At 40.3% G+C, this 144,179-nt stretch overlaps 3 protein-coding genes across 10 annotated transcripts in view; 1 reads left to right on the forward strand and 2 right to left on the reverse strand.

The window, feature by feature from the left end:
* Nucleotides 1–338: 338 nt before the first annotated feature.
* drg2 (developmentally regulated GTP binding protein 2) lies at nt 339–40,469 on the reverse strand. 4 transcript variants are annotated; one of them, XM_072559557.1, is made up of 13 exons: nt 40,277–40,468; nt 36,606–36,766; nt 34,808–34,897; nt 29,646–29,706; nt 29,148–29,238; nt 28,099–28,171; nt 21,078–21,168; nt 16,671–16,768; nt 15,402–15,478; nt 13,323–13,411; nt 13,178–13,236; nt 1,185–1,238; nt 339–1,074 (listed from the first exon to the last, which is right to left on the reverse strand). In XM_072559557.1, the coding sequence occupies exons 1-13, from the start codon at nt 40,338–40,340 to the stop codon at nt 988–990; spliced, it is 1,095 nt and encodes a 364-aa protein (XP_072415658.1). In that variant the 5' UTR covers nt 40,341–40,468; the 3' UTR covers nt 339–987. The 4 variants fall into 4 exon arrangements, 3 of the variants coding, with proteins under 3 accessions (XP_072415658.1, XP_072415659.1, XP_072415660.1); XR_011954933.1 differs by lacking the exons at nt 339–1,074; nt 1,185–1,238 and adding exons at nt 1,248–10,567; nt 11,758–11,935; XM_072559558.1 differs by lacking the exons at nt 339–1,074; nt 1,185–1,238 and adding an exon at nt 1,248–10,567 and having other exon boundaries at nt 40,277–40,469.
* A 5,198-nt stretch (nt 40,470–45,667) lies between these two features.
* Nucleotides 45,668–95,526, reverse strand: gid4 (GID complex subunit 4 homolog). 3 transcript variants are annotated; one of them, XR_011954934.1, is made up of 7 exons: nt 95,205–95,526; nt 87,358–87,417; nt 79,456–79,563; nt 74,261–74,362; nt 56,409–56,544; nt 53,595–53,725; nt 45,668–47,998 (listed from the first exon to the last, which is right to left on the reverse strand). XR_011954934.1 is itself a non-coding variant. In XM_072559560.1 (6 exons), the coding sequence occupies exons 1-6, from the start codon at nt 95,358–95,360 to the stop codon at nt 47,935–47,937; spliced, it is 621 nt and encodes a 206-aa protein (XP_072415661.1). In that variant the 5' UTR covers nt 95,361–95,526; the 3' UTR covers nt 45,668–47,934. The 3 variants fall into 3 exon arrangements, 2 of the variants coding, with proteins under 2 accessions (XP_072415661.1, XP_072415662.1); XM_072559560.1 differs by lacking the exon at nt 56,409–56,544; XM_072559561.1 differs by lacking the exons at nt 45,668–47,998; nt 53,595–53,725; nt 56,409–56,544 and adding an exon at nt 56,551–58,614.
* Nucleotides 95,527–124,760: 29,234 nt separating this feature from the next.
* Nucleotides 124,761–144,179, forward strand: part of rbfox1 (RNA binding fox-1 homolog 1) — a 1,745,467-nt gene continuing 1,726,048 nt past the window's right edge. Inside the window, exon 1 of one of the 3 annotated variants that reach the window (XM_072559568.1) lies at nt 124,761–125,145. In XM_072559568.1, the coding sequence (XP_072415669.1) occupies nt 125,143–125,145 (3 nt within the window). In that variant the 5' untranslated portion in view covers nt 124,761–125,142. The remainder of the gene's footprint in view (nt 125,146–144,179) is intronic. The other 2 variants (XM_072559572.1, XM_072559574.1) reach the window with 2 other exon arrangements.

The raw sequence follows: 144,179 nt of genomic DNA on the forward strand, positions 1-144,179 counted from the left end.
AATGCTGTTGTGCATTGAAAATGATGCTATTCAAAAGAAAAGCAGTGAAAGAGAAAACCACAAACTCTGAGCACAGCTCATATTTTTCTCTTTTGACCAGCTGTCAAGCTTATACAGTTTTAAAATTGGGTACCAACTGACTGCACGCAAACCATGTTGCTTATTATCCAGAGATTTCCTGGAAAGTGCAGTTATGTCTCTTGCAAGGACATGGTATAGACTTGGCAATGAAATCCTCCATTGGTTGAATAATGTGCAGATATTCACTGCTTCATCTTACAACGAATGTCTTAACTACCAAAGCGCCAATGTCAACAAATTGGAGATAAAGAAGAAAATTGAGGATTACACTTTGTTTTATGTGAAACTTTCAGGAAAGAAATACAAATAGAAAGAAAAAGGGACCAACTGGCCAAATGCTTTTTGTTTTGTGTATTGGTATAGGAAGATGTAAGCTCTGATCTACAATATATATATGGAAAGCAAAGGGAACACCAAGTTAATTAAAGCACTTGATTAAAACTGTTACCCATACAACTGGATCTCATCTTCATTCGAACATAAAAATTTGAATTATTGTAGATCACACATTAGTTTTTGCAGTTATATAAGGAAACAAGATTGTTTAGAAAGTCAGTAAAGATTAATGATGGGAAATATTGTCCTCTGCAACACAGAAATATTGCAGTAATAAACTAATAGGATTTGCAAATAAAGGGGTGCTACTGTTTCAGCACGAGCCATGAAGTATAGTATTAGCCTTTATAGCCGGCACATGCTTTTGTTTTTAACAGTCTCCTTACTAGAATAGCAGAATCACAGTATATTTGATATGAAAGGGCTGCTAGAGCAAACCATTTCTATTGGCAGTTTAACACAATGTTTTCATTACAATTTTTAAATAGTCCATTTTCACATTGCCTGTCATGCAATGGAAAGGGAAGGCTGGTGATATACTGCAGCTCATTGTGCAACATGGATCACTATTTATTTCTTGACGATTTGGATTACATCCTCATGTTCCATTATGTGTGTCAGCCCCACTCGTTGAGGACTATACTTTGTGCTTGTTCCCTAGAATTAAGAGAAAGGATATTCTTCATGAGTGAAAATTTTTTTCAGAGGTGAGCAAATCTCAAAGTACTGTAAGTTTTCATTTCAATACAGAATATCAATATACTCACCCATACAAGAGCATATTTAAACTGGCTTGCCAAAGTGCGATGAATTCGATGACACTATAACAGGAAGGTAAGTACATTTAAAGTCTTGCACGCTGTTAGGTATTTAACACAGGTTAAGTCTACGGCTGATTCATTTTGGATCTTGCTAATTCAAAATCAAGTCAAATCAAAATCAAGGACAATGTGATGAAGTCTGCTTTGTGTTCTCTGAGCCAGCCACTTAGTAAAAATGGAAACAAAGTTTATTTACTTACAAACTAAGGATACCAAACCAGAAACTGAACAGCCGCCAAGACTAAATCTGGTTCAGACTATGTGAAAGGTACATAAAGATACCCAAGCTCAGTCGTACTACTTGATGAGTCCAGTGTTGCAATGCCAGCAAGTAGATAAGGACACAGGCCAGATCCAGAAGCAGAGCATGAGCAGATACACAACCAGTGCAGCATTTTTTGATATTTAAAAATAGCCTTGGTCAACCTACGCCATCCAGACTTAATCGAGGAGATTCTGCAGATGTGCGCAATTTTTGGTGAAGACTATGCCTGTATAACCCGGGTTGGGTTGTGTGCTGTTGCCAGTTAGGAATGTGACTATCTTCTAGAACACGAGGGGTAGCATGGTGGCTCAATGGTTAGCACGGTGGCTCAATGGTTAGCACTGCTCCCTCATAGCACCAGGGACCTGAGTTTGATTCCAGTCTTGGGTGACTGTCTGTGCGAAGCTTGCACATTTTCTGTGTCTGCATGGGTTTCCTCCAGGTGCTCTGGTTTCCTCCCACAGTCAGAGGATGTGCAGGTTAAGTGGATCTGCCGAGGTACATTGCCCTGTAGTTTCCAGGGACGTGCGGGCTATGTGGATCGGCTAATGAGAATGCAGTGTTACAGGGGGTGGGCTGCTCTTTGGACAGTTGGTGTGGACAAGGTGGGCCGAAAGGTCTGCTTTCACACTGTAGGGATTCTATATATGAAAAAAAAAGAGGATTCTTCATAAGGAAGATGGAGTGTTAAAGAATCCTGTGACTGAGTTTCATAACCTATGTGGATTACTGAGCTAATTCATAAAATTTATCTTGGTTATATCTGTTGAATCTATAATTTCTAATTATTGCAATTTTTGGTTGTACAATCACGAAAAGTTAGCTAAGATAGTATTTAGTGTTTGATTTGTTTGACTCTGGTATAGTAAAGAATTCTTATTTTTTAAAATGTGAAATCTCTTGGTTTCATTCTTTTAGTAAATACCAAAGGTTTCAGATTTTGTTTTGAAACAGTTATTCATCTCTACCAAATTGGACAGAAAATTTCAATATCCATAATCACTTTCTAAGAAAAACGAAGACTGTCATTAACAAAGCTTAGCAACTGAAGCCTCCTTACTGGCTTCATAAGGGACTTAATTCTCACCAAAACGTCACCAAGTCTCAAGAATACAGCAGCAAGTGTGTGGCATAATAGTGTATTAAACTCCCTCCTCCTCCACTGAATGGCTATAATGCTTCTAAACTGTCAAATAAATTTGTTATGAAGGAGCACTTTTTAAGGGCATGGAAGGCATTCATTTTTCAATTTTTAAAACAAATGTAGGCAACTATATTTCCCATTAAAGGCAAATCAAACAATCTAGTAAACTGCAGAGATCACAGCTTTTGATATCGTTGGTCTTATTCGTCTGCTGTGCTTGTGATCACTGATTTAAATACCAGTTTGAAGCAGAATAACTGTTGCAGATTAAGATAATAAAGTTAGTAGTATGTAAGGGTGGTAGTGGGAAAGTGACTTGAAATTTAATAATAGCGTACCATGTATCCCAAATTCACACCAACCATAAAATGACATGAATGGTACTTATAAAACAGATAAATAGATGGAGGTTGTTCAGATTTGAGATATGAAACATGTCAATAACAGAGGAATGCCCAGTAGCAAAGCTTGACAGGGAATGGGGATGTGGGCTAGATGCGTGACAGAAGCATTAAACTTCTGAAGCATTATCAGAGCTTAATCGAGATCACTAACATCGTGTACAAGTGCTCTGTTTATAATCTGATTACATTTTATAACATACTTGTTGCAGTAACTAACTAAATTGGCCTGTCCCTTTAAGATTTCCATTCAAATAGTATACATAGGAACATTCGCTTACAATTACATACTTCTGGCTATTCATTGCTGCTTTTAAAGTGATGTCATTTGGGGGACAACTCCCAGCATTTTCCAAGTTACAGATCCCACTGGCTTTCTTCTTTTTGAAAATATTGCTTTGTAACTGCAACAAAATCTAATTTTGGGAATGCGAAATCATCACTGATTTCAAAATTATAGAGGCCACAAAAAGAATGCTGATGCATTGAGGAAGTTACAGAGAAGAGTGATGATAATTTCTGCAACTCACTCCAAGTTATGAAGAGATATCTCCATTTGAACTCAAAACTAATCGCTTTACTAGTGTCTCATTTAACTTACCATTTTTCATTAGTAAGCTTGAAAACTGAATATTGGTTGATGATTCAAACATGGCATCTAACCAATTTTAATTCTCAACTGCCACAGCATCACCATGTATACACTGATTAGTGAGCAAAAGCAAAAATCCTGGCTACTAAATATATTTCTTTTCAATTTGATCACTGCTCTAATGGAAAGAACCTAACACTGACAAATTAACAACCACTTAGCACTTTAACAAATGAATACTCAGATGAAAACAAACATCAAACACTAGAAATAGAGCAATAGAATCCAATAGCATGTGAGTGAAATGCAGGAATTAAGACCTTTCAGGTACTTACAACTGCATTAGATGTGAATGATTAACTTTGCCTCTTGAACCTAACATTGATGACAAAACTTCTCACTCTGCAATTAATGGATTAATGGTTCCGTGATCATTCACATTTGTTCAGCAGATTGCCAAATGAGAACAGTTTAGACAGACTAGCCCAGGAAGAGTAGGGACAAAAGAGCTGTAGAAAATTTACAGCTTTGTTAAGCTAGCTATAGTTACATGATTTTGGAAAGCTGACAGGAAGATTACGATAGCAATTCTTGGAGGTTTTAAAAGTTGTGGCAATGATGAAAGACTCACGAGGAAATGAGATAAAAGCTGCAAAACAAAAGACAAAATGTAATGTACTATAGCAAAAGGACTGCATAATCAGAGACAATGATAACATAATTTGTAGATCCAGCCATTAGATCCACATAGTGTTACACAATGAGGAGGAATATTATGCAGAGATTCAATAAATCTCTGATTTAAGAAAGAAAAGAACAAATGATCCAAGAAGTTAGAAGTTTTTAGGCGTGCATTATACTTCAAAGCACTAACTAAATCTATAGGCCACCAATTAGTGGAAAAATATGACGGTGCATTTTTGCAGGAAATTACAGAGAAACCAAGACTTGCATTCATTTAAACTTTGTATCCACTGGATAATTTAAAGCTCTTTACAACCAATGAAAAACATTTGAAGTGATTTAGGAAATATGGAGGCAATTTGCATATAGCAGTCTTTTAAAAACAGCAATGTGATAATAGCATAAATTTGTAATTTTGTAAAATTGATTGGAGGACAAACTTTGGCCAAGACATAGGGATTCCTCCAATACTTTTTAATAATGCCAAGGAATGTTTTACATTCTTTTGAGAACATGTGGACTTTGGTTTAAAGTCTTACTGAAATGACAGCATCTCTGACTGTGCAATATGTCCTCAGTATTGGAGTGGAGGAGTCAGTTTTGATATCTGCATTAAGACCTGGAATGGGATTTGCCTTTGGAACATGTTGAAGCAGAGGCAAACATGCTTTCAATTTAGCCAATGCTGACATACAGTGGTGTGCAAACTGTAGACTGGTGATAATGAGGGACTTTAATTATCCTAATACTGTATAGACCGAAACACTAATAAGTGATAGGAAAGAAAGGGTGAAAAATTTTCTGAAGTGTGTTCAAGAATACTTTCCTAATCAGTATTTTGTCAATCCAATTATTACAGAGGTATTTCTAGATTGAAGTACAAGGAATGAAGTGGGTCAAGTGGATCAACTGTCAGTAGGGAACACTTAGGGAAACTGATCATAGCATCATAAGTTTTAGTTAAGTGCAGAAAAAGGACCAATATGGTAAAACAATACTTCATTGGAGGAGACAATTTCAGACAGGTGGAAATGGATCAGGAAAATTGGAATTAGTAGCTTGGCAGCCAAAACTAAAACAAGTAATGGATTGTCTTTACTTGAAAGAAAAGTTTGGTGCAGTTAAGGAACATGCCCATGAGGATGGATAGCACAATAAATGCCAGAGAGGTTTGTTTGACAAAATGGGGAAGAAGCTGAAGCAGAAAAAGGAGGCATTTGAAAAATGTCACATTGATAATATGTATTAACCATTAGAAAGTTCATTAGTGAAGTGAAAAGGGAAATAAAAGCTGAGACTGGCATCTAATCTAAAATGAAATCTAAATGTCTTCACTACATATAGAAATAGTAAAATGGTAGTAAGAGGAGGATGGGCCAATCAGAGCAACCATGTATGGACAAAGACAGCACAACTGATGTAATAATCAAGTACTTTGCTTCCAACTTTAATGGGGAAGAAATTGCTGCCAAAGACAAAAAGTGAAACAACAGCAAGTTGAAATACTGGATGGACTAAAACTAATAAAGTGGAAATATGAGGAAGACTTGCTTATTTGCCAGAACTGGATGAGAAGCATTTGAGGATTCTGATGGAAAGAAGGGTGGAAAAATTTGAGTTCCTGCTCATTAACTTCCATCCTCCTCAGATACAGACATGGTGACAAACCACTGGAGAACTGCAAATCTTATACCACTGTTCGACAATGCATCTAAGCTCCAAAAGCATTCAAGAAGCTTGACACTATTTAGGGCAAAGCAGCCTACTTGACTGGCACCATATCCACATTCATCTATTCTCTCTAGCACCAACATTCAGGAGCATCACTGCACACTATCAAGAAATGCAGAAATTCAACAGGGAAGTCCTGTTGCAACTTCATAGGCATTGGTTGGGCCACAAATGGAAATACTGTGAGTGGTTCTGGTTGTCACTCTATTGGAAGAATGAGAGTGCACTGGAGAGGGTGCGCAGAGGAGATTCACCAGGATGTTGCCTGGATAGAAAATCTCAATTATGAGGAGAGACTGGATAGAATGTGGATGTAGGTTTGCCTGCCGAGCTGGAAGGTTCATATTCAGACATTTCATCACCATACTAGCTAACATCTTCAGTGAGCCTCTGGATGAAGCATTGCTGATGATTCCTGCTTCCTATTTATATGTTTGGGTTTCTTTGGGTTAGGCTGGATTTGTTTTCCCTGCAGCAGAGGATGGTGAGTGGGGACCTGATTGAGGTATACAAATTTGTGAGATGCAGAAATAGGGTAGATCTTGAGAAACTTTTTCTCAGATGTATCCAAGACCAGAGGGCTTAAGTTTAAGGTGAGGAGAAAGTGGTTTAGAGGGGATCAGAGGAAAATAATTTCCCTCAGAGGATGGTAGAAATATGGAACACGGTGAGAAGGTGGTGAAGGCAGGTACTCTCGCAACATTCAATTAGTATCTGGACAAGCACTTACAAAGCCAGGGCTCAATAGGCTATGGACTCAGTGCAGATAAGTGGGAATAGTATAGTTTGGTGTTTGTTGGTTGGTATAGATATGGTATGAGGTGCTATCTAAGGATAAAGTCTTAGAGCCTGTTTCTATGCTCTTTGATAGCACCTTCCAAACCCATAACTGCTTCCATCTAGAAAGACAAGGACAGCAAATAAATGGGAACACAACCACCTGCAAGTTTCCCCTCTAAGCCAATCACCATCCTGACTTATTATATATTGCTGTTCCTTCAGTGTCGCTGAGTCAAAATCTTGGAATCCCCTCCCTATCATCACTGTGCATGTACTTATAGCAAAGGGAATGCAAAGGTTGAAGGAAGCTCACCATCTTCTCAAGGGCAACCAGGGACAGGCAATATATTCTGGCCCAGCCAGAGATACTCACATCCCACGAGTAAATTAAACTGAAGGAAAAAGATGGAACCCAGACACAGGGTTTTCAACAGTCTGGTCAGTTAAAGTCAGTGGTTGGAAATATTTGGAAATGACACAGAGGTAAAATTAATACAGTCACCTTGATAGCTGTGAAGTAATTATCAAAAGCTAATACAAACCTGTTAATGGTAACTTGTGCTTAACTGACTTGATTAAGTTTATGATGCAGTAACAGAGCGGGTTGATGAGGCTTCTGTGATGTAAATAGGCTTCCAAATTGCATTTGACATAAGTACCACATAACAGACTTATTAGCTCAATTGAGGTCTATGGAATAAAGAGAAAGTGCCAACTTGCCTACGACATTGACTGAATGACAGGGGACAGAACATGAAGCTGAATAGGTATTTTTTGGACTGGATAAATTTACATACAGTTATGATCTCAGTTCAAGTTGTTACTGGACAAATCAGATTCTAGGCATACCTGGCCTGATGAATCATATTTTTATTTTTTTGGTTTTAACAAAGTGCTGGAACATAAGCATGAATGCTGCAGATTTCATTTTCACAATAAAATGGAAATTTATTAACAAGAAATGAAGACAGTTTGGATTATTTCATTTTATCTACTTACAATACAAATTCAAAGATTGTTGAACAGTAAAAGTAATCCCAAAATTAATCCCAAAATCTTCCTTTATAAACTGGAAAAAAATCAAAACAGCCAAAACACCATCTGTATTACACTCACAACAGAGTCCCTGCATCTAATACCTGGGTAAATTTAAGTCACTTGTTACTTCAATATTTAGAAACTGTTCCTCATGCTAGCTTACATTTGCTTCAATGTACTCAGCTTTATGCAATCTCTTCACAGGTTTATCCCAACACTTCTGGTCTAGGATGAACACTAATTCATCACTCTAAGGTAATCTAGTTCAATACAGATCATTCTGTATTGTTCTGTATCACAATCATCTATCATGACTTGGGTGTGCAGCACATAATTTCAAAAGTTCGAGGTGACACAAAATTTCGACAAAGTTAAAAATCACACAACACCAAGTTATAATCCAACAGATTTGTTTGGGAGTACAAGTTTTCGGAGCGCTGCTCCATCAGTGAGCTACCTAGTGTTGTGAGATTTTTAACTTTGTCCATCCCAGTCCAACACCAGCACCTCCATATCATAACAAAATTTGGAAATATTGCAAACTATGATGAGGACAATGATAGACTGGTGTTGGCCTGGGGTGTACAAAGTTAGAAAATCACAGAACACCAGGTTCTAGTCCAACAGGTTTAATTGGAAGCACTAGCTTTCGGAGCGCCGCTCCTTCACTGGGTGGTTGTGGAGGACACAATTATAAGACACAGAATTTATAGCAAAAGTTTACAGTGTGATGTAACTAAAATTATACATTGAAAAATACCGTGATTGTTTGCTGAGTCTTTCATCTGTTAGAATACCATGATAGTTTCACATCTTTCATATGTAAATCACAAAACATTTTAAAAAAAAGTTACATTCTCAGGTTAACTGTAACAATTGGTGTCAGTCAGATAATATGTTGAAGGTGTTAGCCCCTTGTCTGTGCCATGATGTTTAGGCTGATTCTAATCTAAAATGTGAATTAACAGAGTCTGACATGGATTCATGCAGTTTTTGAACAAAGTACAATGTAACTCTGCAAGTACAAAGTCATCCCACAAACGTATATGTGTGCATGTGGGTTTTTGTGTGTGTGTCTGGGGTGGGGGGTTGTGAGTGTAAGAGAGAGCGTATGTGTGTGTGTGTATGTGAATGTAGAGTGTCTAAGTCTGTGAGAAGGTGCATGTGAGAGTGTGGGAGTGTGCATGTGTCTGGGGTGGGGGGTTGTGATTGTCTGTAAGAGTGAGTGTATATATGTGTGTGAGAGAATGCAAAGTGGTCAAAATCTGTGAGAAGATGCATGTGAGAGTGTGGGAGTCTGTGTGCATATCAGTGCACGTATCTGTGCATACGTGTGTCTGTATTTGTATAGGAGTGTGCGTGTGTATAGGAGTGTCTGTGCACGTGTATAGTGCAATGGTGGTTACCTGTAGTGTGAAATGAATGCAAGGTCCCGGTTGAGGCCCTCCCTGTGGGTACGGAACTTAGCTATCAGCCTCTGCTCAGCCACTTTTCGCTGCTACCTGTCCCGAAGTCCACCTTGGAGGATTGGTTACCCAACTGTCCGAGGTCGAATGTCCTGGACCGTTGAAGATTTCCCCAACTGGGAGGGAACCCTCCTGTCTGTTGATTGATGTGCGGTGCCCATTCATCCGTTGACATAGCCTTTGCTCAGTTTCCCCAATCTACAATGCTTCAGGGCATCATTGCCTGCAGCGTATGAGATAGACAACATTGGCTGAGTCACATGAGTACCTGCAACGTACATGGTGGGAGGTGGCCCCACGTCTAATGGTGGTATCCATGTCCACACTCTGACACGTCTTGCAGCGCATACTGTGACAGGGTTGTATGGCGTTGTCCCGAAAGCCAGGCAGTTTGCTACGAACAATGATCTGTTTGAGATTTGGCGGTTGTTTAAAGGCGAGCAGTGGAGGTGTGGGGAAGGTATTGGCGAGGTGCTCATCCTCATTGCTAATATGTTGCAGGTCACGAAGAACATGGCGTAGTTCTTCAGCTCCTGGGAAGTACTGGACAACGAATAGTACCCTGTCGGTTGCAGCACTTGTCTGTCTCCTGAGAATGTCATTGCTGTGGCACGTCGGAAATGGTGGTCAATGACTTGAGCCTCGTACCCAGTTCTTATGAAGAAAGATTCCAAAAGGATTACAGATCATGAACCCACTCAAGTCGGCCTACAACACAGACTGCACAGAGAAACTTTGCCACCGCACCTCTCGCAAACTCCTCAATTATCTCATTTACCAACTCTGCAGCCAGTGCCACAACCTCGAAATTCAGATAAAGTCCACACTCTCATCCTACCTCAGGATACAGCAGTACAATTATGCGACATTGCCAAACAGACAAGGCGACAAAACGACAAAACTACACCACTTACATGCACACCAAGAACAAAAAACTGGAGAAACTTGGCATTCAGTAGTAGCAAAACCCACCCTGGAACCACAGTGGATAACATTATCACTGCGGGGAAGTCTATTATCAACTTATCGGACCACACCCTTCGACCGGAAGAGATTGAAGTCCTGAGCAGGGGTCTCAACTTCTGCCCCACCACCAAAATGGACCCCTTGGTTCTTGCAGCAGACATGGAGGAGTTCATCAGACGAATGAGACTCCGGGAATTCTTTCAAGGTGTCAGCAGTGATCCCAACGAGCTCACTGACGAACTGGAACAGTCATCACAGGGATCTGTAGAGGAGCAACGAAAGGGGGTGTCAACTTGGATCCCACCGGAGGGCCGCTACCTTGGGCTTGACATGTATGCTCAAACTGTCAGGAAATATATCAATGCCAGATTCATCAGCTGTACCCACAAGGCAGAGCAAAACATCACCCGTTCACAACTCAACGCCATCCAGGCTCTCAAAACCAATCACAACATTGTCATCAAACCAGCAGATAAAGGAGGAGCCATTGTCATTCAGAATAGAACAGATTACTGCAAGAAAGTGTACCGACAACTGAACAACCAGGAACACTACAGGCAACTACCAGCTGATCCGACTAAAGAACACACCCATGAATTAAGCACATTGATCAGGACTTTGGATCCAGTCCTTCAGAATTCATTATGTACCCTCATCCCACGTACATCGCGTATAGGTGACTTCTACGGCCTTCCAAAGAAACACAAAGCCTATACACCAGGATGCCCCATCATATCAGGCAATGGGACCCTGTGTGAGAATATCTCCAGCTATGTTGAAGGCATCTTGGACCTATTGTACAGGGGATCCCCAGCTTCTTTCGTGACACTATGGCTTTCTTACAAAGACTCAGCACTCACAGACCAGTTGAACTGGGAACATTCCTTGTCACAATGGACGTTTCAGCACCCCCCACAATGATGGCATCGCGGCAACAGCCTCAGTACTCAACACTAACAACTGCCAATCTCCAAACACCGTCCTACAACTCATCCGCTTTATCCTCGATTACAACGTCTTCACCTTTGACAACCAGTTCTTCAAACACACACATGGAACAGCCATGGGGACCAAATTTGCACCCCAATATACCAACATCTTCATACACACGTTTGAAGAAGACCTCCAACCAACATTATACACCAGGTATACTGATGACATTTTCTTCCGTTGGACCCATGGCGAGGAGTCACTGATAAAACTACACAGTGATATCAACAAGTTTTATACCACCATCAAGCTCACTACTCTCGCCTATCTGTCTCATTCTTGGACACAATCTCCATCAAGGACGGACACCTCAGCACCACACTCTACCGCAAACCCACAGACAACCTCACAATGCTACACTTCCCCAGCTTCCACCCAAAACATATTAAAACAGCTATCCGCTATGGAGAAGCCCTACGCATACACCGGGTCTGATCACATGAGGAGGAATGTGAAGGGCACCTGAAGTACTCAGGGATGCCCTCATCAGAGCAGGGTACGAGGCTCAACTCATCGACCGCCAGTTCCGACGTGCCACAGCAAGGAACTCTGGAGACAGACACGTGCTGCAGCCAACAGGGTACCCCTTGTGGTCCAGTACTTCTCAGGAGCTGAAAAACTATGCCATGTTCTTTGCGACCTGCAACACATTATCAATGAGGATGAGCACCTCGCCAAGACCTTCCCCACACCTCCACTGCTCGCCTTTAAACAGCCACCAAACCTCAAACACATCATTGTTCGTAGCAAGCTGCCTAGTTTTCAGGACAACTCCATACAACCCTGTCACGGTAGGCGCTGCCAGCTGGGGAACACTTCAGCAGTCCAGGACATTGGACTTCGGACATTCAGGTGACCATCCTCCAAGGCGGACTTCGGGACAAGCAGCAGTGAAAAGTGGCTAAGCAGAGGCTGATAGCTAAGTTCCGTACCCACAGGGAGGGCCGCAACCGGGACCTTGGATTAATTTCACACTATAGGTGACCACCATTGCACTGTGTATACACACACACACACACTCCTATACACATGCATTCGCACAGACACACGTATACACAGACATGCACACAGACACTCTCACACACTCCCGCAGAGAGACACTCCCACACTCACATGCACCTTCTCACAGACTTCGACACTCTGCATTCACATACATACACATATACATTTTCTCTCTTTCTCACACACATATACATATACGTTTGTGGGGTGAATTTGTACTTGCAGAGTTACATTGTACTTTGCTCAAAAACTGCATGAATCCATGTAAGACTCTGTTAACTCACTTTTTAGATTAGAACCAGTCTAAACATTATGGCACAGATAGGGAACACGGGGAGCTAACACCTTCAACATATTATCTGGCTGACACCAATTGTTACAGTTAACCTGAGAATGTAACTTTAAAAACAAAGTCTTGTGATTTACACATGAAAGAAGTGAAACTATAATGGTATTCTAACAGATGAAAGACTCAACCAACAATCACGGTATTTTTCAATGTATAATTTCAGTTACATCACACTGTAAACTTTTGCTATAAATTCTGTGTCTTACAATTGTATCCTCTACAACCACCTAATGAAGGAGCGGCGCTTCGAAAGCTAGTGCTTCCAATTAAACCTGTTGGACTATAACCTGGTGTTGTGTGATTTTTAACTCAAATTGTTGAAGATAGATATTGTAGGATAGATTGAGAAAGTGGTTATAAAGTCAAGGTGCCCAAGTTGGTAAACATAGTGACAGGCTCCTTTACTGAGACCACAATGATCACATCTCAATCTGTGATTTGTGCTGAGATAGTTGATTTTAAGTAAGATGATGGAAGATTGCTATATCGTGAATTAAAGAGAAGATTTATCAGAAAGGTGCTTCATCTTACCACATGTTCAACTGAAGCTGATCGTCTCATAATTATAGCACCCGAAAAATCTGGTCTTTCTGTTCAAAACAAAATTTCACAACATTGTCTGAAGTGTACACATACTTTTACAAAGCAAGTAATTCAGTGTCAAGTCTTCTCGTACCTCCTCTCTTTTTTGTGTAGATGCAGATTAGGGCAAGGTAGTCCCACAGCTTGTCAAGGAGATAATCCAAATTCAATTTCATTTCACAGCTGGAGAGACAGACACATTATAAATAAACAACAAACATCCTGACAAGCTCATGAGTTGAAAAGCAGAAAAGCTTTCATTTGGATCACTGTGTGGACTTTTCATTTCTCATCTTCAAACTGATGAAGAAACTGAAACAACTGAAGGCAAAACCTCTGAGCATCATTCAGAACTGCAAGTCTTGGACCAAGAGAATCCAGTAGAAGACATTTTACGTGTTCCACCCATTGGGAAGCCACATATGTAGAAATGTGAAATTCCATATTATAAGTATTTCACAGCTGCCAAATATATTGAACACAGACCATGAACAGGCCATTTTTGTGTAGTTTTGAAGCTGTAATCAGATCAACTGTAAGCTGATCTACATCTCTATCTTCATCTACCCATGTTGTTTCCTTAGCCCTTAATACTGCTGCTTAATAGATATCAGAGTTTAAAATTTTCAATGGACCTCAGCCTCGACTGATATTTTTGGGAGAGATCTCCAGATTTCCACTCCTCTTTGACTGATGAAGTGCTTCCTTGACATTACCCATTAACAGATTAGCTTTAATTTTAAGATTACGCCCCTTGTTCTATTCCTCACCAGAAGAAATTGGTTCTCACTTTTCATCCGATTAATCACTTTAATCATCTTAAATATCTCAGTCATGACACCCCTTAAGCTTTTATACTCAAGGAAATACAAGCCATGATAATGTAACCTGTTTTTAAACATTAGCCTTTGAGCACTAACATAATTTTGACAAATCTGCACAACAACCCCTCCAAGGCCAAAATATCATTCCTGAAATGTAGTAACCAAAACTGAATAAAATATTCCAGATAGCACTGAACTATCTGTCTGTACACCTGTAGCACAATCATTATTCTTTTGCATCACAGTCCCCATGTTATTAAAGCCAATATTGCATTACCCATTTTAATTTTCTACAGGTTCATAAGTGTTTAGCAATTTCTGTAACTGGACCCCTAAACCCCTTTGTAATGTACAAAACAACACAACTGAATTAGCTGGGGAAGACAGAAAGGAACTTTGGATTAACTGTTGGCCCACTGTTTCTAGAGTCAACCGTGGCAAAATATTTAATATAGTATTAACATTCAATGGCTAACTACTCAATTGATCTTCTACTAGTACTACTACTACTACTACTACTATGCCACCTTGATGTCATAAACCTACCAGAAAACATATGTACCCTCTCCTTGCATTCTGAAAGGACCATTCTCTGCATGGCTCTGGTTCATATGTCCAGCACTCTTAATGCCACTTTTTATCCATCAGCACTTGCCTATGAAACATAGGAAAGATGCATCACCTCCCTTCCACCCCTTCCAGGGCCTGAACTAATCCTTCCAGTTATGATGTCACTCAGTTCGTCTGACTTCATGTCCTTGCCTACAATGTAGTTTTTTGTTTGTCAGATAGACGCAGTGAACATTCCTATTCTGCTTCCACTTGTGATGACGAGCTTCCAATCATTTGCCACTTGAATACCCCATCCCACTCTCAGGGATGAGAGATTACAATGCTCCCAGCATTCCTTTTATCATTTCAGTTTTCTAGTATCCAGTTTTCTTCTTCTTTTCAAGAAATTCAATCTCAAGATCTTTTGCTCTTAACTGTTATTCTCTGATTTCTGCTGGTGGTCATCTATGGATACGTTACAAGAACAGGATTGGAGATAGCTCTGATGATCCTCCACAATCAAACAGCTACTAATATCACTACCTAACCTCAACAAAACAACGAACAGCTATTACAACATCAATATATGACCAGGAACTATAAAAGTAAACAGTTAGGGATTTATGTTCAGGATAAAGCATCATTTTATGATTCCTTGCAGCAGTCCAATGAGTCCTACCGATAATGTTTTCCATCATTCTCCAAGCCAGTAAAACAGAAGACTTCAATTTCTGTATAGCACCGTGTATACATTTTAACTGAGCAACGGCAAATGTAGATTCGTTTAAAAAGCTTACCTAATCACTACACTGTGCAACTGCCTTGCCAAACGGTCCACCTCCTCTAAGGAGATCTGGTCAATTTTATTATAAACCTTTTTATAGGCGAAGAAGAAGAAAAACACTATGATTGAAAACATGAAAAGACATTAAGCATTCACAACAAATCACAGCACTTACTATACATAGGTTTGAAGTCTTTTTTTAGCTGGCATTTTATAAAATGCTCAGAAATTGCATTTACTCAGTGCAAGTTATCATCTCTGTAATTCATTAGATTCTGTTACTCAGACGGATTGGGAATAAGCATTTATGAAATTTGAATAAAATCTGCCTTCACAATATTTTGATTATTAATAGAGAAATGGATAAACAAAGCATCTCACAAAATCTCCTCTCATCAACATAATATTCCCAGAGTAATTTTGCTGTTCCTTGCTGCCTCTAGTAAACAACTGTTGGCATGTAGATCCCCACATATCATCACAGCTGAGTTCAAACTTGTCTTCACCTAATATTTATAGATATTATTTTTTAAAATCAGAAATCCCTGGATAGCAAGCAGGAGATTGAGGTCATATTAAGGTTGTCACAATGAACATGATAGAACATGTACTACAGAAATTCAATAGATGAATAAAGCTCAGCAGAAGAGCTACAAGTTATGAAAATTTTGTGGGATGCCTCAAATGTACAGTTATGAAGTTTACCATAGTCAATTTTTAACAAATATGTGCTCATACAATCTGATGCTTCTCAATTGGCTCATAATTTACAACTGCATTTTACTTTTTAAAAATATGTTTCTGAACAATTTTAAAGAACCTTGGTGACAAAGGATCTTAACACAGAAAATTCAAGAAGTATGTAGATTTTAATACTTAAATAAATTGAGCAGATTATACTTTTTCTTCATACATTCTCCAAAGTAGTTTTTAAAATATATTGGGATACTTAATAGAGACAACGATCTCCTTATTTTGTTTTTCCTATGTTATTTATTTGTTCGTAGGTATTTCAGGGGAGATTCCAAAATGGCCCAAGGTCCTGTAACTAGTGTGAAAGGTTTGGCCTCATTATTTGTACAGAAAAATACTTAGCTTCTGCTGTTTACCTCTTTACAGTAAAATTAATCATTTGCAGGGATAGTGGAGAACTTTTGTTCTTAAAAGAATTTTGTTCTCACATTACCTTTTCAGTACAGATTAGTTGCTAAAATGTACAAACAAAAAATTGCTTAAGCACTGTCAAAATTGAACATCTAAAGATTGTTTAAGTCTAACTTACATAAAGACAAGGCATGTGGACACGGTTTCCAACTACTACATCTATAAATTGGTCAGGAGATGCATCTTCCCTGAAGAGAACTTCAGCATTAAAGATTTCTCGATTGGAAATATTAAGGATCAAAAAATAACATTAATTTTTCTAATTAATGCTACAAGTAAAACAATATTTAATTTCTGCTCAGTGCATTGCTGTTGGAAAATAGGATAAGCAATAGTTTAAAAAAACATAAAAATTGTCCATCCTGGTCACCATGAGGCAATCTCCTGGCGAACCTGGAAGCTAATGGTTCCAATTAAGCAGAGAGGAATCTTTTTAATATTCCAAATTGGAATTCCATGCCAGTTGGGACCAGTGGAGCAACCCACTACAAATTTGCCCATATGCTTGTGGGGCAGGGGGAATGGTGTGACCTATTACCAATCTATCTTCCAGAGGTCTACTGTCCACAGTAGACTGAAATTAGCCCAGTAAATAAGGAGGTAACCACAAAATTTAAACGTATTGGATTTTCAAAAATCATTCAACTGGATGCCACACAACAGGTTATTTCAAAAGAATTAGATCTCATTCGATTAGGCATTCATATTAACAGGGATTGAGAACTGGTGAATGGGAAAAAAAAATCAGAACAAGAATAAATATTTTCGGTTACAAGGTGTTCACAAGGTTGGGGAGAAGGAGGTGGTACTGCAAGGATGAGGGTTTGGGATTGAGCTCTGTACTACCTATATCAATTACCTAGCTGAAGGGACCAACCTATCCAGGTTTGCTGGCAGTAGAAACTTAGATAGAAAAATAGGTCATTAAGAAAGCAAATGGACTGCAAAGTTATATAAATAGATTATATAACTCGGCAGAAACATGTCAGAAGGAATATAACATCGGGAAGCGTGAAGTTATCCACTTTGAAAGAAAAAACAGAAAAACAATTTTTCTGAAATATCAAGAAACTAGAAAACATTGGTACAGTCTTTATACAATAATCACAGAAGCTTAACATGCAGACACAGCAAAGAATTAGTAAAATACACTAAACGGTATATTATAGCCTTCACGAGAGAGAGGGAGTATAAGGGAACTCGGAATGTACGAAGTGAAGAAATCGTGTTTTGTTGTATCGGGTGTTGATGAGACCACAGCTAGGTAATACTGCATACAATATTAGCTTTGGGGAGGGGGGGGTCCACAAAACATTCACTAGACTGATTTGGGGGAATCAAAGGTTTGTCCCCTGAGGAGGGATCAGGTAGACTCGACCCATAATTTAGAAGAATGTGTGATATCAATGAAGTATATACAATTTTTGAATGATTTGACAAAGTAGTTGCTGGAAGTCTGGTCATTTAGGTCACATAAGAAGCAATTACAGAAATTCATGCAATGTAGATTGTTCAAATTTTCTTTACTTCAGGCTGCAGGGGATCAGGCATCAAATATACTGAAGACAAGGCTTGATACATTTTTGGATGCTAAGTAAATTAAAGGCTATGGGAATGGTGCAACTGAAGCAGATGAGCAACATACTTGCACTGAATGGTGGAACAGGTTTTAAGGACCCAATGCTACTATTTGTAAGGTTCTCCAGACATCTCTTCTGGTTTGGCTGTTAAGAAACTGCTAGATATCATGTCTCTTGGACTTTCATTCTGTGCATGCGATATTTTGTTAATCAGATATTCAGGTAATGGGTATGAGACAAGTATCACAATTGCACTGACCGTATGTAGTAGAAAAACATTAAGAAGCACCCAGTAAGTCAACAGTGTTACAAAATTCTGTATGAAAACCATTTCACAAACTATTAACATATTTAGGGAGGAACATACAATTCAAATCTAACTTGTAAAATAAAACTCCCAACATCCAGAATTGGGAAGCCATGATTTGGAGGTGCTGGTGTTGGACTGGGGTGTAAAAAGTTAAAAATCACAACACCAGGTTATAGTCCAACAGGTTTATTTGGAAGCACTAGCTTTTGGAGCATTGCTCCTTCATCAGGTGGTTGTGGTGTATAAGATTGTAAATCACAGAATTCACAGCAAAAGTTGATAGCGTGATGCAACTGAAAGCGTATATTGAAGAAGACCTGGATTGTTTGTTAAGTCTCTCATCTGTCAGAATTACCATGTTGGTTTCAAGTTTTTCATATGTAAATCCCAGAACTTTTATTTTTTTTAAAAAACTTATGTTCTCAAGTGAACTTTAGCAATAGGTGCCATGGTGGCCCAGATAATGCATTGAAGGTATGAGGTGCCCTCTGTGAGGCTGTCTGTGCCCCAATGTTCAGACTGATTCTATTTATAAAAGAGGAATTGATATGGATTCATGCAGTTTTTCAGTAAAATAAATGTAATTCTGCAAGCACAAATTGACCCCACAAATTTATATGTGCGTGTGCGCGCGGAGGTGGGGGTGGGGTATGAGTGTCTGTGAGAAAGTGTGTATGCGTGAGAGTAAGCGTGTAAAGGGATATACGTCTGTGAGAGGGTGCGCATGTGTGAGTGCATGAGAGAGAGCTTGTGTATGAGAGAGGGACGTGTGAGTGTATGGGTCTGTGGGAGTGTGTGTCTGCGAGAGTAAGAGTGTGTAGTGCAGTGGGGTCACCTGGAATGTGACATGAACCCAAGGTCCTGGTTGAGGCCCTCCTCATTAGTACCAAACTTGACTATCAGCCTCTGCTCGGCCACTTTGCGTTGTTGCCTCTAAATCCCATTTTTAGAAATAGAATTAGTCTGAATATTGGGGAAGCCTCATACAGGGCACCTCACACCTTCAATGCCTTATCTGGTTGACCTACTGTTAAAGTTCACTTGAGAATGTAACTTTAAAAAAAAAGTTTTAGGATTTATATATGAAAGAATTGAAATCAACATGGTCATTTTAAAAGATAAGAGATTTAACAAATAATTCACGTCTTTTTCAATATATAATTTCAGTTGCATCACCATATAAACTTTTGCTGTAAATTCTGTATCTTACCATCTTATACTCCACAACCATTTGATGAAGGGGCAGCACTCTGAAAGCTATTGCTTCCAAATAAATCTGTTGGACTATGACCTGGTGTTGTGTGATTTTTAACAATTGGGAAGGTTATCAAAACTAAGGATGGAAGCAAAGTAACTGTTATACATGAGATTTTACTACAAGGTATTTTATATAGATTTTTTCAAAAAATCAGATTCTTAGCATCACTGGTGAGGCTAACCTTAATTTTCCATTCAAAAATGCCTGAGATAGTGCTAAACTACCATCCTAAAACAGAACTCAGCTCTTTTTTTTGTTTTCACATGATGTGGATGTTGCTGACTACATTATTGCTCTTTTGACTCCCTTCAGGAGGTGGCTCTCTGCTTTCTTAAACTGTAGACCTTGAGGGTACGTATAACAACAGTGCTGTTAGGAAGAGAGTACCAGGATTTTGAACTAGCTATAATGAAGAAATGGCAATACAGTTCATAATCAGGATGGTGAGTAGCTTGGAGGAAACTTGCAGTTTGCTTGCCCTTCCAGATTATAGAGATCACATTTTTGGAATATGCAGTCAAGAAGCCTTGGTGAATTGCTACAGTGGAATTGAAGTTGCTCCTGATTCTGTTCGGATTTTAACCCACCAATAATGAAAGAATGATGATATATTTCAAAATCCAAGATGGATTAATTTGTAGGTGTGGTATTACAATAAATCTGCTGCTCATGGTCTTCAGGTGAAAGGGGTTGCAGGATTGGGTGGTGTTCTTGAAAAAGCTAATATTTATCTTTCCATCAACAAATCATCAGTTAGTTCAACACAGCCCACAGGATCTTGCTGTGTGTACGTTGGTAGCCATATTTTATACTGAAAAGACTATACCCTCATACAGTACTTTATTGGTAGCAAAGGACTTTGAAAAGTCTGGATAAAGTGTCACTATACAAATGCAAGTCTTTCCAAACAAGAACACTGGCAGCAGCACTGGCAGAAAATCATCATGTCTAAACCTATACCCGGACTCATCACACTCACTTCTAATCTTTGTCAATGCTACAAACACATCTGTCCCTATCTTCCGTCTTGAGCATCCCCTTTTAATGGCATTCAAAACCTGCAGCTGTTCCTTCAACTCATTGAAATCCCATCCTCAAAAAAATGCCTCCACCTTTTTCAAGATCCAACCGACAAACATAGTTCTTTGAATAAACTTCATCCCACACTTGCATTATTTTCTTCTTCTGACTTGGTGCCCATTGTTTTCCTTTGGATCTGTAAAGTGCTTCGCTACAATCTTTTACATTAAATGCTCAGAGTGATATGCCTTCTTAAACAAGAAGGTATTTCTTCACAATCACAGATAAAAAACATCAAGGAAAATCTTTCTTATAAAACACAGATTTCTGCATTTCTCTCTGCAGGCCAAAGGATACTGTATTCATGCAAGATGAGTTGTACTAATTTTTCAGAACATTGTGTCAATGTAACTGTTGAGTTGAAAGAAATCCCGCCGCCTTTCTTTGGCTGAAAAAAGTAAAGTCAAATATAAGTTCACGAACATAACCTGAAAATACATAACAATTGAAAAAATACTATGAACTACATACTTTAATCAACGTTAGGAATGCATAACATTAGAATGAGTGTTTCTAACACAAACAACATCCTTGTTGCAATTTAGAGAGCAAGTTGCTACTTTCTCCGAGTTGATGCTGGTTTTGTATACTAGTGGGGAATTGTGGCTGGGTCAGACATAATTTTAAAACACCTGAGCCTGGATAACGTAACAAGGTTGCTTCTTCATTGTTGGCTAGAGACTAATCGGGAAGCAGCTCTGCTAACTAATCTTCATGCTGAAGCTTCACAATATACTATTTCAGGAAAAGAGGACAGATGAGGGAAAAAAAAGCCAATGGAATTGGGGGTGGGTGGGAAGACTTGAATTGTGTATGTATGGACTTATTGTTTTACGTGCACATGGGGATGTCTGACCTGTGTATATTTGAGGGTAACCTTCAACTTCAAAACACTGGAACCCCTACAACAGTGACAAAAAAAAAATCACAATTCTTGCAACCAAATGCAAAATGGCATTATAGTGGCGCTGATTATTGATCCACTTAATGAGCACTGTCCTACACTCAGAATGGTCCTTCTTGAAACAAAGGGATAAACTAGACTCCATACTTGAAACAGTGCTGCCAAATGTTGTTGCCGGAGGCGGGGGAGTTGAATTAGGAGGTGCCCAAAGTGTTTGATTTGTTTTTGGAACACAGAAAGGAATAGAAAAGTCAACTGGTTAAGAGTTAGTCAGATAGGTGGCATGAAAAGACTAAAACTTTTACAAGCACTATTAGAAGGATAGAAGGGTAGCTAGCACACACACAAAGCTCAAATCAGAATGCAGATGGCATGGAAAGCAATGAAAGCAACAGAAAGTTGGATGAGGAAATGCAGTGTTTTTAGTTCAATACAATGGGAACAGGAAACCAATGTGGAATGGACATGAAATCAGCATTGAAGCTTTGGCATTTGAGGGTGAAAGAAGTCAGTTGGAGCAATCACATCCAGAATTGACAACAGCATGGATAAAGATTTTGTGATGAAAGGTAAAGTAGTTTTAGTCATTTTTCAATAATGTGAGCAGCCACAAATAAAGACACTATATATGTTTTAAATATTGTTCAGAACACACAGCTAATATCAAGCTTCTCAACCACTTGTTTACATGGTCTAATTTCCATTTATTCTTCATTCATTCCTTATTGACTATATTTGTCAATGGAAACTTTTTATGTTTGGATAGGTTCTCCTCTGTCAGTAGTAATACAACTTAGTTGGTGGGGCGGGGGAATTTCAGCGATTTCACAAAGTACTGGGTGATTGAGTAAGAGCCAAACACAATCTGTAATCTATAAAACAAAGTATAATTGTGGGTCATGCAGACTGTACTTGAATTTTACTGCTGGAATCACCACAATGGACCAGTTCTAATTTCAACCAGGTGTGTAGGAGGGAGTCTGCTGAGCTTATCCTCTTTGCTCCAAAGGAGTGAGCTCATCTCCAGATCAGACCTGTGGATCCCTTAATCTCACTGCTCCTGCACACCTATCAGTCTAGCATTTTATTTGTAACTTTTAACAGATATTAGTGAGAGACATGATGATACGCTTGCTACAAAAAGTCCCATTTTTTAGTTTTAGATTCTATTAAGAACATGTATTAAAATTGCAACAACCAAAAACATTACAAAAAAGAGAAATGGACTGTCTACAGAAATAACCTCATTTCTAAAGCCATAAATGAGAACAACATTAACAACCTTAAAATTAAGCAAGCAAAGGATAGGAATCATGTACAGAATATAAAATTAAACACCCAGACTGACTACAATATCAAAGTACTGCAGATACTAGAAATCAGAAAAAAGTACTGGAGAAATTCAGCGGTACCATTTATAGAGCAAGAAACAGAATTAATGTTTTGAGTATAATATATGATTCTTCATCAAAATTGAAGTGAGACATGGAAAAGTGTTAGGAAAGAGCAAGAGGAACTGAAGGGAAGGTCAGGGAAAGGTTTGACAGTGTGCGAGACTTGAGACAATACATAAGAATCATAGAGATGTACAGCATAGAAACAGACCCTTCGGTCCAACCTGCCCATGCCGACCAGATATCCCAACCCAATCTAGTCCCACCTGCCAGCACCCGGCCCATATCCCTCCAAACCCTTCCTATTCATATACCCATCCAGGTGCCTTTTAAATGTTGCAATTGTACCCACCTCCACCACTTCCTCTGGCAGTTCATTCCATACACGTACCACCCTCTGCATGAAAAGGTCACCCCTTAAGGTCACTTTTATATTTTTCCCCCCCTCACCCTAAATCGATGACCTCTAGTTCTGAACACCCCAACCCCAGGAAAGAAATTTTGTCTATTTATCCTATCCATGCCCCTCATTTTATAATCCTCTATAAGGTCACCCCTCAGCCTCTGCACTCCAGGGAAAACAGCCCCAGCCTATTCAACCTCTCCCTAAAGCTTAATACTGGATTAGTGGTGCTGGAAGAGCACAGCAGTTCAGGCAGCATCCAACGAGCAGCGAAATCGACGTTTCGGGCAAAAGCCCTTCATCAGGAATAAAGGCAGTGAGCCTGAAGCATGGAGAGATAAGCTAGAGGAGGGTGGGGGTGGGGAGAGAGTAGCATAGAGTACAATGGGTGAGTGGGGGAGGAGATGAAGGTGATAGGTCAAGGAGGAGAGGGTGGAGTGGATAGGTGGAAAAGAAGATAGGCAGGTCGGACAAGTCCGGGCAAGTCAAGGTGACAGTTACTGAGCTGAAAGTTTAGAACTAGGGTGAGGTGGGGGAAGGGGAAATGAGGAAGCTGTTGAAGTCCACATTGATGCCCTGGGGTTGAAGTGTTCCGAGGCGGAAGATGAGGCGTTCTTCCTCCAGGCGTCTGGTGGTGAGGGAGCGGTGGTGAAGGAGGCCCAGGACCTCCATGTCCTCGGCAGAGTGGGAGGGGGAGTTGAAATGTTGGGCCACGGGGCGGTTTGGTTGATTGGTGCGGGTGTCTCGGAGATGTTCCCTAAAGCGCTCTGCTAGGAGGCGCCCAGTCTCCCCAATGTAGAGGAGACCGCATCGGGAGCAACGGATACCCCCACCCTCCTCTAGCTTATCTCTCCATGCTTCAGGCTCACTGCCTTTATTCCTGATGAAGGGCTTTTGCCCGAAACGTCGATTTCGCTGCTCGTTGGATGCTGCCTGAACTGCTGTGCTCTTCCAGCACCACTAATCCAGTATTTGGTTTTCAGCATCTGCAGTCATTGTTTTTACCTAAAGCTCAATACCTCCAACCCTGGCAACCTCCACGTAAATCTTTTCTGAACCCTTTCAAATTTCACAACAACCTTCCAATAGGAAAGAGACCAGATTTGCACACAATATTCCAAAAGTTGTAAATATTGTAGAACAAAAGACAAAGATAGTACTACAAACATAAGAAATAGGAACAGAAGATAATTGGTCTCTTCAGTTTGCTCTGCCACTAAATAAAAGCACGGCTGTTCTGTTTGAGTTTCAAATTCCACACACCAGTCAACTTTCAATAACCCTGCCTAAAAGAGTCTATCCACGTCTGTCCTAAAAATATTCAATGAGCCCACATTTGCTGCTTTCCGAAACAGCAAGCTTCAAAGTTGCAGAAACTTCAAAAGAAAAAAAATCTTCAAAGTGTAATTCCCAATTTTAGTTCAGTATCCTTTAGTTCTGGACTGATTCACACAGAGTAAACATCCTTTCCACGTCAACCTTATCAAGAGCATTTAGGATCTTAGACACTTCAAATCACCTTTCAACTCCAGTAGAAAAAGGCCCGGCCCATCTAACCTAACCTTATAAAACAACTGATGCATTCTAGTTTATTAATGTAGGAAACCAGCACCAGCACCAGCACCCCCCCCCCCCACCAACTGTCTACAAAGCATTATCCTTCCTTATGTAAGAGGATCAAAACCGAGCATGTTACAGATTTGGTCTCATTAATGTTTGCATATGTGAAGTGTAATAAACTAATATTGGCTGTAGAGCACTACACCCAGTTTAGGTGTTCAAGTGAGTATTAATAGCAGAATACAAGTTAGCCCTGTTCAGATCAAAACAGAAGTTTTAAAAAGAGAGACTTGGAAGTGTGCAGGACAAAACAGAGGAAACGGCTCATGACCTAATGTTGTTGAACATGATGCTGAGTCCAGAAGGCTCTAAAGTGCTGAAACAGAAATAAGCTAGGTTGTTCCACGCTGCATTGGATTTCAATGAAACATTTTCACCTTTCTGTCCTATGTTGACAATGACAGCAAGTTGGCACATTAAATTGGCAAGCAACCATATATCAAGGTCATGCTTGCAGATTGAGCAAAGTCATCATCCAGTCTGCATTTTGTCTTCCCAATATACAGGAGACCAGAGTGTGCGCAGTAAATACAGAAGACTAGATGGAAGGAAGTGAATTAATCTGCTGTTTTACCCAGAAGGAATGTTTAGAGTCTTGGACAGGTGAGGAGTTAGTGGGTGGCACAGTGGTTAGCACTGTTGCCTCACAGCGCCAGAGACCCGGGTTCAATTCCCGCCTCAGGTGACTGACTGTGTGGAGTTTGCACATTCTCCCTGTGTCTGCGTGGGTTTCCTCCGGGTGCTCCGGTTTCCTCCCACAATCCAAAAAATGTGAAGGTTAGGTGAATTGGCCACACTAAATTGCCCGTAGTGTTAGGTGAAGGGGTAAATGTAGGGGAATGGGTCTGGGTGGGTTACGCTTCGGCGGGTCGGTGTGGACTTGTTGGGCTGAAGGGCCTGTTTCCACACTGTAAGTAATCTAATCTAATCTAAAAGGGGAAGTGTTACACCTCCTGCAATTCTATGGGAAGGTGCTGAGATATTGACAGTGATAGAGGTTTGGACTAGGGTGTTATAGAGGAAACACTCCATTTGGAATGTGGACAAGGGAAGATGCGCTTAGAGGTGGCATCATGCTGGAAGTGAAACAAATGGTAGAAAATATCCTACGAACATGAAAGCTGGCGAAATGAAAAGTGAGAATAACGGGTGCAGCATGTTTTCCTTTTTTGGGGCGGGGGGTGGAACAGATGGTAGAAAAGGTAATGGGGGAGAAAAGGGAGAGAGAGAGAGAGAGAGAAAGGTTGGTATGTCTGAAGCACTGTTGTGGTTCGTAGCATAATCAGAACTTATGTAACAAAAATGGAGAAACTTGCGAAAATGAAATAGAATCCTTACAGGGCTTAATGTCTGAGAAAATGCATTTGAGGTAGCTGTGGAACTTAGTGGATTTGTAATGAATATCAGTACATGGCCTATTTCCAGAAACTGAGAAACAGAAGCCAAGGAAACATCAGAGAAGGACCAGGTGTGGACAGAGAAGGGTGGAAATTGAAAGCAAAATAGATTTTCTTTTCTGGTTCCAGGGGAAGAAAGGAGGTGGTATCCATGAAGGCATTAATGTACTGGCAAAACAGTTGGAAAGGGGCTTAAGTAGGACTGAAGCAAGGCATGTTCCACATACCCAACAAAAAGCCAGGCATAAACAACTTGCACTATTGGTCACACCTTTATTTTTGAGCAACAGAGACAATGTGATGGAGAAATTATTCAATTCGAGAACAAGCTCAGAAAGGCTGAGGAGGGTAATGTTGAATGGAGACTATTGGGCCCTGAAGCAAAGAGCCCTCAAATAAAAGCAAAATACTGCAGATGCTGGAAATCAGAAAAAAAATGTTAGAGAAACTCATCAGGTCTGACAGCATCTGTGGAGAGAGAAACAAAGTTAATGTTTTGAGACCCTTATGACTCTTCTGTCTGCCAGCTCTGAATGTATGTGGAGAAAGCCTGCATGTGGGGAGAAAAAAAATTGTCACGTTTGGAAGAACAATTCACCACAGCAGGTGCAAACTTAAAACACTGGATCTGCTATATTCATGGATTTTGGGAAGAAGATGTGCAGCATGAGGTTGGGGAATTATAATGGTGCGAATTTGCAGAGAAAAAAAATCTCTGGAGGCAACTTGATGTTCAATGGTGGAGTTCTGATCCTGGGGAAACAGGAAGAACAGTGCAAGAGTTGGCACTCAGCCTTTCTACAAGTTAGAGGTGCCATCCTTGTGGTTCGGTTTGATTAAAAAAAAAATCAGGATTAGTCTTGACAGAACAGAGTGCGCAAGATCAGAGGAACACAGGTTAGAGTGAGAACAGAGACACTGAGGTGACCACTGTTAGTCAACATTTCTAGATGAAAAGGTGAAAAGACCGGTGAAAGGGTCTGTGAAGTGTGGACAAGATCCCACCCAAAAAGAGATGGGCATGGAAATAAAGGTAATAAAATAGGAGTTCCAAATTGTAATGTGGCTGAAAGTCCTTGTGGGAGTGTAAGGGGATAAAGCTGAGTCCTTTTCTGGGTTGAATATGTCAGTGAATTCAACTTTAAAACAAAAGCAAAATACTGCAGATGGAGAAAATTAATAAAAATACTGAAGAAACTTAGCAGGTCTGCTGAAGCTGTGAAGAGAGAAGCAGAGTTAAAGTTTCAAGTCTATTAAGATTCATCCTTGGAACTGAAGAGAGAAAAAGTTGGAAAACAACGTGTTTACTGTAGAAAAAGATGGAGAGCAGCACATGAAACAGAAAAGGAGGTTAGGCTAAAGTTAAAGGACGAGTGAGATTAGATATCATAGGTATCACAGAGAAAAGGCAAAGTGGATTGCTAACAGTTATCAAGGGACAAGTCCAAATTAAGATTCTGTTAATAGCAGAATATAGGTCAGCTGTGCTGAAAGCAAAATAAAACCAGACACTGGGTGTGGACAGGAGAGTTCTCCATGCTAATACCGAATTCACAAACTGCTGTTCAATTGCAGAAAAAAAAACCCCTCCAGTACTCACCTTGAAGTAAATATTGGGTTTTGGCTTGTTTAGTCGGATTCCTACGGACTCCAATTCCTTTTCCAGTAAATTTCTAAATGAAAGAAAGAAAGTCCAGTTTTAGTTTATTCTTTAATCTACTGAAACAGTTTAAAGGAAGTATAACTCATACATCAATATAACTCATACATCAATACAGAAATTAACCAATCCACTTCCGAATAACTAATAGTAGTAAACACAAGATCCTCCCTCTCTCTTACCAGTTGAGAAAGAAAGAGAAATGCTTTTGCATAGCACCATCTAAAGCTTGAGGACACCCTAAATTATTTTTGAAATGTAGTCACTGTTGTAATGCAGGTAGATGATAGGTTAACAGTTCCAGCTGCTGATTCTGTTCAGATATCTTTAAACAATCTATTCACACATGTTATGACACACCTTTGACTCTACAAAGCAGGTGGGACTTGAACTCAGCTATGCTGGATCAGAGAGAAGGACATTACCACTGTGCCACAAGAGACTGCTGATTCATTTTAATCAATTATGGATTAGCATGAACTCAAACTTAGCTAAATTACCAAGCTGTTATTAGCAACTGAGTTGCAGTAACTTCACAATAAAATATTACTGTATTGAAAAGGGTCTTGTATTGCTATCTTTGGGCCAGGTGATCTAAGTTCAAGACCCACCTACCACAGTAGTGTGTCATAAAATGTTCAAACAGATTGTAAAAAAGTATACTTTTAATCATGTTGTTCAAAAAGTCTAATAATAGAGCTGATATAATTTATGGTAAAGAACATTAGGTACTGAGCAAAGGAACTATTTGATGTTGTACAGATGATTGTTCCCATAGCTGCATTTCTGATTGTACTGAATTATTTAAAAATCATCAGAACAGCTGTCAAGATCCTTCAACTGCACTCAATATCTGAACCTTTATGTTTTCACTTTCCACATTCTATCAATATGCTATATTTCCAGGTTATTTGCCTTCTTTTCAAAACAACATTTGCTGACATATTTGTTGCCTGTATATTTACACATGCACATTTCTGGTTACACACCTCTGCACATCACCCTTTGTTGCATCCAGCATCATTATAACAACATCTGCTGTTCGAGCAACAGCAATCACCTGGCGACCACGACCCTTACCTGTAAGGAATTAGGAAATAATATTTTGTCAATCAGCCATTCCAAAGCAGGTTTCAAAACCAAGTTTAATAGTCATTATATTCTGTGAAATTTGGAAGAGCTGATATACTGTAAGTTTGTCAAGTAGTATTTATAAAAAGACCCCAAAGAGATTTATAGAAAACAAAGTTCTTTTAAAAAGTAGGGTCATGATTCCCATGTATGAAATGTATAGCCTCACACACCCACATTATCAATATTTCCAGAGATTAGGACGAGAAAGTTTGACCAGACATTCCTATGGATACCTCATTCAAACTAAAGAAAGACCAAGGGAAAAACAGAGTTTGGGACTATGAATACATTCCCTCCCTCCCAACCCTTAAACCGGTCCAAGCAATTCCAGCTCAACAAAGATACATACAGACCTTGTGCTGCTCCTTCAATGATACCAGGCAGATCCAAAAGCTGAATATTAGCTCCTTTATGCTGTAATATAAAACAAAATAGTTAAATCACTACATTTTTTTCAACATTTAAAAACCTGCTCACAACTGTTTCAGAGTTATATTTGCTGGCTCATTGTAAAGAAAATTTAATTTTTTTTCCTTTAAGCTATTTAATGTATGGAATTTTTTTTGATTCACAACTGACAGTTGGAAACCAAATGCAGCACAAGGTCTTGCCATAGTTTTCGTCATCTGCTTGTGCAGAATCAACAATTTGGGTTGTTTCTTTCCAATCACCTCTCTCACTGACAAGAAAGTCCTTATTTCCATCTGTCTTTCAATATGGGTGAAATGAAGAAATTGCCTGTAAACTTTTGCCCTATTTTCTATGGTATAGAGTCACACAGCACAGAAACAGGCCCTTCGATCCAATCAGTCCATGCTGAACATAATCCCAAACTAAACTAGACCCACTCGCCTGCTCCTGGCTCATATTCCTCCAAACCTTGCTTATTAATTTATCTATCCAAATACTGGAACTCTACGGTCTGTATCTCCATAAATCCTCCTCCTTGATCCAACTCAACCAAAACAATAAGATCATTCTCTTAAATTTTCTCAACTGTTTATTTTGTAAGAATATTTAAATTGACACAATGGGTAAAGGACAGCAGCCCATGCTGTCACCAATGTTATAAGCACAGAAGCAGGAGCGAGTCCATTTATCTCATTGAGCCCATTTAACAAAACCAAGATGCAAGACAAAAATATAATACTTGCACATGCCCCATATCCTGTAATATCTTAGATTTATATTTTTATATGTTATCCTAACATTTAACATTAAATGACTGAGTATCAATCATCATTTGTGAGAGTTCCAAACGTCTACAAATTTGCATATGAAGTGTTCCTTAATTTGACTCCTTAAAAAGTTCTGGCTCTAGTTTTTAAGACTATGCCTCCTTTTCTTAAGACTCCACAAGCATAGAGCAGAGAGAGAAAAACTACCTGTTCTCCTGAATACCTTGAAAACATTGATCAAAAAATGTGACCTTTTAAAATGCCAGAGCTAAATGATGCCGGAGAGAACTCAACTTTTTCAGCCTCCAGGATTGGATTCTTATTCAGCTACAGGAGAAACAGTTGGATCATTGGTGTCTGGTAAATATTTAAGTTTTAATCTACCCCTATGGTTCAGAATTGTATAATAGCTGGTAGTAAGGTTGATGAAATATATAAAAACAGCATAGGAGCCTGAACATTAACAAATGTCCAACAGTTTTCAGGTTTTCCAAATTTTCTTGATGAGAGTGAGGGCTGCAGGGCAAATGAGCTGACTTACCATGGCACAGAAGCCAAAGAAGGGGAAAAAGGAGTGTTGTGGTATTAGGGGATAGGGTTGTGGGATAGTAAGGGGGATAGGGTTAGGTTCTTCACAGCCAAGACTGACAATCCAGATGGATGCATTGTCTGCCTAGTATCAGAGATCAGGACATCTGCACAGGGCTGGACAGGAATTTCGAATGGTGATGAGAGGATCCAGTTGCCATGGTCTATGTAGGTAACAATGCCAAAGGTAAGACAAAATAAGAAAGTTCTGCACAGAAGAGCTAGGTACCAAATTTAGAGGCAGAATCTCAAATGACAAATTGGCACAAGGAAAATCAGATTAGTGGGTTGAATGCTTAGCTCCAGCTGGTGGGGCAACTGCACCAGTACAAGGGAAAGTGGGATTTTTACTATTGAGATGGTCTCAAGGCGAACTGTGCTCGAGCAGGTATTCTTGCCAAGTCCAAACTATGGAAGTAGAGAGAATTTTAAACTGAATAGTGGGACAAGAGATCAAATTGGGAAGATACAGTAAATCAAAGAGTAGAATTGAGTCTAAAGGGAATGCTATCAATACTGGAAATGATAGGCAGACCATGACAGGAAGGGATAGAAAGTATAAGAGTCAACCAACAGATAAGACAAGAATTTACAATCAGCCAAAAGGATAAATGTGAAGGCTCAGTATCTGAATGCGTGTAACATTCATAATGAAACAGACGAACTGAGCGCAGAAGCAGAAATGAATAAGTATCATCTGGTAGGTAGTACAATTGTAGCCTTAACCAGTGGGATGGAATTAAATTGAACCATGCTGGGACCAGCATTCCCTCTCATTTTTTACCTTCCAACTGTGAACACCTGCTGTCTGTGAGCAAGCAGTGACTTCCTCAAGTGGAAGTCAATGTTGTGATCTGCATCAATAAACCAATTGCTGTACGCAGCATGTTAGAGTGGCCCATGCAACTTAGAGGAAACCCTTGCTGAGACCTGCGATCTGACAAATTATATAACCATTGCATGGTCCCTTTAGATTGAAAAATCACAAAATTAACTCTTGTATACAAGATGTGAGGAAACAGAGAGCAGGAAATCATAGGCCAGTTAGCTTGCTACTTGTCATAGGGAAAATGTTAGAAATTATTAAATAAGTCACAGCAGAGTACTTGGACAAGTTCAAGGTAATTAGGCAGAGTCAACATGGTTTTCTGAAAGATAAATCATATTTAATCAGGAGGTAAGACATGATGTGTGAATAAAGGGGAACTGGTGGATGTACTGTACTGAGGTTTTGAAAAGGTACTTAATAGGGTATCAGCTGTGGCCTGTAGTCTTGTATGATATGGCACTTTATGCAATCACCTAAATACTTAAATAGTGCAATGATCCCCTCCTCTACCATCCTTCAGGCAGTGGGTTCCAGTTACCCATCACGCTCTAGGGAATTCTAAATCTCAAACTCCTACCTTTACCTTATCTATGGCCCTGGTTACTGATCCCTCTAGCTTGGGAAAGGTTTCTTCCTATCTACCTTATCTACGTTCTCATAAATTTGCACACCACAATTGGGTCCTCCTTCAACTTTTTCTGCTCCAAGGACAACAATCCCAAACTATGTAATCTCTCTACACTGCTGAACCTCTCCAGCCCAGACAACATCTTGATGAATCTTTTCTACATCCTCTCTAATACAATTACAATCTTCCTAAAGTGTGGGGACCAAGAACTCCACACTTCACTCCAAATGCAGAGTAACCAACATCTTATATAGCTCCATCGTAACACCCCTTGATGCATTCAATGTCTCAAATAATAAAGGCAAGTATCTCATATGCATTCTTAACCATCTTATTCACCTATCCTTTTGCCTTTAATGATACATGGATATGCATATCAAGATCCTGCTAATCATCTTTACTTGGTCCATTCATCGTGCACTCCCTTGCCTTGTTAATCCTCCCAAAATTCAACATTGCACACTTTTCATTAAATTCTTACATTGTTGGACTATTCTGACCAGCCTGTCTACAATATCCTGTAGTTTAAGGCTTTCCTCTTTGCTATTTACAATGTTACCAATTTTCATCTCATCTGCAAACTTACTGATCATACCTGTTACATTCATAGCTAGATCATTAATATATACTGCAAACAGCAAGGTACCCACCACTGATTCCTGCCATATGCTACTGGACAAAACTGAAACATGAAAATGTTGAGGGGACTTGACAGAGTTGACATGGGGAGGCTGTTCCTTTTATGGAGAGAATCTAGAACTGGAGGCTACTGTTCAAAATCAAGGGTCACCCATTTAAGACACAAATTAGGCAACATTCTTTCCCTTAAGTGTACCAGGAGTCTTTGGAACTCTCTTCCTGAAAAGATGGTAGAAGCAGAGTCTTTGAATATTTTAAATGCAGACGTAAATAAGATACTTTTTACACAAGGGATGAAAGGTTAGTGGGGATAGGTGGGAATGTGGATTTCAGATTACAATCAAATTAACCATGATTTTACGGAATGGTGAAATGGTCTAGTCCTGTTCTTGCGTTGTATGCATATATCTTAATTTCAAACCAAACTGTAGATTTTCCATCAGTTTATGGCTGTCGAAGTTACCATATTCTACCCTTTATTTTTAAAGGTGTGTGTGTTTGGGATTAAGGGAGTATGGTTTTAATTCCAGATCATAGCTTTGCTGTTAACCAATGTTTGCCACTTCTGTTACAGTAAATAGGATTATTTTACATTTTTAATGACCCTTGGTGAACATACAAGCAGCAAGAGCAGGCCTCTCCACACTTCTCCATTCAACAAGATCATAGTTTCATCTCAACTTTACGTTCTGCATTTTGCTGATAATCAAGAATCTATCTAGTTCTGCCTTAAAATATTTAAAGATTCTGCTTCTGCTGCCTTTTGAGGAAAGGAATTCCAAAGACTGACAATCCTCGAAGAAAAATAGGTTTCCTTATCTCTATTTTAAATGAATGATCCCTTATTTTTAAACTATGACCCCTAGTCCTAGATTCTCCCACAAAAGGAAACATTCTTTCAACAGCCATCTGGTTAAGTCCCCTCAGGACCTCATGCGTCACCTCTGACTCTTCCAAACTCCGGAGGATACAGGCCTAGCCTGTTTAGCTTTTCTTCATAAAGGAATCTACTCATTCCTGGTGAAAATCTCTTTTATTCTGGACAGGAGTACAAAAATGAAATCATGTGATTAAGTCAACACATTTATACTAACATTGCAAATGGTGAGGCTTGACTAAAAGCGCATTCCTCCCATCACAATTGGTGGCAGAGCATGGCATGGTCCATTAGGCTACTGTCACTGAATTTTTACCCTCAAAGACAAATTAGTGGGAGCTGCAACCATGATCCAGTGTCGACATCATTCAAAACTGGAAGAAACCTCTTGCTATCCTGCAGATAAGTAATTTGGAGCAAATTACTTCAACATCATTGCTTTGTAACATAGGGTTGCTTCAAAAAGGGATGTACCAAAAACAGTATAAAAACAGAACATAACTGTACCACACCATCTGAGGGAATATATTAGTGCTTCAAAATATGTAGGTGGCACTTACAGTTGTCTAACTGCTTTAGAAATAAACATAGATAGTTAAGCTCCACAAATAACTATGGCTTGAAACTTAAAAAAACAACCGTACCAAGTTAGAATTCAACTCAAGCCAAGGAGAGATCGAGCAAAGCACTGCAGCAATTACCATCTTGTCTCACAACATACACTATGACCCAGTATTGTTTAAGCAGATTAAGTACCAGATAAGAGAATTTCTCACCTCTATGACACCTGGGATACAGGTAAGGGTTGTGAATTCATATGAAGCTGCTTCACTTGCAGTGGAAGTCATCAAACTCAAGAATGTAGACTGAAAGACAAATAATTGTTAAACCTTAAGAAAATTCAAAATGCAAGCTCATCACAATAAAATGCTACAATGCTTCAATTTAAGATTAGCTGACTGCCAATATTTTTGTCATTCCTGATGAAGGGCTTTTGCCTGAAAAGTTGATTTTCCTGCTCCTCAGATGCTGCCTGACCTGCTATGCTTTTCCAGCACCACACTCTCAATGGCAATATTTTTGCCTATACTTCCAGGTTATTTGCTAAATGTTTTAATCATTTCCAATTTACTTGATAAATGTTTTGATCATTCTCCATGCAATCTCATTTTCCATGGATTTAAAAGTTGGGTGCTGCTTGTAAATAGAAGTGATTGGCGATCTTTCCACATATCAAGCAACCTGTATTTATATAAGCACCTTATAAACTTCTCAGTTTGTAATTTCTTTAATATCACCTCTAGTCTTGATAATCTACTTGAACCATTAAAAATTGTGGGATTTCAATATTGAGGAACATCTAACATGGAGGTCACAACACAATCCTGAAGCAGAATGAACAGTGTTACCAAATATGCCAAGTTACCGGACATACAAATATTTGTGTACAATATTTAACTGAACTTGCTTATTCCTGGCTACAATTAAGTTTGCATTGTCGAAAGCTGAAGCATATTTTCATAGAAACTTAAACATACTGGCCATTTATTTATGATTTGTAGCCTTCCTTTACTGTTGTGATTTTCAATTTCATAATCAATGACAGCATGAATTATACATAATCTCTCTTGACTAAGATGACACCTATTAAAAATCTACTCAAAATCACCACTTCCTCACAGACTCCAGCAAGTACTGCTAAAAGTCCAAAAATGATCATGATAATAAGAAAAATCAGAACCTTAACTTCATGCAGGGTTTTCTCTTTTGACATGAACGGTCAGATCAAAGCAGTTTTGGTGACCAACATTTTCAATGAGGCTATCTCAACTCATTTACAGTGGAAGTAATGGAAAGCATGCAGAAAATGGGAGCAATATTATCAAAATTGACTGAAGCCATGAACAAAGACAGGGAAACATGTGGCAAAGCAGATTTAAAAAGAAATGTAGGGTGCAGGGATGATTTCTCCATGATGATTTTCTTACGTGCAGTGCAATTTTCAGGCTTTGACACTCCATAAGCACTAGTAATTGGAGCCAGAAAGGAGACACAACTCTAAGCTTAGAGAACACTTTAAAGTACAACTAAAGTCTAACTGTAGCTACAGCCATCGCATGGGGTGGGGAAGGGGCAAGGAGAAAACCTGGAACAACTCTTAAGTTTGAATATTATACATACATATTGCACAGGTTCTCTTATTGTGGCAGATGCCATAAATAATGGATTTAATAACCAAGGCCAAGACACATTATGCAAACTATCTACGTCATTTGCAGCATCCGTTGTGTACTGCATATAAGAACTAGAGGTAACACTTAACCTGACACATACTTGGGAAAAAACTGAAAACCAAAATAGGAAACACACTACCAAAAATTAGGAACTTATGGAGTATGGGCAGGTTAATGTTTTGAATATGTTTGAAAAGAATATGACATGTTAACAATAGTGCATTTTTATTATTTACTTAAGCTTGTTTCACTAATTCTACACACTTCATAATTGTCAAGAAGCTAGCATGATTATGAAGAGAATGAAAACTACTCACATGCTACGTTAACGTGTTCTTACCTTACCCACAGAAGGGAATCCAATTAATGCTACCCTGGCATCTCCTGATTTCATTACATCAAAGCCTTCCCCTTTTGATCCTGCAGACTTTGTGGGCTCCAATAGCTGTGCTCTGTACTTAGCAAGTTTGGCCTTCAACAAGCCTAGATGGTATTCAGTGGCTGTAAAACATTAATCACATTGTAATGAGACACTCAGTTGTGTTGGCTTATTTAGCAGATTGATACCACTATAGGGAATTAAAAAAAGAAGTCAACGATAGTGGATCCATTCGAAGGAAAGAGTTATTTTTTATACTAATCAGTGAGAAACTCATAAAACCCTTTCTTCACTATCATTCTACTGCTCAAAAGATTAATTCAAAATCAAACTAATTCTAGAATGAAGAAACTCAGACTAAACCATCAAATCCAAGTCACATTTCATCATGACTTGGATATATGATTCCATTCGGCACACACGACATCCATGGCACAATATAAACAGACATAGCATATATGAGTCCTTATTTTGACATTGAGTCTAATACAAGGAAAGCATTATATAATTATATTATGCAAACTATCTATATCATGTACAGCATCTAATGAATACTGCATATAATCATGTACAAGTGTACGTCTAAATGGTATATCCGATGTACTGTATATAAAAAAATTAAAAAGAAACAGTCCCTTAAAAAGGGGGAAACTGTCATTTGGTCTTTTTTGTTATTTTGATGTTATGGTTATTCAAGACCATAAATAGTTACTAAAACAGTCATAGATTGAGATAGGATGAGTATGCTTGTAACGCTTAATTCTATCCATATGAGCGAATGGCGATTGGCTCCAACGTCATCCAACAGAACAATCCAACATACTGTCGCTGCTATTTCTTAGCCAATTGTGGACTTAAGCTCCTAACATTCCTTTAATACGTGTTTTCATTTTGTAAGTGTATATTACCAAATTGCTTTTTGAAAGTCCATGTGCACACATTTTTCACATTTCCATTAACTGCAAACTGATAGAAGTGTATAAAATAACGAGAGGTATGCGAAGAGTCGTTGGTAGGTGGCCTTTCACAATGATGGGGAATTTCAAGACTAGGGGGCACAATTTTAAGGTGAGACGAGAGAGATTTAAAAAAAGACATGAGACAATTTTTTAAAATAGAGAATGGTTAAAATGTGGAATAAACTTCCTGAGGAAGTGGTGGATGCTGGTAGAATTGCAACATTTGAATGGATACATGAATAGGAAAGGTTTGGAGGGAAATGGGACAAGTTTAGTTTAGGATTATGCTCAGCATGGACTGGTTGGACCAAAGTGTCCGTTTCTGTGCTGTATGACTCTTTGACTTCATTAAGTACACAATCAGGTTAAACACCATGTGATTTTAACAAATTCACCTAATGCCACGGAAGAAGTAATTTAACCTGTTGTGCTCAACTATTCCTTTTGAACTTTGCTGCTTTTATGCTTGATGATGATCTCATTGTTTTTCTCATTAATGATATGGCAGCAATGGGTCTTTATTTATAGGTTAGTCCTTCTGTTGTGCTATTGGATATGCTTAATGTTTTTCATTTTAAGTTTAAGAATATTCTTTGTTCAGTCAACTCAACAAGATAGGTGAAATTAATAAAACAGATTTCCAAAGAATGAAACCTGATTGATCCCCAGCCTCAGACCCATAGTCTCACGTCCCAGCACACCAACATACAGACCAGCAAAAGGAACTTCAAGACAAACTGAAATACCTAGAAGATGACTCACGCCACTCCATCCTCTCCACCCAGGAATTCCTGAGTATCAAAGACACCAAGGTAGAGGATGACAAGGTCATAGTTTTCTTCGACGTGACTGCCCTATTCATATCAATAAACATCAGCCTGACCAAAGAAACACTGGACACACTACTAGACGAACCAACTGACAGCACTCTCAAACTAGTCAACCTGTACCTCACAATCCAGTTCATCTTCAATGACAAGACCTACAAACAAATCAGTGGGACACCTACAGGATCACCATTATCAGGATTCTTGGCAGAAACAATTCTGCACAGGTTGGAATGAGCAGCCCTCCCCACGATCCAGCTCAAGCTTTGGGTTCACAATGTGGATGATACTTTTGTCATTGTGAAATGGAACTTAGAAGAAACCCACAAACACATTTACAACATCCTTACTGATATAGAGTTCACCAAAGAAGAAAAGAACAACAGACTCCCCTTCCTGGTGTCACTGTAGAACAAAACACCAATGGAGAGCTGCAGGCCAGTCTCTACAGGAAATACACAGACCAGATACTCAACTACAGGAGCAATCATTCTAACACTCTCAAATAGAGGCTCATCAAGACATTATTTAAATAAGCCACAACACATTGCAGCACCTAGGAACTATGAGATGCCAAAGAAAAACACCTGTACAATATATTCAAGAACAATGTGTACCCAATAAGCATAGTCTACCAATTCTTAAACAGCAAACCTAAACAAGACGACACAACATGCCTAGAGGCTCCAGCCACACTACCATACATCAAAACATCTTGGAGATGATGACCAGACTACTCAGGTCCCTTGGCATCACGGTAGCCCACAAACCTACCACTACACTGAAACAGCTGTTGAGGAATCTAAAGAAATCCTGTACCAACAACCAGCAGAACGAACGTGATATACAAAATACGCTGCAAGGACTGCAACAAATGTTACATTGGACAGAATGGCAGGAAATTAGCCACCAGGATACATGAACACCAATTAGCCACCAAAAGACATGACCCACTATCACTAGCACCCTTACATACAGATGAAGAAGGTCATCACTTTGACTGGGGCAACACATCCATTCTCAGACAGACCAAACAGAGACACGTACAGGCATTCAAACCGGAACTCCATCAATAAACACATTGATTTAAACCCTGTTTACCAACCTCTGAGAAAAAGAACCAGAAATGATAACATCAACCTTAAGAGACCAAGACATGTAAATAGAAAGCGGGAGAGAACACCAGCGCTTCACCAGAGGCTCACTGATGACATTACCGAGCATGGTGACAAAACGTCTGAAAATAAACCTGCCAGCTCAGTGAGCAAACTTACAACATGGATTGTAATTGTTGGTGTATGGATAGTATCCCTTCCTCTGAACCAAGAGGAGCTAAGTTGAAGTGCCACCTTCGTCAGAGATGTTTAACTACATCAGAATACTCAGCCACCTGATGAAGGAGCAGCACTCCAAAAGCTAGCGCTTCCAAATAAACTTGTTGGACTATAACCTGGTGTTGTGTGGTTCTTAACTTTGTACATCAAAATAGGTTAATGAGGAAAATATCTACAGAGGGCTGAGATGTGCACACGTCCGGATGGGAGTTATCCATGGCATACAGGAGACACACATGGAGTCCAGGCATCTGGGTGTGAGGGGGGGGGGGGGGGTCTACGTGGGTGGGTGCTTGGGTACAGGAGGGGTATGTGGAATAGTTTAGACCTCCAGGGCAGGGGCGGCTTGAACTCAGGTCTCCTGGTGTAGAGGCAGGGACACTACCACAAGCACACACTGTATTGGGGCTGGGTCAGGAGGGCTCACGGTGTGTTGGAGACGTATGGAGCTGGAATACACACAGTATTGGGGGGGGGGGGGGGGAGAATGTATTTTTATTCCGAGCCCCTACCTTTGTTTTTCTGGGTCCGCGAAATTTCTTTCTCGATTTCCGAGATTTTCTCTAAAATCCCCATGCCTGCGGGTTCTTGTCTGATTGTTTTCCCCCTCCGTCTCTTTGGGAAATTCGGTGAATATTCCACAAGATTCTGGAAACTTCCCGCGTGGACAACCCAGGAAACGGAAGTTGACGTTGGTGCAACCTGCAACTCCGTCCCCCGTCCGTCGGGGAGTGGTCTGATCCTTCAGGTGCATCAATTATCTCTTTCCGGACAAACTTTGTCCAGTTCTATTTGAAATGGGTTCAATTTTAACACGTACCGCGACGTGGTAATTTTTTGGTCTTCGCCTTTTCCACTTCCAGCGATAATCCTGAAACTTTGTCAATTCGCCAACAAAAAAAAACTTTTGATCATCGTTTAGAATTGTTTGACTTTTGCAAACCATCGTTTACTTTCTGCTGAATTGAGTCCGTAACCGAGAAATTTAAGAGCTGGACCTTCTCATCGACTCGTGAAGACCAGTTTCCATTCAAAACATTTAAATAGAGACATACAAGATAATCAGAGGGTTAGATACGGTGGACAGGGAGAGCCTTTTTCCCAAGTATGGGGACAGCAAACACGAGGTGACACAACTTTAAAGTGAGGGGAGATAGGTATAAGACAGATGTCAGAGGTAGTTTCTTCACTCAGAGAGCAGCAAGGGTATGGAATGCTTTGCCTGCAACGGTAGGAGTTTCGCCAAGTTTAAGTGCATTTAAGTCATTATTGGACAGGCATATGGACGTACATGGAATCGTGTAGGTGGGATGGGCTTCAGATTAGTATGACAGGGCGGCGCAACATCGAGGGCCGAAGGGCCTGTACTGCGCTGTAATGTTATATGTTCTATGATGTTGGTTTTGTTCGAATAGAGAAAAGAAATTCAAAATTTATGTTCATTTACAAATCATCATATGCTCCAAACATTTTTCCATTTTGACAAAACAATATTTTTGCCACTTTTCCATTGCCTAGTTTTATCACATGGTCTTTGCAGTTTTTTATGTAGCGTTGAACTTATGTGGTTTTGAATTCTAGACATTAGCTTCTCTGCATTATTGCGTAAACTCCATTGCGTCTTTACAATTGGTGTACCTACATCTCCAGATACTTCTGCTGCATAGGCTTATCAAGGCGGAATATCCTTACTTACAAAGAAACACTTCACACTTAATCGTTTAATATGCCAATGATGCTTTTCGCTCACTGAGTGAGGTTACCTCTTCCTGTTTATCGTGTGTTGTGCTATTGCTCGGATGTTGTGGATATTCTCTAACTCACTCACTCACTCACTCACTCACTCACTCACTCACTCACTCACTCGGGACGTGAATCCAAGCTTCTTGGTCCAGAAGTAGAGACACTACAATTGCACCACAAGAACCGATCGCCCCACCATTATATGCCTGCGCAACTGGCTGGAGACCAGCTGATTGTAATGCAGAGTGATTCCAATAGTGTGGATTCAATTATCACACCAGTTGAAGTCACCATGGCCACGCCTTCTCTGCCGCTCCCCACGTCTGATGTAGTGATCCTCAGGTTAAACTACCATAAGTCATCTCTCTCATTAAAGAACAGCACCATGATCCTCTGAGTCTATGGTGACTTTACCTTGTATTGAAAGGTGATATATCACAATCAAACAGACTTGACTCCTCAAGCAAGGAGAGACGATTGTCTCGTGGTATTATTACTGCATTTTTAATCCAGAGATTCAGATAATGTCTTGGGGACCTGGGTTTGAATCCTGCCACAATGGGTGATGAAATTCAAATTCAATAAACATCTGGAAATAAAATGCCTAATGATGACTATGGATCTATGGTCAGAAAAACCCACTGGTGCACCAATACCCTTTCGGGAAGATAAATATCAACCTTACCTCGTCTGGCCTAAATAGGACTCCAGACCTACAGCAATTTAGTTAATTCTTAACTTCCCTCTGGGGAATACGTGCTAGCACCTGACTAGTGACACCCTCAACTCATGAATAAATAAACTATTATAGTATCATAGAGATGTACAGCATAGAAACAGACCCTTTGGTCCAACTCGTCCATGTAAACCAGATATCTCAAACCAATCTAGTCTGACCTGCCAGTACTCAGCCCATATGCCTCCAAACCCTTCCTATTCATATACCCATCCAAATGCCTTTTAAATGTTGCAATTGTACCAGCCTCCACCACTTCCTCTGGCAGCTCATTTCATACACATATCACCCTTTGTGTGATAAAGTTACCCCTTTGGTCTCTTTTATATCTTTCCCCTCTCACCCTAAACCTATGCCCTCTAGTTCTGGACTCCCCCACCCCAGGAAAGAGACTTTGTCTATTTATCCTATCCGTGCCCCTCATGATGTTATAGACCTCTATAAAGGTCACCCCTCAGCCTCAGGGACTCCAGAGAAAACAGCCCCAGCCTAATCAACCTCTCCCTGCAGCTCAAATCCTCCAACCTTGGCAATATCTTTGTAAATCTTTTCTGAACCCTTTTAAATTTCACAATATACTTCCGATAGGAAGGAGACCAGAATTGCAGGCAATATTCCAAAAGTAGCCTAAACAATCTCCCAACGCCTGTACTCTATAATCTGACCAATAAAGGAAAGCATACCAAATGCCTTCTTCACTATCCTATCTACCTGCAACTCCACTTTCAAGGTGCTATGAACCTGCACTCCAAGATCTCTTTGTTCAGCAACACTCCATAGGACCTTACCATTAAATGTATAAGTCCTGCTAAAATTTGCTTTCCGAAAATGCAGCACCTCGCATTTACTTAAATTAATCTCCATCTGTCATTTCTCAGCCCATTGGCCCATCTGATCAAGATCCCGTTGTAACTGTAAGTAATCTTCTTTGCTGTCCACTACATCTCCAATTTTGGTGTTATCTGCAAATTTACTAACTATACCTCTTATGCTCATATCTAAATCATTTATATAAATGACAAAAAGTAGTGGACCCAGTACTGATCCTTGAGGCACTACTGATTTGTCTAAAGTTCAAACAGTGGAATGTGCTTTACAAAAATAAAATTAGCTGTGTTACATCACAGGCTTCATTTTAAATGACAGACTGAGCACTTCTTCCTCCTTCTATAAATCTCAATGTTCCTTTAGATAAATTAGTGAGTCTTGAGAAGAGTTGTACCTCAGATTGAGGTTCTGGATTAAGGCTTGCTCTCTGAGCTAGAAGGTTCATTTTTAGACGTTTCGTCACTGTACGAGGTAATATCTTCAGATGAAGAATTGCTGATGATTCCTGCTTTCTATTTATACATTTGGGTTGGTGATGTCATTTCTGTTTTCTTTTCCTCAGGGGGTGGTAAATCAGGTCCAAGTCAATGTGTTTGTTGATTGACTTCCAGTTGGAACGCTATGCTTCTAGGAATTCTTGTGCGTCTCTCTGTTTGGCTTGTCCTATGATGAATATGTTGTCCCAGTTGAACTGGTATCCTTCCTCATCTGTATGTAAGGACTTAATTAAGAGAGGGTCATGTCGTTTTGTGTCTAGTTGATGTTCATGTATCCTGGTGGCTAGTTTTCTGTCTGTTTGTCCAATGTAGTGTTTGTTACAGGCCTTGCATGGTATTTTGTAAATGACATTAATTTTGCTTGTTTCTGTTTAGGTTTTTTCAAGTTCATTAGCTGCTGTTAAGTGTGTTGGTGGGCTACCACGATGCCAAGGTGTCTGAGTAGTGTGGCAGTCATTTTCAAGATGTCTTTGATGTAGGGGAGTGGCTACAGTTTCTGGACACAGTTTGTCTGCTTGTTTGGGTTTGTTGCTGAGAAATTGGCAGACTGTGTTCATTGGCTACCCGTTCTTATTGAATACACTGTATAGGTGATTTTCCTCTGCTCTGTATAGTTCCTTTGTGCTGCAATGTGTAGTGGCTCGTTGGAATAATGTTTTGAAGCAGCTTAGTTTGTGGATGTTGGGGTGATTGCTTCTGTAGTTCACTATTTGGTCCGTATGTGTTTTTTGCCTGGAGATGCTGGTTGGAAGTTCACCATTGGCTGTTTGCTTTACTGTGACATCTAGGAATGGTACTTGGCTTTTGCTTTCCTCCTCTTTAGTGAATTTTATGCCAGCAAGGATATTATTGATGGTCTTGGAGGTTTCCTCTAATTTGTTTCATTTAGCGATAACAAAGGTGTCATCCATGTAGCAGACCCAACGTTTGGGCTGGATGGTTAGCGGAGCTATTTGTTAGAGTCTGTGCATTACCGTCTCTGCAAAGACCCTCACATACAGATGAGGAAGGACACCACTTCAACTGGGATAACACATCCATCTGGGTGTATGTTTGCACACTGAGCTGAAAGGTTCATTTCCAGACATTTCATTTCCTGTTTTCTATTTACATGTTTGGGTTTCTTTGGGCTGGTGATGTCATTTCCAATTATTTTTCTCAGGGGGTGATAGATGGGGTCTAATTGGTGTTCATGTATCCTGATGGCTAGTTTCTGCCTGCTTGTCCAATGTAGTGTTTGTCACAGTTCTTGCATGGTATTTTGTAAATGACATTAGTTTTGCTTGTTATCTGTATAAGGTCTTTCAAGTTCATTAGCTGCTGTTTTAGTGTATTGGTAGGTTTGTGGGCTACCATGATGCCAAGGTGTCTGAGTAGTGTGGCAGTCATTTCAGAGATGTCTTTGATGTAGGGGAGAGTGGTTAGAGTTTCTGGACATGTTTGATCTGCTGGTTTAGGTTTGTTACTGAAAAACCAGCACACTATGTCCAAACAGGCAGAAAGCTAGCCACCAGGATATATGAACACCCACTAGCTACAAAACGACATGACCCTCTCTCACTAGTGCCCTTACATACAGATAAAGGAGGACACCATTTTGACTGGGACAACACATCCATCTTAGGACAAGCCAAACAGAGACATGCACGAGAATTCCTAGAAGCATAGAGTTCTGGTTGGAATGCTATCAATAAATACATCTAGTTAGACCCCATCTACCACTCCCTGAGAAAAGGAACAGAAAATGAAATCATCACAAGAAATAACATCACCAGCCCAAAGAAACCCAAACACAAATAAAAAGCACAGGAATTATGTACAGTGCTTTGCCTGTAGATGTTACCTAGTAGGGTTACAAAATGTCTGGAAATGAACCTTCCAGCTCAGCGAGCAAACCTACATCCAGAACTTGTAGATAAGTCTATAAGATTGTCCTGCTGGATAGAAGACAGTTAACCGTATCATTAATTAAAATTAATGGTTTCATATTTTGCCAAAGTTAATGTGCTAATACTGTAAACATTCCAATTTCATTCCCTGGAATGCATTCAAGTAATATTCAATTCCATTTACAAGAGCGGAAAAGAATTCAAACTCCATAAAGTCTTTCACAAGGAACTTTATTGCATGTGGTACCCTCACTTATTTCACCACAGACCTGAAACTTAAAGCTCCTGATGTCTCATGAACAATGCAATGTAATAAAACATTCATTTCCATGTTCTGATTTATACAATAAAATCAACTCATTTTCAAAACTAGTTCATTGCTCTCTTTCAAGTGTCATTAGGTCAAACTTAGTTGTTTCACCCTAGTCATCCATCCATCCATCCATCCATCCTGCCTCCCATTTACACAACTCTTCATATATGTTTTAAATTAAAAAATGGACTTTCAGCTTACTTAGTGGAATTCCAAATAAATGTACAATTCAGAAGAAAAGGAATTCTTGACCTGTGTGAAATTAGAAGTTCCTATTTTCCAAAAACGGTTGCAATAGGATAAAGCAAAACACCACCCTCACTTTTCGATGTAGGTTCCAGTATTAGAGTCTGTTCAGATGTTTTCTTTTTAAAGGAGAGATTTCAATTAAAAGAATGCAAACCTAATCAATGCAAAATCTTGATCCCAGGGTGAAATTCCATCTCATTCACACTCAATTCATTCAGGACACACACATACACTGCCATATAGGCACACACACTAAAGTAGACGTACTCCTGATTCAGGTATAGCATCCTTCTTGGCAAATCAGTAAAGCATTTATCAGGATTTAGTTATCTTTATAGAAGTCACAATGGACAAAAAAGCCGGTGCAATAAATTTGTACAAGTGGTGATATTACATTCCTTTGTACATCATTGGTTTACAATGGTTGTAAAATAATTTTTCTTTGATTTTACATGAAGAGGAAATGATATTTCCTCCCTTGGATGTTGAAATGTCCTGAAGTTGCATGATAATTTCACTTTTATTGAAATCCTTCCCGTTTCATTCAATGTTAGATTTAATTTGAATACTCAGTGCCATAACTAGAATTTCACTAAGTGTAATGGTTAGTCCAGGAAATTTTCATTTTTCACTCTGTAGGCATTAACATCCTGCATATCTAGTCATAACTAGAAGAAAAATTGTTTTTGCACCAATTTAATTTAAACATCTATATTTTAAAAATTATATTAAATAGGTTGTCCAATTTGGAAACCTCTTTTCCTCTCCCCCACCCAATATTTAAGTGCAACATCCATCATCCACTGGATAGTCAGACCCAAAGCTAGATCCAAGGTGAATTTTTTTCTGTTCATCTTTTGTGCATACGTAACCTGAAAACCCAATGCTTTGCACATGCTCTGCACAAAGGCTTTCCTGGGATGGGGCAAGATAGGCTTCAACCTTAAAATGAGAAATATACTGTGCATGAAATTTCCCACTATTGTAAGGTTAAGTTCAATGTTTCTATAAATCTGACGGAATTACATCAGGAAAGGCACACAGTTTCCTTCTGTGAAAAGTTGGGTTAGCACCAACAATGGAACACCCTCTCCTGCCACATGCACAAAAAAGTACAACTTAAACTCCATGTGAAGTACGCATTAGCAGGAAATTACAAACCTGCAGCCTGGCAACTACTTTCCAAGGGTTTGGTTTAAACCTCAGTTTCCCAAATAGGTCACAGGCCTAAATAACATATTGCCAGGTATCCAATATCTATCACTTCAGAAATTCCCTATACAACTTGAGTCTTACAGAATTCAGTTATTTGTTTAGAGTATTTAACTTCTCTCCTCCAATACTGTTTTGTGGTATCTAAAACATCTGCTGCTGTTAGGATAAGGCCACTTCTGTTCTCCCATAAAAACCTAGCACAGAACATGTGCAACAGCACCAGTAGAGTAGATTAAAAAGACCATCTAAAGAATCCAAGCTTGATTAGCAATGTATAAAAATAGCAACAGCAAAAAGGGGAAACAAAACAAAAACAAAAACAATAGCACACAGCTCTTGTGCTATTGGCACATTAGTTCTTGTACAACAAAGTTAGAACTACGAAAAGAATTTAAATCAGACACCAAAATTAAAAATCAGTAAGTGCAGTTTAAATTAGCATTAAAAATGAGATTAAAATGAGTTCTTTTTTCCCCCCCTCGGTGAAAACAAGCTCCAACAGTCATGCACTTGGATTAGATTATTGATGCTCGAGCTCCTCATTGTGTTGTGGTCAGTCTGTCAGCAGCAGAGAAAACAGTAATTGTTCTCATTGTTACAGAACACTTTTGTTTCTCTTACGTTCTTCCCCCTAAACAGTTTCACCATCTGCTTACGCCCCCTCTCCCCAACTGTCTGAGGAGGGTTGTATTGATGAATATCACCGGAACTCATAGATGGGGGTGCTGTGTTCAGGGACATGTGTCAGGTTTAAAGACTGGTACCTGTTGGATAGAACAAAATACTTAAATTAAGACTTCAAGGTTCAATCTTATACTTGTATAATAAAACAAACAAACCAACCAATAACTGGTATGCATGACTAAGAGCTTACTATTCTGTGACTTAAACACCATATATGTAACTGAGTTAAGAGAACATTAAGCTCATGAGTGGGGTCCTTCTCCCTCTGTACAGTTTAATTGTGCAGTCTCAGTGCTTATATTTGAGCAAAGTCCCTGAGATCGTCAACGCCCATTCAAATCTCAATCTTCACATGGAACAGGTTAAGGAAAAATTGAACTCTTGACCAACGTAACTTTTCTTTAAAAACCCAATTTTAAAGTCAGTGTCCCAAACCTTTTAACACTTATCAAATGTTTCAAATAATAATGTCTTAGTATACTAGAGATTGTCAAAATAAAATTTTAAACCTAGGAGTAGTAAGTTAGAGAATGTAGTATTCTAAATATAGCAACAATATATAAAGAATGTATTAAATATGCAGGGACTAATTTTTTTTAAGTCTACATGGTACAACTGCACTGTATTGTGGAGTGCTGTGTGATTCAGCTCTGGTTTTGTTTGCAAAAAGGTTAATAATCTGTCAAAGTCACTTCAATAAGAAACAGCTGGGGATGAAGTAGGAAATTACAGGCATACCACACTAACTTCATTTATGGAGAAGTTACCAGAACCAGTTTTAAACAAGTGAGTAAGCATTTGAACAAATGAGTTGAACAGAAAACCAACACATCTGTGACAAGTAACCGATATCTAACAAACTTCAGAAGTATTGCAGATGCTGGAAATCTGAAATTCAAATAGAAAATGTGGGACAACTCAGCAAGTATGGCAGCATCACTGGAATTAAATAAGTTGCTTAGTGGACTCTGTTCAGTCTGCAAGTCTGACCCCTAGAGTTTCTGGTCTCCTATCATTTTAATTCTTTGTTTTCATGATCCCACTTCTGGCTTCTCCACCTTTGTCTCAACAACTGCTCCATCAAAACTGAACTCTAGCTTGAAGAACAGCATCACATCTTTCAACCAAGCAATTTGCAGCCTTCTAGATGAAAGACTGTGTTCAACAACTTCACATCATAACCACTGTCTTTTGGATGAAAATAAAGGTACACAATACTGAACTCAGGGCACCACTGGAAACAGCCTTTCAGATAAAATACACACAATAACTATAATCCTTTGGTCCCAATTGGATCAGTCACATTTCCTTGAACCTTTTGGACTTTTTTGACGAGTCTAAGTGGGACCTTGTCAAAAGTTTTGCTAAAATCGATGTAGACCACAACAAAATGTGTTATGCACATTTATTATCCTCATTGCCTCCTTACAATTAAAAGTTGGTCAGACAAACTTCTATTAAGAAATTAACACTGATTATTTGATTGGTCAGTTTTTTTCCAAATGATTGATACTGCCCTTCAGAACATTTTATTTTCCCCACTACCAAGGTTAGGTTGACTGGGCTGTAATTACTTGTTCTCTTCCTCCCTCTTTAAACAAAGTTGATATTCTTCTAGTACCATGCCTATGGCCAGAAAGGATTGTAAAGTAATGGTTAACAACATTGCTTTTTCTTCTTTAAATGGCCCAGGATATGCATCAGCCTAATCTGGCAATTTGTCTACTTTCAAAAATGATAAAAACCTTTAAATGATACCTCTTTCTTACTATTTTTTATTCCATTCAATATTTCATACAACTAAAACATCTTTTTTGAAGAGGCGTTAAATATGAATTAAGAAACATCTACTGCTTCTCTTTGTAGTTGTGAGAGTTTCTCCCTTCAGCTATTCTCTCGCTTTTTAGATGCTTAAAAAGCACGGTGGCACAGTGGTTAGCACTGCTGCCTCACAGCACCAGAGACCCGGGTTCAATTCCCGCCTCAGGCGACTGTCTGTGTGGAGTTTGCACGTTCTCCCAGTGTCTGCGTGGGTTTCCTCCGGGTGCTCCGGTTTCCTCCCACAGTCCAAAGATGTGCAGGTCAGGTGAATTGGCTATGCTAAATTGCCCGTAGTGTTAGGTAACAGGGTAGATGTAGGGGTATGGGTGGGTTGCGCTTCGGCGGGGCGGTGTGGACTTGTTGGGCCGAAGGGCCTGTTTCCACACTAAGTAATCTAATCTAATCTTAAAAAGATTTTGTTTTCTTTGATCTTATTTGCCAGTATTTTCATGCCCTCCCTTTGCTTTTCAAAATTTCTTTTTCAATTTTACTCCTCTACTTTCTATATTTCAAAATTTTAAGCTCTCAACATCAGATATATAGTTTCCCCAGTACACTCTTTGACAAAGAGGCTGTTGACTTCAAAGTGACCTTTTTCTTTTAAGGGAACATATTTCCTTTGAATCCTCCCACATCTCCTCATTGAATCCCCTCATTACTGAGGATGATTCACCTTCAAGTACCCGTTTCCAGTCTACTTTTGCAAAATCACTTCAGCTTAGTAAAAGATACCTTCCCCAACTTATTCCTGATGTTTGTCTTTTTAAATGTGTCAACAGCTAAGATCACTGCTAACAAAATGCTGCACCAACAATACCCCTTTCATTTACTTTCTAGCTTTTTTCTTTATGTCTTAGTAAATAACTTCTCTTGTTGGACTTTATACAACAGACTAAATGAATTCTAATTCATTAAAAATTCTGCGCTCCATTATGCTACTTCTATCTCATTAATATTAGGGTAATTGAAATCCTGTATCAATGCCACATTGTTTTGCATTTCAAAAATTTTCCACTGTCTTTGGAATTAAATCTCTATGATTGCTTGGAAGGTCTAAAGTGCACTATAGATTGAAGAATATGAAAAGAGAGAATGTCAATCTGTATAGATTCATTTACTGATCCTTGTCATAGATCCAGAAGTCACATAAATCTGTTAGACTGGTGTTATTTGAAATCACAAGCTTCTTTAGGTGAAGTGATGAAGGAACAGTGTTCCAAAACTTGTAATTTAAAAAAAATCTGTTGGACTATATCCCGGTATCACATGACTTTGGACTTTGTCCGCCCTCATCTAACACTAGCACGTCCACATTATTGTTCCTTTTCTCACATATTCTGTCTTCATAGCTGTAATTCTTTCCTTAGCCAGTACTTCACTCCTCCACTTAATGCCTGCTTCTAACTCATTTGCAAACTGCAGAATCAATGGTTTCCCATTCTTGCCATTTTTAAATGATGTTTCAGTAATAACCATTAAATATTTTCAAGTTTCTACCCATACCCTTCATTTATCTACCTCATTCACTTTCTTTGTGGTTACTTCTCCAGCCCTCACTTCCTCTACCTTCATGTTTACTAGTTTTGTGTTCAATTTCTAGATTTGCTTCTCTTCTTTCCAAATCTACAATCAGGTTTCCATCTCCATGCCAAGTTAGGTTAAACCCTGCCCAATAGCATGACCAAATTATCCAATTGACTAATATGCTGATATGCCTTGATTTATCTGGCTTTTATAGGTCCCACCTCAATAAGACCAAAACAAAATCCCACAAATGTTTTCTTCCCAACTTTCTCTGCATATAATCCTCTTCTGGACTCTCCTGCACCTGCCACCAGGAGTTGTCCAGGGGTTACAAACTGCTAACGAATAGATTTTAGAGCAATTGAAATATACCTGCAGTACCTCATCCTACTCATGTTATCAGTATGACACTGACTGCAACATCTGACCGATTTATCAAACGTTTGCCAAATACAAAGATATCCATGATACTGTATCAGGATGCAATATAAATAGCTTGGAAATTGATTAGGATGTATAAAGTGTTCTGATTGGAGGAATATATCAAATTGTGTAATTTAGGAAACAAATGTAAAATACTGTGGATGCTAGAAATCAGAAACAAACAGAAAACGCTCGAGAAACTAAGCATGTCTAGCAGCACTTGTGGAGAAACAGAATTAACTTGAGTCCAATACGTCCTTTCTTCAGAATTGGTGTTGAGAAATGATTTTTATATACTTTTGACAAATACAGAGGCCACTGCCAAAATAAAGGGGACGTTAGTGGTGGTAAAAAAATTGAAATGGGTGTAAATTAAGACATGAAGGATGAAGAATTGGTCCGATTAAGTATAAACAAGACACAAATAAAGCTGTGGAGGACATGAAGATTCTAAGAAAGACTGAACAGACATAATGTAGTTATTTCTGAAGTGATTGAAATCAATGCTGAGGCTTTGAGGCTGTAAAATGCCTTAATGGAAAATGAGGTGGTGTTGTTCCTCGAGCTTGCATTGTGCTTCGTTGGAACTTCACAACAGACCCAAGACAGGAATTTTAGCAAGAGAAAATGTTTTATTGAAACAGCAAGCAACTAGGTGGTCAGGGTCATTCCTATGGACAGAGTGGAAGTATCCTGCAAAGTAGTCATGTACAGGTAGTCTGTGTTTAGTCTTGACAATGTAAAGGAGATTACAACATTGTGAGCAAATGCAGAAGATGAGATTCAGGAAAGCACAAGTGAAACACTGATTCAGCCAAAAGGCATGTTTGTGGCCTTGGACAGGAGGTGGTGAATAGATGAGTGAGACATCATCTTTGATTGCATGGGAAGGTGTCACAGAGGAGTGATGCATTAGGAGTGATAGTGGAGAAGACCAAGGTGGAGGGAATATTCCTCACAGAATGCTGACAGTGGAGGGATGATGTGTGGGTGGCAGCATCTTGCAGGAGATGGCGGAAATGGTGAAGGATGATCCTTTGAATACTTGTCTCCAAGTGCACGAATTATACAAAGTTTAAGAGAATGCGAGCTGGAAGTTACAGTAAAATACAGAAAGATGAAAAGAATAAGCTGGATGGAAGAAATTGGATAGCTCTTCCAAACTGCTGACACATACACAATGGGCCGATTGACCTCCTTCTGAAATGTATCATTCTATACTTGTTGGATTTCAAATGTGGAGAAGAACAAGGACATCCATTTTGGATCCAAGATACATGTATTTCTTTAAATGGTGATAAGTGTTGCTGAAGATCAAATCAATTTTAGGGATCCATGCACACAATTCTCTAAAATTGAAAAATGAAAAAATGAAAAACAAAGGAAGTTTAATGATATGTTGACCACTGTTCTTGGGAAGGTTGGAATAAAAGGTTTTAGAAATTTGAGTGTGATCTAATTGTAACCTAATCTGAAAACTAGAAAGGGTTTGACAGCAGATGCAGAGAAATTTTTTCTTCTGGTGTTAATCCAAAATAAGGAATAATCTCAAATAGTTAATAAATAATTAATAGTTAACAAGACATAATTTAATTCTGGAATTCACTTCCCAAAAATGGTACAGTCTAGGGGTTATTTGGAATTCTCTAAACAGAGATCATGGACTTCCATCAGGTAACGCCAGAGGACACAGAAGAAAAAAAAACTGGCTAAATTACAATTTGAGATACAAATCATCCATGTAAAATTCAACGCTGGAATAGACTCAAGTGGCTCATGGCCTCCTCCTTCCTGACATTCACACACAATGGGATATATTAGAACAATAATTTAATGTATTGATTATTTTCATAATCCTGGGTGAAAGTGCCAATATTCATTCAAATTGAAGTGTCTAGTTGCTCTCACCATTCTGAACTTCTGTGGTAATAGTAGCCTTCTATCGAAGCTGTGGATTTTTGGAAGCAAATATAATAGAAGCCTGCGAAGGAAGCACCACTGATGTCTTTGATTGTGTGATCAGGGACTAGAAACTGTTCCTGTTGATGGAAAAAGAAAAAGAAACTCTGTACAATTGAATCAATTTACAGAATAATCTGACAAAATGCATTATAAAATAGACGCTGTTTGATTTCCAAATGTATCAAACCCATCGAGAATTTCTCAAATATTGTACAAATACCAGGAATGAATGAATCAAAGCCAACTGCAATGGCCAATAAAAGGTTCATGTCTGTAAAAGAGGCAATGTACACTTTGTACATTTCATGCCAAACGAATGAGGAGACACTTGCATAGATTAGTGTAATTAAAATATTCTGAAAAGCAATATGCTTCTTACATAGGTATACTGTGAGGGAAAGCAACTTGCATATAGTACCCAAATACAAAATCGACAAGTTTTAACTGTGGGGAAGTATTACAGTGAGTATTCCTTATGAGAAGCTAAGTTACCAAAAAGAGAAATCAGAAATCCACAAAAGATCAAACAGTTTAGCTATGTACAAGTACAAGAGGACAATATGGTTGTTTACGGATGCAAAAACATTCTACAAGTTCCACTCAACGTAACAGGGAAATGAACCTGCCCAAAAATTGGAATCCTAGCTGTGCTACTTCATATTAATCCACTGTGCTTAAGAATTTAATTTCTACCTAAATTACAGCATTTTAAAATTGAAATGAGAAAAAGGATACTTTTTGCTTAAAGCATCCTCCTGAGATGTCACTGAAAAACATTGTAAAATTTGGCTATCATTTATAAAATTGGAGGTAAAAGGAAAAACCAATACTCTGGATATAAAAATTGAAGATAATAAAAGAGGAACAACCAACATATCTATAATATAAATATAGCACCTCAGCACATCCTTAGGATACCACACACCACTTTACAACCAATGCAATACTTTTTAAATGCAGTCTCACTTTTTCACGCTTAGACTAACATTTCACGTGTGGATCTATTGTGAAACATGAACATATTAGATATCAGCTTGGACTCTAGTCAAAATATTCTTGCTGCCTAGTTAAAATGCTCTTCGCTCATCTCTGAAATCAAAAACCTAAACATTTGAACTTTTATGTTACTTCTGTACTGGAGGAATGCTCCAAACTTAACAATCTCTTTCCTGTTTTAGGAACTGTGCTGTGCACAAATTAACCTGTAGGTGTTCCTACATTACGATAGAAATTACATTTTGAAAGTACTGGTCTGGCTCTGAAGCACTTTGAAATGTCCTGAATTACAAAAATGCAACTCTATTTCACGATTTTCAATTGCTGTTATACCAGTTTGCAGCATTCTGTGATTGAAAATTTAAAAAAATATTTGATTCATATCTTCGCTCTCTGAACTCCATGCTGTAATGCTGGTAGTGGAGCCCCATTTTCTTCCTTCAACACCCCACCTTGTTACCTTATGACAAGTCATCTTCAAGATTTACTGCAAACTGAGCTTTTTGACTATGCTTTCAACTGATTTGTTTCATGCTTCGGCTCAAGTCTGACTCCAGTTGTGAAGCACTTGGCACTTTTCTCCAGTCTGCTCCTCTTAACTCAAAATTGATCAAATTAAATTAGGTAACGCAAAATTATTTTAGCATTAAAAACTGACATATGTTAGTTATGTTACGGAATTCAAATTATTGGATTTTTTTGAAAACACATCAAATCATATTAAAGAAATCAGGCATATCAAAAGTTTTTCCAATTTGGCATTTCAAGCCTCTTTTTCCTGAGAGCTTAACGATATCAATAGGTGTTGAGATTGAGACATTAGTACTTTCAATGACAAAACCAGTCTTGAATCTATTAATCTGGTACTCATCTGTAAATAATTGCACAACCAGATTTTTTTTTAAAGCTTAAAGGGAGTTAGTATTGCAATTTGTGAAAAGTTTTACTAAAAAGATATCTTGATGGATATGTAACAAACATAGACTTCACTTAATTATTCTGCTCAAGTATTTTACAAGATCAGTATGATTGTAGTAGTTGTTAATGAAATGAAATTTTGGGCAAGAATCATCTATATTGCAAAATAATTCATTTCCAAATTAATCTGGAAAATATGTGAACCGGTTAAATCATTGCAGCAGCTTTGAGCATTAAATGAGCCCACCCAGACAGCATTACTTGAGCAGCTGGACAGGGAAAGATATCTTAAATGAATGATGTCCAAAGAGTCAACAAGAATGTGATAAACAAGAATAAAATCTGGGCCAAGCACAGGTATTCAGTTTATCAAGCCCATTTTGTTATGGACTTGTTCCTACTATCCTGGAATTTCCATCAGCACTGTGGGTATGCCTACAGACTGCAGCAGTTCAATGTGGTAGCTCACTCTCACCTTCAATGGCTTATTGGAATGGGCAATAAATGCTAGTCCAGCCAGTGATACCCACATCTTGAGTGCGAATTGAAAAATCTACCTTCTGTCAATCACCTATTTTGAAAGGGATGCAAGATTCTTTTTACAGCTCTTAAAACTAAAATAATCGTGTTACAATCTACGACCAGAATCCTTTCCTCATGTGTTGATCTACATTTAAAAAGTTGTTAATTATCCTGATTCACATGTCCACTGTCCTGTGACATATTTTTACAATATTTTTGGACAAATTAGGTAAATGAATAAAAGATACTTGTCTAGAATCCTGTCTGTCTGCATGACTTGCATTGATAAGGCAATAAGTACAGACTTGTAATTTATAGACTTACTGTGCTGGCAGCCTTTGTGCACGAAGGATACTTTGAGGTCCTGTGTTTCAGGTTCGCAATCATGGAGGGAAGCTGCTGTGCATCGGCAGGTAGAGGCAGGCATGGCATCCACGTCGTGGAGCGGTTGTAGACGGGACTAAAAAGAGGTGTTGAAATTTATTTGAGTTGGAGGATTTTTAAGGAGCAGTTGCAGAAGGATGAAGTCAAAACATTAATGAGTTCAACATCCTGGAAATCCTTTGCAATTTGAGGCAGTTTTTGTAGAAAATTTAGTCTGTTTATGTTGCGATGAAAAAAGAAAACCACGGTTCTTGTGCACCAGTATTCCTTTACTTCTCAGTGCACGAGTGGTAATCATGGGATAAAAGTGCCCCAAAAGAGTGTGATTCTGGATGACTGTCCCTCCCCCCTAATGGAGAAGTGCCTTGCCTCTGGATGCCAGCTTGTTCCTTGCTTTCTTTCCACTTCCCTCCTTTTACCTCTCCCCACAAAACCAATATTAATTGTGGGACAAATGGAAATTTAGTTCCATAGGAATTTAGAGCAAATATGATTTGTTGATGATTTATTTGTTTGGCCTCATCGTAATGCAGGATCACATCCTGAAAACAAATCAGGACAGTGGCTGACATCAAATGTTGGAAGTTCTGACAAAAATTGATTGCCTGTTAGAATGTTACTTCTTTCATGAAGAAGTTGCTGTGCTGTTAAAGTAAAACACTCAAAGTCATACATGCCCTTGTCATTTACAACAAAAAACTAAGAGGAGCAAAGCTAGGCCATTAATCCCTCAAGTTTGCTCCACAATTCACGAAAATCATGGCCCTTTGTTTTAACCTCAGTTACGTTGTCCACATTATCCTATATGCCTCAATTCTCTTAACATTAAAAAAAGGAGTTGATTTCAGACTTGAATACAATGATTGAGTATGTGCAGCTCTCTGATGCAGAAAGTTCCAAGGGGCTAGACTACTGAATGAAGACGTTTTTCATCTCATTCTTAAATGAGTGATCCCATATTCCAAAATCCCCAGCTGGGACAAACATACTTTCAACAATTACACTGTCAAACCTCTATTTTTTCCAGATTTCAACGATGCGGTCTTTCACTCTGCTTAATTCAGAGGAATACAATCTAACCCAAACTTTCCTCATACGATAGTCTCTCAATTCCAAGAATCAATCTTATAACACATTATTATAGACCTTCCGAGGCTATTGTATTCTTTCTTGGGAGAAGGAAGTCAAAACTGCAAAACGTAGTTAGGTCTGGATCAATAAAAGCCCCATACAATTGTACAAGGACTTCTTTACTTTTATACTAAAGTTTCTTTGTATGAAAGAAACATACCATTTGCTTTCCTACATGTGTAGCTGCACGTTAACTTTGACTCACGACAAAGACGTTCACATCCTTTGAACACAAATTTCCTAGTCTCGTATCAATAAAAAAAATCAGCTCATTTATTTCCAAATTGTGAATTTCATAATTCTTCACTTTATAATCCACCTATCACAATTAATTTAAATTATCTAAGTGGTTTTGCAGCCTCTTTGCATTTTCCATACAGCCAATTTGGTCAATTCATATGATCACAGCTAAGCTTGAGATTGAATACCACTTTCCCACCTTATTCTCATGCTTGGATTCCCAGATACACCAAATACCTGTGTGATAACCTAGCTTTAAAAAGCTAGCGAGTAACGGGGCATCAACCACCTTTTGGGACACTGAATTCTGAAGATGCACAAACCTTTCAGTGAAGAAATTTATCATCCTCTCAATTCTAAAATGATTGATTCAGCGTCTTTCTCATCCAGGCCAGATTTTCTCAGTCTGTCATCATTGGGTAGTTCTTTCAGGACAAGGACAATTTTTGCCATACTGCCTCCAGTACAAGCACAATTTAAATTAAGATGATCAAAACAAAGCCCTGTATAATCATAGCAAGACTTAATTCTTGTACTTCAACCCCCTTCCATTAAAGGAATAACTGCCTTTAATTGCTGATTTTACATGCTAAATTTGTGTTCCTTGTATATGTGCACCCAAGTGTCCCTGATGCCTCGTGCTTGAAAACAAATTTCTCTATTCCATTTTTATAATCAAAGCGAACATTTTCATACCTCCCCACTCCACCTGCCATCTTGCTGCCCATTTAATCATTGCAGCGCCTGTGCCCTCTTGGTAACTTCCTGACCTTTGCTGATGGTACAAAATTAGATACATTCGGTTAATGATTTAGATATACAAATACAAAGTAAATAGCTGAGACGCAGGAGTGATCCTTGCAACACTCCACTAGTCAGCCTGCCATCTTGATTCCTCAAGAACCATCCAAGTAGTTATATCCCAAAAAAACTCAAACTTGTCCCTTTCATAAAACCATGCTGACTTTTGTCTGATCATATTATGATTTTCTAAGCAGATTGTTATTAATTCCTTGATAAGTGGCTCTCTCAATCCCAATGACTGATATCAGAATTAATGGCCTGCAGTTTGCCATTTTCAATTTAAATCCAGTTTTTATATCTCACCACTGATCCTCCGTGGCAGTGTTCACCATTTACAACACTAGAAAGGGACAAAGGCCTCCTTCCAAACCCACACCATCATTTTGAAGGACAAGAGCAGCAGATACGCAAGAACATCACCACTTACAAGTTCCTCTCCAAGGCACTTACCATTCTGACTTGTAAATATATTACCCTTCCTTCACTGTCACTGGATCAAAATCCTGAAACTCTCTCCTTAATATCATTATGGTTTTACCTACACCAAATGGACTGCATCGGCTCAAGGCTGCAGCTCACCACCTTTTCAAGGGCAACAAGAAATGTGCAATAAATGCTGGATCACCAGCAATGTCAAACTCCCCTGATTAAATAAAACAACATTTTCAGCATGACTATATTGTTGCTGGTCCTATCTATGCAGTAAATAATTACTGTATTTGACTGCAAAACAAAGGTGACAATATGTAAAAAAGGTAACAATTGGCTCTGTAAAGCTTCAAAAATGTGCTGTGGATGTAAACAAAGTCACATTTTCAGTTTTAAAATATTATTTCTTTGCTCCTTCAGCAATGATACCAACTTACAAACATGTCTTTTCAAACACATCCTGGACAAAGTGCACCCCAAACATAGAAAAAGACTGTAGAAAACAAAATTACACACAACTAAAGTCAACAGATCCAAAAGTTCTAGGAGAAAGTGAGGACTGCAGATCAGAGTTGAAAATGTGTTGCTGGAAAAGTGCAGCAGGTCAGGCAGCCTCCAAGGAGAAGGAGAAACTATGTTTCAGGCATGAGCCCTTCCTCATTCCTAAAGAAGGGCTCATGCCCGAAACTTCTATTCTCCTGCTCCTTGGATGCTGCCTGACCTGCTGCGCTTTTCCAGCACACTTTCAGATCCAAAGTTCTGACTAGAAGGCACAGTTTGCCTTCAAAATCCCCTGGAATTTGATTCAAATACTTACAAACCTAAGCTCTGATACTCCAAAACCATCACCATTTTCCAACTGTATACTTTCATAGCTGCAGAATGTCATACATATAAGGAGTTTACTTTCACTAAGATTCCTTAAAGATTCTATTTTCTTTGAAATGTAACCAAAACCATGTTTAAATATGATCCAAGGTTGACAGTTAAAATTTTTCAAAAATAATGTTCACAGAATATGGATGTCACAGTGCCCCTGAGAACAGAGTGATAAGCTTCCTTCTTTAACTACTGCATGCCTGTGAAGAAGGGAGTTCCATGATTTCGGCCATGTAATTGTGAGGGGACAACAATACATTTTCACATCACGATGGATAGTAAGTGTGGCTTGGAGAAGAACTTGGAGGTGGCGGTGTTCCCGGCATCTTGTCCTTGAGCTTCCAGCTGGTAGCGGTGAAGTGCTTAGAAAATGCTGCAAGATGAGCCTTGGTGTCACTGCAGTGCATCTTGTACATGGCACATTCTTTTGATTCTGTGTTGGTGGCAAAAGGAGTAAATTTTGAAGGTGGTAGACGGGGTGTCAAACAGGCTGCTTTGTCCTGGGTAGTGTTGGAGTTCATCCAGGTAAGTGGACAGTATTCTATCATTATACCTGACTTCTGCCTTCTTTATGGTGGACAGGCATGAGGAGACAGATGGTCAAGTTACCACCTCAAAATTCCTAGCCTGTGTCCCACACTAATAGTATTTATATCGCTGGTTCAGTTCAGTTTCTGGTTAATGGTAATCCCCAGGATGTTGATAATATGGGGATTCAGTGACGGTAGCATCATTGAATATAAAAGGGATGACAGTTTGATTCTCTCGTTTGAGATAATCACCCGGTGCTAGTGACAAGCATTAGCAGCCATTTGTCACTCCAAGCCTGGGTGCTGTCCAGATATTGCTGCATTTGGACACAAACTGCTTTCGTATTTGAGAAGTGACAATGGTGTTGAATATTGTGATTTTGATCAGTGAATACCCCCTACTTCTTCCCTCAGAAATGAAGGGTCATTATTGAAGCAGTTGAGGATGGTTGTGCTGAGGACACTACACTGAGGAACTCCTGTAACAATGTCCACAGAAGAGATAATTGACTTCCAACAACTGCAAATACCTTTTGTGTGAAGTATAATTCTCTTCCTACATTAGTTCTCACCGAATTCAGCTTTGCTAAGGCACCTTGGTAACACTCAAATGCTGCTTTTGTGTCAAAAGGAATCAGTCTCACCTCAACTCTGGTTCTCTTGTCATTTAACTTTATGCAAATTTAATCAAATAAACATTAAAAATAAAAATAATGATGCCGATTTGACACCCAAAATGAGAAGATCAGCAAGAGCCATTGTAGCCTTGGGTGAAAGGCTGGGAGCAGCTATTCTTTCACAGTAGAATTGAAAAATGACATCCCCAAAATCTAACAAGAAAACGCTGTCATTGAATCATAGATGTACAGCACGGAAACAGACCCTTCGGTCCAACCCGTCCATGCCGACCAGATATCCCAACCCAACCTAGACCCACCTGCCAGCATCCGGCCCATATCTCTCCAAACCCTTCCTATTCATATACCCATCCAAATGCCTCTTAAAGTTGCAATTGTACCAACCTCCACCACTTCCTCTGGCAGCTCATTCCATACACACAATATCCTCTGCGTGAAAAAGTTGCCCCTTAGGTCCCTTTTATATCTTTCCCTGCTCACCCTAAACCTATGCCCTCTAGTTCTGGATTCTCCAACCCCAGGGAAAAGACTTTGTCTATTTATCCTATTTATGCCCCTTATGATTTTGTAAACTTCTATAAGGTCACCCCTCAGCCTCCGACACTCCAGGGAAAACAGCCCCAGCCTGTTCAGACTCTCCCCATAGCTCAAATCCTCCAACCCTGGCAATATCCTTGTAAGTCTTTTCTGAAACATTTCAAGTTTCACATTATCTTTCCAATAGGAAGGAGACCAGAACTGCACACAATATTCCAACAGTGGCCTAACCAATGTCCTGTACAGCTGCAACATGACCTCCCAACTCCTGTACTCAATACTCTAACTAATAAAAGAAAGCATACCAAACACCGCCTTCACTATCCTACCTACTTGCAACTCCACTTTCAAGGACCTATGAACCTGCACTCCAAGGTGATTTTGTTCAACAACACTCCTTAAGACCTTACCATTAAGTGTATAAGTCCTGCTAAGATTTGCTTTCCCAAAATGCAGCACCTCGCATTTATCTGAATTAAACTCCATCTGGCACTTCTCCACCCACTGGCCCATTTGATCAAGATCCTGTTGCAATCAGAGGTAACCTTCTTCATTGTCCAGTACACCCCCAATTTTGGTGTCATCTGCAAACTTACTAACTGTACCTCTTAGATAAATGATTTGGATGCGAGCATAAAAGACAAAAGTAGAGGATCCAGCACTGATCCTTGTGGCACTCCACTGGTCACAGGTCTCCAGTCTGACAAACAACCCTCCACCACCACCCTCTGTCTCCCACCTTTGAGCCAGTTTTGTATCCAAATGGCTAGTTCTCCTGTTATTCCATGAGATCTAACCTTGCTAACCAGTCTCTCATGGGGTACCTTGTCAAACACCTTACCAAAGTCCATATAGATTACATCTACCACTCTGTCCTCAATCCTCTTTGTTACTTCTTCAAAAAAATTCAATCGAGTTTGAGAGACATGATTTCCCACGCATAAAGCTATGTTGACTATCCCTAAGCAGTCCTTGCCTTTCCAAATACATGTACATCCTGTCCCTCAGGATTCCCTCCAACAACTTGCCCACCACCAAGGGCAGGCTCACTTGTCTACAGTTCCCTGGCTTGTCCTTACCACCCTTCTTAAACAGTGGCACCACATTAGCCAACCTCCAGTCTTCCGGCACCTCACCTGTGACTATCGATGATACAAATATCTCAGCAAGAGGCCCAGCAATCACTTCTCTAGCTTCCCACAGAGTTCTAGGCAACACCTGATCAGGTGCTGGGGACTTATCCACCTTTGTGTTTCAAGAGATCCAGCACTTCCTCCTCTGTAAAATGGATATTTTACAAGGTGTTGCCATCTATTTTGCTACATTCTATATCTTCCATATCCTTTTACACAGTAAATACTGATTCAAAATAGTGTGTCCCCCATTTTAGTATTAGTAAAATTAGTCCCCCATCTTTGGTATGTCCCCCATTTTCTGTGGCTCCACACAAAGTCCGCCTTGCTGATCTTTGAAGGGCCCTATTCTCTCCCTAGTTACCCTTTTGTCCTTAATATATTAGCAAAAACCCTTTGGATTTTCCTTAATTCTATTTGCCAAAGCTATTTCATGTCCCCTTTTTGTCCTCCTGATTTCCCTCTCAAGTATACTCCTACTGCCTTTATACTCGAAGGATTCACTCGATCTATCCTGTCTCTACCTGACATATGCTTCCTTCTTTTTCTTAACCAAACCCTCAATTTCTTTAGTCATCCAGCATTCCCAATATCTATCAGCCTTTCCTTTAATACTAATAGGAATATACTTTCTCTGGATTCTTATTATCTCATTTCTGAAGGATTCCCATTTTCCAGCCATCCCTTTACCTGCTAACATCTGCCCCCAATCAACTTTTGAAAGTTCTTGCCTAATACCGTCAAAATTGCCCTTCCTCCAATTTAGAACTTCAACTTTTAGATCTGGTCTATCCTTTTCCATCACAATTGCCTTATTTCCTTCCCCCCCACCCCCATCCCGCAGCTTACTAGTTTAAATCCTCCCGAGCAGCTCTAGCAAATCTCTCTGCCAGCGTATTAGTCCCCTTCCAATTTAGGCGCAATCCGTCCTTCTTGTACAGGTCACTTCTACCCCAAGAGAAATTCCAATGGTCCAAAAACGTGAATCCTTCTCCCATACACCAGCTCCTCAGCCATGCATTCATCTGCTCTATCCTCCCAGCACCGGGAGTGTTGCAGATATTACTATTCTCGAGGATCTCCTTTTTAAATTCCTGCCTAACTCTAATCTCCCTTCAGAATCTCAACCTTTTCCCTTCCTATGTCGTTGGTTCCAATGTGGACAATGGCTTCTTGCTGGCCCCTCTCCCCCTTGAGAACATTCTGCACTCTCCAAGACATTCTGGATCCTGGCATCAGGAAAGCAACACACCATTCCGATTTTTCGCTGTTGGCCACAGAAACATCTGTCTGTACCTCGGACTAGAGAATATCTGAACACAATTGATCTCTTGGAATCTGACGTAACCCTTGTTGCATTTGAGTAAGTCTCAATACCAGAAATTTGGCAGTTCGTGTAATGTTCCCCTGAGGATCCATCACCCCCTACATTTTCCAAAACAGCATGTTTGTTTGAAATGGGTATAGCCACAGAAGGCTCCTACACTAGCTGCCTACCTCTCTTCCCTTTCCTGGAGTTACCCCATCTATGTGACTGTATCTGAAACTTTACTCCCTTCCTATAACTGCCATTCATCACATACTGTTGCAAATGCCTCATTGCTTCTAACCGTCTCTCCAACTGATCCAATCAATCTGATAAGATTCGCAACTAACAGCATTTATTACAGATATAATCCGCAGTAACCCTTAAACTCTAAACTCCCACATCTGACAAGAAGCGCATATTACTCTGCTAAAGGCCACTTTTGCTTCACAATCTACAGATCCAGAAAATAACACAGTCTTATCCCTCTACAAAACACTACCCAGGTTAAGTTAATAGTTATGGCTTATATTTTAAGTTTAGTCAAGAGACATATCTCCAAACACATAATCAAGAAAAAACCCACTCTACTCACTACTGCAGACTTTCTGGAGGTCAGTAAGAGTGATCAAGGTATATACCTGCAAAGTGAATGTTTAATGATGGAGGGATCTTCAGGCTGAGATTTATTTATGAGAAAATAACAAATCATAGAAAATGGATGCAGGAGTAGGCCATTCAGCCCTTCAGACCTACACATCATTCAACGGGAGCATGGTCGATCATGAAATTTCAGTATCCCATACCCACTTTCTCTCCATGGCCCTTGATCCCTGTAACTACAAGGGCCATGTCCAGCTCCCTCTTGAATATATCTAACGAACTAGCATCAACAGCTTTCGAGGGAGAGAATTCCATAGTTCCACAATTCTGAAGAAAGTCTTGCTCATCTCAGTCCTAAACAGCTTACTCCTTATTCTTAGTCTGTGACCCTTAGTTCTGGACTTCCCCAACATCAGGAACCTTTATCCTGCATCTAATCTGTTCAGTCCCATCAGGGATTTATGTTTCCAGGTGAATCCCCCCTCATTCTTTTAAATTCCAGTGAATACAAGTCCAGTCAATCCAGTCTTTCTATATATGTCAATCCTGCCATCCCAGGAATCAGTCTGCTGAACCTTCTTGCTATGGAAGGAGTCCAAATGTCCCTCCTCAGACAAGGAGATTAAATAGCACACAATTTGTAATGTAGGCCTCAGCAAGGCCCTGTAATCGTAATGTGGATCTTGAAAATTTTCCTGCAAGCACCAAGAGGAGAGTACCCTGAAAGAGTGATTGTGGAGATGATAATGTACTTACTGAGGATGAAAAGCATTTGATGACTAGATCTTGTTCATGAATAGAAATATAAAGACTACAGCATAAAGTTTTTGTTTCTCTGAATATAAGCAGAAAGTGTAATACAAATGGAAGTAGCTACAGAAATTGTTTATTCTGGTTCCTTAGTATCCTTAAACAAATTTACAATTAAAAATGAAAGGCAGCATGTAATTTCAAGGTAAATTATTTAAAATCTTAACTTGGTGACTCAATTTAGGCAGGCATATCCTATATGATCTTTGCTTCTCTGCAGAAACCTTCCATTTTTGGTTTCCACAATCAAAAGGAAATCAGATGTTAATAAGCAATCCATAAGCAAAACATGAATCACCAAGTCAGGAGGCTCCACTAAGAACTCAACATTGCAAAGTGTCCAGTGGAGGCTAAAACTGCCCACTAGAAGGATAGAAAAGGTACCACCTGTGATGAAAGCTCTGATTTTTATATCATTTAAAAGAAAAAAAAAGTTTCAATTGTAAACTAGTGCTTGGCATTAGCGTTGGTCTACTTGTGTGGAAGGGTTTATTAATTAACGAGGTAATTCCTTCCAGAACAATGATTTTAAATCAGTATATGTGTCTCTCAGCAGTTGATTGAAGGCCTCATGGAATGATAATGTAAGTTTGTTTACATTGTGGGACGTGCATGACCAGAGTGAGAGAACACAAAGATAATTGCTTGCTTTTGGAGGTTAGATTAATCAAGGATCGATTCTAGCTTAGAAACACCCAGAGACCAAAAAGCTTTTAGGCAGTTTGAAGAAGAATTGACAGCAGTAAAAGTCTCTCCCAGGAAAAGGAGACTGTTCAAAGCAGTTAATGAAATAAAATTAATTCAATTAAATTGTAGAACTTCCAGACCAGAGACTAGACTACAATAATAGGACGTATAGTCAAACAGTGAGAAAGGCACAGCTGGTCAGGCAGCAACCGAGGAGCAGGAGAGTTGTCGTTTCGTGTATAAGCACTTATTCAGGAATGTGGGTGGGGGAGCCAAGGGGGCTGCGAGATAAATGGGAGCGGGGTGGGGAATGGTAGCTGGGAATGTGATAGGTAGATAAAGGTGGGGGGTGATGGTAACAGGTCAGAGTGGAGTGTGGGGCGGAAAGGATAGGTGTGAAGGGAGATGGACAGGTAGGACAGTTCAAGAGGATGGTGCTGAGTTGGAGGGTTAGATCTGGGATAAGGCGGGGGGGGGGGTGGGTGGGAAATCAGAAACTGGTTAAATCGACATTGATCCCGTGTGGTTGGCAGGTCACGAGGCAGAAGATGAGGCGTTTTTCCTCCAGGTGTCGGGTGGCTAGAATTTGGCAGTGGAGGAGGCCCAGAACTTGCATGTCCTTGGCAGAGGAGGAGGGGAAGTTGAAGTGTTTAGACACAGGGTAGTGGGATTGATTGGTGAGTGTCCTGCAGATATTCTCTGAAATGTTCCACAAATTGGCATCCTGTCTCCCAAATGTACAGGAGGCCACATAAAGAGCAACATACACAGTAGACAAGGTGTTTGGAGTGACAGGATACAGGTTGTGTCTGTGATCCATTGCAAACTGAGCTCTGTAATTTATCACATCACTGAAGGCAGTTGTCAAGTAGAGGTTGAAGTTTGAGTTCTGAAGGACCAGAAAAGTTAACTATTTTCTGTCCACAGATTCTGCCAGACCTGCTGAGTTTTTGTTTTCGAGCAAACATTTCTGAAAGGAAAACAAACCAAAGGAGTTTTTTTAAAGAAGTAACAAAGAGAATTGATGAGGACAGAGTGGTGGATGTAATCTATATGGACTTCAGTAAGGCATTCGACAAGACCCATTATGGTAGACTGGTTAGCAAGGTGACATCTCATGGAATACAGGGAGAATTAGCCATTTGGATACAGAATTAGCTTGAAGGTAGAAGACAGATAGTGGTGACGGAGGGTTGCTTTTCAGATTGAAGGCCTGTGAACAGCGGTATGCCACAAATATTGGGTCCACTGCTTTTCATCATTTATAGAAATGATTTGGATGTGAACATAGGAGGTATAATTGTTAAGTTTGCAGATGACACCAAAATTCGGAGGTGTACTGGACAGCGAAGGAGGTTACCTCAATACATTGGGATCTTGATCAGATGGGCTAATGGATTGCGGAGTGGCAGATGAACTTTAATTTAAATAAATATGAGGTGCTGCATTTTGGAAAGGCAAATCAGAGCATGACCAATACACTTAATGGGAAGGTCCTAGGGAGTGTTGCTGAAAAAAAAAAGAGACCTTGGAGTGAAGGTTCATAGTTCCTTGAAAGTGGAGTCACAGTTGATAGAATAGTGAAGGAGGAGTTTGGTATGCTTTCCCTTATTGGTCAGTGCATTGAATGGAGGAGTTGCGAGGTCATGTTACGGCTGAACAGGATATTGGTAAGGGATTAGTGGTGCTGGAAGAGCACAGTTCAGGCAGCATCCGAGGAGCAGTAAAATCGACGTTTCGGGCAAAAGCCCTTCATCAGGAATAAAGGTAGTGAGCTTGAAGCGTGGAGAGATAAGCTAGAGGAGGGTGGGGTGGGGAGAAAGTAGCATAGAGTACAATGGGTGAGTGGGGGAGGGGATAAAGGTGATAGGTCGGGGGCGGGTGGAGTGGATAGGTGGAAAAGAAGATAGGCAGGTAGGACAGTGCTGAGCTGGAAGTTTGGAACTAGGGTGAGGTGGGGGAAGGGGAAAATGAGGAAACTGTTGAAGTTCACATTGATGCCCTGGGGTTGAAGTGTTCCGAGGCAGAAGATGAGGCGTTCTTCCTCCAGGCGTCTGGTGGTGAGGGAGCGGCGAAGGTGGCCTAGGACCTCCATGTCCTCGGCAGAGTCGGAGGGGGAGTTGAAATGTTGGGCCACAGGGCGGTGTGGTTGATTGGTGTGGGTGTCCCGGAGATGTTCCCTAAAGCGCTCTGCTAGGAGGCGTCCAGTCTTCCCAATACAGAGGAAACCGCATCAGGAGCAACGGATACAATAAATGATATTAGTGGATGTGCAGGTAAAACTTTGATGGATGTGGAAGGCTCCTTTAGGGCCTTGGATGGAGGTGAGGGCGCAGGGTTTGCAGTTCCTGCTGTGGCAGGGGAAGGTGCCAGGATGGGAGGGTGGGTTGTAGGGGGGGGCGTGGACCTGACCAGGTAGTCACGGAGGGAACGGTCTTTGCGGAAGGTGGAAAAGGGAAATATATCCCTGGTGGTGGGGTCTTTTTGGAAGTGACGGAAAGGTCGACAGATGATTTGGTTTATGCGAAGGTTGGTAGGGTGGAAGGTGAGCACCAGGGACGTTCTGTCCTTGTTACGGTTGGAGGGGTGGAGGTGCGGGATGTGGACGAGATGCGTTGGAAGGCATCTTTAACCACGTGGGAAGGGAAATTGCGGTCTCTAGAGAAGGAGGCCATTTGGTGTGTTCTGTGGTGGAACTGGTCCTCCTAGGAGCAGATATGGCGGAGAAGGAGGAATTGGGAATATAGGATGGCATTTTTGCAAGAGGTAGGGTGGGAAGAGGTGTAATCCAGGTAGCTGTGGGAGTCTGTGGGTTTGTAAAAAATGTCAGTGTCAAGTCGGTCATCATTAATGGAGATGGAGAGGTCCTGGAAGGGGAGGGAAGTGTCAGAGATGGTCCAGGTAAATTTAAGGTCAGGGTGGAATGTGTTGGTGAAGTTGATGAATTGCTCAACCTCCTCGCGGGAGCACGAGGTGGCGCCAATGCAGTCATCAATGTTGCAGAGGAAGAGGTGGGGAGTGGTGCCGGTTTAATTACGGAAGATCGACTGTTCTACGTAGCCAACAAAGAGACAGGCATAGCTGGGGCCCATATGTGTGCCCATGGCTACCCCTTTGGTCTGGAGGAAGTGGGAGGATTCGAAGGAGAAATTGTTAAGGGTGAGGACCAGTTTGGCCAAACGAATGAGTGCGTTGGTGGAAGGGAACTGTTGGGGACGTCGGGAGAGGAAAAAAAACGGAGGGCTTGGAGGCCCTGGTCATGGCGGATGGAGGTGTAGAGAGATTGGATATCCATGGTGAAGATGAGACGTTGGGGGCCGGGGAAACGAAAGTCTTGGAGGAGGTGGAGGGTGTGGGTGGTGTCTTGAACGTACGTGGGGAGTTCCCAGACTAGGGGGGGATAGGACAGTGTCGAGTTAGGTAGAGATGAGTTCAGTGGGGCAGGAGCATGCTGAGACAATGGGTCGGCCAGGGCGATCAGGTTTGTGGATCTTGGGAAGGAGGCAGAACCGGGCAGTGCGGGGTTCCCGGAATATATGATGTTGGAAGCTGTGGATGGGAGATCTCCTGAGGTGATGAGGTTCTGTATGGTCTGGGAGATGATGGTTTGGTGATGGGGGTCATGGTCAAGGGGGCAGTAGGAAGAGGTGTCCTCGAGTTGGCGTTTGGCTTCAGCGGTGTATAGGTCAGTGTGCCAGACTACCACTGTGCCCCCTTTATCTGCTGGCTTGATGGTGAGGTCAGGATTGGAGGGCTGCGCGTTGTGAGGGTAAGAGGTTGGAGTGGGGTAGACAGGTTGAGGCGTTTAATTTCCCGGAAATGAAGAGGTCGTGGGCAGGTAATAGTCCAGCGCAGGGTGTCCAGGTGGATGCAGTGTTGGAGGTGGGCGAAAGAGTCCTTGGAAGGTGGGCGGGAGTCCTGATTGTGAAACTAAGCTTGGAAGCGGATGAAGTGTTCGATGTCATTGTGTATTAAATTCATTGATGCGTGGACAGAGTGGGAAGAAGGAGAGTCCTTTGCTGAGGACTGATCGTTCGTCCTCAGTGAGGGGAAGGTCTGGAGGGATGATGAAAACTCGGCAGGGCTGGGAGCTGGGATCTGGTGTAGGTGAGGAGCTGGGAGTGGGGGCGGAGCCAGCAACCGGAGTGGGTGTGATGGTGGGGGGAATGGGGGTGGAGTCATGAGCAGGGGTGGTGTTCCCCTCAGGGTTCCGGGGGCCGGGAATGGTGACAGTGGGATATGTGGGGGGCATGTCAGCAGAATGCAGGTGAGTGGCGTTGGTGTGAGCGGAAGTGGTGGCAGACACGGCAGTAGGGGTGGCGGAAGTCACTGAGCATGTGACATTAGTGATGATGTGAGGGGCGGAAGTGATGTCACGTGTGATGCATGAGGAATTGTGAGGGGTGGAAGTGGTTGTGGGAGTGGCCATGATGGGGGCAGAATGACAATCAGCGTGGGGGTGGCAGCTGCACCAGCCGCATGGCTAATGGTGTCCAAACAGTTCCAGAGGCCGGGGGAATCTTCTGGATTGTTTGAGGAGCGCTGGTTATGGAGGTGGGTAGATAAAAAGTTTGTTGGACTTGCAGTTTTTGATGTTTGAGATGGAGTTGAAATACTGTTTGTTGAGAGTATGAATTCTCCGGAGGATGTAGTACAGAGTGGGTCCTTTGCAATTCTGAGAGAGTGTGGCCCTCCCTTTGCAATTCTGAGAGTGGATATTGGTTCAGCCACTTTTGGAGTATTGCATACAATTCTGGTTGCCTTCCTATTGGAAGGCTGTTGTGAAAGTTGAAAGGATTTTGAAATGATTTATAATGATCTTGCCAAGATTGGAGGGTTTGAGCTTTAGGGAGAGGCTGAATAGGCTGGGGTTGTTTTCCTTGGAGCGTCAGAGGCTGAGGGGCGATCTTATAGAGGTTTATAAAATCATGAGGGGCATTGATAGGGTAAATGGATATGTCTTTTCCTTGGGGGTGGGAAAGGACATAGGTTTAGGTTGAGGGGGAAAATTTTAAACAGGGACCTAAGGAGCAACGTCTTCACACAAAGGGTAGTGTGTGTATGGAATGAGCTGCCAGAGGAAGTGGTGAAGGCTGAAGGCATCTGGATGGGTACATGAATAGGAAGGGTTTAGAGGGATATGGACCAAGTGCTGACAAATGGAACTGGATTAGGTTAGGATATCTGGTCGGCATGGACAAGCAAGACCGAATGGTCTGTTTCCATGCTGCTACACACCTCTGGAGTCTATGACTCTATAACAGGTAGCTGTAGTGAACAGTCGCATCTTTCACGGTTCCTTTCATTTAGAGTCTCAGATGTACAGTACAGAACAGAAACAGTCCCTTCAACCCAGATCGTCCATGCTGATTGGATATTCCAACCCAATCTAGTCCCATCTACCAGCACCTGGCCCATATCCCTCCAAACCCTTCCTATTCATATACCCATCCAAATGCCTTTTAAATGTTGCAATTGTACCAGCCTCCACCACATCCTCTGGCAGCTCATTCCATACATGTACCACCCTCTGCATGAAAATGTTGCCCCTTAGGTCTCTTATATCTTCCCCTCACCCTAAACCTATGCCCTCTAGTTCTGGACTCCTCCGCCCCCAGGGAAAAGACTATTTATCCTATCCATGCCCCTCATGATTTTATAAATCTATGAGGTCACCTCTTATTTGTATTCCTTTGCTTTTGCTGGAGTCCAAGTGAAAGAGAATCCTACATTGATCGGTGAGCCTATGAAAGCCAGAGCACAAGTATCTCAAGAGGCAATGACCAAGAGTGCTATTCAGACTTTATGGGAAAAGATTTAACCGGTGCACTTATATATTCAAGCTTCCCCAATTTCTGCATGAAAGGCAAATAATCACAACCAGTAAAACCAGTTACAACATGTATATGCACTTTATACAGATGTCTGTTGAAATGGCAACTTGTTTCTTTTTGCATTAGGAAGACCTCAGTAAAACAAAACTATTTCACTTCAGACGTTTAGCTAAAATGACAAAGCACGGTACCATGAGATTCAAGAATTGACTTTTTGGATTATTCGATCAATGATTTATAAAAGAAGCATGAAGAAAAGATAGCTGGGTCGACTAATACTCAACAGGTGCGTGGTACTAAGACTATTTACAAGTATAAAAGCCAATTCTAAATAGCATCCAGGACTCAAGAATCCTAAAATCGTTGGACATCAGAACATGGAAAGCTCAAACAGACCTAGTGAGTGTGTTAATGGCCTACTTGAAAAGGAAAAATAGTGTCTTAGATTGAAGTCTTATTCACCAGATGTGCAATGGAAACCAAAACCAAGGAGTTAATCAATATAGTCTGGATCAAGCTTAATTCCACAAGAAACCTGAATTAACATTAAAAGGTCAACATGAAAATTAAAGACAGGCACATTTGCATGTGATTAATGATATCTGACAAGATAACTGTATTACACGAGTAAAACAGCAAAGTGTAAATGGATAATTGAAGTATAGGGTTGCTAACTTGCTTTGCGAACAAACCTAAGGTTATTAACTTTCATCTTTGAAAAATATTTATTTTTCTTAGCATAAATACATACACTAGAGCATAACCTGACTTTTCTTCATACTGGTGCCAGTCTCAGCTCAGCTTTATATTTTGGGTGGATCAGAAGGCACATGGAAAGAAAAATATGAAGCAAATCAATGAAGAGCAAAGTAAAGTTCAGGTTCAACGGAGATAGGTCACTACTAGGATCCATTTTTAAGAACAGCAGATACCTGTCACAGGTCATATACCTTCTTAATCACAAGCGGGGGCTATGTCCTGCAAAAGAACCTAGGCAATTAATCTCACTTCCAGCTTCTTTTAAATTAAGTTTCCTCTTCTACTTCATATGTAAAGTTTACATAAAACTGCACCTACAAATTTTGTACATCAGAGAACTGGATGAAACATAATTCTGCTGAATACATCTCCTCACTATACACATCTATGCAAGTGCTCTTCAGATTAAGATCCCCTTCTGGGGTCATCTCCTCCAAACTTTGGGAGGCAGATCTCTGAATTTCTTTTGAGATATTTAGTAGTGAAAATTTTCCCATTCTAGGAGTTCACTACCATAACTTCATTAGAAGTCTCACCTCTGCAGGAATGGAGGATTTTCATTGAAGTCACAGTGGTGAAATAGAAGATCTGTGGTAAGTCACCCCAATACTATTAACAGCTGGTATTTTTTATATAGTACAAATCATAGTCATCCTGTTCACCGGCCAAAAAAAAAAACCACAACTGTTGTTCTTTAAATTAAAAATATTAACAGTTGGGATTCACAATCATACTCCATACTAATGCTCAACCTCAATAGCGTTGCAGGTGAGATTGAACTATAAATTTTCCCTACCACATTTCTTCAGTTCGAAAATAACAATACCAACCTTAAAAATCTCAACATTACGGCAGGAATGAAGTTTAAATAACACTTGTCCTATTTGTGAAAAGTTGCCCCACAAATACAATAATTCCACTAATCTTTGACAGTTGCGTTACCAAACATACCACGATTCAGAGAGTATGAAGGTCCTAGCCACAACTTTTCACTCATGCAAATGGGGAAATTAATCAAAGTTTCTGCTTCTGACTGCTGTTCACTGAATACAGTCGCTAGGTGCAATTTAGCAAATAAGATTTAGTGCATGCCAATAATCAAATAGCCTGTCTTGGAGGTACCATTAAGCCAATGTTACTTTGGAATACATAATACATTAGCAACTTTATTACAAGAGGGAGAAAATATAAATATCAATAACTAAATATCTATTAAGTCAGGTTGTTGCACCATGGAAAAGCTTCAAATTTGCTCCTTGAACGATCAGCACAAGATCACTAGACCTTTTCCCTGCTCACAGCAGTAACCATGTTTTCAAAATCTTTATTAAAATGTATTCTGAAATCTTTATCCTGGTTTCACTCAATTATAGCCTAAATTAAAATTACAGTTCTAGGTTGCAGGCCTTGCATATTTTCCTGCTAGGATAACAGATAGATTTCAACACACATACTGAAATAACTTATGTTACCTTCCACCTCATGAAGACAAAATCACTGCTCTTTAACTCTTCATAATCAAACTCATCGGAGTTGAATGTTTTTGCATATTGGTAAAATGCCAAGAATTTCCCCTGAAAAAAAAAACCAAATTGAGAGATCAGCAGGAAATCAATGCTTAAAAGCTAAAGATGACAAAGATGTGCAAGTACATGATCATATTTACTGGATCCAATTACGGCACTTGAAAGTATGAATTCAAAAAGAGGGCCTAAAAATGTTAGAAATCACACAACGCCAAGTTATAGTCCAAAGTTAGAAGTCTAAATATAGTTTTGTTTGGAAGCACTTGCTTTCAGAGTGCTGCTCCTTCATTAGGTGGTTGTGGAGTATAAGATCATAACACAATGTATAGCAAAAAAATGATAATGACATACAGTGGAGAGAGAGAGAGTGAAGGCATGTGTAGCCGTCCTCACGGATACCGAACTTGGCTGTCAGCACCTGCTCGACCACTTTGCGTTGTTGCCTATCCCGAAATCTGCCTTGGAGGATGGTCACCCGAAGATCCAAGGCCGAATGTCCCTGATCACTGAAGTGCTCCCCAACTGTGAGGGAACATCCTGTCTGTTGATTGTTGTGCAGTGTCCATTCGTCCGATGTTGTAGCATCTGCCTGGTCTTGCCAATGTACCATGCCTCATGGCATCCCTGCCTGCACACACCTGGACATTCCATCATATCAGGCAATGGGATCCTATTTGAGAACCTCTCTGGCTATGTCAAAGGCATCTTGAAACCCATTGTACAGAGGACCCCCAGCTTCTGTCGCAACACTACAGATTTCTTACAGAAATTAAGTACCCACAGATTAATCGAACCAGGAACATTCCTTGTCACAATGGGCATTTCAGCACTCTACACCGCCATCCCACAGTGATGGCATCACTGCATCAGTACTCAATACCAACAAATACCAATCTCAGAGCACCATCCTACAACTCATCTACTCCATCCACGACCATGTTTTCACCTTTGACAACCAGTTCTGAATCCAGACACAGAACCACCGTGGAGACCAAGTTTGCACCCCAATATGCCAACATTTTCATGCACAAGTTCCAACAAGACTTCTTTGTTGCACAGGACCTCCAACCAACAGTATATACCAGATACATTGATGACATTTTATTCCTCTGGACCCATGGTGAGGAGTGACTGCAACAACCACAGTGATATCAACAAGTTTCATCCCAGCATCAGACTGACCATGGACTTTAGTATCTGTCTGATTCTTGGACGCATGCACCTCCATCAGGATGGGCACCTCAGTACCTCACTTTAGTGCAAACCCACAGATAACTTCACAACGCTACACTTCTCTAGATTCCACCCTAAATATAATTAAAATAGCCATCCCCTACAGACAAACCCTATGCATACACAGGATCTGTTCAGATGAGGAGGAATGTGACAGACACCTGAAGGTGCTCAATGATGCCCTCATAAGAACATGGTATGATGCTCAGTTCATCGATCGCCAGTTCCAATGCGCTACAGCAAGAACCCGTAGTGACCTCAAGAGACAGACATGGGTTGCAACAGATAGGGTACCCTTTGTTGTCCAGTACTTCCCAGGAGCTGAGAATCTACACCATGTTCTTCGCAGCCTGCAACACATTAGAGACAAGGACGAGTATCTCGTCAACAGCTTCCCTACGCCTCCACTTCTTGCCTTTAAACCAACCACCAAACCTTAAACAGGTGATTGTTCGCAGCAAACTACCAGCCTTCAGGGCAACAGCAACCATTACATATAACCCTGTCACTGCAACCACTACAAGATGTGTCAGAGTGTTGACACTAATACAACCATTACCTGTGGGGTCACCACTGTGTGCAGCAGGTACTCATGTGACTCGACCAACATAGTCTACCTCATATGCTGCAGGAAAGAATGCCTTGGCGAGACCAAGCAGATGCTATGACATGGATGAATGGATACCGCACAACAGTCAACAGACAGGAGTGTTCCCTCCCAGTCAGGGAGCACTTCAGCGATCAGTCACATTTGGCCTCGGATCTTCAGGTAACCATCCTGCAAGGCAGACATAATGAGAGGGGCGAGAGGGGAGATTGATGAGCTCTTGACCAAGATGTTTGTATCCTTTCTAGCTATTGAAGAGGTCCCAGAGGACTGGCTAGTAGCTAATGTTTTTCCTCTGTTCAAGAGGGGAAAGAGATATAATCCAACAAACTGTCGACCGATGAGTCTCACCTTGGTGGTTGGGAAGCTATTGGAGAGGATATTAGAGATAGGATTTATTCATATTTGGAAAAGCAATGCCTAATTAGGGCAAGTTAGTAAAACATGACAAAGCCACACTAACTTGATTTTTTTGAGGAGACGAGGGTGATCGATGAGGGTAGAGCAGTGGATGTTGTTTGCATAGATTTTAGTAAGGCTTTTGATAAGTTCCCTCATGGTTGGCTCATCAAGATTAAGATGCATGGGATCCACAGTGACTCGACTGCTTGGATTCAGAATTAGTTTGTCCATAAAAGATAGAGGGAAGTTTGCAGATGACACAAATATATGGGGAGTTGTGGATAATGTAGAAGATTGTCAAAAGGATATAGTCGGATAAAAATCAGATGCAGTTATAAGTGGAGAAATGGCAGATGAAGTTTAATCTCGGCAAGTGTGAGATTTTGCACTTTGGGAGATTAAACGTTAAGGGGAAGTAGAAGGTCCTAATCAACAGCTCCTTGAAAGTGGCCACACAAGTAGATAGGGTGGTAAAGAAGACATTTGATATGCTTGCCTGTATTAGTCAGGGCACTGCTTACAAGAGTCAGCAAGTCATATTGCGGCTTTATAAACTTTAGTTAGGCTGCGCTTGGAGTATTGCATTCAATTCTGGTCACCAAATTACAAGGATGTGGAGGTTTTGGAGATGGTGCAGAAGAGGTTACCAGGACACTGCCAGGATTAGAGGTATGAGCTATACAGAGAGATTAGATTAGATTAGATTCCCTACAGTGTGGAAACAGGCCCTTCTGCCCAACAAGTCCACACTGACCCTCCAAAGAGTAACCCTCCCAGACCCATTTCCCTCTGACTAATGCACCTAACACTATGGGCAATTTGGCATGACCAATTCACCTAACCTGCACATCTTTGGACTGTGGGAGGAAACCAGAGCGCTCGGAGGAAACCCACGCAGACACAAGGAGAATGTGCAAACACCAGAGGCTGGAATCGAAACTGGGACCCTGGTGCTGTGAAGCAGCAGTGCTAACCACTGAGCCAGAGGCTGGACAAACTTGGGTTATTTTCTCTGCAGCAGCACAGGCAGAGGGGAGACGTGAAAGAAGTTTATAAAATTCTGAGGGGCATAAATAGGGTTGACAGTCAGGATCTTTCTTCCCCCAGAACTGAAATGTCTAATAGAGGACATGCATTTAAGATAAGACGGGCAAAGTTCAAAGGAGATGAGAGGTGCAGCCAGGGATAGTGGTGGAGATTGTTTAAGGGGCTTTTAGATTAGCATATTAGATTAGATTCCCTACAGTGTGGAAACAGGCCCTTCGCCCAACTAGTCCACACCGATCCATTTCCCTCTGACTAATGCACCTAGTACTATGGGCAATTTAGCATAGTCAATTCATCTAACCTGCACATCTTTAGATTGTGGGAGGAAACCGGAGCACCCGGAGAAAACCCACGCAGACACGGGGAGAATGTGCAAAACCCAGACAGTTGCCAGAGGCTGGAAGCGAACCTGGGACCCTGATGCTGTGAGGCAGCAGTACATGGATAAGTAAAGAATATTGGGATATTGATGATGGCATGCAGAAGGGAGTTATTTAATTTGGTATTATGTTTGGCACAACATTGAGCTGAAGGGCCTGTTCCAGTGCATCAGAATATTTCACTCTGATAACCATAACATTCATGCAAAGCTATCTGAAAACAATGGGCTAGTGTAAACACTAAAGGAACACTAATCTGAATTTAATAGATGTTGGATAAGCATAATGCAGCTAACCCTCCTCTCAGGGCATTTAATAAAAACTTGAATGTTTTCATGAGGAAGAGTTAGCTTGCTTTGCCTATTTAAGGTGTAAGATGGCTTTCTCAACCAAGGAAACCTGAAAGCTAACAGTAGCAGGGAGAATGCAAGTGTATTTATGTACTGCATGTGTTCCAGAAAAATTACACTCTGGCTCCTCAATTGCCTGAGTTACATGGAGACTCCCACAAGCAGATTCACCCCTCCCTTGATTACTAAGCAGTTTTCCTATTCCAGTCCCCTTTCTGGAATCTTCTCTGCCTGATTGATAGATGTCAGTCTGACTAGCTTAGCTAAGAAAATAAGCTTGTAAAAAGATGCACACTGGAGTTCAAACTCCATCACAAGTGGAAAGACCTGGAATTCAAAGTTCCTTATCAGTAGGACTGGGGAATAATGGATAATATCCCAACTCTAATTTAAAATGGCCGGTCAGTGAAGTTTCTGAAAGATGCTGCCAAGAAGAATGGCCAAGTGAAGGAAACCTAAACTACTGAACCAAGTCTGAATTGGTTACATTGTAAGCATTTTACAATAAAAGAACTCTTAAAAAGATCAGCCGTTCCACACAGTTGAGGTTCAGACAACGGATGTGTTAAACAATTTATTCTGTTTGCACAGAACTGATTGCGAAAACAGCATTAAATTGTTCAAAGGAAAACAGATCGGTGACAAAGAACAAAGCCCAACAGATTACCTCAAATATAGAAATGGCATATTTGAACATTTTGGATATCAAAGGAAAAACAACATAGAAGTAGAGATTCGTAGCCTCTTTTCAGAAAGAACCAGCACACAAGCAACACAGACTTTGAGACAAGGTGTCAGAAGCTTATCACTTCTCAGATATTATGCTTGGCCAACTATTTCCAGTTATGGGTAATATTTGAGCTATTAGTTTGAAGTAGTTAAGTGGCTAATCAGGCACTTGTATCAGCCATGCCAAGAGGCCAGCATTTAAAATACTCAAGTGAAGTGTTTTTAATGTGGACTGAAAGTGAAGCTTCATATGCATACTGAATCAATTTAACTGCCCGATGAGATCATCCGAATTGAATAACACAAAACTGCTTTAAATTCCGGTGTGATCAGTGTATAACCAAGTCAACAAAGCCAATCTCTTAAAAGTAGTGTGAAAATTTTCTCACGAACCCAATGTTTGCGATCCACATCTTCATCTGCGTCCCATTTTCTCGTTAAAAATGGATGCTTTCTACTGATGATTTCTCCTTCAAAGAAGGTAGTAAGGGTTGGATATTCCTGTACCGTACAAAATTGAACAAAGCATGTAAAGCATGAGACATGAGCATCATTTATTCTGAGTAAGCATGAATAGCATAATAATGACTGACTGTTCAACAGCAGAAACATGAAAATCAAGTTTATGACTGGTACATAATAAAAAAATCAAAATAGGGCACAAAGTTCATAGTTTTAAGTGCCTGAAATCAAAATTCAGTCCAAAAAAAACAGAAGATACAGTATTATTCTGTAACCTTCAGTGGACACCACAACTAACTGGGACACCTAATCTAACAGCACTTGGGGTATACCTAAACCACATGGACTTCAATTATTTCAGGAGGCAAATCACCAACATTTTCAAGGACAATAAGTGATGGCCTGGTTAGTAACATCTAAATCTTATGAATGAATCAAAAAAAAAGAAACAAGCATGACAGTTAACTGGTGAATCAAAATGCCAAGCATCTGGAAGAATGTCAACTGAGCGGAATTGTGGTCAATGTTTTGCCTCTTGCCCCTCCCCATGACAGGTCCTCAAGGTTTCCTCAAGATTGACAAGGATATTGCCAGGTTTGGAGGATGTCAGCTCTAGGGAGAGGCTAAATAGGCTGGGGATGTTTTCCTGGAGGCTGAGGGGTGACCATATAGAAGTTTGTAAAATCATGAGGGGCATGGACAGGATAAATAGACAAGATCTTTTCCCTGGGGTGGGGGAGTCCAGAACTAGAGGGCATAGGTTCAGGGTGAGAGGAGAAAGATATAAAAAGGACCGAAGGGGCAACTTTTTCACACAGAGGGTGGTGAGAGTATGGAATGAGCTGCAAGAGGAAGTGGTGGAGGCTGGTACAATTGCAATCTTTAAAAATAGATCTGGATGGATATATGGATAGGAAGGGCTTAGAGGGATATGGGCCAAGTGCTGGCTAATGGGACAAGATTAGGTTAGAATATCTGGTCGGCATGAGTTGGACGAAGGGTCTGTTTCCATGCTGTATATATATGACTAACTACTTTTTTGTTTTCAGGAGCTCATTTTCATTCTTTATCATTAGTAATGCAATCACACAGGAACAAAACCAGTGTTTTTGTCTTGTGGTAAACTGGGGGGGGAAAAGAAGATGATTGAGACTTTTATGAAAACAAAACTTCAATATTAAAATTGTTCAATGTTCATTGCAATAGTATCCTCAAATATTTCTAATCACCTCATTTTGTAGCTGGTGAACTCCTGCAGCCTCAAGTTAGAGATTTTACATTACTCTGCAAATAATTAGTTTCCTCAGTTTTCCTGGTTCCCAGTTTTCTGAGCATTCCTTTGTTAAAAGTTTTAAAACTTCTGCCCCCATAGTATCAGCAGCCCAATCCCTTCCACTCTCTGTAGCTGCAATTAAAGGAGGACGTTCTCAGATTCTGGCAGGTATACTGAGTTTTGTCTGACTGGTTACCCCTGATAGAATTTTATCCAGGCATCTTGAGAACTTTGGGTGGAGAATTCCTTCACCATCCCAGTCGATAAACTGTTGAAGGGTGGCTTTTTATTGCTCCAATATACAGGAGATTGTATTTTAAGCAACATATATGAAATTGAAAGAATTGAGGAAACAGCTTCATCTGGGAAGAGCACTTCGGGTCTTTGACAGAGAGAAGGACAGATGGTGCACATTGTGCAACAACATGGGAAGGTGCTGTTGGAAGGGTCAATGTGAGGGTCGAAGGAGGAATTGACTGGGTGTTCTGGAGGGAATGTTTTCTTCAGAATGGAGCAGAAGGAAAGATATGTTTGGCTCTGGCATCATGTTGGATGTGGCAGTTGGTGCAGCTGAAAGCAGGGCTCTAAACCAAATCAGGGAAGGAGGCAAGTGCTGAGAACAAAGGTGCAGAAAATGGGCTGGACACAGTTGACAGCCCTGCACAACACAGGAGGTCTTTTTTGGTGGGGGAGGGTCACTGAGAAGAGAAAGGGTGGATCTCCATTTGAGGAAAAGATTATAATCAAAAGCACTGTTGTTGAAGGTTGCATTATGAAAACAGTGATCGAGATGAAAAAACTGAGAAAATGAACTGGAGTCTTCACAGGAGACAGGGTGAAAACTATCCTTTTGCTCAATTACAGCTTTTTCATTTACTCTCCCATCCTCTACCCTACCTTTTTATTGTTCCTTTTTGTTTCTCCCTCTCACCTTGAGCAGCATAAAAATGATCATATTTCTACCTTTTTTCAGGGAAATTATATTTGACTTGAAGTGTTAACTCTGTTCCTGTCTCCATAGATACTTTCCGATCTGCTGAGCATTTCCAGCACAGAATTCAAAGTTTCATACCATTATCAACCCAGGAGAGACCCTGCAGCAATGGTCAGCTCAATCACTTCAGCAAAAGTAGTTTTTAAAAAATGCCATTCAATACTGATGCATATATTTAGTAAGAGGAAGGACAAGTCTATAAAAGAAAAATCATCATGGTACATGTTCATTCTTTTAAATTGGGGGTCCTGTAGTTTGCTTCTATTCAAGAGTGAGGCAGAAAGAAAACAGGAAACTACAGGCCAGTTAGTTGATATCGGTCATGGGGAAGGTGCTGGAATAAGTTATTAAGGAGGTTATAGCTACACAGGTAGAAAAACACAAGGTAATCACAAAGAGAAAGCATGGTTTAGTGAAAAGGAAAATCATGTTTAAGCAATTTGAGTTTTTAGCAGATGCAACATGACTGTGGATAAAGTAAAGCCTGGCACAATACCTTGAACTTATAGACGGTTTGTGCAAAGAAGGAACTCATGGCTTAAAGGTATTACAGATTATTGGCTGGCTGGCAGAAAATATAGAATATGAATAAATGGGTCTTAGTCCCATTGGCAGTATGAAATGAGTACAGTCCCACAGAGATCTGTGCTGGGGACTCGACATCTTACAATTTCCAGCAATGACTAAACTCAGGACAATGAAGACAAGGTTTGCAGATGACAAAAGATAGGTAGTAAAACATGTTGTGAAGAGATCATGAGGAGGATAGATGGATACAGACAAACAGAATGTTATTCCTCAGGGGATATGAACAAAAAAGAAGGAATATTATGCCTCACTGATTCACAGCACTGGTGAGACCAGAACTTGCGTATTAGGTGTAGTTCTGGTCTCTTTCTTAAAAAGGAGAATATCAATATATTGGAATTGTTTAGAATTGAGTGTTTTTTCTAATGTGGCAAGTTTGAACAGTTTGGGCTAGTTTCCACTGGCATTCGGGAGACAGACGGGCAATTTGAAATGTAGTTGATTCCTAATGGAAATGATAAGGTAGACTGGAATGGATATTTACTCTTGTGGGTCAGTCCAGAATTGTTTTTGCCAATTTTACATTAATTTCAGTTTGACTGGACTGGCATGACCATTATTACCAGAGGAGTCAAAACACTGTAGATTCAAGTCCTGAGGAGAAGTCCCACTTCAAAGATTTAAGTAGGACAAGCCAGGGAACTACAGACCAGCAAGCCTGACGTCAGTGGTGGGCAAGTTGTTGGAGGGAATCCTGAGGAACAGGATACACATATATTTGGAAAGGCAAGGACTGATTAGGGATAGTCAACATGGCTTTGTGCATGGGAAATTATGTCACACAAACTTGATTGAGTTTTTTTGAAGTAGTAACAAAGAAGATTGATGAGGCAGAGCAGAAGATGTGATCGATATGGACTTCAGTAAGGCGTTCGACAAGGTTCCTAATGAGAGACTGGTTAGCAAGGTTAGATCTCACGGAATAAAGGGAGAACTGGTCATGTGGATACAGAACTGGCTCAAAGGTGGAAGACAGAGGGTGGTGGTGGAGAGTTGTTTTTCAGACTGGAGGCCTGTGACCAGTGGAGTGCCACAAGGATCAGTGCTGGGTCCTCTACTTTTTGTCATTTACATAAATGATTTGGGTGCGACCATAAGAGGTACAGTTAGTAAGTTTGCAGGTGACACCAAAATTGGAGGTGTAGTGGACAGCGAAGTGGGTTACCTCAGATTACAACAGGATCTTGACCAGATGGGCCAATGGACAAAGAAGTGGCAGATGGAGTTTAATTCAGATAAATGCAAGGTGCTGCATTTTGGGAAAGCAAATCTTAGCAGGACTTATACACTTAATGGTAAGGTCCTAGGGAGGGTTGCTGAACAAAGAGACCTTGGAGTGCAGGTTCATAGCTCCTTGAAAGTGAAGTTGCAGGTAGATAGGATAGTGAAGGCAGCGTTTGGTATGCTTTCTTTTATTGGTCAGAGTATTGAGTACAGGAGTTGGGAAGTCATGTTGCGGCTGTACAGGACATTGGTTAGGCCAACTTTGGAATACTGCGTGCAATTCTGGTCTCCTTCCTATCAGAAAGATATTGTGAAACTTGAAAGGGTTCAGAAAAGATTTACAAGGATGTTGCCAGGATTGGAGAATTTGAGCTATAGGGGAGTGTCTGAACAGGCTGGGGCTGTTTTCCCTGGAGCGTCAGAGGCTGAGGGGTGACCTTATAGAGGTTTACACAATTATGAGGGACATAGATAGGATAAACAGACAAAGTCTTTCCCCTGGGGTCGGAGAGTCCAGAACTAGAGGGCAAAGGTTTAGGGTGAGAGGGGAGAGATATAAAAGGAACCTAAGGGACAACGTTTTCACGCAGCAGGTGTATAGAATGAGCTACCAGGAGGCTGGTACAATTGCAACTTTTAAAAGGCATCTGAATGTGTATATGAATAGGAAGGGTTTTGGGGGGGGGGGGGGGGGGGGGAGGGGAGAAAGATATGGGCCAGTGCTGGCAGGTGGAAATGGATTGGGTTGGGATATCTGATCAGAATGGACGGGTAGGACCGAAAGGTTTGTTTCCATGCTGTACATCTCTATGACTCTATACATAGTTGCTTCTCTCCAATTTAGTGTGAATTAGACCAAACCATCAACTGGTCACATTGATGGCTAACTTCCACAATGGTGAAAAAACAAACAGCGAGCAGATAAAAGATTGGCTGGTTAACAGGTGGCAGACAAGATTTTTCAATTTGACAAAAGCAGTGAATTATTTTCTGTCCCTTAATCTAAGTGAAGTTGCTAAATTCATTGATGACAGATATAGGTGGGTTTGGAGGAGGGCAAAGGGAAGTAATAAAGAGAAACTGACAGATAAATGGATCATAGTGTAGCAAATGTATGTTATCCAGTTTGGCAGAAAGGATAAAAAAAATTATTTGGTGAGAGATTGCAGACCTCACTTGTTGTGGGTGTTGGGGTGAAACCTGGGTGCCCTCCTACATGAATTGCAAAAGGTTAATCTACAGGTACGATAAGTCATTAGGACAACTAATAGAATGATTTCACTTATGAGGGGAATGGAATGCAAGAGTGGGCAAGTTTTGCTTAATTTATATAGGGCATGCGTGACTCCACTGGAGTACTGTGCATAGCATTGTCAGCTTATTAAAGCAAGGATATAAAGTGTGTTGAAGGCAGTTAGAAGAAGAAAAATTTACACCGTCTAATACCTGGAAGCGGTTATGAGTGTTTGTCTTCTAAGGAAAGATTGCACAAGTTGGGATTATTTCTGCTGGAATTCAGAAGTGCAAGAGGTCACTCAATTCAAATCGATATAACCCTAAAGGGTCTTGGCAGGATAGGTGTGGAGAGGACAGATCGAACAGTCACTGTTTAAAATCAGAGGTTGCCCATTTAAAATGGAGATTAGGCAGTAATTTTCTGGAGCAGAGTCCATGTACATTTTTAATGCAGGAGTAGATAGATTCTTGTGAAGCAAGGAGGTGAATGGTTATCAGGTTAGGCAGAATTGTGGATTTAATCTAAAAATCAGTTCAGCTATTATGACACAGCAGGCTCAAGGGGTTAATGGCCCATTTCCTGCTCCTGATTCATATTTGTATGTTTGTACTCCACATTAATTATAATAAACACAAGAATAAAAAGGATTCAATCCATAGAGCCTGCTCTCCATTCAATATGCTCACTGATGATCTTCTACCTGCTTCCCATTCCTGGATTCTCTGAGAGACAAAGAACCAGTCTATTCAACTTAAATATATTCAATAATGGAACATTCACAACTCTCTGGGGAAGCAAGTTGCAAAGATTCAGAAAATTAAACTTTCAGCTTGTTTTAGCTGAAGAAAGATTTCAAGGTGATAAAATTGAATTTTCTGAAATTATGTCAGGGTTTGACCAAGTTCATTTTGCTAGCCTATTCCCAATGTTAATTGAACAATTACATTTAAGAGTCAGAAAATTAAGACAGAAAAATCAGGTGGATTCTTGTTCAGTACAAAAGGACAGCACAGTTGTATTGCAAATTACTATGGAAGACTACAGAATTAAAACGTAAAAAGTAGTGGAAGGCAACTGAGTAAGAGAAGAGGTTTGTGGAAAAGTCAATGTTATTGCATTGAATAGTCTTTGCTGTTTATGAAAGATCCCTATTTCTAGGTTAGTAAGTTTGCAGATGACACTAAAATTGGAAGTGTAGTGGACAGTGAAGGAGGTTACCTCAGAATACAACAGGATCTTGATCAGATGAGCCAATGGACTGAGGAGTGGCAGATAGAGTTTAATTTAGATAAATGTGAGATGTTGCATTTTGGAAAGGCAAATCAGGGCAGGACTCGTACACTTAAATGGCAAGGTTTGGGGAGCGTTGCTAACAAAGTGACCTTGGAGTGCAGCTTTAAAGTTTGTCAAAAGTTGACTCACAGGTTGATAGGATAGCGAAGGTGTTTGGTATGCTTGCCTTTATTGGTCAGTACATCAAGTATAGGAATTGGGAGGTCATATTGCAGCTATAAAAGGACACTGGTTCGGCCACTTTTGGAATACTGTGTGCAATTCTGCTCTCTATTATAGTGAGTGTTGTGAAACTTGAAAGGGTTCAGAAAAGATTTACAAGTTTGTTACCAGGGTTGGAGGGCTTGAGTTATAAGGAGAGGCTGAATAGGCTGGGGCTATTTTTCCTGGAGTGTCAGAGGTTATACATAAGTTTATAAAATCATGAGGGTATGGATAGGATGAAGAGCCAAGGTCTTTTCCTGAGATAGGGGAATCCAACACTAGACGGCATAAGTTTAAGGTGAGATGGGAAAGATTTAAAAGGGAGTTCAGGGACAGCTTTTTCACACAGAGCGTGTTATGTGTGGAATGAGCTGTCAGAAGTGGAGGAGGCTGATAAAATTACAACATTTAGAAGGCATCTGGATGGGTATAGGAATAGGAAGGGTTTCAAGGGATAGGGTCCAAATGCTGGCAAATGGGACTAGATTAATCTAAGATATCTGGTCAGCATGGATGAGTTGGACCGAAAGGTCTGTTTCCATGTGTGCAGCTCTATCTCTCTAGGCTAAGGAAGTGAAAGTGATCAAAACATCAATCTTAATCACTACGTAGAAATCTGTGGTGGAAACTACACAGACTCTATGGGCGAGAAGCAGATTGGATTTTGCTATAATGCTTTCCATTAAATGGTCACTGTTATTCACAATCTAGGCTAATGGCAACCTGACTGTATCCAGCACTTCACTGTAATCTAATAAGTAGGTCTCATAAGGAAAAAGATATGAGTGAAACTTTTTACCCCAGTTAAGACACACCTAACTCAAAAGCAAGTTTCATTTTGCAAGGGTAGAACACATAGGAGGGACTTCTCTTGTCTGACAATATATTACACAAGTCAGAAAGATACGGAGCGTTAACTGAAAGATGCTAACTGCTTATTGATAGAGTTTGCTCACTGGTTTTAAAAAGTATTTCAGTAAATGATCGTATTTAGCTCAGACTCTATTTTGAACAACCTACCTCAGTGAGCCCCTTGATCTTTAGATATCCACACAGAAAGGAATTTTCCATGTCAACGTGCTACAGAAAAGAATAAAATAGGTTATTCAAAGTTTGCTTTATTTGCCCTTATCAAAACAATTAGAGCCATGTAGAGTTTAAATGGACATGGAAATTAGCACAAGTTTATTTATGCAGAAATATTGAAAACATCAAACACTCATGAAAAGTTGCTGAAGAGACAGTTGCAGAGGATAAATTTGAAATCAAGCAAAATGCAAGGCTCTGGGAAGAGGGCAATATCTAGGGATTAGTCTGTAATTTAGAGAATGGTCAGAATAACATCCTACATGAAGCACCCTTCAATGATCAAGATGCGCAATTTTTTTTCTCCTGTCTCGCAGATGCTGAATTATACTAAGGGACACTTCCACATTTATGTCCTTGGTTTGTTTGTACCAGAGAAATAAGAAGTTACAAGATAAAAAATGCTACTTGGCCAATCCAGTCTACAAAAAGGCTTGCACAGCTGATGACCAAATAATAGTGATACTACTTAAGAATACTGTTTCACTATATCTTCATCTTTCCCTGGAAGGAAATTTCAAAGTCTCATCTGTGTGTAAAGATGCTTCCCCTGTTCTGTTTTAAATCTCAGAATTAATCTTGTAATTAGTCTAACCTGACCCAATCTCAAATTTTAAAAACCATGACGTGTCCAGTAATGAGCCTTCAACTCAAAATGACTCAAGTTTTGATATTTCTTAGCATACTTCTTACATTTGGCAAGAACCTGAGATATCTGCGTTGCAATCTCTCAGAGGCCTCACTATTCAAGATTCTCTGTTCACGAGACATCCATCACTGTCACTAGCTTCTACTGAAATCTTAGCAGTTCATGTGCAGCCACTTCAAGTTTCCTCATCATCCTTCACCTTTGCGATAAACTTCAATACTTAAACAACTTCCACAATTTAACTGAACAAAACTGCCAATTGTATTTTTGCATATTATTTACCAGCTTAAATAAATGTAGTACAAACATTTTACAGTGCTATCCTTTTGATTAAGTAAAGAGTTCATTTCAGAATGTTACCAAGAGTCATATTCCAAAATGTCATGGTCAGAAACAGAATATAGTACCACCCAAACAATAACTGAACAGAATGAGTTTCAACAAAGGATTGACTCCAGTTCCATCACTATGGAACTGCTTTATCAGAAAGTCATATCTCTGCCGTAATTACTTTTTCTTGAACTCAATTTTAACCAAAATCATCCTATGTTACAGTTGATCAAGTTGAATTTCAGAATATGCCTTCCTGTAAACATGTTAATGTGGGCTATTTTCACAGTTTTTATCCTTCATTTTAACAGTCAAAAGTTGAAAAGCAGTCGGCTAGAACCAAAGTATAAAGCCGTCAATCAGCTGAGCAAATTGCAGTCAGCACAAAACTGGAAAATTACAAAGTAAAGGGTACAATTTTTGGCAAACATAAGCTTATTTGCACATTTATTTAATCAAGTGCATTTCTAAAATGGACACTTTAGCTCCATCATATTGATGGATACATGCTGAGCTATTATGCTTGCTGGTGTAGTAGCACATACCAGAAACTCACTAGAAATCAAATGAGTATATTTAGTAAAATTGGCTTTGATCTTTTTGTTAAAACAAAAAGGCAGTCCAACTTGATGTTTGCCAATGAACACATTTGGAATGAAGTAGTTAAGAACAGTAGACATTGCAAAATCAAATCTTTATCTGCATTTTATGAATCTGAATTTTTAGGTACAGAATCATATCAGATTGCTACATATATCCAACAAGCAAATGAGCCTGGCACTTTTACACAGACTGGTTAACAAACACTACATGGTTGGTTCTATTGCCGTTAAAAGTGGTCTGCAGTCCTCACTTTCTCCTGGTCAACTAAATCATCAAGTTCTACAAATTATTGCTTTGAAAGGAGCACTTATTTATGGAGGACAATTAGAACTGGAAAATAATTGCAGCCTTCCGTTCTCCATTTCATAGAAAAGAAGGGGTTCAGGATCTGAAAGTACACAACAGCAGGACTGGTGGTTAGGATTTCCAAACCTTTAAAAGCAATTTCAATAGCCTATGAAAATTATTCACCACAACAGAACTTTTGGCAAGCAGGTATACAAATGCAGTAAATGAATCTGCAGTAGATCTGCAACTACGACAGCAAATCTTCTGCAAATAGCATTTAAATTTTCTGGGTTCAAATAATTTCCTTGAAAAGAAAGTTGAATGAGAGAGTTGCTGCAAATGGCAGAAGAGATAAAAAGGTGATAAAAAGGTAATAAAAAGGAAGAGTGACATATACAAATGTTTATAAAATGATGCAGCTTCCTTTTAAATTGAGAAACGCAAGAGAAAGGTTAATGCCTCAAAACCAAAAGTTAAAATAGAAGACAAATAATATGGGTTAGGGGACAGGAATTATTATCTTAATAGGGTGTAACTTGCAAGAGGTGATTTTGACATTACTAGTGTTATCTTCTATACAGTCAAAACACAAGAGAAATGTATCCAAAAGTGTGCTCCCCTGCATGCATATAACTCCAAATCCCAGCTGTTGGCTTTGTTAAGCAAAATTACTTGGAGGAGAATAAAATAAAATAAAAATTACGGTCACCTCCTTCACACATCAACGATTTGTCATGTGCCAAATGTAGTTCATCAACAGGTCAGTATGGAGACACTACAGATTCCCAACTATTTAATGTTGCTTGTAAAAGTAGGTGACACAGGACAACTGGTCAAAAAACCCAAAACCTCAGCTCCAACATTTATAGAAACAAGAGTTTTCTGGGTAGTGGACCGATTTTTGAAAATACATTGTCGAAGACAAATCACTCAGTTCTATTTGGACGATACTTATTCACTGGTAAGACCATTTGAATTAGGAGCTTTAGAAAGAGTTGTTTTAACAATGTTGCCTCATTGATCCCTTGTTAAGGAGATAGTAAAATAATGGTAATGTCAATGGTCTAAGCCCAGTCTGAAGTTGTGGGGACATTGGTTCAAATTCAACCATGATATTAGGTGAAATTTAAAGCCAATTAATAAAATCTGGAATTGAAAGCTAGACTTAAGAATGGTTACTCTGAAACTATGACGTGGTAAAGAAACTTCATTGAAGACTTTTTTGTGCTTTCGTAAACTACAGTCTCATGGTCTCAAATGAGAAAGAACGGTTCAATATTTTTAAAAAATTACTGTATGTTATGAAAAGCAAGCAGTGACATTCATGGCAAGTATTGTTTAAACAGTTGTTAGAACAAGCAGAGTGTTACAAGGGGACATAAATTTAAGGTGAAGGGTGGAAGGTATAGGGGAGATGTCAGGGGTGGGTTCTTTACCCAGAGAGTGGTGGGGGCATGGAATGCGCTGCCCGTGGGAGTGGTAGAGTCAGAATCATTGGCAACCTTCAAGTGGCATTTGGATAGGTACATGGATGGGTGCTTAATCTAGGATAGAGGTTCAGCACAACATCTCCGTCCAAGGCCCCAAAGGATCCTTCCACATCAACAGACTTTTACCTGTCCTTCCACACATCATCGACTATATCTGTTGCACCCAATGTGGTCTCCTCTATACTGGGGAGACAGGACGCTAACTTGTGGATCGTTTCAGAGAACATTTCTGGGACATCCGCACGAGCCAAACTCACCACCCTGTGGCTGAACACTTCAACTCCTCCTCCCACTCCACCAAGGACATGCAGGTCTTGGGCCTCCTACATTGCCAAACCTTTACCATCCGATGCCTGGAGGACAAACGCCTCATCTTCCGTCTTGGGACCCTCCAACCACATGGGATCAGTGTGGATTTCACTAGTTTCCTCATTTCCCCCTCCCCTCCCCTATTCCCAGTCCCAACCTTCCAACTTGGCACCACTCTCTTGAACTGTCCTACCTGTCCATCTTCCATCCCCCCCATCTGCTCCACTCTCCTCTCCGACCTATAATCTTCATCTACTTGTCACATTCCTCAGCTACCTTAACCCCAGTCCCAACCCTCTCCCATTTCGCTCACAGCCCCCTTGGCCCACAAGCCTCAGTCCTGACGAAGGGCTTATGCCTGAAACATCCATTCTCCTACTCCTCGGATGCTGCCTGTCCACAGTGTTTTTACAGCACCACACTGACACTGATCTCCAGCATCTGCAATTCTCACTTTGTCCTAGCCCTTCTTTCTGAGCAATTTAAACACCACCCATGCTCACACATTATCTTGGTGATATGCAGTATAATTCTAAATACTGCTGCAAGCAATCCATTTTCTCCACTAAGTGCCAATGCATTCAGGTCTCAAACTCACTCTTCATCAGGACAGACGTACTGGCCCCCAAATAATTACTGTGGGTTTGGATGGAGTCAAAGAAGCAAACATTAACTCTGCTGATATCATCTCTTCACAGGTGCTGCCTAATCTGATGGTTCTAGTATCAGTAGTATTTTACTTAAATGGTCAAATCTTTGCTGCTTTGTTCAGCTCCAGTTATTTTGATCAAACATCCAAAAATGGTAAAAAAAAAGTTACATGTGTCCTCTGCTTACTATTTTAGATTAAATTAGATTCCCTACAGTGTGGAAACAGGCCCTTTGGCCCAACAAGTCCACATCAACCCTCTGAAGAGTAACCCACCCAGACCCATTTCCCTCTGACTTATATAGCTAACACTACGGGCAATTTAGAATGACCAATTCACCTGACCTGCACATCTTTGGACTGTGGGAGGAAACCAGAACACCGGAGGAAACCCACGCAGACAGAATGTGCAAACTCTGCACAGACATTTGCCAGAGGCTGGAATTGAACCTGGGTTCCTGCTGCTGTGATGCAGCAGTGTTAACCACTAAGCCACCATGCCGCTCTCTCCTACTAGTAAAAATTTTTTTCCCCTATTTAACTGTCAAAACCATTCATGATTTTGCACCCTTCTAGCAAATCCCCTTGAGACTTAGACTGATTCTCAACTTATTACCACCTTCCCCACAAATCTGAAGGGCCTAGCAGTGGCACGAGGCCAGTACAGGTTATTCTACTGTAATGTGCGTTTCGTTAATGTGAATTCACTGTAAGGCAACTGACAAATTGGGGATACTAATTCTAAAACACGAAATTTTAAAACATGTGTTGGCTGTCACGCGATTATAATCGCTAACACTAAACATTGCTTACAAAGCTTCATTTTTCTATAACGTGGGGTTGCATAAGAACACAATCATCATGTTATAGAAGAACTATCTGTAAATCTCTTCTGGTCCCACTTCAAAACCATGACATCCTTCCCACATTGTAGCCTGTAGAAGTGAATGTAAATTTCAGCTGAGTCCTAACTAGGGGCTTATAAGCCAAAGATCCCGAACTTATTTTTAGCATTCTCCATTGATTCCACCACCTTCAGTGATTTATGCACACAGTAATCAGGTCCCAGTTGCATCCCCATTTCAGCTTTTGCTTACTGGCTCAGCGCATGGAGAGAGCCAACAAGCAAAGAGAATAAGCAGTGCAAGAAGTACGATGAAAATAAATGGGCAAGCAACATGAAAACTAAGGAAAGATTTAGTTAATGTATTGCAACAGACTGCAAAGGAGAATGTCAAGCTGTTGTATACAGCTGCAATTGTGTGATTGCCAATAAGGAAATAAAAGTCTTTCCCAATTAATTGGTGTTCCAGATTATTGACTCACGTTTCTTCACCACAGACATCTGATTGCATGGCTTTTAGGTTTTTCATTTATACCTAAGTTGGAGTGTAACATTTCTAGTTGGGGTTTTAAAGTGACGGGCATGCAGATGTTGAAATGATTTTGCAATATTCATCCTTTCAAAGGACCACTGGTCAGTAGATATTTGAAAGCCAAGGCAAAATGCATATTCCTTGCAAGGTAGTGGTGACACAGTGAGATCAGAGGAAATATGGATTGCATAATCTTGCAATCGTAATACATATCAGTAAGATAGAGCAAGATAAATAAATGCTTGGTCAAGATTGACGTTCAAATTTCTACTCTTATTACCAACCACAAGCCTTGCAGGAATACAAGGAAAAGGAAATCCAGCAGATTGTTTTTTATAGTCCTTTCAAACAAAGAAAATACAGAGGTACAAAAAGGAAGTATACAAAAACTTATTTGCAACACTGAAGTTAACAAAAAGAAAATTGAGGTCTGTGGCACGGTGGATAAAGTAGTGCTCGTGGATGTTTTCTAAACGTACTTCCTAGAGCCATTGGACAAGGTTCAGTGCAAGGAATTCTCAGCAAAAATGAAAGCATTCAGAATTATAAGTAGCCTTAAGACATGGGTTGGAGGGGAAGAAATGAAGAGTAGGGGACAATAAAGACAATCAACTGACTGCAGATATTCCCCAGGTTTAAGTGCATGGACTGAACTATTGCAGATTGAATTCATTGTGGAGAAATTCAAAATATTTGAGTGACAGACTAAGGTCTGTGGAAGAACAGATAAATTTAGGTATCTTCAAGTACAACATAAAGTTGAATTATGAGTACTATTTGAATAAACTTGGTTTGTACACTCAAATTTAGCAAGTTGCAGGGGATTTACTTAAGGTAGTCAATAAGGTACAAGCAGAGAAACACTCCTAGAGTCCAAAGGAGGGGGCCGCATCTTCAAATTGGAATGAGATAATTCAAGAGTGAAATCAGGAAGGACTTTTTCCCCACAGAAAAATAAATTCAACTGAAAGATTGACTAGATTAATTGAAATACAGAGGAAAAATTTTGATACTTTAGATAAAAGGTACCAAATATATGCATCATCAGCAAGTAATTACAACTGAAGTGTAGATTGGTCATTATCAGACTTAATGATGGAACAGATTCAAGAGACTGAATTACCTACTTACATTCCAATCAGCAGCAAACACAGAGCTACAAGCTACAGAATAAAATACAAATAATAGATCAATTCCAAACAAATTCAAAACGCTTACAACAAAGTACAGCAGTACGGTGGCTCAGCACCAGCCTCATAACACCAGGCACCCAGGCTTGATTCCACATTTGCGCAATTGTCTGCATAATTTCTCTTTGGGTGCTGCAGTTTCCTCCCACAGTCCAGATTTTAGGTTGGTCTGGCAATGCTAAATTGTCCATTGTGTCCTGGGATGTGTAGGTTACATGAGTTAGCCAAGGGAAATACAGGGTTACAAGGGGGGGGGGGGGGGGGTGGAGGATGGTTGGGTCTGAGTGGATGCTTTTCAGAAAAGGTTGGTGTGGACTCTGTGTCGAACGGCTGCTTCCACACTAACTCAATGACAGCTAATTAGGCCTGACTGACAAAGACACAAATCTACAAAGCGAAATACCTACACAGAGTGTGATTCAGAATAAACCTGAAGGAAGAATAAATAAATAAAATTGAGAGAAACAAATTCCTAAGCTCCTATATTATAGCGTTGAAATGAGGGTTAGTACTGGAAATATGAATCAGTCTGTTGCTCTACAGATGCTGTCTAATCATCGGAGTGCCTCCAACGTTGGCCACTTTTTGTTTCTGACAACATCGAAGACAGACGTGCATAATGCGGTAACTTTCCAAAATGAATTGTTGTCTAGGACCTCAACCGATGGGCTCGGAGAAAGAGTGGGCTTGACGATCGAAATTGTCCTCCCTCGTTCTGATCTTTCTTCCATATGCTGAGACTTATCAGCCGGGTGCTGGCACTCGTAGTATTTACAGGAAACAAAAGTGAAAGATTGGGAGCCGAATGTCAACAGCGAGCTTCGACATGACACTGATCCACCCCCCCTTGAGGAGTGAGCAGAGGTTTTACAGTCTGATGCACATTCAGAACGTTACCTGCAGCACCACCTCCACGTCATACGAGTTGCCTTTACTCTTCTGGTGGCCCCTGAACTTGGAGCCGCTGTACAGGAGCGTGGTGGCGACCCCAGGCTGCTGAGTGTTGATGGGGGGCGGAGGGATCAACGAGGCCGACTCAGTGCGGACCGGCATCGCGCGATGTCAGGCCGGCCCAGCGCCCGAGAAGGGAGAGGGAAGGGGGTGAGGGGAGGAAGGGAGAGGGTGGGGAAGTCAGCCTAAACAAATATCGCAGACTACCTCGGCGACCACAACCGCCGCTTCTCCTTCTCAAACCCTGACAACACGAGATGGCCGCAAACCTCTGACTGACGGCGGCGCAGGAGCCAGCAACACCTCTTCTCATTGGCTCCTTTCTGCCGTCATTGCCGACCTTGTACAATGGCGCTTTCTCATTGGTGGAGGCCAGGCATAAGGTCAAAGTCGGATGACGGTAAACGTTCAGCTGTTGCGCATGTGTGTCCCCCGCGGCATTCTGGGAGCTGTAGTCCTTTCACTGTCAATCTTGCTCCCTATAATATCAACTCCCATTGAACAATGAGACAACTGGCAGTATCTCTGCCCCGCTGCAGGAAACACCTGCAGAGTTTATTTGGTTTGGCAAAGTTTGTCTTTGAGAATAACCTCTCTCCCACAGAGGGCGACTTCACACTAAACACCTTCTTAGCATCTATATATTGCGTGTGAGTTCTGAAGAAGGGTCACTGGTTCTCAAACTTGAACTTTGCTTTCTCTCCATTGTTGAGTTTTTCCAGCAATTTCTGATTTTGTTCCTGATTTCCAGTATCCACAGTTCTTTGCTATTTTAATATACCATATCCACATTGCTTTCAGATCAACTTTTATTTATCTATGGACTCTGTAACATAAGATGTCAAGTGTTTCATAGCTCCAGCATGATAGAGAAAAATGTTGAACTTGGAGAGTGTGATAATTGAACAGGTGACCAAAAACATGGTCAATGGTAGGATGTGGACAAACATCTTACATGAAGAAAGAGATCGAGCATTGAGTTTTTATGATATTGGCAGCTATGAGGCATGGAAACGATTGACGGTATAATTGAAATCAGGAATGCTCAAGGGGTCAGAAATCGAGGGGTGTAACATTTCAGAGGGTTGTGGATATAGAGGTAATAATAGAAACAGTGCAGACCAAGGTGGCATTTGAAAAAAATGTTGAGAACTTTAAATTGAAGAATCTCTTGATAGAGATCTAAATGGGGATTCAATAAGAAATGTCAGGAGTTTCACCAGGCATACCTAAAAATGAGTGCTAACTTGCTGCAGCTACAATATATCACAACATACATGCAACAGACTGATTTAACTATCTCACAACCAACAGATCAGTTTAACACTGTTCAGTTCTGTCATGTGCATTCATGAATGGTGGTGAAGAGGAACTTGCGGGGGTGGATACAGTTGTCATTCTCCATTAGGTACCAATGACATAAGCACAAAATTAAGAAAAAATCTCAAGGGTCATAATCTTGGGTTATTATCTGAGCCATGTGCAAATTTGCACAGACTAAATCAAATTAGAAGAATTTGTGTTCAAAGTCTGGTGCTAGAGAAGTCAGTTCCAATTCATGGACCTTTGACCCCTGTACTGGGGCAAGTGGGGTCATTGGGACGATCTGTACCTGGACTTCACCTAGCTGTTGTTCTTGTGAGCTATATAAATAGAGGTGCAGAGGGAATTTAAAACTACATAGTGGGGACAAGGAATCATATTTGGGAAGGCATGTTAAGTCAAAAGAGACAAAGCAAAAGGGAAAGGTATGAGAATGGGAAATCAAAAACAGACTGTGACATGAAGGGAAAGAGGTACAAATCTAAGAATAAATCAACAGATAAGATTAGAGGATACTAAAGTAATAGAAGGATAAAACCATAAGAACTAGGATCAGGAGTAGGCTGTTTGGCCCTTGAGCCTGCTCAATAGGATCATGGCTGATCTGATGACATTCCTCAAATCTACTTTCCTGCCCATTCCTTGTAACTCTTGATTCCCCTACAGATCAAAAATCTATCCATCTCTGCCTTAAATATACACAAGGATTCTGTCCCCACAGCTCTCTGTGGCAAGGAGTTCGAAAGATTCACAACGGTCAGAGAAGAAATTCCTCAAAATTTGCACATTGGCACCCCTTAATTCTGAGACTATGACCTCTTGTGCCAGGCCTCCTAGCAGAGCGCTTTAGGGAACATCTCCGAGACACCCGCACCAATCAACCAAACCGCCCCGTGGCCCAACATTTCAACTCCCCCTCCCACTCTGCAGAGGACATGGAGGTCCTGGGCCTCCTTCACCGCCGCTCCCTCACCACCAGACGCCTGGAGGAAGAACGCCTCATCTTCCGCCTCGGAACACTTCAACCCCAGGGCATCAATGTGGACTTCAACAGCTTCCTCATTTCCCCTTCCCCCACCTCATCCTAGTTTCAAACTTCCAGCTCACTTACTGTCTCCTTGACTTGTCCGACCTGCCTATCTTCTTTTCCACCTATCCACTCCACCCTCTTCTCTTTGACCTATCACCTTCATCTCCTCCCCCACTCACCCATTGTACTCTATGCTACTGTCTCCCCACCCCCACCCTCCTCTAGCTTATCTCTCCATGCTGCAGGCTCACTGCCTTTATTCCTGATGAAGGGCTTTTGCCCGAAACGTTGATTTCGCTGCTCGTTGGATGCTGCCTGAACTGCTGTGCTCTTCCAGCACCACTAATCCAGTATTTGATTTTCAGCATCTGCAGTCATTGTTTTTACCTCTACAATGAAGGGAGACAACCCCTCAGCATTTACCCTGTCAAGCCCTTTATGAATCTTATATGTTAGAATAAGATCACCTCTCATTCTTTTAAATTCCAGTGAGTAGAGTTCAACGTTTGCTCATAAGGCAATCCCCCCATTATGGGGATCACCCAAGTGAACCTTCTGTGAACTGCTACCAATGAAAAAACACCCTTTCTTCAATAAGGAAATCAAAACTGCTCACAGTACTCCAGTTGGTCTCATAAACATCTTCTACAGTTGGAGTTAGACTTCCCTCCTCTTATACTCCAATTCCCTTGAAATAAGGGCCAGCATTCCATTAGCCTTCCTGATTTAGGATAAAACTAAAGAATTTGTAACTGATCACATATAGCATTTAAAACAAAACTGATGCACTAACAATGCAAATACAATAATTAAGTATGATCTGGTAACCATTGCGTAGATGTGGCTGCAGGATGATGTGGATTGGTACATGGTTATTGAGAGGAATAAGACATTTGGGACAGACAGAAAGCTGGGAAAAGGTGGAGGGATACCTGTGGGTTAAGGATGGTATTAGTACAATCGAGAGTGATGAGCTAAGTTCAGGAAACTTAAATGTGGAATCAGTTGGAGTACAGATGAGAAATAAAATAGGCACTTGTGCATATGTTGTACAAGTCCTCCCTGACAATGAACACTAAGGAGCAACCAGAGACTATTTCTCAATCCTATTTTCAAATGTTTTAGTGGCTTGGTCCCTCAGTATTTCTGTAATTCTTTTATCCCCATAGCCGACTGGAAATTTAATGCTACTCTGACCTTTTGAGCATCCTGATTTTAATCACATGACCAATGGTTGCCATGCCTTGAGTAACATCTTAAATGCTGTAGTTTCCAGTAAACTTAAGTCTTGACCAGTTCCTTCATTTCAGGTGCTTCTTGACATCCTGCCTTTGATCAATATTTTGGTCATCTGTCCAACTATCATCTTCTCCAGTGACAATATTTTGTTTTATACTTTTGTCTAGACCCGATACTGTGCAACAAGATCAGATGAAGTTATCCTTTCATATTGAAGGCACCCCCAGACAGCAGCAATCACAATGTAATTGAATTTTACAACCTGTGTGAAGGAGTGAGGAATGTGTCTGAGATTTGTTTTTTGAAACTTAAATAAGAATGATTTTAAAAACAGAACTGACTAAAGTGATAGGTAAACTTTGTTATGGGATATGTCAATAGTGATGCAGTTATGGACACTTACGGGAATGTTTTGGAATACGCAGAAGAGACACATTCCTATGAACAAGAAAGATTTCAAGGACAGGCCATTCCATTCATGGTTCATTAGAAATGTTAAAAAATAGTATGAAACTGAAAGGAAAAACACATAATTGTGCAAAGACAGATGGTACAGCAGAATATTGGATAGAATATTTTAAAACAAAACTAATGTCTGAAAAATTAATAAGGAGGGAAAAATATAGGACAGGAGTAGGCTACTCAGACATATAATATCAAATAGAAAGATTTGGAGATACCGGTGTTGGACTGGGGTGAACAAAGTTAAAAATCACACAACACCAGGTTATAATCCAACAGGTTTAATTGGAAGCACTAGCTTTCGGAGCACTGCTGCTTGATCACAACCACCTGATGAAGGAGCAGCGCTCTGAAAGCTAGTGCTTCCAATTAAGCCTGTTGGACTATAACCTGGTGTTGTGTGATTTTAAACCAGATAGAAACAGTTTCTATAATTTTTGTTTAAAGAAAAAAGATTAACAAAGTGAGCTTTGGTCCAAAGTGAGCCTGGAGAATTGATGATGGAAAATAAAGAGATGATAAGAGATGAATTGAAAAGGTATTTTACATCAGTGTTCACTGCAGTGGATACAAGTAACACCCCAAGAGTAGCTACACATCAGGAAATGTAAGGGAGAGAGGAAAGCAGGAAAATTACATGAGAGAAGTGATAAACTGTTGAACAGTGGGCTGAAAAGTGCCAGGCTCCTGATAAACTTCACCCTGGGGTGGTAAATGAAATGGGAAGTGAAATAAATGATGCATTGGTTTCAATTATCCAAAACACCCTAGGTTCAATGATGGTCATCCTTTATTGGAACTTAACATTGCCACAGAGAACATGCTGAAAGCTCCTATGAAAGAAATTATTGTAGATCACCTAGATAAGTTAAAGTTCACCAGGCAGAGTCAATATAGATTTGTTAAAAGAAAATCTCCTTCAGCCAGTGTGTTGGAGTTTTTTGAGGATGTAACATGTGGCAAAAGGTGATCTGTTAGTGTACTGTACTTAGATTTCCAGAAGCATTTGATAAAGCATCATCTCAATGGCTATCATAGAAAGCAAAAGTTCAGGTTAATATACTGAATTGCACAATCCCTACGATGTGGAAACAGGCCATTTGACCCATTGAGTTCACATCAACCATCTGAATGACAACCTACTTGCAACTTTACATTTGCCATGGCCAATCCACCTGACCTACACAGGGAAAATGAGCAAACTCCACACAGGCAATTGCCCAAGGGGTAATTCTACCAGAATTTCTGGCAATATGAGGCTGTAGTGCTAATCACTAAGATATCATGCCACTCCTAGTGGTATGGAAAGAAGATTAACTGGCAGGATGTAACAATGGGTACATTAAAAAGGTCAGTGGTGGGAAATCAGGTTTTAAAATTTATATCAATAAAATGCACGAAGTGATTGAAGTTATGGTTGCCAAATTTGGTGATGAAACAAGAATTGGTAGGAAAGTAAGTTATGAAAGCTAGTGAGGGTAGGAATAGGAGGATACGGCAGATGAATGTGTGACTGAAGAGCTGGTGCAGGGAAGGAGGATTCATATTTTTAGATTATTGGAACCTCTTCTGGGGTAGAAGTTACTTGTATAAGAAGGATGGATTACACCTGAATTGGAAGGGGTCTAATATACTGGCGGGGAGATTTGCTACACCTGCTCAGAGGATTTAAACTAGTAAAGGGAGAAGGGATGGGGTGGTGGCACCTCGGGAGAAAATGAGGAAATACAGCAGTCTGAGACAGATACAGTTTGGAAAAGGAGTCAGTCAAACATTGAGAGCAGACAGAAACAAAGCCAAGAACGAGGTAGAAATGATAAACTGCAAAAAGCCTAATAGGAAAGGAAGATGACCTGAGGGCATGGTTGGGAACATGGGACTGTGATATCATGGCAATTACAGAGACATGGCTCAAGGATGGACAGGACTGGCAGCGTAACGTTCCAGGGTATAGATGCTATAGGAAGGACAGAAAGGGGAGCAAGAGAGGAGGGGGAATGTTGTTTTTGATTAAGGAGAACATTATTCCTATAATTAGGGAAGATATTCCTGGGAATATGTCCAGGGAAGTTATTTGGGTGGAACTGAAAAATAAGAGAGGGATGATTACCTTATTGAATTCTACTATACACCCTCCAGTAGTCAGTAGGAAATTGAGTACCAAATTCATAAGGAGATTCAGTTATCTGTGAGAATAATATGGTGTTTATGGTATGAGATTTTAATTTTCCAAACATAGACTGGGACTGCCATAGTGGTAAGGGGTTGGATGGAGAGGAAGTGGTGAAGTGTGCACAAGAAAATTTTCTGATTCAGTATGTGGATGTACCTACTAGAGAAGGTACAGACCTTGACCTACTCTTGGAAATAAGGCAGGGCAGGTGACTGACATGTCAGTGGGGGAGCACTTTGGGGTCAGTGGCTATAATTTTATTAGTTTTAAAATCATGATGGAAAAGGATAGATTGGATCTAAAAGTTGAAGTTCTAAATTGGAGGAAGGCCAATTTTGAAGGTATTAGGCAAGAACATTCAAAAATTGATTGAGGGCAGATGTTCTCAGGTAAAGGGACAGCTGGAAAATAGGAAGTCTTCAAAAATGAGATAACGAGAGTCCAGAGATAGCGTATTCCTGTTAGGGTGAAGGGCAAGGCTGGTAGGTGTAGAGAATACTGGATGACTAGAGAAATTGAGGTTTTGGTCAAGAAAAAGAGGGAAACATATGTCAGGTATAGGCAGGATAGATCAATTGAATCCCTAGAAGAGTACAAAGGCAGTAGAGATATCAGGAGGGCAAAAAGGGGACATGAAGAAGCTTTGATAAATACGGTTAAAGAGAATCCAAAGGGATTCTACAGGTACTGGAGTTCTGTGACCAATAGCATTGGTGCTGGGTCCACTCCTTTTTGTCATTTATATAAATGATTTACATGTGAACATAGGAGGTATGGTTAATAAGTTTGCAGATGACACTAAAATTGGAGTGGGAGTGCATAGGGAAGAAAGTTACCTCAGAATACAATGAGACTTTGATCAAATGGGCCAATGGGCAGAAGAATGGCAGATGGAGTTTAATTTAGATAAATATGAGATGCTGCATTTAGGAAAGGCAAATCAGAATAGGAGTTATACACTTAATGGTAAGGTCCTGGGGAGTGTGCTGAACAGTGACCTTGGAGTGCAGGCTCAAAGTTCCTTGAAAATGGAGTTACAGGTAGATAAGATAGTGAAGAATGTATTCCTTTATTGGTCAGTGCATTGAGAATACGAGTTGGGAGGTCATGTTGCCTCTGTACAGGATATTGGCTAGACCACTTTTGGAATATTGCGTACAATTCTGGTCTCTCTCCTATAAGAATGATAATGTGAAACGTGTAAGGGTTCAGAAAAGATTTACAAGGATGTTGCCAGAGTTGGAGTGTTTGAGCTACAGGGAGAGGCTGAACAGGACGGGGCTATTTTCCCTGGAGAGTTGGAGGCTGAGAGGTGACCTGAAAGAGGTTTATAAAATCATGAGGAGCACTGATAGAGTAAATAGACAAGGTCTTTTCCCAGTGGGGGAGTCCAAAACTAGAGGGCATAGGTTTAGGGAAAAGATAGAAAAGGAATCTAAGGGGCAACTTTCTCACACAGAGGGTGGCGCATATCTGAAATGAATTGCCAGAGGAAGTCTCGGAGGCTGAAATGATACAACATTTAAAAGGCACCTGGATAGGTAAATGAATAGTTTGGGTTGACAGAGGTATGGGCCAAATGCTGGCAAATAGGACTAGATTTATATAAGTTATCTGGTTGGCATGGACGAGTTGGACTGAAGAGTCTGTTTCTGTGATGTGTTTCTCTATGACTTTAAGAGGACATAACAAGCTACAAAAGTAAATAACTAGGTTAAATGTTTGGACAAAGATCTGGCTAGTGGAGTATAATTTGGGAAAATGCGAAATTGTCCACTTTGGCAGGAAGAATTAAAACAATCTAAGCATATTCTCTCAACAGCAAAAGATTGCAGGGCTTTGAGATGCAGAGGGATCTGGGTGTCCTCATACATGAATCACATCAGGCTGTTATGTAGTTAAAGCAGGTAATTAGAGAAGTAATCAAATGTTATGATTTTATGCAAAGGAAGGAGTCTACGCTTTTGTCATACAGGGCCATGGTGAGACCACATCTGAAATATTGTGGACAGTTATCTTATTTAAGAAATATATAATTTGCATTGGAAGCAGTTCAAAGGAAACGTTATCTTATGATGAGAGGTTGTTCAGGCTAGGCCTGTCTCAACTGTTTGCAAGAGTAGGAAATAACTTGATTGAAACATAAAAGATCTTGAGGAGTTTTAACAGGGTAGATATGGAAGGAATGTACTCTCTTCTGATAACAAGAATTAAGTGGAACATTTAACTTAATTCCTTATAGTTTAAAGTGGTATCAGAGGGAGGAAAGCAGTTGAATAATGAGGAGCTCTTGCATTTGTACATTTAGGTGGCTGAGTAATAGGAAACAGAAGATAATGGTCAATGGATATTTTTGCACTAGAAGAAGGTTTGACGTGGATTTCCCCAGGAGTTGGTAATGAAGCCATTGTTTTTCCTCACATATCATAATTTTCTAGCTCTTGGTGGGTAGGGGACAATTTCAAAATTTGCAGATGATATGATACTTGGAAGCGTTTTAAACTGAGAAGAAGACAATGTAGAACTCCAATAAGATGATGGAGTGAGCAGCGGAGAAGTACGAGGTAATACATTTTGATATGAAGAACATGGACAAATAATATAAAATATGGTGTGTAATACCTAGGTGGGTGCAGGAGCAGAGGGATCTGGATGTACATATGTATAGATATTTGAATGCAGTGGGACTGGTGGAGGGACCATGCAATATCATAAGCTTTATTTATAAGTGTACAAGAGTAAGGTTGTTACACTGAACATTTATAAAACACTTGTTAGACTTCAGTTGAGTGCTGTGTACAGTTCTGGATGCCACAGTATGTGAATGCATTGTGGAGAGTGCAGAAGAGATTTATAAAAATAGTTCAATGGATGAGAAATTTCAGTTATGAGGATAGATTGGAGGAGTTAGGACTATTCTCCTGGGCCAGAAGAAAACTAAAAGGAAATCTGAGCGTTTCAAAACATGAGAAGTCTGGACATAATAAAGGGGGAGAAACATGTTCCTACTTATCAAAAGATTGAAAATGAAAGGGCACAGATTTAAAGTAATTTATGAACAAGCTCTGGGAACTTTGGAAATGAAGAAGAACAGAGATTAAGAGAATCAAAACAAGCTGTTCATGCAACTGCCTAAAAACTGGAAAACATTTCGTGTGGAATCTTCCCAGCCTCTGAACAATGTGGGCAATCGTAAAATTAGCAGTGAGGAGATAGACAACACGAAGTGCAAAAATTTCTATTTTCCAACCAATTGCTAAATGGTGAGATGAAATTTTCATGAGTGAGCAGACTGAGCCTATTTGTCTGCATTAACTTCCTTATTATTATGTCACCTCCCATTATTATGCAGTTTCCCACACCCCCTCCTCAGGTAAAAACTAGTTGGTGACAATTTCCAACATGAAAGTTAGAGCAGTAACCTGCAGACACTGATATCTTGTAGCAGTGACCACATGCGTACCCCTTCCTCTACGGCTCTGCCAGCAAAGGGGGAGGGGGAGGTGTGAATTTCCCTCTGCCTAACATTGGTTGTGGCATTAACAGGATTAGATTACTTACAGTGTGGAAACAGGCCCTTCGGCCCAACAAGTCCACACCGACCCACTGAAGCGCAACCCACCCAGACCCATTCCCCTACATTTACCCCTTCATCTAACACTACGGGCAATTTAACTTGGCCAATTCACCTAACCTGCACATTTTTGGACTGTGGGAGGAAACCGGAGCACCCAGAGGAAACCCACGCAGACACAAGGAGAACATGCAAACTCCACACAGAGAGTCGCCTGAGGCAGGAATTGAATCTGGGTCTCTGGCGCTGTGAGGCAGCAGTGCTAACCACTGTGCCACCGTGCCGCCCACAAATACCACCCTCCAAGGATCTGTGCATGGCAGCTGTAGACTACTAGTGTCTGACGATGTATACGGCTGGGTTCAAAAGATAGCACCAGTGCCAGGAATCCCTGACAGCAGGGAGAATATTATGGGTAGGGAGCCATAAGAGTTGTGCATAGGTAATGAGGGAGATTTTGGTATATAGCGTGAGGAAACTCACTGGGGCTCACAGGCAGACAGAGAGAGAGAGAGTGGATACTCTTTCTAATACTTAACTTTTGTGATCCTAAGCTGCCATCTAATGGTTCTATCAGGAATCTCCAGGTTTGCAAGGAAGTCTGGAAGTGAGATGTGTGAGGAATGCTTTAAATTAATTTATGTGCCTCTCTCATACTATTGAACAACTTAATTTTGACAGTAACATATTCATTAAAATACCAGGAGAAAATGAGGACTGCAGATGCTGGAGATCAGAGTCGAGAGTGTGTTGCTGGGAAAGCACAGCAGGTCAGGCAGTATCCGAGGAGCAGGAGAATTGACATTTTGGACATAAGCCATTCATCATTCCTAATCAAGGGCTTATGCCCGAAATGCCAATTCTCCTGCTCCTCAGATGCTGCCTGACCTGCTGTACTTTTTCCAGCAACACACTCTCGGCTCATTAAAATACCATTTTACTTTCCATTTTCATGTCGGAATTCTGTTGGAATTGAATATGTTTGTGTATGATGAATTTATTGGGCTAAAATGGGATCTAAGTACTCAACTGCATTCCAAGGAGCCAGCAAAGGCACAGCATGCTGAATGGCTTACATGTGAGCTGTAAGCTTGTATGATTATATTACTCCTGTTTGAAGATATTAAAATTCCCTGCTTATTTAGCGATGTAGCTGTCTCGATTTTCATGCTCTTTCATTCATTTTATTTTCTTATTCTTCATCCTCATTGAAATTTTCATTTCAGCTTGCTATTTCTTGGAATCTGGCAATAAAGGGCATTTCACTTTTATAGGGTGGGTCAGTCTCTGAAAGTTGAGGAGGAATTGCTTTTTTTTGTATTATTTCCTTAGTTTATTTGTTTCACTGCCATTTTTTATTTGGTTCATGTCTCCACGACATTCTTGTCTAGTTTTTTTCAACTTTATCAATCTCCGTGCTGGTTATTGATTGTCTCTTATTAGAGATGGCCTTTGCCTGGCATTGTTTGGCATGAATGTTATTTGCAGCTTCTCAGCCCAGCCTTGATATTTTCCAGGTAAAAACAATGACTGCAGATGCTGGAAACCAGATTCTGGATTAGTGGTGCTGGAAGAGCACAGCAGTTCAGGCAGCATCCAAGTAGCTTCAAAATCAACGTTTCGGGCAAAAGCCCTTCATCAGGGCTTGTTGCATTTGAACATGGACTGCTTCAGCGTACGAAGAGTTGTGAATGGTGCTGAACATTGTTCAATCATCATCGAACGTCTCTACTTCTGACCTTTTGGTGGAGAGAAGGTCATTGCTGAAGCAGCTGAAGAAGGTTGGGCCCAGGACACTCTCCTGGGGCACTCCTGCAGAGATGGTCTGGAGCTGAGATGACTGACCTCCAACAACCATGAACATCTTCCTATGTGTCAGGTATGACTCAAACCAGAAGTTATCCATGAAGAAATGGATCACTTTTAAGTTAAGTAAAAACCCAGTTCTGAGGAAGGGTCATGTTAACTTTGATTTCTCTTGATAGATGCTGTCAAATCTGCTGAGCATTGCCAGCAACTTCTCTTTTACATTAACTTTGTTGCAGCCAATCAAGAGAGTGGTTGAATTAAGCAAGGAAACTAGTTTATCCCTTGTCTTTCGGGACCATAATTATTTGACGTTATTTCACTGGAATTGTCACAGATTTTAATTCTTGAACACTGAAACCTGTGGAGGCTACGTCACTGAACTTATGTAAGAACGAGATAGACACATTTCTTGGTTTTAAAGGCATAAAGGGCTATTGGGAGAAAAATGGAATATGGCATTGAGATAGAGGGTCAGCCGTGATTATATTGAAATGTGGCCCCTCCTTCTCCTGCTTTATGTTTCTATGGGATCTTTGTTCTGATGCAGATCCTAACCCAGTGATGTTCCAACCTGTAATTATAAATCTGTCACTCTTTGGTTGAATTGTTTCTATCACTTGCAATTGTTCTGTCTTTAATAACTTTGCTGCTGATCAAAGTTTCATTGAAGGAATATTAATAATCATATTTTGAAGATATTAGAAGAAAAGATTGACTAGTTCAACATTACATGAGATTACTAGAGGATTTTGCTTCTCATAAATAGGATAGAATAGTCTTTTTTTCTTTTGATGTGGAGAAGCCGGTGTTGGACTGGGGTGGACAAAGTTAAAAATCACACAATACCACGTTATAGTCCAACAGGTTTATTTGGAAGTACTAGCTTTGGGAGCACTGCTCCTTCATCAGGTAGCTGTGACAGGTACCTGATGAAGGAGCAACACTCTGAAAGCACCTATTGGACTATAACCTGGTGCTGTGTGATTTTTAAACTTTTTCTCTTTTGTGATACTATAATGCCATCTAATGGTTTTGTCAATTCACAACAAGTATAAGTGGAAATCTTGTTCTGGGGATGGGGTAGAATACACGTTTAACTGTCTCTCTCACAATTTCTAATAACTGTCACTTTGTTAATACGTTTACATTGAAATTTCAATGTATTTTCTTCTTCCTGTTTCATTTTCATTTATATTGCAGGTGCTTCCCATTTTACCATTGAAGCTCTATTACAGTCATTTTAAAACTGCAGGACAACAGAGTCAGAGGAGGAACAGGGAGTTGTGAGAAGTGACGGGGTGACGGTAGGTGTGGGGACTTTGAGAGTTAGAATACTGTTGTGAAGGCTCTGAATTAGGTCTGGATTGTAGGCCAGCAATTTAGAGAGAATTTCTGCCTCCCGTCTGTGACATTAGTGCTCACCATTTCCCTTTTGCTTACAGCTTCTTCCAGTTACTATACCCCTGCTGCTACCTGATCCTGCTGTCTTCCTCACTCTCCTCACCTCCCACTCCCTGACTCTCACCCTCCACTCTCTCACCTTGACACTCACCTTTGCCCCCACAAACCCTCGACCCTGACATTCACCTTCCATCCTCTGACCCTGACATTCATCCTCTACTCCCTGACCCTGACACTCACTCTCTACCTTTGACCCTGACACTCACCCTCTACCCCTGACCCTGACACTCACCCTCTACCTCTGACCCTGACACTCACCCTTTACTCCCTGACCCTGACACTCACCCTTCATTCCCTGACCATAAACTCATCCTCCATTCCCTGACACTCACCTTCTATCCCCTGCCTGACACTCATCCTCCTCACCCTTACACTCCCTGATCCTGACACTCATCCTCCATCCCCTGACCTTGACACTCACCTTCTATACCCTCCATACTCTGACCCTGTCACCCACCCTCACCATCTCTGACTCTCCAAACCTGTCCCTTGCCCCCCTCCCGCTCTCCACCTCTTGACAGTCTGTGTTACTATTGCTGTGGGGAAGTATGGTGACATGATATTTTAGGTAGACATTATGCTTAGTCTTGATAAAAGTAAGCAAGTTAATTACATATTACTTATGAACTGGTTCCATTACATTTGAGATACACAATGGTTTCTTGTGAGACACCAGGCTCATGTATGGAATTTTGCATTACTGCTACTGAAACTGTAACTAAGACAGAGAACTTGGCTAAAATAATAATCTGAAACAAAAACAGGAAGTGCTGGAGAAACTCATCAGGTCTGGTAGCATCTGTGGAGAGAGAAAAACAGAGTTAACATTACAAATCTAATATGACTTATGGTCTTACCATCATAGAGTCATCCTGCATGGAAACAGACCTTTCGGTCCAACAAGTCCATACCAACCATAATCCCAAACTAAATTAATCCTACCTGCCTGAGCATGGTTCATATCCCTCCAAACATTTCTTGTTCATGAACCTATCTAAATATCTTTTAAACATTGTAACTATACCTGCATTCACCATTTCCCCTGGAAGTTCATACCACACACTAACCAACCTCTGCGTAAAAAAGTTGCCCCTCAGGTGGCTTTTAAATCTTTCTCCTCTGACCTTAAAAATATACCCACCCCCATCACGAAAGCCCCTATCCTCGGGTAAAGACACCTGTCATTCTCCTTATGTTTGCCCCTCATGATTTGATAAAAGTCTGGAAGCTTACACCTCAACCCCCTACGCTCCTGTGATAACCGTCCCAATCTATTCAGCCTCTTCTTTGAAACTGTTTTAGAACTGATCTCCAAAGGTTTTAAATCATTGTTTAACAAACAATCCAGGTCTTTTTGAATGTATAATTTCAGTTACAGCGTACTGTAAACTTTTGCTATGAATTCTGTGTCTTATGATCTTATTAAACTCCACATCCACCTGATGAGGAGCATCGCTCTGAAAGCTAGTGCATTCAAATAAGCCCGTTGGACTATAATCCGGTGTTGTGTGAATTTTAACTTTATTAGTTAAGTAATTTATGTTGTAAATAAAGTATAGTACTGACGTAGCAAAGGTGAGGACTGCATATGCTGGAAACCAGAGTTTAGATCAGAATGGTGCTGAAAAAGCACAGATCACCTGACCTGCTGTGCTTTTTCTGCACCACTCTGATCTAAACTATAGTACTGATGCATGTACCCTCTGCATTATGTTTCTATTACTTAGCATGTGTATTTGCATTGATTATGTGGACCTCTTGATCAACTGGAATATTAGATCAATTTGTACACTCCCAGTCCCTTAGATGCTGGTTAATTAAAAGTTTTCTATATACATAATTATTCATTTTGTCTTCTACTCTGCAAGTCTCAATGTGGCACCTGTGACTGCACATTATCTACCAGTGCCTTCAAGTCTGGGTTTGAGACAGCGAGTCATATACTATCCATCAAGTGGGTATCCGTAAGGGGATTGTGATATTTGAACTTGATTAGATGTACTTGTGAGAATGTGGTCTCTCAGAGATATGTGAAGTCAAAGTAAACTTTCACCTTAAATACACAGGAAGATAAGAGTAGATATTTTTCTCTGTTGATACATCCCCAAAACTCAATGTCCCTTGATCTGACTTTCAGCTCAAAATCATTTTGCACAGTAATTATCTCCACATCAACTCCACTGTATTGTGGAATTTTATAGCCAACCTACTAACATCTACTTGAAGGAATAGACTTGAGACAAACATGATGATCACATCTAATTCCTGAAATTGCATGTTGAATTCCTCTTCTAACTTCCTCAGATCTGCACAGAGGTTTTCTGGATGGAACCATTTTTCTTTGCCTTTGATTTTGTTTGTAGTATTTTCTCTAGAGCCGAGAAGTGTTGCAGTGTTTTATATTTTAATTGGGAGGACAACAGACCCAGTTACAATTTAAATGCACTCACAGTATTGATCATATGTGCTAAATTACTGTGTTTTCCCTGCAGTTCTCAGTTCAGCTCATTCAGTTTAGACATGAACAGGAACACAAAGTTGAACAATGGTGCTTTGTGTGACAGCTCACTACACATTTCATTCCTTGAGTTAGGAAGGTGACAATTTCAGGCGAAAAATCATTGCAGGACCTTTGCTCAAATTAACCACCTTACATCAGCATGGAGGATTAGTTAATCATAAGAAGATTAAGGGGAGATCTAATAGAAACTTACAAGATAATATATGGCTTGGAAAGGGTGGAAGCTAGGATATTGTTTCCGTTAGGCGAGGAGACTAGGACCCGTGGGCACAGCCTTAGAATTAGAAGGGGTAAATTCAGAACAGAAATGCGGAGACATTTCTTCAGCCAGAGAGTGGTGGGCCTGTGGAATTCATTGCCGTGGAGTGCAGTGGAGGCCGGGACGCTAAATGTCTTCAAGGCAGAGATTGATAAATCCTTGATGTCACAAGGAATTAAGGGCTATGGGGAGTATGCCGGTAAGTGGAGTTGAAATGCCCATCAGCCATGATTGAATGGCAGAGTGGACTCGATGGGCAGAATGGCCTTACTTCCACTCTTATGTCTTATGGTCTATAAGTAACATTGTGTTCATCGAGTAAACATTTAAACCAGCAGTGAGGAAGTGTTCTTGCTCAAATTGAGTTTACAATCTTAACAACAACTGACATTTCATGGGAAAAGTCCATAACTTCTTAATGTTTGCTGGTGGATTATCTTGTGGTAATTGACAAAAGAGAGAAATTTGGATCACTTTTGCAAAGCCCACATTTGTGTTAAGTGTGGCTAGTGCACCATTGGTTGTGATGGAAACTAGTTTCTTGACTGGAATGTTTTTCTTAAGCATATACTTTTGAATTCTCACCCCTTGTTCTAACTTTAATGGACAAAAGAATGATAAGATCCTCTTTGGTTGTTGTGTTCCTAAAAACAATGCACACAAAAACAACAGCTGGACTGTGTCAGTCATGTAAATGAACTCATTGAACTGTAGTCACAAACTTTCAAGGTCTTTCAGGTCCTGCTGTAGTTGCTGAAAGACAATTGTGGACAAAGATTCCACTTGTTTTGCAATTGTGCAAGCATCACATGACATGCTGTCATTTGTCATTATTATTTCTTCTTTGTTTTTATTGTCTTTGAATAAAGAGTTATTGGCCACCGTCATTGCTTCATTAATTAATTAATTCCTTGTCTTTTGCAAAATGTGAAATGATGCTTCAGTGCAGGCCTTATCTGTTGCTGCTGGTTTAGAAAATAGTGACTGCTGAGCCTTCAAAAAGGCCTTCAGTTTGTAGCCTTTCTTTGTCTGAATTGTGCTGTTCAAAGGAAAATCATCCTTCCATTTACTGTGCATCATTGGATGGTGTTGTTCCAAAGTTTCCCTTTGAATTATCAATATATTTGGTGACAAGTTGTGATCAGAAATTCATTTCCCATTCCACCTGGAAGTTGTACATTTTTGTTTTCTTTTTAATGGTCCAAGGTCATCACTCCATCATTATTACATTGTGATGTCACTCTGCCACTGGTTACACTGCAGCCTGGCCACTGGATCCCAGCCTCTGGAACATCCAGAATGTTACTGGCTGCTTTCAAATGTGGAGGCATGGAAAGTCATGTCTGTGGTTGCAATTTGTTTCGGGGCCACCTACTTGACTGGTATTGGATATTGGATGTGGGATGTAGGAGCACTCCTTGAACTTCTTCTTCATCCTGCATGGACATCATACATAAGTAGCTGAAAAGGAAACTGCAGTTCTGCAAGAGCAGTCAGAGGACTAGCTGAAATGCTGTGCAGACAGTGTGTGTGGACATGATGGGCTGAATGGCCTCCTACATTTGTCGAACTCTCATATACATGTCAGTACCTAGTTTAGCTCTTCTTCATTTGTTTGCATTGCTACCACAGAACTTATTTTATCCTGCTATGATAGTCCACCTGGACCAAAATGAAACATGATGCACCAACCTGCACAACCTGTTAAGAGTATGCACTTTTTTCTAGCTGCACAGCTTCCCAAAGCAGAGGTCATGCAGTGGTACAATGATTGACTTGTGCATGGTGAGGGATTGCATGCAGGCAGTGAGATTGATTGTCAGAGACTCTGGGATTGAGCAGGCTACTGTGATCCGTGGATTGGAGACCATGATCTTGAAAGGATATATCAGAAATTCTGACAATAATTTATCAGAAATTTTGACAACAATTTGTTTTGTATTAGTTCAGGTAGTAAATTACCACAGTCAGAATATTGCTACAATTTGCAAAGATCATTAATAAAGGAGTCAACAGATTTTCCTGGAAGCTGGAAACTAATGTAATACGGACTGGATGGGCCAAAGGGTTTTTTCCGTACTGTATGATTCTATGACTATATTTTTCTGTTAAATCTCTTTCCATCCACTATATAATTGATACTTGATGTAATTTAATTGTTAATTGCTTTTTATAAAATAAATTTTTGTAAATTAATTGTCAATTGCTTATCAAGGAAGGTTGGTTCCTTGCCCCTAGCATAAGAGGAACAATATACTATCTTGGATATGTATCTACAGCCACAGGAACATCTGAGTGTTCCTGTCACCAGAGAATTCCCTATCACTGTTGCTTTCTTCTTGCTCCTCTGTAGAGCTGAGATACTCAGGATGTTATGGACTTAGTTTTTGGTGACTCCTCAGAGAAACCATGACTCTCTCCATTCTTCAGAACTGAATACTGGCTGAAGAGCCAGAATGCACCCAGGGAACTCCTGCTCTTGCTATATGCTTCTCCCATTCCATCTCTGCCTGCACTCTCTCAATCTGTGGGTTGACCCTATTGAGAAACATCCTATCCCCATTGAGCTCCCAGCCTCATAGATATGCCACTATGATATCAGATGCTACTCAAGATCACATTCCTCCAACTGAGCCCTTCATGCTGATTCATTCATCTAGGACACAAGAAGGCCACAAGTCCAGGTCACAAACTTGCATGTAAATCTGCCTTTGCACCAATGCTACTTAAAGGGCCAGACACCCGAAGGGGAGATAAACTTGAAAACATCAGATATTTCAAAGTGCCTGGAAGCACTCTGCTGTGTTTCTGGAGGTTTGGATGATGAGTTTCCAAAATTGTCAGAGAATTTTACTGCATTCTCACAGGGAAGACAGAGGAACAGATAACGCATCCTCACAAAGAAAGCAAAAGGTATGGACACAGCAAGGACAGTGTCTCTATGTTTGCAACACAATTGGGAGGTGGAGCAGAAGTTGCAGAAAGGGCAAGCTCTGTTGGATTCCTTTCATCTCCTTTACAATGATGGGTGGCTGTCTGACAGGCCAAGCACTGTACCAATGAACCTTGCAGTGTTCACGTACCTCAGCAGCCTCCTGTTCTGTATCCTGCCTCGTCAAGGTGTTCATCTAGGTCCACTACAGCAGAACTAATTCAAGACTATTTTATTCAGTGAGTTGACACAGAAACCATCCTTAAACTCCTGGCCTGGTAGCAGGCTGCTCGTGCCTGGATGCCTTACATTGTACTGAGTACAACTCGATGTTAGTATTTGAGCTGGCAGGGCTCTTTATTAATGCTGCCAGATTCTCTCTCTTCTTCCATATGCTGTTGTGGCTGAGCAATAATTGTTCTTTTATTTCTGAAAGTAGAAGATCAAATTGGAAGAGTAGTGTGAGGGAAGCAGGATAGGGTGGGAAACAGGAGATATATGGCCACATCAGCAGCAGCTTGATCAGTGTGCCAGAGCTCAGGAGTTTGGTCTAGTGAAGGGAATAAGTGAGGAACATACTGTCATCATCTTCGTTTTTAATGGTGGCCCCACTGTATTTTGCACCATGAGACCGAGAGCCATTTTCTCGACAGCATGTACTTGTTAGTTCTTCTTTACTTTTTTGTGTTATCTTTAGAGAGGACAGAAGTTATTGTGATACCTTCAGACAGTGACTTCGTGGTATGTTGTCTTTAGGTGACGTTCTTCCTTGTTATAATTAGATGAAGAGCACTTCTTTTCCCATCCCTTGTTTGATTGCCACAAGGTTTTTGGAAATGGATTTACTTGCCAGTTTGGTGTGTATTTAGCAGTTTAAGCACCGTAATCATGACAATTAGACATAGCATCTTAAATTCAACTTTATTGTATCGAATTTAATCAAAGTAAAGTAATAAAAATACTCTCCAAGTTTTGGACACACACAGACACAAAGAAATTAATTAAATGGGAGCAAACAAATTTGGAGCAGGATTAGGCCATTTGGCCCCTTGAACCCACTTCTCTATTCACTAAGATTTGGCTGATATGATCATTGGCTCAATTCTAATTTGTTACCTGCCCATAATATAGCTGGTCTTCCTTTTAATCAAGATTTAAACAACCTCTGCCTTAAATATATTCAATATCTTGGTCATCCACTATTCTGGGGTAGAGAATTCCAAGGACTCATGACCCTCTGAGAGAAAAAGTTCTCCTCAAATCAACAAGACCAGGGGCATCGGAGGCTGAGGGGTGACCTTATAGAGGTTTACAAAATTATGAGGGGCATAGATACAATAAATAGACAAAGTACTTTCCCTGGGGTCAGGGAGTACAGAACTAGAGGTTTAGGGTGAGAGGGGAAAGATATAAAAGAGACCTAAGGGGCAACTTTTTCATGCAGAGGGTGGTACATGTGTGGAATGAGCTGCCAGAGGAAGTGGTGGAGGCTGGTACAATTGCAACATTTAAAAGGCATTTGGGTGGGTATATGAATAAGAAGGGTTTGGAGGGATATGGGCTGGTTGCTGGCAGGTGGGACTAGATTGGGTTGGGTTATCTGGATGGCATGGACGGGTTGCACCAAAGAGTCTGTTTCCGTGCTGTACATCTCTATGACTCTATGACTCTCTCAGTCTTAAATTGGTGAAACATTATTTTTAAATTGTCTCCCCTAGTTCTAATCTCTTCCACAATTAGATACAATGTTACAGCATCTACCCTTTTACAACTTCCCAAAGAATTATGCATGTTTCGATAAGATCATCTCTTGTTCTTCTATATTTTAATGAGCATATGTCCAAGTTACTCAAACTCTTCTCAGAAGATTACCCAGTATCACCCTGGAGAACATTCTCTGAACTGCCTACAATACCCTTTATCTTCCCATTAATAAAAAACACAAATCTGTTCACAATAAGCCGAATATGGTCTTACTAGTACCTCATAGTTTTAGAAAAATCTCACCCTTTTATGTTGCGTTCGCTTTGAAACAAAGATCAGTTTCCACTTGCTTTCCTTCTTACCTGCTGAACTTTAATGCTAATTTTTTGTAATTCATGAATGAGGAATCACAAAATCACAAATCCCTTTGTTCAGCAGCTTTCTACCATCTTTCTCCATTTAAATAATATTCTGCTCCTCTATTCTTCCTACCAAAGTATATAATCTCACATTTTTTCACTTTATATTCCATCTGCTAAGCTTTTGCCCAGCCCATTAACCTGTCTCAGAGCTTAGAGTGGTAAGGGATAGATTAAGTAAGTTCAAGTTCATTAATAATAAAAATGGTGTACAGTTTGTGAAGATTGGCTGACTGCTGGTTGAATTTAGCATTCTCACTGCTTTTATTTGATGGCCCTAATGTTTCTGGCCTGGCAACAGTTTAAAGATACAAGTGAGTGTTTTATCTGTTCTTCAGGAGGGAGTTGTGCTGGGTCAAAGTCTTCAAACAGCTCTGCTTCTGCTGCTTGAATCAGTTACAATCAGCAGTCAAGGGTCAAAAACCTGCCAGTTTGCACAGAAAGAAAGAAACTCAAATAATCTTATTAGCTCATCACATGGCCATCCTTCTCCAACTACCCAGGGATTCACATACTGTCCTGCTAGTGTAGCTTGATTATATCATATCTGGGAATCCCTCGCTTACTGTCCCATTGTCCGTCTGATGGTTTGTCTCCACCTGGCTGAGTACCCTGATAATATCTGGGTGCTGTGTGAATGCATAAGGTATGTAATTAATTACTGCTCTCATAAGATCATTGTTTCTGGTGTTGTTTCCAGTGTAGGTGGACTCCATCTCAGTAGTGTTGGTATGTGAAGGTACTGTGATACAAATTGTATAGCCTTCTTTGGTTGTGACATTGTCTTTACTAGGTTTCTAGAGACAGGCAGATTCCCTCTCAATGGTGTTGGAAAATGGAAACTACAGTAATTTTGACCATATTTTGGCTATAAGCTCATGTCACTGGAATGCAGCTTTAGGTAATCCAGCCTATTGATTCAAAATCATTTTTTGATGTAAAGTTGTTTTTCATGGCATTGCCTTGGATGAATAGCTCGAGGTACATATAACAGCGAGAGGCAGGTGTGAGGCATCAGTGGTAAGCATGAGATGGTGAGGTAAAGTTTCTGAATGTTATACACATGCCCAGAATGCCAGGGACTGCTAATGGGTGAGTGATTGGGATAAAGTGCATTGAGCAGGATGAAAGGTTGGTCGTATTATAAGTAAGAGATGTAATGTGAAGTTGCATTCACTGACTTGACCATCTTTGTGAGGACAATAGACGTTTGGGGCATTGTTACTAGGTCCTTTTTCCCAAAGTATAGAAATCCCTCCATGGACATCCATTCCTATGCCCTTCTGAGGATTGTCCTTGAGGCCTTGATTGTCCTTCAGAACAGTGGCATCTTTCTATCTACCCTCTTGCACCATTAACACCTCCAGGGCCAGACTATCTCTATGAAATCTTCTTGGTGTTCAATTTTCCCTGTGTTAACTTTCGATGATAATAGTCAGTATAGTTTGCCTTTAAGATGGTCAGTTTGTCGTTTATCAAACTGGCTGGTTACACCATATGGTTTCAACTCAACTCCAATTGGCACTATGCTGACTGCAGAGGCAGTCAATGGAGTGAGGACTCCCAGCTCTACATTGTAGATATATTGATTAAGCAGGAGCACCATATTTACATATTCCCCTCTCCAATGGGTTAGGTGCAAACAGCTTTCAAATTATGAGCATGCACCAAAACAAATTGGAGTAGGCCAAATTTTAGCCCAAATTCATTGACTCCATATATTAGTACGATGTTAATTGTATTATTATAATTAAAGATAAACGAGTGCAGAATATTGATTAAGTATCTTAGCATGCACGAGTCTCTTATAGCACAATTGTAATATCCCTACCTTTGAGCCAAATGGCCTGGGTTCAAGTCCCAGATGCTACAGACTGTGTCAACACATATCAGAACAGATTAATTATAAATGTTTTAGCATGTGTGGTCCCTATCTCTGGACCAGAATCCCAGGTTCAAGTCCCACATGGTCTGAAGGTGAATAATAACATCTCGAAATGGGTTTATTGGAAAATCTATTAGCATGTATGGAGGACGGGTGTGGTCATATCCCTACCCCTGACCCAGGAGGCCTGGTTTCAGGTCCCAATTTCTCCTGACGCATGTAATAGCATCTCTGAACAAGTTGATAAGAAAATATATCTTAGCATCTATGGGCTGGGTGGGGTGAGGGGATGTCTTGTGGCACAATGGGTCGTGTCTCTACCTGTGAGCCAGGACAGAATCCTCTAATGCGGAAAGAGATATTCAACCCCACATTTCCCATGGCCAGTCCAGCTAATCTGCGCATCTTTGGATTGTGGGAGGAAACCGGAGCACCCGACAGAAACCCAAGGGAAGAATGTGCAAACTCCACAAAGTCACTCAAGGCTGGAATAAAACCCAGGTCCTGGGCCTTCTAAGGCAGTCGTGCTAACCACTGAGCCACTGTGCTGCTCTGGAGGCTTGGGTTCAAGTCCCACCTATTCCAGAGGTAGAGTCATAGAGTCATAAAGATGTACAGATGGAAAACAGACCCTTCTGTCCAACTTGTCCATGCCAATCAGACATCCCAATTTAATTTAATCCCATCTGCCAACACCCAGTCCATATCCCACCAAACTCTTCCTATTCATATACCCATCGAGTTGCATTTTAAATGTTGCAATTGTACTAGCCTCCATGACCTCCTCTGGCAGCTCATTCCATTGACATACCACCCTCTGCGTGAAAAAGTTGCACTTTAGGTCTCTTTTATATCTTTCCCCTCTCACCCTAAACTTATTCCCTTTAGTTTTGGACCACATTTCTTAGCCCACATAAAGAAAGGCTTTTGGTTTAGAAGATAGATTTATATAATGCTATTTTCTGTAACTAAAGCAACAATCAAGAAAATGTTTTTTTTATCTAGTTTTATACTTGACCATTTGTCTTGGGATCCACTAGTCAGTATTCTCCTGGATTTGGTGTGCTAATCCTTAGATAATGAACTCCAAAGAATGATTGGTTGACAGTCAGATTCTGAGGAATTGGACGGTAACTAAATCTGAAGATAAGGTAGAACTTTGCACTGAATTAATAATACCACAAAACCTACTCATAAATGTACCACTAATAACAAATTCATCAGTGGCGATTAAACTCTTCCACTTTATTGGAAAAATTCATTTCTACGCACTCACAAATCCAGATATATATCCTCCCACTTCACATTGTGGGTAGTGAATCTTGAAGAAAATACATATAAACTATGCGGACAATATTTGGACTGAAGGTGAATTCAGAGCAGGAAGAAAGGGAAAATTCCAAAGGGAGAGAGAGAGAGAGAGAGAGAGAGAGAGAGAGACCCTGAAACAGGTTGGCACAAAATGAAGCAGGGAAGCACAAAGTAAATTGCCAAGAAGATAAATGAGGCAATAGAAGAAGGATCATAATATGCAACAACCAATTTCACTTCTAGGCATTCCATCTCAATGAAGTTACCTTGACTTGTTTTGATAGTGGATACCTATAAGAAGGTGTCATGGGGCTATGGGGAGGGTGCCATGGGGCTGCGGGGTTGGGGGGTCTGTTGGGTGTAAAGAAATAGTGGACCTGGATGTCCCATTAGGAACAGACCCTGCGGAAAGTGGACAAGGGAGGGGAAGGAATACGTGCCTGGTGATAACAGGCAGCTGGGGGAATTGGCAGCTGATGATCTTCTAGATGTGGTGGCTGGTGGGATGGTTGGTGAGGGCATAAGAAACCCAACAAAAAAAGGGTGACACGGTGGCTCAGTGGTTAGCACTGCTGCACTCATAGTGCCAGGGACCCGGGTTCAATTCCTTGGCCTCATGCGACTGTCTGTGTGGAGTTTGCACATTCTCCCCATGTCTGTGTGGGTTTCCTCCGGGTGCTCTGGTTTCCTCCCTTAGTTCAAAGATGTGCTGGTTAGGTGAATTGGCTGAGTTAAATTGCCCATAGTGTTAGGTGCATTAGCTAGGGGGAAATGATCTGGATAAGGTTACTCTTCGGAGGGTCGGTGTTGACTTGTTGGGCTGAAGGACCTGTTTCCACACTGTAGGGAATCTAATCTAAAAAAAACCTATAAGTTTGTTCAGAGGAGCAAACTTCACAGGGATGTTGAAGCTTTCTTCCTACATACCCATACATGCATACTGTTCCAACAATAAGTGTAAAAGATATATGGCACTATTGTAAGCTACAAACTTCCCCTTACCAGGTCAGGGATGCTAAGTCCAGTTGCTATCCTGAGATCAACAAAGTCACTGCAGGCTGACAAGGACATTTGGATATTCTTAGCTTATATGGATCTATCAGATTCATATTCACATATGTGCTAACTATTTGATAAATCAAGGCTGATAAGTGTTCCAGTTGAGAATAAATCAGTATTTTGAGAATAAATCAGTCAATGACTGAGATTTGGCTGTCAAAATATTCATGAGGGGAATGGCACTCACTTATTTAAGTACAAATGGTATAGTAACTTAGACCCATGCAGTACCTGAAAGTCACTGTCTCATTTGTGCCACTCTGCTGATTTGCAAAAACAGCATCTCACTGTCTATCGCATTGTTGAAAATACATTGAATGGAATGAAGTTGCTGATTTTCATAGATGTAAACTAAACACACCAAAAGCATGACTTACAAACACAAGTACCCTTTTATTGATTTCATAACTGTTAATTATTGCCATTCAATCTCTGACATGGAAAATGAACAATATTGCAAGGTTATTGACATGGTTCTGCATGATAGACTAATTAGTAAAGTTCATTCGCATGGGATTCAGGAAGAGCTTGCCAATTCAATACAAAATTGGCTTTCTAGTAGGAGATAGAGAGTGGTCGTGGAGGGTTGTTTTTCAGATTGGAGGCCTGTTACCAGCCTTCCGCAGGGATTGGTGCTGGGTCCATTTTTGTTTGTCATTTATGTAAATGATTTAGATGAAAATACAGAAGACATGATTAGTAAGTTTGTGGGTGACACCAACATTGGTGATATAGTGGACAGTGAAGAAGGTTATCTAAAATTACAAAGAAAGCTTGATCAATTGGGTTAGTGGGCTGAAGAGTGGCAAATGGAGTTTAATTTGGATAAATGTGAAGTGTTGTATTTTGGTACAATATTTGGAATTTTTGTACAAGGGTAGGACTTATACAATTATAAGTAGGGCTCTGGACAGTGTTGTAAAACAGAGGGACCTGGGGTTCAGGTACATAATTCTTTGAAGTTTTGACACGGTGGTGAAGAAGGTATTTGGCACACTTGCCTTCTTCGCACAGACACTTCAGTAAAAGACTTGGGACATTACATTGAAGTTGTACAGGATGTTGATGAGGCCTCTTCTGGAGTACTGTGTCCAGTTCTGATTGCCCTGTCATAGGAAAGATGCTATCAAGTTACAGAGAATTCAGAAGAGATTTAGCAGGATGTTGCCGGGAGTGGATGATTTGAATTACAAGGAGAAGCTTGGACTTTTTTCACTGGAGCATAGGAGGTTGAATGGTGACCTTCACTGAGGTTTACAAAATCATGACGGGCTTAGATAAGGTGAATGGCAAGTGCCTTTTTCCTAGGGTGGGGATTTCAAGACTAGTAAGCATATTTTAAAAATGGGGGGAAAAAGATTTTAAAAAGACCTGAAGGGCAATTTTTTTATGCAGAGGTTAATTCATGTGTGGAATGAACTTCCAGAAGAAGTGGGTGGATGTGGGTACAGTTACAATGTTTAAACAATATTTGGATGATTACATGAATAGGAACTGTTCAGAGGGATATGGGTCAAGTGCAGGCAGGTTGGACTAGTTTTAGTTTGAGATTACGATTGGCATGGACTAGTTGGGCTGAAGGGTCTATTTCCATGCTGTATGACTCTATCTTATTATTTAGGTCATTTTTACTGTTGGAGTTTCTTCAACTGTTTCCTATGATGTAAACCTTTTTGGTTTATCCTTTTTGTCCCTTTATCTCAAACCTCCTAATCCAATATTTCTTTCCTTTTCTGTTTCTGCTCCTGTCCCTGCTTTGACATTGAAATTATCCACTCTAATTTATACATCCTTCTCAGTCCATTTCAGACAGATATTTTTTCACAGACCTTCAAACAGATTACTCATGGAGACATACAGTTGCTTTCCCTGTTATATCAGGTGCCAGATGCCCTGTTTTCTTGCTGTGCTAATAGCAACCTGCATTTTCAGCAACTTGCCACACAAAAAGATATAAACCCAAACATCTAGCAGGAAATTCAACTCACTGTGGATAGGTGAGATGCCCTGTTGCAGCAAAACTAGAGTCAATATGTAATCTAAAACATCATCAAAATATTATGTATGAGTACAGTTGAGATGGGACTCCTTTCTGTTATTATTTGCTCAATAGGAAATAGAATATAAGAGAAAATGGAAATTTCATCTAATGCAGGAAGGTTGAATCTTCCTTTTGATGTTGAGTGTTATATGAATTAGCGCTTAAAAATGTGTTGCTGGAAAAGCGCAGCAGGTCAGGCAGCATCAAAGGAGAAGGAGAATTGACATTTCGGGCATAAGCCCTTCTTCAGGAAAAGGGTTGAAGAAGGGCTTATGCTCGAAACGTCGATTCTCCTTCTCCTTTGATGCTACCTGACCTGCTGTGCTTTTCCAGCAACACATTTTTCAGCTCTGATCCCCAGCATCTGCAGTCCTCACTTTCTCCCTGTTATATGAATTATCCTGGTCACGAGTGGAGCTCTTTCCCAACCTAACACTGGCTCAGAATTTATTTAACTGTCTAACAGTGTATATACACAAAGATATTATAAAATTATGAGGGGCATAGACAAGGTGAATAACAAAGGTCTTTTCCCTGAGGTGGGGGAGTTCAAAACAAAGGTGCATACTCTTAAGGTGAGAGGAGTAAGATTTAAGAAGGACATGGGGACACCATTTTTACACAGAGAATGGCTCTTGTGTGGAATGAATTGCCAGAGAAAGTGGTGGATGCAGATACAGTTCCAACAATCAAAAGACATTTGGATACGTTCATGAATAGGAAAGGTTGGAGGGTTGTGGGCCAAGCTTAGGCAGGTGGCACTAGTTTAGTTTGGGAACATGGTTGGTGTGGACTCGTTGGACTGAAGGGTCTGTTTCCATGCTGTTTTACTCTATGACTCTATATTTATCTACAATTTTACCTGTTAATGAGAATCTTCAATATAAGTTTAGCAGTTTACATTTGATTATTCATTTGCAAATCCAAATCAATTAAAATTGCTTGATGATAACATGCTTGCTTCCATTTCACATAGAGTAATTGATGGTTGATATGAATTGATCAAATAGTATTGTGGTAATAACATAATGGCCTAAAAACACATAATTGACATTTAAAATTTATATTAATATCCTCAAATCTTCTAAAGGTTAGTCTGGATCAGTACTATTTCTGTCAGTATCCTTACTGCGGTGCTCAGTCTAATTAAAGGCAATAAATTGCATGGTTAAAGTCAGATTATATTCAGAGGACTCTGTGACACAGATAGAGATGAATAACGGAAGGTTGCCAATGTAGGTGATGAAACTCTTGGTCCCAGTTTGAAATAAGAAACTAGTCGAGGTGACTTCTTTGTCATTGATTGTCAGGGGCTTGCGTAGTTCAGATGTTGTGTGCCATTGAATATGAGACATGCATGTGTTAAATAAAAGCTGCTCTAAAAATACTGATGACTCTCTGAGCTCTGTAGCAATATATCATTCATGACCTTCTCCGAACTCCCTTTAAATTGTGATTTCCAAGGGAACACATACTGATTCTAATTCTTTTTAGTGCCAACTTAAAATGTTTCTGTTCTGTATTAAAAAAAATTAACAACATACCACGGTATGATTCTGTGAGGTTTTCCTATTTTAGCAATTTCAGTTCCATGATAAACTTTCAACTGCTTTAAAATTAATTGAAACAGGTTAATCTTCAAATTGCATAATATAGTATTGTTAAATATTCAAAAATCAGTAAATATTCTGTACTGCTTTCATTTTGTCCATCCCCATGATAATTAGCATAGTCATTTTGAGTAGAATTAGGTTGCTCTTTGATTTGTGATCTGAATGATGTAAAGGAAAACCAATATGTATGAAAAAGATAAAGCCTCAATTAAATCAAATGTTAAACTACAGTACAATTTGGCAGCATGGTTATTGCTGAATATTAGTCATTCGGATGTACTTCTGGCATCAGCCATCTAGATGTCATTTCACTTAAGTAATGTATTCAGATTTGAAATTGTATGGATTTCTGATTGATGTTAGCTAGGATCAATCATTTTCATAATCCAAATAATTATACTGTACCCTTGACTTGGAAAAGAGGACCTCAAATATGTATGACTATTTTTGAAAACCAGGCATTTTGTTCCATAGAATATTTAACTGGGGATTCTTTTTAATATCAGTAAATCAAATCCTGCCATCTTATATGAGCACTGCTTGGCTAAAACAAGCTTTTACCTGTCAATCTGATGACAGGAGTCTAGGGTTCACTAAATGTATGCTGCCATTTGCTATCCAAATTCAGTGCACTTACAATTCAGATTGTGTTGATTGTATTCATTCTCCCCAGGGTGAAAGGCATTTACACCGTGTGGCAGGGAAGAAAGAGTGCTTTCCTCTGGAAAGAATCTTCTGTGGACACTGATATACTTGATATTTTGTCAGGCATTGGACTGAACTGAAGTAATTAAGAAATAAGGAAAACTTGCAGTATGCATAGTGCTTTGTACTTGCTCACAGAAGTGTGATAATCAGCACTGCTACAATAGCCTCCAGACAGATTTGTTCAAGAAACTGAAGAGAATTGCAGACTGAGAAAGATAATCCTTTGTTTGAGCTGACACATTCCTATATTCGGGTATTTTAACCTCTGCACTGGAGACTACAGCCTCCTGCTTCAAACCTGGAAAACCGAAGGGAACTCTACAAGCAGACTGCAAGAAATCTGGGCTTCTCCTGGCTTGTTATGGTGAGTTCAAGTGATCCTTTCTTGATGTTAATATGCAAATAATACTTGCAGTCTCGCAGTATTAAAGGAACATGCTTGTCAGTTTAAAAAAGACTCATTGGGATTGTTATGATGTGAGAGCTCACTGGGCAGTTGCAGTTTAATCATGTCTTTTTTTCTTTAGGTTGTGAGTGGTACTATTTGCATTAATATGCAATTATGTGATATGAAATGTTTTGCAGAGTTGGAAGTATATGAATTTTAGTTTTTTTATTGCACTCTGAAATGCTCTGGTGTGGGAAAGGTGGCATGTTGAAGAATGTAGCCTGTTTATATTTTCCAAGCATTACCTCTTGTCAACTCTTAACTGCTTTTGCTTGCAGTAACTCTAAATATTTGATATAAGGATATTGAGAGAGAAATTCAGAACATATGTCTGGCAGTGGTGAAATAAATGGGGATAAACATTCTGTCTTATAGAAACACCTCCTCAATTTCAGAGCTGTGATTACTAATTACACATCTTCTCCAAATTGTTCTACTTGCTTTGATCTTTTTTTGAAATCAACCATTTTCAATGGGCATTAATTGCCTAAACTAAAAGCTGCAAACCTCAGAGCAGCTTTTAATTACTTGCGGCATTAAAGTGAAGCATTGAATTATTGGGATTTTCAGGCAAGCTGTAAATATAACAAAATGGGAAGTTATGTATTCCAGTTTTGCTGGCTGATCGGATTTTACCTTTTATTGAAAGCTAATTAACTATATGCTAACAAGCTTTTGGGGCATGGGAGATTTGAAGGGAAGATATTTGTTCAACATCCAGATGTCTGTGCAGGACTGTCAGTTGTTAACACAGAAATTAACAGCCATTAGGGAGTTGGAGGCCTACAGAATTAGATTTTTGCGATTAAAGATCATTAGCTGTGCAACTGAAGGACAGGCTATGGTCAGGGTTACACACAGAGAATCAGGTACATCTATGCATCACCTTGATCGAGTACACAACTGGACTTTTTGTGTTGGACTGAGGAATAAGCACAAGTGGCTATATTTTCAAATAAGAGAGCTGATATATAAAATAACATTTTTTAAGGAATTTGTTTTCTCTATTTCAAGTGGCAATTACTTGTTTAAGCCAGATTCCAATTGCCACAGACAATTGCTTTTATACTCTGGAGGGTAGTTCATACTCTTAAACAAGGTATCTGTTTTACATGCGGTCACCCATGGGATAAGAAATATCTATACTATTAACATATTATATGCTAATATTTCTAACAATGTAAGCTAAGAGCAGACCATTGTCTCACAGTATGTGTGTAAAGTGTACACATGTAAATTGATACAGAATTAACTCCTAATTGTAATTGTAGCCATCATCAAAAATGATCATTAAATCTCTGATTGTTAAGGAAGACATTTATCTGAATATTAATTTGTGATGTAAGCTGTTCCATGATTTATTTTGTTATATATTTCAACATTTTCTGATTCAGTCGATATGTGGAATTGTCAATGGAACCTTTTGGTAGTTAATCAAAATACAATGATGTTTGTGTTTCGGTCAGGGAACTAACTTGGAACTTTGTGTTGCTTGTTGTCTTACAGCTAGTATGGAGAGAAATAAAATAGTGCAGTGTGCGATCAGTTTGTATTTATTTGTAATGTTATGATTTTTTTCAATGTTGTAACAGTGCAAGCACTTAACTGACTACTTTAGCATTCTTATAAAAATGAATATAACTTGAAAATTATGAATAAATAAGTCAAACATGCCAGCTTGTTTTTGTAACCATTACTGACTTCATTAACTAAAAATGACTCAAACAGCTAGAAGATAATCATTTTTTAACTGCCACAACTGTTAACGCTTTTGAAATCAGAAAATGAAGTAATTCAACCAACCATGTTAAATAATAGAACAAGACTGTTTGAGCTACAGTACAATCTTTCATAATTGATTCTGCATATGTGTCACAGAAACAAATATTACACACTGAGCAGTAAATGAGAAATACATTTCAAGCAATCACACTTGCAATGTTTAGTTTTGGACTACATCATTTGAAATTTTCCATAAATATGCTTGACTGAGTATTAAACTCCAACTGTTTAATAAGAAGTTAGGTATCATATGGTCTAGGTTTTTATTGTTTGTCAGCTTGTGAGTTTTAAGTTATTGCTAAAGTACAAATGAATTTGAATGTACTGTAATTCTCTAACGCCCATCTCTTAAAACCCAAATAATAAACTCCTGCTTTGTTTTCTCTGATTGTTCTGTCTTGTGCAATATTTGTATTTTTTATTGCAGTGCAGTGTGAGTATCAACTGTAATATTTGCATAACAGTTAAGGATTCCCTCTAGCTTTTGAGAGTCAATGTAGAAACTATTCTGAAATGAGAGCCAGTGTAAAACACTCCCTGACATTACAGTCTGGGTACCTGATTTGATGCCCACCACTGGCCCTATAAGTCTCATCCTTGATAAAAGTTAGATTCAGGATGGAGAATTTTTATATGTGCAAAAGCCAACAAACCTTCCTGGATCTTCTTAAGAACTAAAGGTGACCAATTTCGTGGGCTTTCGATTTACTTCCTAGGATTCTAAAAGCCTGGCTTCTGAGATAGTGAATGGATTGGTTGAGATCTTCCATAGTTCCCTAGACTCTGAGTTGTAAAAGAAGATTAGAAGATGCTAAATGTAACACAGGACTGGAGTAATTATTGTAACAGGGTCCAATTGATGCCTCTGGGAGTGAGACGTGATCCTGCTTTGGTGGTCTGTGGAACACAGGATTGCATCTACTCCTAATGAAGGATAGTAGCCCACCCAGAGAGTTGTAAGCCAGTTGGTGGGTCAGAGCTAAAGGGAGCGGTGGCCACTGTAGGGATTGCACTTGGAAGAAAAGGGCATAATGGGCGGAGAGTATGAAGGATCTGGGACTATCAGAGTCAGTCAGACAGAGCTCAGTGAATTCAGTGAACTATTCCTGATGAAGGGCTCCTGCCCGAAATGCCAATTTTCCTGTTCCTCGAATGCTGCCTGACTTGCTGTGCATTTCCAGCACCACTCTAATCTTGACTCTAATCTCCAGCATCTGCAGTCCTCACTTTTGCCTTCGCAGAGTTCGGTGAAGGATAAGGGTGAAGTGACACCATTGTTATGAGGCTGGTCATTGCCAGTTTCCCCACATCACAGAGGACTCCCTTGCTGCTGATAGAATGACAGTGGTGGCAGGAAGCTCTGTTTGGCAACTTATGTGGTTCAACTGGCCTGAAGAGGAGACCCATCCAAAACCTTCTTTGCTGCTTGCCAATGGAATGGCAGCCGGAAGGACCTCATGGTTTACAACTATCACAGACTCACAAGGGTTTCCCTTCCACATTGATGACCCCAACTACTCCAGGCTTTCATTGTGTAAGATCCCTCTTTAAAAGTCTTGCAAAATTGGCTCCATTTGAGCCACTCTGTCACTCTCCATCAGCCCCAGCAGTGACCAGCTGTCACAGTGGCGATGGTGACATTTAGGTCACTATCCATTTACTTCTCCCACCCTAGCATCTTTAATGGAATCTTGAACAAAGAGGGAGCCTTTAACTGGCTGCCTCCCATAAGATTGCATCACAGGATACACCTCTGAACTGAGGGAAGTGGTCCTGCACTCAATTTTTTTTTGAATGGGCAAAAAATTTCAGCCGAAGAGTCTGCAATTCAATGTAATTCGGTTGTAGTTGGGCAGAATAGTGGCACAAGGGGATGAGGTTTAGCAACCCCTATTCATAGAACCACTAGCTTATTTGAAAGAAAGGGAGGTACATAAAGTAAAGTAGGCCATCAACTGACCTGTCACTGCAATCTGTCCCCCATGTTACTGAGGGCAGGATAAGGTGTTGGGCAGCTAACCCAATTAATGACTGCTTAAAGACCTCATTCCACTGTTTCAAGACATGCAGCTGGGGAACAGAGAAAGAAGGCGACATCCAGGCAGGTTTCACTGTATGGGTCAAAGACTGGCAACAAAGAGGTATTTGGATTGGGGTGGCTTCTTCAAGATTTTACCACTCTTCCACTTCCTGCATCCTTCCCTGGTTTCTATAACCTGAAATGCTCCCAAGTGCCTCCTCGATGGGAGACATGTTCAGTTCTTGTATTCCACATACTCCCCAGTTACCATGATCGTTTTATGCTGGGATTGTACTCTTGAGTGGGATTTCCAGTTTTTTAGACTCAGTGGTCCCATCTTTCAGTCCCCATGTGTTGCCAGACAGTTTTTTGGCTGAAGGTGGAGGACGCAAAGAGTGGAGAAAGCAAGGAATTTCTACTTCTGGAAAATTCTCAAAATAGCTTGTGTAATCTGGAACGATAGAAGATCATTCACTTTAATGAGAAGAATAAAAGACATTTTTTTTTAAATGATGGGAAACAAATCATTGTTGATGCTCAGAGGGATTTCGGTGTCCTTGCACGTACAACACAAAGTTAACATGCGGGCACAATGAGTAATTGGGAAGACACATTTCTTGTTGTTAACTGAAAATCAGAGTGGAAGTGTAAAGGAGACTTGCTGTAATTGTACAGGATTTTGGTGAGACCATACCTCAAAATCAGTCCATGTTTTTCCCATAGTTGCCTTAGACTGGACACTTCAAACATTTACAGTTTTGGACAACTTTTTCATCTGAGGAGTCAATGTGGAGAGATTGAATAGCATGTGTTGAATTCACAATATTGAGAGGTGACCTGATTGAAACATATAGGATTCTGAAAGGGCATGATAGGGCAGATATTATACGGAAGTTTCTCCTCACAAGCTGGTCTGGGATTTGGGAACATTGTCGGCAAATTTGGACTGAGGAGAGTTTTGTTTACATAGAGGCTTCTGAGCCTTTTGAAGAGCTGAGGATGGTTAGTCATTCATGATGTTAGTCAAGGGAATCATGTGGTGATCAGATGAAAAAGTGAACTTCAGGTCAAAGTTCAGTCATGGCACACTGGCAGAACCAGTTTGACAGGTTCTAATATCTTATATTCAATGTGCTTATTAGGGCTGGTCTGTCAAATTTCTGAGTCCCAATATGTTTTAATGTTTTTTTAAAATCAAGTCAGTTATATTCTGTTGGTTTCTTCTGACCTTCCAGAGGAACTGGAGATTAATTAGTGCCTGTCAATCTGTGGAGAAACACATCCACCTACAGGAAATGCTCTTTAAATGACCTCAGCTGCTTACCAATAACAATTAGCTTGCAGTTGACCTTGACATCAGCCAGATATTTTAGTTTGAGAAGAAAACAGCAGTTCCACATAGCTTTAATTTTGCTGGAGAATAATATATTGTTGGTTACAAACTGTTCCTGTCTTTATAAAACAGCATGTGGGGTGATTTTTCTCCCCTGCACACAATAAGTGGCTGGTTAGAGCAAGTCTAGTGGATATCAGGAGGAGTTGGCATGAAATCTGTGCAATTATGGGGGTCATCCATCATTATCCTGCATTCAGTGACTAGCCAGGGTAAAACGTGCTCCTATTAGGCAGCTGGCTGAGTTGGAGGCAGAAGATTGAGCTGACTGGCCCTTTGTCAAGGCCCTGCACTAGCTGCTTAAAGGGGTGATGCAATTCTTGTCAAGAGTAGAAAGTAACAATAGCAAGCAATCTGTTCATGACCTACAGGAAGAATTACATCACATTTTAAATCTGAAAAGTCAAAAGCGGCCGACTGCAAAATGTATCCAGGCCCAATGCACACAGCTTTATGTGATGGCAGCTGAGTATCATTTATGATTTGGAGGTGCTGGTGTTGCATTAACAATCGGATGTAGTACAATACAGTTTCTGACGATTGCTTCCAGAGACAAAGTTAAAAAGCACAAAACACCAGCTTATAGTCCAACAGGTTTATTTGGAAGCACTAGCTTTCAGAGCACTGCTCCTTCATCACATCAGATAGCTGTGATAGGTACCTGATGAAGGAGCACCACTCCAAAAGTTATTGCTTCCAAATAAACCTATTGGACTATAACCTGGTGTTCTGTGATTTTTAACTTTGCCCACCCGAGTCCAATACTGGCACCTCCACATCATGGCTTCCAGAGAGAGAAAGAAGCAGTAGTAGAAAATTCCTGTTTCTTTTTGATCATCTCATGTTAATGGCTGCCCTTATCCCCTGATAAGACCAGCAACATTTTTGCGTGACTGAATGGAAAAGTTGGGAATTTAATAATTGTCCAACTGTAACCGCATTACATTTTAAACTTGCAAATGTAACTTTTGTGTTGTTTCTTAAGTTATGCATGTACACTTTTCCTTGTCTTCTAGAAATAAAAGTAATGGTTTTATTCCCAACTGGCAATTTGGTTCCAATAAACGGTGAGTTCTGTCCATTGTAATGTTTGTCTTTGACAATGACATTGTGTTGTACTCCTTGCATTCAGTAACTGTATGGATTATTTGTTATTCACAATTATTAACATGAGCACCCTTTCTGGTATCAGTAATGAGTTTAGTACATAGAAATTCATGTTCAATATTGACATGAAATAGAATATGGTAAGGAGTGATAGAAAATAAATACAGGACAAACAAGATCAAGGAAAAGCACGGCCCACTTATCTGAATTAATTTTTTATCTTGGAGGTGATGAAGCAATTTGTAATAGTTTTGAAATACATAGTCAAAGCACAAGAGAATTCCTGGAAATTGATGGAAGGCAGCAAAATCAAACAGCAATATGCACTTTGGAGAACACCAGCCTAGTTCTAGCCTACCTCTGTTGATTATACAGACATTATTGGGAAGAACAAACATAATTATCTGGAAACCTATTGTCCTTCTATGGGCTCAATGTTATTTGTCAGACGTTGCTTTTCCGATGACATGGTGTTTTTCTAAAAGTCAAGGTTTCTCAGGTTAACTGAATGCTTGTGTAGTAACCTAAAATTTACTGGATTAGTTGAAATGAAGTTAAATAACATTGCATGAAATGAGGAAATAAAGTTAAGTCTGATGGCCTAAAGGTTAGAAAAGTCATGAGTGTGTGTTTATAGCAAGTGTTGTAACTCAGCAGTGATACACTGGAAAAGCTGAAGAATTATTTAAAAACAGATACACTGACTCAAATGTGATAATGTAGACTATTTATTAGCTGAATTTATGGTTGTCCTAGACTTGTACTGTATGAATATCATATGATTGATTAGATGGTGAATAGTGAGAGCGAGCTAAAGCTGAGGTCAAAGTCCATTAAAAGCAAGAGATGTATGTCTTTCCAGGGTGAGACAAGCAGGTCCTAAAGTGTGAATTGATTAAATTAAAGTGGAAATCATGACACCTTTGTCACATTTGCCAATGGTCGAATTGATCATTTGCTGGAGACTGGATAGTGTTAAAAATTTGAATGTATAGCTTGTCTGTATGGAAAAATGAGTATAATGTAAGCTTACTTCGGAGCACAGTAATCTGGCTCAGGAGAGGTCATCTGAATAATCTGCCTGGAAGAAGAAATCATTTTTCAGTAATAATACTAACCATTCAATATTACTGGTGAAGTAATTTTCCTGCCTTTTACTGTTCATAACAAAAATAGAACAGATGAACTAAGTATTGCATTTCTTGTTTTCCAAAGATGCGGTACATTTAAAATTAAACGTTTACGATACCTTAATCAGGGAATGTAAATTGATCATTTGGAATGCCACAGCACATATTTGGGATTGACTTTTAAGCTGTGGTCAAGGTGGACATGCCTGGCGAGCCAGAGGAAAACCTTTGTACGACGGCTATTTTATCAAACTTTATTTGAACATCGGACAGTTTCCTGCCTGAAATGAACAGGAATGTCATCTGATCCAATAGGTGGGAGTGAAAGCCAGGCCAGGAATCTGAGAATGCCAGGTTTTTAAAAGAATAGTCACCTAAAAAGTGAAGGTGAATTGGTAACAATGGAGTTGGATTAGCTTGACAGATGAGCAGTGGTTGTGTGTGTGGAGTCTGAGGAGAAGGCATAAGAATGGGGCTCAGAAACATATCAGCCATGATTGAATGTGGATCAGATTTAATGGATCGAATGGCCTACTCCTGCTCCTGTATCTTATGGTCTTTATCCTTTCCAGAATATAGCAACAAAATTAGTCAAAATGTAGTCTAAAGTTTAGACTACAAGTTTAACATAACTTCTCTACTTTTAAATTAACTCCTGTAGAAATAAAGCTTTGTGCTTGATTTTGCTTTTTTGATGCCCTCATTAACCTCTGCGGCTACTTTTAGTTATTTGTGCAGATTGTATTCCCTTTGCTCCTCATCGCATTCAGATCCTTGTTTTCCGGGTAATATGCAACCTCGTCATTTTTCTCGCCAAAATTTAAAACCTTGCATTTATTTGCATTAAAATTTGTTTTCCAATCATATACCCATTTTTCAGTTGATTGATGTTGTCTTGCAATTTGCTTGAGTCCTCCTGAGTAAAGAATAACCTCTGGCAATTTTCTGTTTTTTGTCTGTAAACCTTGAAGTTGTGCTTTTGATTCCGAAGTCAAAATTGTTAATGTATATTGTGGACAACATTGCAACAGCAATTATCTTTGTGGGTTACTATTTCCCCACTACCTTCTAGCTTTCAGAACAGATATCAATTACTCCAACTCTATTCAGTCTTAGAGCTAGCCACCATTCTGTTACTTATATCCTGACACTGTCCTATGACCTTTTATTATAATTAATTTATGAAGCGATTGATAGGCTTTTGCAAGCCAAGACATTAAGAGATGTGGACATAAAGGTAAAGGGAGTTTAGGATGTAGATTAGCCATAGTCACATTGAATAGCAGAACAGACTCAATGGTCTCTAAGCCTCTGGAACTGCTCGGACGCCATTAGCCATGCAGCTCGTGCAGCCACCACCCCCACGCTGATTGATGATGTCACTTCTGCCCCCATCATGGCTGCTTCCACAGCCACTTCCGCCCCTCACAATTCCTCATACACCACACGTGACATCACTTCCATCCCTCACATCAACGCTGATGTCACACGCTCAGTGACTTCCGTCCCCCCTACTGCCGTGTTTGCCACCACTTCTGCCCCCACCAATGCCACTCACCTGAATTCTGCTGACACGCCCCCCCACAGATCCCACTGTCACCATCCCCGCCCCCCAGAACCCTGAGGGGAACACCACCCCTGCCCATGACTCCACCCTCATTCCCCTACCACCACACCTACTCCAGTTAACGGCTCCGCCCCCACTCCCAGCTCCACACCCACACCAGATCACAGCTCCCAGCCCTGCCGAGTTTTCACCATTCCCCCGAACTCCCCCTCACTGAGGACAAACGATCAGTCCTCAGCAAAGGATTCACCTTCATCCCTCTCCGCCCATGCATCAATGAATTTAATACATGCCGTGATGTCGAAGACTTCTTCTGCCGCTTCTGCCTCCGAGCTTACTTTTACAATCAGGACTCCTGCCCACCTTCCGAGGACCCCTTCGCCCACCTCCAACACACTCCATCCACCTGGACACCCTGTGCTGACCTATTACCGGCCCTCGACCTTTTCATTTCCAACTGCCACCGGGACATTAACTGCCTCAACCTGTCTACCCTCCCTCCCCTACTCCAACCTCTCACCCTCACAACGCACAGTCCTCCAATCCCTCTGCCCCAATCCCAACCTCACCATCAAGCCAGCAGATAAAGGGGGCACAGTGGTAGTCTGGCACACTGACCTCTACACCGCTGAAGCCAAACGCCAACTCGAGGACACCTCTTCCTACCACCTCCTCAACCATGACCCCACTCCCCCATCACCAAACCATCATCTCCCAGACCATACAGAACCTCAGGAGATCTCCCACCCACAGCTTCCAACTTCTTAGTCCGGGAACCCCTCACTGCCCGGTTTTATCTCCTTCCCAAGATCCACAAGCCTGACCACCCTGGCCGACCCATTGTCTCAGCATGCTCCTGCCCCACTGAACTCATTTCTACCTACCTCGACACTGTCCTATCCCCCCAGTCCAGGAACTTCCCACATATGTTTGAGACACCACCCATGCCCTCCACCTCCTCCAAGACTTCTGTTTCCCCGGCCCCAACGCCTCATCTTCACCATGGATATCCAATCCCTCTACACCTCCATCCGCCATGACCAGGGCCTCCAAGACCTCCGTTTCTTCCTCTCCTGATGTCCCCAACAGTACCCTTCCACTGACACTCTCATTTGTCTGGCTGAACTGGTCCTCACCCTTAACAATTTCTCCTTCGAATCCTCCCACTTCCTCCAGACTAAAGGAGTAGCCATGGGCACCTGTATGGGCCTCAGCTATGCCTGTCTCTTTGTTGGCTATGTAGAACAGTCGATCTTCCGTAATTACACTGGCACCACTCCCCACCTCTTCCTCTGCTACATTGATGACTGCATTGGTGCCACCTTGTGCTCCCGCGAGGAGGTTGAGCAATTCATAGACTTCGCCAACACATTGCACCCTGACCTTAAATTTACCTGGACCATCTCTGACACCTCCGTCCCCTTCCTGGACCTCTCCATCTCCATTAATGACGACCAACTTGACACCGACATTTTTTACAAACCCACCGACTCCCACAGCTACCTGGATTACACCTTTTCCCACTCTACTTCCTGCAAAAATGCCATCCCATATTCCCAATTCCTCCGCCTCTGCTGTATCTGCTCCCAGGAGGACCAGTTCCACCACAGAACACACCAGATGGCCTCCTTCCTTAGAGACCGCAATTTCCCTTCCCACGTGGTTAAAGATGCCCTCCAATGCATCTCGTCCACATCCCGCACCTCCTCCCTCAGACCCCACCCTTCCAACCGTAACAAGGACAGAATGCCCCTGGTGCTCACCTTCCACCCTACCAACCTTCAAATAAACCAAATCATCTGCTGACATTTCTGCCAACTCCAAACGGACCCCACCACCAGGGATGCATTTCCTTCCCCACCCCTTTCTGCCTTCCGCAAAGACCGTTCCCTCTGTGACTACCTGGTCAGGTCCACGCCCCCCTACAACCCACCCTCCCATCCTGGCACCTTCCCCTGCAACCGCAGGAATTGCAAAACCTGCACCCACACCTCCTCCTTCACCTCCATCCAAGGCCCTAAAGGAGCCTTCTGCATCCATCTAAGTTTTACCTGCACATTCACTAATATCATTTATTGTATCCGTTGCTCCCGATGCGGTCTCCTCTACATTGGGGAGACTGGACGCCTCCTAGCATAGCACTTTAGGGAACATCTCTGGGACACCCACACCAATCAACCACACCGCCCCGTGGCCCAACGTTTCAACTCCCCCTCCCACTCTGCCGAGGATGTGGAGGTCCTGGGCCTCCTTCACTACTGCTCCCTCACCACCAGATGCCTGGAGGAAGAACGCCTCATCTTCCGCCTCAGAACACTTCAACCCCAGGGCATCAGTGTGGACTTCAACAGTTTCCTCATTTCCCCTTCCCCCACCTCACCCCAGTTTCAAACTTCCAGCTCAGCACTGTCCCCATGACTTGTCCGACCTGCCTATCTTCTTTTCCACCTATTCACTCCACCCTCCCACCCTCTCCCCTGACCTATCACCTTCATCCACTCCCCCACTCTCCTATTGTACTCTATGCTACTTTCTCCCCCATCCTCACCCTCCTCTCATTTATCTCTCCATCCTTCAGGCACTCTGCCTGTATTCCTGATGAAGGACTTTTGCCCGAAACGTCGATTTTACTGCTCCTCGGATGCTGCCTGAACTGCTGTGCTTTTCCAGCACCATTCTAATCTAGACTTTGGTTTCCAGCATTCTGCAGTCATTGTTTTTACCTACTTGTTCCTATATTCTATCTCTTTCTATCCTGTGTACAAACCTCATATCTATCATAGGTCTAGAAACACACAGTTTCGGGAAGTTCTCTTGTACACATTTCAAGAGTTTCTCTTCCTCATTGCTCTTGACATTGTCACCTTCCAAGGCTATATTAAGCTGTTCAAAGATGCCCAATATCCGTAATGGCTAACTTGCTTTGCAACTTTTTATAGCATTGGTTTATGCATGGAATAAAGATTTGAATTGCAGAGATGAGCTGAGACTGACTCCCCTTGATACCATTGCAACACCTGACTGTTCGTAACATGTGGAGACAAAGTAAACTTGAAGTCAAGAGGAAGTTAAAGGAGGATGGGATGTCAGAGACTCTTCACTGGCTAGGTTCATGCTGAGCACAAAATGAGGATGGCTGTGATTGTTGGAGGCTAATGATCTCATTCCCAGGGCATCACTGCAGAACTTCTTCAGGTATGTGTCCTAGGCTCAATTGTCTTCAGCTACTTCCTCAATGATCTTTACTCCATTATAAATAGTGGGATGTTTGTTGATTGCACAGCATTCAGTTTCATTCCCAACTCCTCAGATGCTGTGTGCAGGCACAGCTTCAGTATGATCTAGCCAAAATGCATGTTTGATGTGATGTTTTGGGTACTCTTTGAGAAGTATCAATGCAAAGCAATGACTATCTTCAAGAATAACCATCTTTCCTTGCTATTCAGTAACATTGCCATCACTAGGTCTTCCACCATCAACCTCCTGAGACTAGCACTGAGCAGAAACTGAATAAATAATATGGCTGGAGGAACAAAGCTGGAAACACCTGGCGAGTAACTCACTTTCTCTCTCTCAAGCCTGTCCTTTTTTGTACAAGGCATGAATCAGGAGGGTGTTGGAACGTTCTTCACTTTCTTAGATGAGTGTAGTTCCATGACTTTTTGAGAAGCTTAATAATATCCTGGACAAAGATGTCTACATTATTTGATACCCCATTCATTACCTTCAGCAAATAATTCCTGGATCCCTACTGCACGGTGAAAGTAGTGCGTAACACATACATGATGCACTATAGCAACTTCTTTGACAGTATCTTCCAAATCACAACCTCTACCGTCTAGAAGTGTAATGGCACCAGATATATGAGAACATGTTAGTAAACCTCCAAGTTACACGTGTCTGATTTGGAATTATAATGCTATTCCTTCGCTGTCACAGAATTTTAACCCCAGATCTCCCTTCCTGGCAGCACTGTGGGATTGCATACAGAAGATGAACTGCAACATTTCAAAAAAGGATGACTCAGTCTCATGTTCTCAAGCAATTGTGGATGGATAATAAATGCTGGTCTTATCAGCTGATTGTGCAGTGATACTGTTCATACAATATAACCATTTCTCGTTCTTGTGCTCTCTCTAATGGTATGTCATGGACTATTTATCTAGCAGCACATAGTTTCTCCAATAATTTCATTAAAATTAGACATTGTCTTTCAATCTTCTAAAATCCCTTTCTAGTTCTTGAACACTATCATTATCAGTACTGTCCCTCCTCTGTCTAACCATCTCTGTCCCTCATTTTATACTCTTGCCTAAGTTTAGGTGCATTCCTGTTCTTGTTTGAGACATTATCATTATTACCACTATTATAATCTTATGTGCTTGTCCCATGCATTTACACGTGTGCATTCCATACCCACTTCCATTTACCTTGCAATTCCTCCATTTGACTACTCCTGTTGCTGAACTATATTTTTCTCTATTGCTGTTTCTCTTTTCTAGATCTCATACATTTTTATATCACCCCCCCATTTGATCTTTGTGTGTATTCCTCCTACCAATTACTTTCAAACCATCTGCACACCATCAGTTTATCTCTCTGCAAAAATATTTATCCCAGCCTTGATAAAATGCAACCTGTTCACCTTGTACTTATTCCTCGTAAACTAGCCTTGATATCTCAAAATCTAAAGCCCTTTTAATGTTCTCACACCCATTAACACAGAATACTATGTTTCAGATCTACTTCTTGAACTAGCTCTCTCATTGCTGAAACTATTTGCAGGACTTCCCTTTTCCTATCTGGTATTCATTTCAATGGGGTAAATCTGCTTTCTGGGTATCTCTTGAAAAATGTTCTGCACATGTTCAGTGGTGTCCTTTTTCCCTGACACCAGAGAGGCAGCTCATCATGTGAGATTCTTCTAGGTGGTTGCAGAAATATCTATCTATTTAGTTGACTGTTAAATTCCCTCAGGCCATTACATTTCTGCTCGGTGTGGCTTCCCTTTCTACTTATTACAGTATCGCTTGGCCAATGTGCCACCATCCTCATTCTCTTCATTAACTATCCCTGTGGTACGACATCTTTGTTCAATTGAACTGTCTGAATCCTCTCCACTGCTTTTTACCTGTGAAATTCCAATGAAATGTTAGGCATCAGCTTAAAAACTCAACTCTAGGCAGAATTGATTTGCTCCACCTGGAGGTCGAATCCACATAACAGAGTAGGAAGATGCTGGATGAAGAGATCTGTTACCTTCCTGATGCCAGCAGGTCTGCAGCAGGATGTATTAGGACCTGTTGGGATGTGGGAGCTCTCCTAACTTGATTAGGTCACTAAAACACGTCTGGGACACTATATAGGGCTAACACCCTCCTGTTGCTGCCTTTCTCAGAACTTCCAACCATACAGCCTTATTCTTTGCATTTGGCTTCTTCCATTTTGTAGGGGAGGGAATCTGTCAGCAGGCAGTTACAGCTTTCAATATCCATTTCTAGAAGGCATCAGTGAATCCTTACATTCATGTGAATCCATTGCTCCAGATTCTGAGTCTGTTTTAATATCTGCGCAACACTTCCAAGTTTCACCCATCAGTGTCCAATTTAAATGCTTGAACTGAAACCTACCACACTCTCACTCACACTAATTGGTCATAAAATCCATAAGGCAGATGGAAATGCAGTGTCTACATTAAAAGGCACTGACAAACATGCAACTGTAGTTTTCAGGTTCCCCATATGCAGCCAGCTATTGTTGCCAATGAGTTGAATTAAAGCCCTGCCAAATGCTATCTGTCTGAAGTAACATACATTGATACAACTGAAAATAAGGGCATTGAAACTATTACATTTGTTTTCATGAATCAAAGTCATTGAATAATTTAAAATCAAATAACTGGATTCTGGAAATTAGAAAATGCTGGAAAAATATGGTTCTGAAGAAGGATTACTGGACCTGAAACCTTAACTTTGCTTCCTCTCCACAGATGCTGCCGCACCTGCTGAGTTTTTCCAGTGATTTCTGATTTTGTCATTGAATTAATTTGGCTACATTAGCTTGTGACTGGTTTGAAATCAGAGGAGCAGGATAAAGAAAACAAACATAAATATTTTTAAGCTCAGTTTGGAGGGTTGATAATTTCTACTTTTACTTCTAAGGTTGATTATGATAGAGTTTGAGAAGCTGCATCTTTTTATATAAGAAAAAAAACTCAATTCATGATATACTTCATGATGGACAAAGAAATAAGCCAGGGAGATTTCACAAGTTGACAAAAATGAACTGGTTTTATTGCAAAACTCACTTAAGTAAAGTATAAAACTTTTTAAAGGTAAAATGATTCCAAAATCCTGCAACATATACACATATGTGAGTGTGCAACATGCAAAAAATAAAAAATTATAGAGTGAGGTAAACGGAGTTATAATAAAGTTACAGTCCAAAGTAAAAAGTATTGTATAGTTCTGGTGTTCCTTTTGTGGGTCACTATGGTCTCACATACCATAGTGACAAATGTAAACTGGCTGTTCTTCTGGAGATAATTTCTGTTCTTTTTTTAAAAATCCTTTTTTTATTCTTTTTCAGAGAGGGTACTGTGACATTTCAAATCTGTTTTTAAAAAATTTCAAATTCTTTATCTCTCTGATGTATTCCAATTTATAACAGACATAGGGTCCAAGTTTGAAAAAAACACTAGAGTCAGAGAGCTGTTGCTATTCCATGCAGCAGACCTTCTAGATTTTACTCCCTTCTGTAATTGACAGACAAGCTTCTAACCATAGCTTTCCACAAAATAATATTTTGTCATGTGATGGGACCATCATTTCAACAAAAGTTTTTGTCTTCCATTTTCCTATCGATTGAGGTGCTGTTAAAACAATGAATCTTCAGCCCCTTTTTCACGTAACAGGTTTCAGTTGGCTTCCTTCACCTATGGCAGATTTTGTAGATGATATTCCTGTTGCTTATTAACTATTTTTGGAATTGAAATAGTGCAGATTTTCTGCATATTTTAATATTCTTTAATTTTAGAGTTTGGATTTTGGACAAGTGGCATGTGAGAATTGGTCTGTGTGAAGTGGTTTAATGCTAAATTTGTGAGCATTTCTGTAATCATCTGTGAGTTATTTTTAAAATTCAGAAGTGTTCTTGTGGACAAATGGGAATTTGTTTACATTGAGTGTTTTTGCTGGAGAAAACAGTGGGCTCAGCAGTGCTTTAGGCTTCATTTAGAAGTGTCTGGAATGTTGCCTTTTTTGACTTGAGAGAAATACTCATAACTTGGAAAGTCCTTTTGCTTTCAGTTGGCAAATGTCCTGGTTAAAGCTGGACATATAAAACAGCTCCTCCAAAACTGAAGAAATAGGTTACTTCAGCATATGGGCTTTGGTTTGAAAGTTTCAGACCGGAAGTACTTTGTTAAAATCTTAGAGTTTACTTGGCGCTGAGTGTCTGAGCTAGGTTGTATGAGGATTTGAGGAAGAGGTTAGATTTGTAAAGTTAAACCTTGTACATGTAATTGAGAGGGGAATTTTCTCTGGCAGAAGTATATAAAAGGGTGTTATTGGGACTAATAGGATTGTACTTTACTGTGTGTTTTGAAGTCTTTAAATTTGAGTCATCTGTCAATAGTTTGATTTATTCTATTTTATCTTAATTTCTTTGCAGAATGTATTTCAGTTTTATTGTTAAATCCATATCTGCAGTATTGCATGCTTCTTTCCATGAAAGACTACGCTGTTAAACCCAAGAAGAGAAGAGCTGTCAAACTTGATTTCAGTCTGTGATTTGACTTGTCTAGTAATAACATCAGTTGGCGTCATAATAGTTTGACGTTCTGCAGCAAGAACTGGACAGATAAATCCCTGGGTATCTAATTTCATGAGGTTTCTAGGAATCTGGCCATATTTGTACATCAGGTGAAGTCTGCAGTCATTTTAAAACTGTGTCCTGGCTCATTTAAAGTTGTTTTCTGGCAAATGGAAGTCCCAGGTGTTAAATCGGTTGAGAGAATGCAATCTTTTTATGACAACATTTACATTGTACCTTTTTAGCATAGCAAAATGTCAGGGTGCTTCACCCAGAATGCAGCTCCAACAACACTCAAGAAGCTTGATATCATCCAGGATAAAGCAGCTCACTTAATTAGCACCCCATCTACTCTGTCCACTACTGATGCTCAGTGGCAGAAGTGTGTACTGTCTACAAGATGCACTGCAGCAATTCACAAAAGATCCTTAGACAGTACCTTCCAAACACATAACAATTTCTATCTTGAAAATCAAAGGCAGCAGATACACTATCACCTGCAAACATTCCCCTCCCAAGCTACTCACCATTCTAAGTTGGAAATATATCGCTCTTCATAAAGTCCTGGATGTCCTTCCTTAAGGGCATTTCTGGGTTTACCTGCAGCACATGGACTGCAGTAGGCAAAGAAAGCAACTCACCAATACTCTCTCAAGGGCAACTGGGGACAGGCAATAAATCCTGGCAGACCCAGTGATGCCCATGTCCCATGAGTGAATTCACAAAAAAATAGTCCAAAATGCTGTCAATGAGGGAGAGAGAGAGCGAAGTAGCTAAGTAGAGAAGTTTTGGGTGGGAATTCCAGTGCTTCGAGTCTAAGCAGTTGAACATGTGCAGTCCTGGACAAGGCAGCCCTGTTGTATCAGCTTTACTTTACAAATTGATGTCAGGTTCTTCATGTGAAAGGTAATGGCTGCTAGAAGACTTCTCCCAAAAAACTGGTGAAGCCAGCAGGATCGTAAAGTTATAATTTTAGAATTGATTTTTTTTTAGAGAAGGTTACATCTGGGCTCGGAACCAGGGTAGGTAGATGGAATTTTAAACAAGAATTTAGTTGTGATCTAATGGTGGCAGAACAAGCTTGAAGTTGAATATCCTACTTTTGTTCCTGTCTTCCTTTTCTCCTGTGTTATAATGACCCTACCCAGGTACACTTTTGACAACAATCTGTCATGTTGGATTTGTTACTTGGGCTTGGATTAGATGCAGACCATTGTGTAATGGGGTCCATCACCTCTGCCCTGAATGGAGAGCCACTGGCCTCTAATTGATCAGCTGCTCTCTACAGGTTGGAGTTCTGCTGCCAGTGTCTTGAATCAGGACAAAGGCCCAATAGCGACTGCCTAAGGGCAACTGTGTTGGGCTGACCATATTTACGTTTTCTTACAGCCAAAGGATTTCAGTGACTAACATTTTCATTTCAGTGGATGAAGTAATTCAGTATGATGTAAAATAAGCTGACACTTCATTATGGCCCATACTATTACAACAATCCAGGACCCATTTTACCCCCAATGAATTGGATTAAAGCTCATGGTAGAAATTGTTAATGAAATTTGGAAAAACATAGTCAATAGGCTAAATGACATTTTATCATTTGCTTCCTTGGGATTTTTTCTTTTGTCAATGCTTCTCAAAGCCTAATCATTGATGTTTAGTAAACTTCGGCAATTGGACAGTCATTGTGGGAATGTATATATTTGTGGATTATAATGCATTTGACTGTATTTGTCAATGTTTTAAATAATAAGAACCTACACTACATTTTCAAATATTTAATCCACATAATGGGCTCTTGAGGTGAGTGTTCCCTGACTAAGCTAGAGGCCTAGGCTCAAGTCCCATCTGCTTGAGAGGTGTGTCATGACCCATCTGAGAAAACTAAAAAAAAATTAATAATCCACATTTACACTGGACTTATTTGCTTTCTACAGCAACTCAACATGGTGCTTCATTTTATGAGAGGAAAACATGTTTATTTTTAAAACTGGATGCCTATAATGCAAAGCAGTTTTTTGTTTGTTTACTCAGGGTCAGACTTAATTGACTTTTCTTTTCATCGATGGTGAACAACTGGGGAAATTAACATTAGCAATAGGTGATGGGAACTGCGTGCCATTTCCTTTTACTAATTTCATT

This window comes from Chiloscyllium punctatum, chromosome 40, assembly GCF_047496795.1.
Source record: "Chiloscyllium punctatum isolate Juve2018m chromosome 40, sChiPun1.3, whole genome shotgun sequence".
In the NCBI taxonomy this organism is placed as follows: domain Eukaryota; kingdom Metazoa; phylum Chordata; class Chondrichthyes; order Orectolobiformes; family Hemiscylliidae; genus Chiloscyllium; species Chiloscyllium punctatum.

Excerpts from the sequence above, each read along its gene's own strand:
- drg2 (XM_072559557.1), bottom strand. The coding sequence starts at position 40,340 with ATGGGGATTTTAGAGAAAATCTCGGAAATCGAGAAAGAAATTTCGCGG. Across the intron at positions 29,239-29,645 it reads CATTGAAGGAGCAGCACAAG|GTAAGGGTCGTGGTCGCCAG; the intron begins GTCTGTATGTAT and ends AATTCCTTACAG. Across the intron at positions 21,169-28,098 it reads AACCCAATATTTACTTCAAG|CCAAAGAAAGGCGGCGGGAT; the intron begins GTGAGTACTGGA and ends TACTTTTTTCAG.
- gid4 (XM_072559560.1), bottom strand. The coding sequence starts at position 95,360 with ATGCCGGTCCGCACTGAGTCGGCCTCGTTGATCCCTCCGCCCCCCATC. Across the intron at positions 79,564-87,357 it reads AGATCAAGGGGCTCACTGAG|GAATATCCAACCCTTACTAC; the intron begins GTAGGTTGTTCA and ends TGTACGGTACAG. Across the intron at positions 47,999-53,594 it reads TACCACAGAAGTTCAGAATG|GTACCAGTCTTTAAACCTGA; the intron begins GTGAGAGCAACT and ends TCTATCCAACAG.